This window comes from Equus caballus, chromosome 8 (assembly GCF_041296265.1).
Source record: "Equus caballus isolate H_3958 breed thoroughbred chromosome 8, TB-T2T, whole genome shotgun sequence".
NCBI classification, from domain to species: Eukaryota; Metazoa; Chordata; class Mammalia; order Perissodactyla; family Equidae; genus Equus; species Equus caballus.
Window position 1 is genome coordinate 47,630,784 of NC_091691.1, and position 144,179 is coordinate 47,774,962.

The 144,179-nt window shown below is 41.3% G+C and overlaps 3 long non-coding RNA genes across 3 annotated transcripts; 2 read left to right on the plus strand and 1 right to left on the minus strand.

Annotated features, from left to right (window-relative positions):
• Nucleotides 1–3,903: 3,903 nt before the first annotated feature.
• LOC138915257 (uncharacterized) lies at nucleotides 3,904–78,671 on the plus strand. Its single transcript, XR_011420946.1, has 3 exons — nucleotides 3,904–4,141; nucleotides 75,877–76,018; nucleotides 77,029–78,671. It is a non-coding gene; the product is annotated as an uncharacterized lncRNA (long non-coding RNA).
• Nucleotides 78,672–114,992: 36,321 nt separating this feature from the next.
• On the minus strand, nucleotides 114,993–127,356 carry LOC138915259 (uncharacterized). Its single transcript, XR_011420948.1, has 4 exons — nucleotides 125,835–127,356; nucleotides 123,839–123,900; nucleotides 123,553–123,701; nucleotides 114,993–115,956 (listed from the first exon to the last, which is right to left on the minus strand). It is a non-coding gene; the product is annotated as an uncharacterized lncRNA (long non-coding RNA).
• Nucleotides 126,472–133,672, plus strand: LOC138915260 (uncharacterized). The gene is made up of 3 exons (XR_011420949.1): nucleotides 126,472–126,631; nucleotides 127,796–127,839; nucleotides 129,640–133,672. It is a non-coding gene; the product is annotated as an uncharacterized lncRNA (long non-coding RNA).
• The last annotated feature ends 10,507 nt before the right edge of the window (nucleotides 133,673–144,179 follow it).

Genomic DNA, 144,179 nt, shown 5'->3' on the forward strand with positions numbered 1-144,179 from the left:
GTTTTACCCCTAATGTTCTTTTTGAATTCCAGGATTCCATCTAGGGTCCCATATTGTGTTTGATTGCTGTCTCTCCTTAGTCTCATCCAATCCGTAACAGCTCTTCAGTCTTTCCTTATGAACTTTACGCTTCTGATGAGTGGTGATCAGTCATTTTGTAGAATGCCTGTCAATTTAGTTTGTCTGATCTTTTCTCATGATTATATTGATGTTATGCATTTTTGGCAAGAGTATCACAAATGTGTCCTTTTCACTACATTCTATCAAGAGGTGTGATGTTGATGTGTCTTATTACTGGTGACACTGACTTTGATCACTTGGTTACGGTGGTGTCTGCCAGGTTTCCTGGCTATAAAATTCCTGTTTTTCCTCTTGTAATTGGCAAATATCTTGGGAAAGATACTTTGAGACTGTGAAAATATTTCAATTCTCCTCAAACTTTTGACCATTGGAGAAATGATGTCTAAGACATCCACACAGAAAATTATAAACTATGATTGAAAAATTTAAAGAATGCATGAAAAAACTCAGTATTCTAAAGGTATTTTTTTCTCAATCCAATCTTAGTCAAAAATTCTTACAGATTTTCTTTGGGTGAAAATTGATTAGCTGTTTTTCAAATGTAGGTGGAAAGACCAAAAACAGCCAAGTTGCTCTTGAAGACGATGAACAAGTAGGAGAACTCATTGTGCTGGATATCAAAACATATTACAAAGCCAGAGTAATTTATACAACATGGTAATGGCGTCAAGAGAGATAAATAAATGGAGCAGGATACAAGGAACAGATTTATTCATTTATGATAGTTTTTGAAAAGATGGTCTCTTCAGTAAATGCTGCTAGATCAACTTGATAACCATTTGGAATAACTGAAATTGAATCCCTGCCTCATATTAGACATGAAAATCAATTTGTAACTTACAGATCTCTATGTGAAAGGCAAAACAATTCACTTCCAGAATACGATGTAGGACAATCTCTTCATGTCCTCAAGGCTAGAGAAAGATTTATTAAACAGAATACCAAAGTTCTAACTGTTGATGAAAGATTGATTAATTGAATTACTTTAAAACGAAGAACTTCTGAGTACTCAAGAGCACAAAGGCAAGCCACTGAGTGGGATAAGATATTTGAAACACATACACTATTGGTAGTATATTTTTTTAAAAAATCTGATTTTAGGGGCTGGCCCTGTGGCCGAGTGGTTAAGTTCGCGCACTCCGCTGCGGGCGGCCCAGTGTTTCGTTGGTTCGGGTCCTGGGCGCAGACATGGCACTGCTCGTCGGGCCACGCTGGGGCAGCGTCCCACATGCCGCGGCTGGAGGGATCCACAAGGAAGAACATACGGATATGTACTGGGGGGCTTTGGGGAGAAAAAGGAAAAAAATAAAATCTTAAAAAAAAAAATCCGATTTTATTTACAAAGTGTTAAAGCTTCAGCAAGAAGTAACCCAAGGCTAAGTCTTGTCTTGTATAAAACTACAGAAATTAAAAACTAAATGGTAGTAGGGGGAGAGGATGAGAAAAAGAGAAGAAGAGAGTATGTGTATACTATAAAAATTTAGACATTCAAATTGAAATGGATAGGTTTTAGGTGGGTGCATAAGCAGGCACAAACACTTTAGGAAACAGTATTTTTTGTTAAAGTTAAATGAATGAATACCCTATGGTCAAGCAATTCCACTCCTAGTTACATACTCAGCAGAAATGCTTGCCGTACACACTGCCTATTAGTAGCATTATTCACCATAAACCCAAACTAGAAACATCCCAACTGACAGTCAACACTAAGATGGATAAATTGTGATATATTCATGCTACATATGGAAGGGTCGTGAAAAGGAATACACTACAGCTACGTGTTACAACGTGAATGAATCCCCTAGACATTCTATCGAATTAAAAAAGCCAGACACAGAAGAATTCATATTGTATGATCCCACTATATAAAGTTCAAAAACAGGCAAAGCAAACTGTAATGATAGAAACGAGGAGAGATGTACCAGCCAGGATCCAACTGGGGAAGCAGAACTGCTCAGACTGCCATGGATTAAGGGATTCATTACAGGGACTGGATCTTCTGTGATTGCGAGGGCTGGTGGGGGAATCAATGGGAGGATGTTGTCCCTGCATTAGGGGGTGGGCCTGAGTGGCTGTAAGTTTGTAGGACTTGCAGCCAGGAGGGAAAGCTGGATGACAAGTGGGGGAGAATAAGGACAGACTGAATCCTGTGCAGACACACTAGAACCATCTAGGACAACCTGGAGCCCATCAGGACAAATCGTTGCCTGTGTCTTTCTCTCACCCTTTGCCACAGAGCTGCACACACACACGACCCAGGGCTAGGAGAGGCTGAAGGAGCAGGTTGGTGGGAGCTGAAGGAGCTGCAGGCCTGGCTGATGTCCCATGCCAACAAGAGGAGCCAAAAGACTGGTGTCAGTGGAACAGCCCCTGGTGCCTTCCAGTGACCTTCATAGCAGAATGGCTGCTGTTTTATTCCTGCCTTCCAAATCCTGAGCAAATTTCTCTCGTGACCAAACCCAAATCTAGAATCCTAGAAAGTGTAGTTCTGGCTTAGCTACCTTAACATAGCACAAGTCACCACGAGTGGCTTGCCTTGGGGAAGAGGGCAAGAGACAGACTGAGAGAAGGCACTAAGGGGGCATCTGGCATGCTGGCAATGTTCTGTTTCTTTGCCTGGGTGATGGTTACAGGATGCGTACTTTGTGAAAATCCATTTAACAGAACATCTAGGTTTCATACATTTTCCTTAAATTTTAAACCTTCATAGACACACTCCAAAAAAATTTAAAGAAAAAACGAGGAACATAGGTTTTGAAGCAAAAAGGCATGACTCCAATTACTGATCCTGCCAATTTCTGGCTGTATGGCTTTGGGAAAATTATGTAATTTCATTTTTAGTAATGTGGGGTTAATAATACTTCCCACCTCACAGGTTTTGTGAAGCATCAAATGAGATAAATCAGCACTATGTCTGGCATATAACAAGCACACAGAAAGCTTTGCTTTCATCATTGTTCTAAACATGTTATGAGATTATATGGTTCTATTTTACGTATGATGATATACATGAGTGTAATGATATATGGTAATGATAATAGTTACTTTTTTGAGCACTTACTAGGTTTCAGACACTGTTATAAGCAAGTTTCATTCATTCACTCACTGACAGCTCATAAGAATCCTTTGAGGTGAATTCTATTATTACCTCCACAACACAGATGAGTAAATTGAGTCAAAAGTGGCTAAACAGCTATCTAAGTTCACACAGCTTGTAAGTGGTGGCACCAAGGATTCCTGCCCAGAGCTCACATTTAGGTAGAAGGTAGGCTGGGGCAGGCGGATATGTTCATGGGGGCAGTGTGCACTAGTCTGGGCTGATTTGGTTGAAACTCAGAGAAACCCAACTCCACCTATTAGCTTAGGCAAAATGAGTAATTTAGGGGAAGATTATTGGAATATTTTACATGACTATGGGAAAGAAAAAGACACAGGGAGGCCGAGAGTTCAGCAGACTTCAAGGCCCCCAGGCCTCTCGCGCCAGTCTTGTTTCTGCTTGTCTCCACATTGTTGCCTTAATTCTTGCCTACCGCAAATGAGCTTCTCCACGTAGCAGGAGGACAAAAATTTGGAGTAAGGACTGATTAGTCCAGACTGGGTTAGCCATCAACCCACACCTATGGCTAGAGGAGGAGAATCTTAGAAATTGACGTGGTCTGTGTACGGGGCCCTTTCCAGAGAAGGAGTTACAGGGTCACTGTCGGGAAAGGCAGTCTCGTGGATGTAGACTTTTGAGCCCCACACAGCCACGTAACAATGGGCCTTGGGCCTGGAACACTCCCTGACGTTAGGAGATAAAAGAGCCCTCACAGCTTGTGCTGAGCTGGCATGCCCACATGTGGGAATCTCTCTTTCAGACTCAATGTGTACTCCTTTCTTCTGTCTGTGTGTGTGTCCAGTGGCACCTGGCCCACTATTATATCTGTCCCCTGTGGGGAGGACATGAGGTTCCTCATTCTGAGGCAAGGGTATGTGCAGGCCAATTGCTGCTGGGAGGGACCTTCTGGCCATCGGAGACTGACACCCACTGCTGAAGCTGATCTTGCTATGACTTCTCTATGTGAGTAAAATGTTCCACCCAGTGCTTCACTGCATTGGGTTTTCCTTGGTGACTCTGATACCAGGATGCAGTGGGCAGAAGTGTGTCACTTGCTCAACAGTCACAAAGACTGGTGTCTGTTGTGAATGATATGGAAAATAAAGCCAAATAGCAAAATGCATGGGTTGCCCTGGTATAAAGCCTACGCCTGCGGGAAGAGTGTCATTCCTTATCTGTGTTCCAGGACTTTCACTGTAACGGTCACATTTCCTGGTAGACGAGGATTTGAGGATGAACCAGATCAGGGGTGAGAGACAGACTGTAGCTGTATTACTTTGCTGAGTCACATTCTAATGCAGGATATCTAATAAGCGAAGGAAAAGAATAAGTACCGAGAAGTCAACAATTATTCTGGAAAATAGGTTTCGAAAACAAGCCCATAAACGGCAGGAGGCCGTCTCTCTTTCCAGTTACACATCCTACACAGTGTCTCTGAAAACCAAGGCAGGTAGGGTAACCTATAACCGTTCCAGACACTTTGCCAAACGATTTTGCAAAAACATGTAGGGAACTTAAGAAAATTAACCTTTAGATTGAAGGCTCTTTTTGTGCTAAAATATCAATTTCTTGAAACTTTAAGTTTCAATGGGAAAAGAATGTAGTTTGGGTTCTGGGTCAAGTTGGGAGTATCGGGTGAAGGAAGAAAGAATGATGTCACAGTGAAGCACACTTAATTCAGGGAAAAAAGTGCCTCATTTCCCAGAACATTTGCTAGGGAAAGGTGGAAAGGAAAGGGGGAGCTACCCACACAAATTCTGCTGGCTTACACTTGGTATTCTATTACCATGCCTAAAAGATGATTTATAACAATAATATTTAGCATCAGAAATGTATTTGTAACCAACTTTTGGTGATTTAAGGCAAAAAGAAAGAGACATATAATTTAAAAATTATTCTTACTTGGCCTTCAAAGCTGGTCTGTAAATTAACACAAATGTTAGCATTCCATGTATGCTATTCTGCATTTTTTAAGTTAACATTTATCCGGGTGATCTATCTGTAACAGTACATAGAAGCTACCGTGTTCTTTTTGAGGGGTGAAGAGATTTTCCAGAGTATTTAATGTAAGGGTTATCATTATCAAACACAGACCTATTAGGGGACATTTTGTTTCTGTGCAATATTTTGCTTTAACAAATAATACTGAATGAATATCCCTGTACACATTCTATTTTGTCCACATGTACTTTGCAGTGTTGTAGAAATAAAATTGCTTTATCAAAATGTATGTGCATTTTTAGTCTTAGTAGGTGCTGCAAATTACTCTTCATGGAGTTTTTAACAGTTAACATTTACTCCAGTACTGTGTACTCAGACCCTGTTAATAAAGTGTGTTATGAGATTTGTTTATCATTGTTACCGCTAGGTAAAAAATGGTATCTTAGAGCACTTTTTCGTTTCTCTGCTTTTGAGTGAGGTTGAACATATTTTCATGTGTTTAAGAGACATTTGAATTTTATTCTGTGAACTATTTATACATAACGTTTGTTGATTTTTCTGATGGGTAGTTCTTTTTTATTGATTTTCAGGGGCTCTTTATATATTAAGGAAATTAACCTTATGCAATTAAATGAGTTGCAATCTTAAAAAATATAGTTCATGGTTTGTGTTTTGATTTTTCTTATGGTATTGTGTTACCACACAGATTTTTAAAATTTTATGTGGTTGGATTTGTCAATATATTCTTTTATGGTTTCCTCACTTAGAGAATATATAAAGTTCCTCCATTGTTTATATTAGTTTTTTATGGTTTCATTTTTTTTACATTTAAATCTTTGATCCATCTGGAATTAATTTTATTGTACTATGTGAGGTTAGTATCCAATTTAATTAATTTCCAGTTATAATCCAGTTATCGCCATAATAAGTATTGAATAAGCAGTTGTTTCCCCACTGATTCAAAATGGCATTTGTAATAGACTAACTAACCTCTTTTGTCATTATAGTCTACTATTAGACTTTCCATAATATTTATGCCATATTTGATATTATATTTCATTTCTCTGTCTATACATGAATAAGAATCCTGCTATGGTCGTCAGAATAATGCCCCCTCCCGCAGATGTCCACATCCTAATCCTGGGTACCTATAAACATGTTACCTTACATCACCAAAGGGATTTTGAAACCATGATAAAGGTAAAAACTTTGAGATGGGAAACTTTTCTTAGATTATCCAGGTGGGGAAAATCTAATTACTTTGGGTCCCTAAAAAGCAGAAAAACATTTTTGTCTTTGTTCAGTGTGAGAAGTAGTTGTGACTACAGAAAAATGGTCAGACAAATGCAGCATTACTGGCTTTGAAGATAAAGTCAGGGGTCCACGTTTCCATTTCTAGCCCCAACAACCATGAATTCATGGCCAGTTAGGCATATTCCACTCTCCCATCCACTCCCCATATTGTTTCGAAGCAAATTTCAGGTATCATAGTTCATTCATAAATATTTCAATATGTATTCCTAAATATCAGGACTTAAAAAAAACCCTTAAAGACATTATCACAACTAAAAAATTAATTTCTTAATATTATCAAACACTCAGTATTTAAAGGTTTGGTTATCTAATAAAAGTCATGTATATTTTCCCATTTCTATAATTTTGTCACTTCAGAAATGTTATATAAATAAAATTATACAGTGTGTAGCCTTTTGGGATCAGGTTTTTTCACTCAGTATAACTCCCTTGAGATTCATCCAAGTTGTTGCATGTATCAATAGTTTGCTCCCCTTTTTTGCCGAGTAGTAGTCCACGGTATAGATGCATGACAGTTTGCTGAATGATTCACCCGTTGAAATGTCATCTGGGTTGTTTTCAGTTTTTGGCTATTACAAATAAAGCTCCTATGAACATCTGTGGAGGTTTTTGTGTGAACTGTTTTCACTTCTCTGGGATAAATGCCCAAGACTGCAATTGGAGGGTCCTACGGTAACTGCACGTGTAGTTATATTCACTCTTTACCTTTTGGTTGGTGTATTTACACCATTTACGTTTAAGGTAATTATTCATATGCCAAGACTTAAGTCTGCCATTTGTTACCTGTTTTCTGTTTGTTCCCTTGTTTCTTGTTCCTCTGTTCTCTTTTTTTGCCTTTCTATCGGTTACTTACACAATTTTTTAGGATTCCATTTTGATTTATTTATAATGTTTTTAGGATATCTCTTTGTTTCATGTTCTTAGTGGTTGCTCTGGGTATTACAATATACATATGTGGCTTGCACATTCTAGTGTCAGTATTTTACTATTTCTGGTGAAGTGTGGAAATCTTATGTTCATTTGGGTTCCTTTACCTTGTCCACTTTTAACTATCTTAAATATCATATGGTACTATAATTTCTGTTTCAATCATCAAATGTGATTTATAAAACTCACGAGGAGAAGGATAGTCTGCATGTATCCATATTTCTGTTCAGATTTCTATTGCTCTTTCTTCTTTTATGATACTCCAAGTTTCCTTCTTTCATCATTTCCTTTCTGTTTGAAGAACGTCCTTTATCCGTTCTTCAAGGGTGGGCCTGCTAAGGACAGATTCTATTGGTTGGTCTTCATGTGGGAATGTCTTTATTTCTGCCTCATGCTTGAAGAAATGAAATATAGAATTCATGATTGGCAGTTCTTTCCTTTCAGCACTTGAAAAATGTGTCACTTCCTTTTCGCTTCTTTGGTTCCAGGTGAGAAATTCACTGTTATGCAAATGTTTTTTTCCCTCTATAGGTAAGATGTTGTTTCTCTGGCTGCTTTCATGAGTTTTTTCCTTGTCTTTAGTTTCCAGACATTTAATTATGGTGTGTTTTGGTATGATTTTTTTTGGGTTTATCCTATTTGTAGTTTGCTTGTTTTCTTGAATCTGTAGGTATATGACTTTCACCAGATTTGTGAATTTTTCAGCCATTATTTCTTTGAATACCCTTTGAGCACACTCTCTTTCTGCTTTCTTTCTGGGAACTCAGTGATAGGAAAGCTGAGTCTATTGTTGTGTTCCTGCAAGTTCTGGAGTCGTTCATTTTTTTCAGTCTATTTTCTCTCTTTTGTTCAGATCGGTACATTCTGTTGATCTGTCCTCAAGTTCACCAGCTTTATGCTCTGTCGTCTCTACTCTACTATTGAGCTCATCCAGTAAGTTTTTAATTTCAGTTATGTATTTTTTTCAGTTCTATAATTCCCATTTGATTCTTTATTATAATAGAAAATTTCTTTGTTGAGATTTTCTATTCTTTTATTTGTTTCAAGAGAATTTGTAATTATGTTTAGAAGCATTTTTATGATGGATGCTTTCAAATCCTTGTCAGATCATTCTAACATCTTATTCAACTTAGTGTTAGCATAGTTTTCTTTTCTCATTCGACTTGTGTTTCTCCTGGTTCTTGGTGTGACTGGTGATTTTTTATTGCATCCTGGACATTTTGGCTATTATATCAAGAAACTCTGGGTCTTACTTAAATCTTTAATTTGGAGAGTCACCCTCTTTAGGTTTAGCAAGCAGGTCCTGGCCTACTTTGTGGGCTGTGGTTCCAATGACAATGTAATTTCCAGAGCTTTGTGGTACTATTTTGGTTTTCTTGGTTGATCTGTTGTTACTGGGGCTACCACTGGTCCCTGCAGGTGTTGCCTAAAGAGGCAGAAGGTGCTTCCACAGGCTGAGTGCTGGGCACCTCAAGGCGGGGAAGGGAGTCTCTGGCCCATGAAGATGAATAGGTTTCCCACTGAGCATTGTTGTGGTAGGACGTCCTTGCTGGCTGCCCATCTGCCCAATGCCCCTTTGTAGGAGAAGGGAGTCTCAGGCATGGTATGGAAGGATTGAACTGCCTTGATTGCTTATTGTCAGCAGGGCTCCTGCTGGACCCCTTGCTCGAGCTGTTAGCCTTGCTTGCTGTAGTTGTGGGACTCCTATTCCATCTGGGGGAGGAATGAACCTACCTGGACTACCTTCTATTTTAGTTTGTGAGTCAGGAAATGCAGGATTTGTGTCGCCTTCTTTTGTTGGGTGGAAGAGGGATTGGTTGTAAGATGCTCTGCCTGGATGTTGTTCTTCCAGTCCTGGGGTCCTTAACCAGTCCATCTTCCTCTTTTCACCCCAACAGAGTTCTTCTGGACACACAGTAGAGGTGCAGTTTCTAGCTCCCTTTTTGGTGGGTGAGGCCATGTGTCTAGCTCTAGCCAGTGAGTTGTGAATGGGCTTGCCAGTGAAAACTCTCCAGAGCTCTCTTCCCCTGTGGGGAAGTTCAAGATGGGCTTCTCCATCAGCCTGGATCTGTGAATAACAGCAATCAGCAGATCATCCCCACCCCCTCCCTGACCCACAGGTACTAAGAGTGATCAAAGAATAACCTGTATTGTTTTAAGCTACTGATGTTTTGGGGTTGTTAGTAACTTCAGTTAGCCTATCCTGTCTGGTATAACATTAAAAATAACATTTTCAAGAGGGGAATATAGTTGATGCATATCTTTAAAAGCCTCACACATTTGAAAATATCTTTCCCAACTGAAGGACAAGTCCGCTGAGGAAGAAAATGTTTGGAGGTCACTCTTTTCCCTTTAAAATTTTATATATGTTTTTCTACTCTCTTCTGATATTTACTGTTGCATAGAAGAAATATTAGGCTACCCTTTGTAAACGTTTGTCTTTTCCCTGAATTCTTATAGCAATGCTTCTTCAATACACTACTTTTTTTTAAAAGCCAGAATGCCTAGGTTTAGGCTTCCTAAGTTTTCTTTGCCTGGAATATGATGAATCTTTTCAACATGCATGCACAGGTCTTTCTGTAAGTCACAAAATTGTTTTTGTGGTAACTCTTTGATTATTACTCTATTCGCTTATTCATCCACTTCTTTAGTAAATATGTATTCAGCACCTACTATGCGGCAGGAACTGTGCTGGGTGCTGAGGATGCAGCAGTGAACATGTCATAGGATTTTTTAACTTTTTTAACAGCTTCATTGAGGTGTAACTTATATACCATAAAACTCACCCGTTTTAAATATACAACTCATTGATTTTCAGTAAATTCAAAGAGTTCTGCAACCATTACCACAATCCAGTGGTAGAACATTTGCATCACCCCAGAAATACCCCTTGTGCCCACTGGCAGTCACTCCCCATTCCCACCCATCCCTAACCCCAGGCAGCCATGATTCTAATTTCTGTCTCTATAGATCTACCTTTTCTGAATACTTTATATAAGTAGAATCATAAATATGTGATCTTCTGCACCTGGTTTCTTTTACTTAGCACAATGTTTCCAATATTCATCCCTTTTGTAGCATGTTGGTATTTCATTCCTTTTAATGGTCAAGTAATCTTCCATTCTATGGATATACCACATAAAATGTGTGGATTTTCCTGTTTTCAATCAACCTCCTTATGTCATGTGATAGTCACATTTTTAAAATTTGATCTATAGCTTAGAAGTCAACTTTTCAGAGGGTGACTGGTCCAATTTCAGTTTCTAGCTGGCATTCTCCTATGACAATTTTGCTTTATTTAGGTGGCGTCTTTTCCCACATCAATTATTTGTTTCCTTAGTACTCAGAACTAATGGGATAACTAAAACCAGAGTTCCCACATAGTAAAAGCTAAGAAATTTTTCCTATCTTTGCCTCTGGTTGGAAGCACAAAAATGCCAACACTAATCTTCCACCTCTTTATTGCACAATTTTTTCCCTAAAAGTTGTTTTCTCTGAATGGATGTAAGAAGATGGTCAGGAGAGAGAGACGTAGAATATTCTCAGAAATCTGGGTCTATGTGGTAAAGAAATCGTTGTAGAATTTTACAAATTCTTGGTGAATCTGAGGTCTGAATCATGGAGCAGGAAGTGGAAGAAGTATGACCTGTATTTTTACTTTTTCTTTTTCAGTTAGGCTTTGTTTCATGAAATGTCCGGGGTTGCCTTCATTTAACAAATGATGATTCCCAGGTCAACATTCTCTTGTTCCTTTGTGTTGTTTTCATGTAGGAATCCCAAACCTTTTTACCACCAGGGAACTTAGGTATTTTTTCTTTTTTGGCTTCCATATTTTGAAATATTTTTCTCCTATCAAACCATAGTTTCAAGGAATAATTAATTTCCTCCAATAATTGATTCATTAAAATCGTGTATGATGTCAACCAGAGCTTCCGATAAGCATGAGATAACCAGGATTATTCAAGGAATTGATAAAATTGAAAACTAAACAAGGCAGACTGCTTGCCCATTTCAGCCTTTGTAGGAAATGAAAAATTTCCATTGGACTTTTTGAAACATCGATACCCTGTCAGAACACTGCATTTTTACCCCTATGAAGGCCTAGCAGTCTGGGCACCTCATGGCTGGGAAGTGCTGCATCTTCAAGGATCTGAAGTGGTGGAAATTGGGCAGAGGCTGGATTGGTCAGCCTGGGGAGACAGCAAGCTCTCACTGTGCTGGTGTATGTTTAAGAGACTAGTGTCCTCACTTAAGCTTTAAGCTAGGTTAATATAACACAGGGTATATTGGTCTGACAGATTAATGCAGATTATCAGCTAACCGTGGAGAGTAACAGCATGACTTTGTTTTTAGCTCAGCATTTATCTTTTAAAAAGTACACATATATATATTCTTAAATATATACGTATATATGAGTGTGTACACATATGCACACACACACACACACACTCACACAGAGTCTCTGAATTAGTTTCAATAAAGCCTGCATCAGTGTAGAGGTACTCATGGAGTGCCTTCAATAAAAAAGTCACTGTGTGTTATGCGATAACATTGAACAGACTCCAGACAGCCTCTTATCTTAGATATACAACAACGTAGCATAACTCAAGCCTAAAGGAGAGGTTAAAGCATTAGGTAACAGTAGCAACAGTAGCATGTTAGTGGAGTAATAACTCTCCTGGAGGATAACCCAGGATGGGTTTTATTGAATTCAGTTTATTTAGCTGGGATAAACCCAGATAGGCATCTCATTTACAAGAAGGTGCTAGCAAGAGGGCAGGTTATTACAAGCACATTTAGAGGATAAGCGATAGAAAATTGAATAAAATCGGAGATCAGGAAGGGAGCAGAAGTAGTTCTTGGTTCACCTTCTTGCCTTGGACAGTCTTTATTTACCCCAACTTTTCTTAGTAACAATTGCCTTCTCAGATATCTGTAGGGGTGAATGGTCCTGTGAGCTCTCTTGGGCACCTGCTAAGTTACCCTTATTGGCAAGCCTGCCTTATGGCTAATTGAAGTCCCTCTTTTTGCAATTGAAGTGCATTTTCTTTGTTTATCTGCTCTTAGATAATTAGAATAATTATTCAACATTTCTTCATAATAAGAACAGTTGTCATCTCTTAGCTTCCACAGCCCCCCATACCAGTTAACCAACTGTAACTCCTTGAATTGATGCTATTTTTCTACCCCTTTAATCATTATTTTTCTGCTTTCAAGGGTTATTGCCTGCCTGCCTGCCTTCCTTCCTTCCTTCTTTCCTTCCTTCCTTCTCTCCTTCCCTCCTTCCTTCCTTCCCTCTCTCCTTCCCTCACTTCTTCCTTTCTTCCATCCCTCCTTCCTTCCTTTATTTGCTTTTTAAACTTAGATTTGACAGTTGTTTACTTGGTTATTTCTCTATGTGAGCCTTCGTCCTAGGTACTGCTGCTGACACAGGTGAATGCATGGACTCTGCCCCTTGGAGTAACTCCTGACTCTTACAGTCTTAACCAAGCTTTGTCCAAGAGATCAGACCAACCACATGGCTAATAGAAACTCTTGGTTAACCATTTTAGTTGGTGGCTTTGGTTCCAGAGGCATCCTTTATGAGATAGAGGAGTCATGTCTTGGCTGAGCTGTCTCTGCAGTAAAATGCCAGGCACTGAGGACTGTATTTTATTCATTGATAAACATTGATCAATTGAAGTTGTGTCCCCCCATGCAGACATCTGTTGACAATGTCCTGTTCTCATGATTTGCTGAAGCGGCCTCCGCCATCAGTCCATCACTACCAGCCCCAACACCTCACAGCTGCCTTCTGTAGCAGACCTCATGACTTAGAGCGCTTCTCAGCGCGTACCATTGCCGTCTGCTCCTACACGTGGTTTCCGACGTGAGTCTGTGTGTGTGAGACTGGTGGTGGTAGAACGAAAAAAATCTTTATAAAAATGGAAGGATAATACTGTGATACATTAACAGAGAAGTTTTTGTTTCTAGTATTTCATTTTTACCTAGACTTCTCTTCCTTCCCTCAAGGACTTAGGTTCTCTCTAAAAATGCTCTCTTTTTAATAGGCCTTTATTTGGAAGCTGGTTTTCTAGAGAAAATGTATCTACTGGATAATATCTAACTACTTTGGATACTTCATTTTTCTCTTGTCCCATTTAAGCTCTGTTTCCTTTCCTAAAGATCATGTCTTCAAATCAGGAAATATTCATTAACTGTCTACTCTGTGAAAGGTACTGTGCATGAATCTGAGGATGGTAGAAAATAAATACAAAAGAAGTGCTCTCTTCAAGATCTGCCAGTTTAGGGGAGAGATAGATACATACACAAATAACTCCGACTTGGAGTGGGCCATGTGAAGTACTTTAGTCAAGAAAAAAAAGTGTTGTTATTAGTCGGATTAGGTACAGACCTAGCCACGGGAGTTTAAGGGGGCAGTCACATATTTTCATTTTTTTAAATCTTCTTCCCTTAAAATCTTATAAAATTAAATTGGTTGCTGCCTCCACCAAATCATCCATTCACTTCATTTAAGAGGCAATTTTACTGTAGTATAATTTAAAATACTATAAGATTCACCCATTCAAAGTATACAATTCAATGATTTTTAGTAAATTTACCAAATTGTGAACCATCACCATCATCTAATTTTAGAACATTCTCATCACCCCACTAAGATCCTTCATTCCCATTTACAGTTAATCCCCAGCCTCAGGCCAACACGATTTTACATGCCCAGCTTGCTGCATGTTGGTTTATAATTTTCTCCCTCCTCCTCTTTGTGACATCCCTTCTGCTGTCTTTATAGGTTTACCTTCGCAGGACATTTCATTTAAATGGAATCATAGACTATGTGGGTGTTTGGTGCCAGCTTCTCTGGCTTGGCACGATGTTTCTGAGGTCCATCCACACTGTGGCGTGCGTGAGTATTACTTCCTCTTTAGGCTGCTGAAGAGCGTTCAGCCGTGTGGGTGTACCAGATCTCATGCATCTAGTCACCAGCCACCCATTTGCTTTTTAATCCTCTGTTACTTTTCTTTCTTCCTCCCTCCTCTCTCTCTTTCCCAATAAAGAGTGCTGTAGAAGATTATCTTGTCTCAAACATATTCCAGAATCTTGTCTCTGTCCATGCCCAATCCTTATTTTTCTAGGAAAATCTGTTAAAGTCTTTAAACACTGTTAGCACTTCAGATTGTCTCTGTGTAGATGGGGAGCAGGTATGGGGGGTGGGTAGAAAGTTCTCACCCACTTTTCATTTCTGACTTGAAGGTTAAAAAAAGAATCTGATTCTAATAATATATTTACCTTTTAAATAGAAGAATACACTCTGACTTTTGGGGAAAGGACATAAATTAACCTTTGGAAGTCATCAGAACTTATTACCCACACGAATGCTTCTGCTGAGTGGGTTACCTTTCAGTGCCCGCTGTGCCCGCTAGCAGCCGTGTTGGAGCTTGGTGGTATGTGGTATGCACTCAAGACTGTAAGGTGTTAGAGACATTTCCTTCTTTCAGTGTAAGGAGGGTGACCCGTCGTCTCTGAAGGGTAAATACACACGCGCTTGAAAGAGTCATGGAGCCGTGTTTACAGTGGGTCCCTTTTGTCTGCAGTGCACATACTTCACATTTTCTTAAGGGTAATGGGCTACCTGCCAATGACATTTCACAGCTCTCGAGCTGCACGGTTCCTTCAGGAATATAATTCCTCATCTGCTTTGCCCTTTCCTTTGAGTTTTATGTTTCATCCCTGCTCTGTGCAATGCACCAATCAACACAGATTCAGGCAACTCCTCATTTCTCCTTCCTTTGATGACCTTGAAGCTCTTCATCTGGCCAGTCGATCACACCCAGAGGAATGTGGTGGGGCGTGCCTCTGCAGTGGGGCTGGGAAGCCCAGCTTGCTGCATGTTGGTTTATAATTTTCTCCCTCCTCCTCTTTGTGACATCCCTTCTGCTGTTCCTTTCCCACCTTAAAAACAAAAAACAAACAAGAACACAAGGATTTGAATAACTTGAAATGAACTAAATTGGTCATTGTTATTACAGGAAAACTTTACACAGAGTACAGGCAATAATCTGCTTATATGCATTACATTCTCTTACGCAATCACTTCTCTTTCATCACTCCTCTCCTCTGCTGGGCAAACAGTGGAGCTCCACCTCCTCATTCCCACCCTATTGTGCACTCATGAAAGGAAGCCGACAGAGCTTCCTTCTGTTTTGTTTTTGTTTTTATTTTGTTTGTTGCCTTCCATCTGGTCTCAGAATGGGGTAGCTGGCTAGAGGGCACCTTTGCTGGTCACCGCTGTAGAGGGAGCTCTCGTGTTTTATATGTGGAGCTTGTGGCTTTCTCACAGCGTTTCACTGAGAGTGGATTCTGTAAAAGGCAAGTGAGCTTTCCTCTGAGGCATCAAAATCATCCTGGAGACCCTGTCAAAATTTCGGGAGATTTGATGACAGATTGGCAGGCATCCCTTTATTGAAAATGTATTAGATGAAAAACCAGCTGCTGAAACCCTGTAGCCAAAGTTCCCTAAGCACTCGGTCGAGCCTCCTCACAGGCACCCTGGAGATATTAAACAAGCTGCATATCCTCTATGTGCATCATTTCTCTTATTTTCAGGGATAATTACAACTTTCTGTATTTTCCTACACCTTCTATTTCCTACACCATCTATACCACCAAAAATCCCCAAGTCAAAGCTTTATTAAGAATGCGACCATGCTGGGGCCAGCCCAGTGGTGTAGCAGTTAAGTTCACATGCTCCACTTTGGTGGCCCAGGGTTTGCTGGCTCAGATCCTGGGTGTGGACCTACACACCGCTTGTAAAGCCATGCTGTGGCAGGCATTCCACATATAAAATAGAGGAAGACGGGCACAAATGTTAGTTCAGGGCCAGTCTTCCTCAGCAAAAACAGGAGGATTGGTGGCAGATATTAGCTCAGGGCTAATCTTCCTCAAAAAAAAGAAAAATACATAAGTAAAAGAATGAGACTATGTTATTAAAAGTGAGTTGGGAAAAAATATTTACAAATACAAATACAAATAAACAATTTGCCTGGATATTTTGAATTTGCAAAATGACTGTGACGCTTTGCAGTGAAAGCCTTTCTTACGCAAACTTCAAGTTGCAGATGAACTCCAAATGGGATCCGTGGTTCATGATGGAAATAAAGAATCGGAGCATTTTCCAGCACTCTAATGGACATTTTAACATTTCTCATCTGTTCTTAATTTGACATAGACACAATCTCTTCTGGGCCAGGACTCGTTACTTTTAGTATTATTTTTAGTTGTCGGTAAAATCTTCTCAGTGCTTTGGCTCCCAACTAGAACTAAGTAACATTTAGCAAAAGCTAAAGAGTCAGCCGAATAATGAAGAAATCAGGCCAATTTAGTTCAACCATTTTGATGTCCCTGCTGCAGGCGAGGCGCTTTAGTTGAGTATTGTAGAGGATAGAAGGAGGAGGAAGGAACAGATGCTTATCTCAGGGAGCTAGGAGGCTACTTAGGAATCTACGATAGCAAAGCATTTCAATCCAAGGCATGAAGAAGGTACAAATAACGCGTGTGGGTTCAGTTTGTGGTAACCTAGGAAACATCAAAGCAAAGGAGGAGTATCAAAAAAAATGCACTTAGAAATGAACATTTCTATAAGATCAATGACCAGTCCTCTTTCTATATCAGTCTGGAGGCAGCAAGCTTTCATCTTCTGTGACTCACCCACAGTGGGTGCTTGGGTTACTTTATTAGGATGAGCAACAGTTTATGAGAACAAGACAGAAAGACTGTGATTTACTTCACTGTTCTCCCAAATGTCAGTGCGAAATCCATGTGGAGGTTTGACTGTCAAAAAAATGCTATACACATTTTTCCAGTTTGAGTTTGAGTTCACCTACAAGACTGTTTGAGTTAAATGCTTTGATGAAAGGGCCATAGATCTTAAGAAATAAAAGGACTATAAGCAAAACGATCCAATTCCTTGTTTTCAAATAGGAAAGTTGCTTTTCTTCCCTATGTGACGAGCACTATCCAGAGGTTATTTGCGTCATGTAAAGCTGCAAGCACAGGAAGGCTAGATACTTGGTCTTTTGCCTCGCAGGAGAGACCCATGTCGACTCTTAATAATTTACAAATATGCAAGTTGGTTGTCTAGACTTCCAGGCACACTCTATCACAGGGATGATGTTACACATGGCGGCTTAGGCAATGCCAAAATAGTCTACCTATGGAGCATGTAGTCAAACCCATTTTCTCTCCAGATAGGATCACTAAAATTGGGGTTTGAATGCACACTTAAAAAAGGTCAAATAAAAAAACTTCCCAGCTGGCCTGGTGGCGCAGTGGTTAAGTTCGCACGTTCCGCTTCGACGGCCTGGGGTTCGCCGGTTTGGATTCTGGGTGCGGACATGGCACCGTTTGGCAAGCCATGCTGTGGTAGGCATCCCACGTATAAAGTGGAGGAAGATGGGCACGGATGTTAGCTAAGGGCCAGTCTTCTTCAGCAAAAAGAGGAGGATTGGCAGCAGTTAAATCATGGCTAATCTTCCTCAAGAAAACAGGTACTCTCCAATACTTGTGTGCACGTGCTGTAGAAGGATGATGGTAGAGAGCATTTTTCTGAACCTGTAGCACGCAGTGGGAAAGTTTCTCTTTTATGGGACGGGTGGTCCAAAGTCTTTCCCTCATTGTTTTCAGACTATCTACTTTTTTATTTTCTCAAAAGAACATCAGTGCTGGCAGATTTTCAGCCACAAAACCATTAGAAGTGGGGCTAATCCTATTTGGATTATGATGTGGAATCAATCAAAATATATAATGTTTATGAAGATGTTTGAACACTGGGAATGTTATAGAGGTGTAAGGTATTAAGACTGCACCAACTGCTGGTTCCCTTCTCTATTTATTTCAGGGTTGCTTTGTTTAATATCTCAAAGTCACGGTCCTTTCAGTTGAAGCACAAGGCACACTTCAGCCCTTAGAGATGAAATACTAAGCCTTGCAGTGGAGCAGCGTCTCCAGCCTCCCTCCTTCCTCTCGCTGTGCGGGTTCTCTTCCGGCAATGGATCCAGTGGTGACCCGTGGGAATTCAGCTCTTGTGCTTGTGTTTTGTGTTTGACCTGGCAGCCTTGGTCCCTGACTGGCTTCCTTCTTTTGAGATGAGCCTCTTCTATTCCTTTATGACTGAGTGACGAAAATTAGACAAAAATGACAAAATGAAGAGCCCAGAAAACTTGCTATGGTTCCTGAATCAGCTTTAAGAAAAAAACAAAATCCAAACCCCCTTCCAATCGCCCAGAGTTCTGAACATAATTGGTTGGTTCCCAGAAGTACAATAAAAGGAAACGAGAAGTATTTTAGTCCCTGGTTGTTTATGAATCAACCCGATTTTCTTTTTCAGACTCTGAAGGCCACGGAATCAAATTATCTGGAGCTACAGAAGGGAGATTCCCCTTTCCATCAGTCCTCCTGCCCACTCTTCCTTCTCAGTTCTGTTAGAAGTGGGGTTTTGTTAGATTTAAGTAGAACGTTACTCAGAATTTCCAGTGGTTCCCAATCAAAGCAGGTCACATTGAAAGCTGCCTTGGAAATTACTGGAAGGGAAGCAAAAGTGATAAGGACAGCAGGTCTCTGCATGCCTTTGTGTACAGCAGTGTTGCTTCTCAGTCGGGCACAGGCTCAGGGATTCTGCTGGTCTTAGGTGGGAAGCCAGGGAAGAACAGTCCACACTCATCTCTCCAAGGAAGCCGGGGTAGTCGTGTCTGGAATAAAGCTGGTGAGGCATGGAACTGTGGGGCATGGAACTGGATTTATGTAGGAAATGGATAATTAAGTCTGAGTCTTGGACACACACAGGAAGGTGAGATAAGAAGAAAGAATGACATTATTTTCTAGAGATCTCATCTAGAGACCCTCGGTGTCCTCACTATAATGTGATCATTAGAGAATACAGCAAAAAAAGTTGGCATATTGCTTGGCACATATAGGTACATGAATAATGTAAATTCTCTTCCCTGCCTCTTTTTCCTTTTTCTTTTTACTATATACTATTATCAAATAGTATAATTTAATTTTACCCAGCAGGTTAGTCAGTAATATGTCTGTTGTTATTTCATAATATTAGCAATTTCATATTGCTTATACTTCTTTTTTTAGGACTTAATGGATAGCAAAGAAATATTTTTCCAAGGAATAAGCTTCTTATGAAATGCTAGAAACCTCTCCTCAATGCTTCTTACACCCAACTGGTACACCTAAGCATAAATTTTAAAAAAGTAATATTTAAAATAAGAATTAAGATGTATCAGTTGCCAACTACGTGCAAGGCACTGTACTAGGTGCTGTCTATTAAGTATGGCATTTGAGCCTCAAAACAATCCTAAACGTGAGTGTGATATTTTCCATCTCCATATAAGAGAGTAGGCTCAGAGAGATCTCACCCGAGTTAGTTAGTCAGAGTCAAAGCTGCTGCTGGAGCGGAGGTTACGCTAACCCTCAAAGTCCAAGTTCTTTCCATCTCACCATAGTGCCAAGATTGTGCTGGGAGTCCAGAAAGCTAGAGCAGGAGATCTCGCAGCCTGACACAACTTGGTTTCCTCAAGAGTGTCTGAAGGAGACCAATTCTACCACATGTAGAGGTCAGGAGGGTAGTTAGGGTAATCCTTTTCCCTCCACCCTCCAGTCAACTGTATCTTGGCTTTTTCTGGGGGCTGAGGAGGCTCCCAGTAATAGAAGTCAAAATGGGCCCTTGAAAGGGGTCCTGAGGTTTGTAGGTTTGCCTGGAGAACAAAATGGGGAGGGCAGGGCAGGGCAGGGCAGCAGAGCTCAGATTGCAGGGGAGTGTCTTCGAACCCTTCTAAGAGAGGAGTGAGCATTAGGAAAGGAGTGTCAGGCATGGTGAATCTGACTCAGGGATGAGCCAGATTAAGCTGCAGTTGGAGAAGGCGCAGTTCTAAGTATGGCCAGCTTGGTTTTTCTTGAACCTGTCCCTACCTCGCTGCTCTGGAGGGCTCTGCACATGCTGGAGTGGGAAATGCTATGTGTGTTAAGAGAAGGTGCTGCTTCATGAGCCAGCCTGCTGGTATTTCTGAGCCCAGGCTGCCCTGTGATGTCCTCTAGCAGTGAGAGCTTGGGGTGGGTGGGTGCTCTTCTCATTTTACAGCCAATGGCTGAGTAGCCAAGTGCCCAGAGGATTGATACTCGTCCCCACGAGTTGATCCTCAATCATGGGGCACAGAGATCAGCAGGAATGTGCAGCGGCTATAGCCATGGTGGCATGGGGCAGCAAAGTCTGCAGTAAAGAGAGGCCTGGATCCCTGTGTCAGGCTGCAGGGGAAGTAGTCAAGACTCAATCTAGACTGATTCACAAGGGTGTGTAAAACATCCCCAGAGACTTCAAGAAATAATTAGGGCCAGGTAGAGATAAGGATCTTGAAAGGGAGTTGGGTTCCTTCCATGTAGTTAGGAGCCTGCATGATCAAAATGTCTAAAAAATAAATTTGTGACATTAAAATACACGTGCTTCTTTAATAATGCAACAAATAATAAGACTTAGCAGCAGTCTAATAATTGTCATAATTCCAAGCGCTGATGAGCATGAATGGTATTTCGAGATAAGTGCTACAACTGAAATGTGATTTGAAAAATTTTGTGCTTTCTATTGGTGACAAAGTCACAGATACTGTAATACTAATGTGGTGTGTTGCCTACATTCATAATTGGAGGAAATGTTTATTATCAATTAAAGGTAATGAAAATAAAGATGTAATTTTCCCCCATCTTGTTTCAATAGACCCCCTAAATTCTGTCTGTGGGCCTCAGGTTAAGACTTCCTGCCTTCCGTGTTTGTGGAAAATGCCTTTAGAAAGTCATCCACCTGGTTCTGGGTACGTTTTCTTACCTCAATACTAGGATCACCGAGCTACAGTGTCCTGGGTTTATGCAATAATGACAAGGCAATGCCCATCCCCATTGCAAGGGCCAGGCTGTGGACATGTGAAATTAGTTATCTCCAAAGCCTTGGAGGGTTGAGCAGACACAGCCGGGCACAGGCATGGGGCCAGCCACAAACTCTGTGTCATTTATGGGAGGCAAAGGAAAGTTCCAGTAGTTCCATTAGATGGGATAATAATACAAACTAGATAGCTGGACAAAGACTAGTTTGGGGCAATTTCTATAAAGAATAGGAATGAAGAAAGGAAGCTAGGACTCCAATTTGAGCACAGAGTGGAATGCTGGGAAGTATGTGGGATTTGGACTTGAGCCCCAATTCCACCCTTGACAGCTGGGTGACCCCGGGTAAATCAAAAAGTTCTCTGCTTTAGGTTTTTGATCCCCCTTGGTAAAATGGGGCTTTTTGAGATGGACTCATGGTAATATATGCATATATATAAACTGTAAACGCCTGCTGTGTAAACTGTAAAGCCCTGTACATGTATTTGTTATTATGATCCTGTTATAAACTGTCTCCTGCTTAACTTTACTCAGAGTGTGTCACTGGGCAGCAGTCTCAATGAAGCTCTCTTGCTGCACTTTGCAAGTTGAGACAAGTCCCATATGGTTTCTATCAGTGCGTCTTCTCTGGAGACATTGCCATGACTGGCAGCTCTGCCAAACTGACTGACTCTGTCGGGAAGGGCCAATAAGGGTGACCTTTGGTTGTCCTGAGAGTCCTGCGCCTCTGTATTTCTGAGGAAACTCCCTCTGCCCTCCTATTCCTCTGGCTTTCCTTTCTCTGAGCTTCCCTTCCCTCCTCTGGCGCTGGCCTCTGTCCAAGGCCCTGGGCTGGAGGTGAGCGGTGGGCGCGCTGGCCCGGGGGCGGGGGAGAGAATGGGATGGCGGAGGTGAGGAGAGGAGAGACGCTCTGAGCCTATGATTTGATCCTATGGCCGCCTCCCTGAGGTCTGCGGGGTGTGGTTTCCATGGAGAGCCGGCAGCAAGAGTCCACGGAACAAAGTATATTGAAGTCATTCAGTTTTGAAGACTTCCTGTATACTTTTAAGCTGCCCATGACATCATTTTGCTGGGTGGCTCAGAACAATAGACGGGGGAGGGCTGAAATGAACCGTCTACAAAGCAACAAGAACAGAGTCAGAGGCGGAAACAGAAACTGCCGCAGTCGCGGTGGGCATTCCCGAGCTAACTGGGAAAGAACTGGCCCCCGTTTCCAAAGATGGCCTGAGAGAGCACCCCTTGGCCTCCCAGCCCCCTCACGCCCACACGGAGCCGCTGACCTCTTTCTGTGGAATAACAGCAGACACACAGGGAAAGTCACGTGACTTCCAAACGGTTCATCCATCCAAGTTCAATAAATTAGCAGCCAAAAATTTTAATCAGATATTTAATCTTTCCTCCCTGTAAGGAAGATTGGGTGTTTACTGTGGCTCTGGGCCAGGTTAATCTCAGAGAAGAAAGATGGCTTGCCGCGTCCCTGGTACTGGGAGGCCCTGAAGAAGTCGCTTTTGCCTGTGGATTCCTCCTCAGCCAGTGCATTAGCCTTGTCGCTTGTAACTCTCAGCAGTTTGCATCAGGGCTGAACAGTGACCGGGCAAGGGATCCGCACATCTTCTAAACATACGCGACAGGACAAACCAAACCAAGGCCTGCAAAACTCAACACAGGGACAGTCTTGTCTGACGCCTGTTCTCCGCCCCTACCCCCTCTCCTCCCCGACCTCTTCTTCCCACTCTATTCGCCCTCCCGGCTCCTGAAGCCCAGAGCTGGCCCCAGGGAGGAGAAGGGCTTGAGGGAATCCTGCCAGGGCGCTCCTAACTCTGGTAGCAGGACTTACCTAATTTATGAATAATTAGCTGATATCTACATGGCTGACTATGGTTGAAATTTATTAATTCATTCAACCAATAATGATTGAGTTCCAGGTGCTCTTCTGGGCTCTTGAGACAAATCAGAGAATAAAATAGACAGAAATCTCTGTGCTCATGTAGCATCTACTCTAACGGTGGGTGACAGATACTTAACAGTAAACATAATAAATTGTATAAAGTTAGAAGATGAGAAGTACTATAAAGAAAAGAAATGTACCAGCTAAAGCAGGCTGGGCATGTGCATGTGTGGATATTATTTTATGAAATAGTTCATTGTAGTACTCCTGTGGTTGGCCCCTGAGAGTGCTACTTCAGTGACATGTTAATAGACGCCGTGGAGTGGGAGTAAGGAATTGGCTCCACTGTCAAGGTGTGTAAACTGAGTCGGGGAAAGAGGTGAGAAGCAGAGACATTTTGGAGGCTATTGTAGTAGCTGTGAAAGCCCAGGAAGCCAGGAAGCAGCTGTGAGTGGAAATGGGCTTGAAAAGCCATGCAGCAGACACGTTAATCCAAACCTGGAAGTCAACAGAGGCCGGGTGGGGAGCTTAGTTAGATGTCAAGCTTTCAGATACAGATACAAGAGTCATGTTTGTAGTAGTGATGGATAAAACCAGCAGAGTGATAGAAAAAGTAGTAAGCGACGGATGCCAAGAAGTGATCAAGAAGTAGGAGAAAATATAGAAGAGTGAGGTATCTCAGGAATGTGGCAAGCAGTGGTTTTAAATCAGTGCTTCTTAAACTTTGCTCTCATTAGAGTCATCTGTGGAGATGCAGGCGTTCGGCTTCCCGGGCTGCACCCGTACTGATTTCCTCCGCATCCCTGGGCATGGGGCCCGAGAATCAGCAGTCTGTAAAGCTCGCCAGGTGATAGCGATTTGCAGTCAAGGCTGAGAACCAGTGTTGCAAAGCAGGAAGAATGGATAACAGCTGTAGGGAGATGAAGATGGATGAGGATTGAAAAAAGATGGTTGAATCTGGGGACTAGGAGGGCATTAAGGGCCCTTTCTAGAATGGATGGCCACATAATGTGTGATCCCCAGACCATGACAGCAGCATCACCTGAGAGATCTTAGAAATGCAGACCCTTAGCCCCAGCTCGGACCTACTCAACCCAAGTCTGTGCTTTAACAAGATTCCGCTGTATTTAGAAATACTGATCTTTGAGGCCCCACTCCGGTCCAACTAAATCAGAGTCTCAGGGGTGGGGTCCAGGAATTAGTATTTTAAAAAAACTTCCCAGTGACTTTAACGTTTATTCAGGATTGAGAACCGTTGACTAGAGCAGTGCTTCTCAAACTTGAATGTGCGCAGGCATTGCATTGGTCTTGTTCGGTGCAGACTCTAGGTCAGTAGGTCTGGGATGGGGACTCTGTTCTGCATCTGTGGCAACTCCCCGATGAGAATGAAGCAGCTGGTTCACAGCCCATACCTTGAGTTGCAAGGCTCTGGAGCAGTGGCTCTCACAGTGTCCCTGGACAAGGACGTCAACATCACCTGGAGAGTTGTTAGAAATAAAATTCTCAGCCCTAATCCAGACTTAATCAAAAATTTAGGGCTGAAACCCAAAAATCTGTGTTATAACAAGCCAGTTAGGTGTTAAAGAGTGAATGAGTAATGATAAAATGTCATATACAGGCGTATTACCCACCCCACTGTTCTCCAAGAAATTGGTAATAAAAGGAATAAGAGAGCTAGATCTTTGCTATTCAATAATGTGAATTTTTTCCAATGTGGTGGAAGAAGGCAGGTCAAAATTCCCTCGTGGTGTTAAAGATCCATCATGCCCAGAACCTGTCGCTTACTGTCGCCCTGCTCCCCAGGTGGAACCACTCTGCTGCAACCTCTCCGTCCAGGGCGTTTTCAAGCCAGGGGACTCTTGAGCAGCTGAGAAGCCAGAAGGGAAGCAGTCCACAGAGAAGGAGTATAAGGTGCTGGAGAGAACTGTCCGCTGATGGCTTGGAGCCCAGGGAAGAACACAGATTCATAATCTGAGGAAGAGGGATGCACTTTGAAAAGAAGATGAAAACCCTGTCTGCTGAGGGATGCTGGTGGGAAGGAGGAGGGTGTGGGTGAAGATAAGGATACCTTAAGGAGGCGGAGAGGGGCGTGTGAAAATAACCGCCATCATTGACCATCTACCTTCTGGCCATTGTATCCTCACCATCACACGAACCCTCCTGGGTGGATTTCTAGTCGATTGTTGCTGTTTAACAGGTGAAGACATTTAGCCTGAAATGGGTTTAGTAACTTCCCCACAGTCACGTGGATAGTAAAGGACAGAGCTGAGATTGGATCCAGGTCTTTCTGGCACCAAGGCTGTATTCTTTTGGCTCCACCATGTTGGGTTAGAGATTGGGAAAATTAGGGGAGTTTTTACTGGATGATTCATTTATTGTTGGTGCAATAGGTGTTGAAATGAAAACCCACGGCTTTGAGGGGTCAGGGCACAGGTTCATTTAAGTGGGACGAGGAGTTAGAGTTTCCCTTTTCTGGATTATTGTCAGACCTTTAGCATTAACTGTGTAACTTCCTGTCTTGAGCTTTCTTCCATTTTCTTATTTATAAAATAAAGGATTGGGTTTGCTGGACTCTGGGTTTCTAAGTACTTAGAAAATGCCATGATTTGAAGATTCTGTAAGTGCGGACTGCAACCAAGCATCCCGTACGAGGTGAATTAAAGAACCAGTGAGTGGCCCTGGAGCCCCCTGAGGTCATATAGCATGGCCCTGGAGGGCAGTGAGTGCCCAGAGCTGTGTGACTTGCTGCTGGCAGTTGGTGAAAGGGTTAGAGTGAAGATGTTAGCTGGGGAGGAGATGTCCTGAGAAATCTCCAAGAGGTCTTTGAGGACGTGAGGCTGGCCCAGAGCTGGGGGGTTGGGATGGGGGATAGGGCAGGTCAGGACTGTAAGGTGACCTGGTTTGCTGGTTAGGGCCATGCTGAAATGCGTGCTGTGGGAGTCCAGGCAGATGGGGGTGAATGAGACTCAGAGGGAATGAGAAAGGAAGAAAAGCATGAATGGGCCAGAGGTCAAATGAGGTCAAACAGCAGAGGGAGAAATGATATTCAAGGAAACGGGATGCTGTTGAAAAACCACTTTGTGATTCTAAAATAGGAGATTGTACCAAGTGGTCTGTAAGACTTTTACCTCTGTCTTGTATGATGCCACTGAATCTCTGGTGAATAAATGACTTCCTCACCACCCAAAGAAAGTTTCCTAACGGAATCTTAGCTTTAGTTTGCAAATGACTCCTTTTGTTTGGCATTCTAAATATGGGACTAAAGCATGCCCCTTTGGGGGAAACATTTTATGTTACTTCACTCTATTTATTTTTTTAATTTTTAATTTTTTTGCGGAAGACTAACCTTGAGCTAACTGCTGCCAATCCTCCTCTTTTTGCCGAGGAAGACTAGCCCTGAGCCAACATCTGTGCCCATCTTCCTCTACTTTATATGTGGGGGGCCTACCACAGCAGGCGTGACAAGCGGTGCCGTGTCCGCACCCAGGATCCGAACTGGCGAACCCTGGGCCACCAAAGCAGAATGTGCACACTTAACCGCTGCGCCACCAGGCCGGCCCCTACTTCACTTTATTTTTTGATAAAGTGATAAATGATAAAGGCTGAATGATGACAAATGAGCCTGCCACTTCTACATTTTAGGCAATGGATCTATAACTTTTGAATTAAAATGTTACAACCTCTGCATTGTTTCCTTTCATGAGACATGCAATCTCTCAGTTCTTCTAAACATTCTTTCTGAGATCTTTGATTGCCACAGTCTCATTTTGTTTGTTCACATGACTTGATTAGGATGATGAATATCATATCAGGTCTGTGGACATTCTTTTACCTTGACACTAAAACAACAGTGGTGACAAAGAACAGGTTAAGGCATGATGGATCTCCGTCTTCCATGGAATTACCCAAGACAGAGTAGTAGAATCATCAGATACAGCAGTCAATTATTGTGAAAATTTGTTCACCGTGATTGCTTCTGAAAACTTCATTATGGAAAAGCATTTACTCTGAGTCTTCTCGGTTGGCAGAGAGAAAGGTATCAAATGCACCATTCTGATCTTAGTGCCTCTGTCGACACAGGCAAAACAAAGTGAGGAACTAAATGACATCTGGACAGTTTGACCCATGGAGTCAACAAAATGGAAAAGTGCCATCCTTGAGATCCTTCTGTGTTTTTTGGACATTAGGGTTTGTTTGTTTGGGTTTTTTTCCCCTCTCCTTTTGCCCCTTCCTGCCCCCTATCAGTTCTTTGGTTAATTACCTTATGTTTTCATTAATTTATTCATCAAATGTTTGTTGAGATCTTTTCTGCCAGCCGCTATGCAAGGCACTGGAGATTGAGCAGATTTAGTGAGAGAGATATTGAACCTTTACTTGGATTTAACGGGCTAATGAGCAAAACATTAAACAATTAATTATAATGAAATGATGAGGGTTATTGTAAGGCAAATAAAGGCATTATGAGAGTGTCAGGCTGATGCAAAACCAAGTCTAACTTTTATGGGAGACGTCTCTGAGAAAGGAACATGTAAATTAGTTATGAAGGACAAATATATATGGGCTAGGGATAGTGGATAAGTGGGGTGCAGGGCGAATATCCTAAGTCAAGAGAAGAATATTTGCAGTGGTCCGTATGTGAGAGAGACCACAGCAGATTTGAAGAACACTGTAAATAACTTAGTAAAGCTGGAGCGTGAAGTAGAAATTGGGAAATGGTGGAAAATAATGTTGGAGGGTAGGTAGGGATGAGGCTATGTAGGGCCTGCAGCCCTTATTGCAGTTTGGGGCTGATATGATCAGATTTGTGTTGAGAAAATTATTCTGGCTACAGTGTAGAGAAGAGATGGCAGATGTCAAAAGTGGAGGGAAGACACTTATGTTCCCAACCGTGAGAAATAAATAGGGTCTGGACTTATCCTTCCCCTGTAAAAATAAGAAAATTGGACAAAATATAGGAAACAACTATTTGCAGATATTAAACACAACAGGCAGCACAGGATTATAATCACTGAGAAAAGGGAAACGGCTGATGTAAGCCCTACCATCATAAAGCTTTCTGTCTGGAGGTAATTTCTAGTCTTAGGTGTAGGAAGCAGGAACTCAGAGTTCAGCAGTCTTTCTGAGTTGAGGAGAAAGCGATTAAAGTTCTAGGAAGCTGAGGCATTTGTAATTTGGGGGTAGAGTACTCCAGAGGAGAGAGTTATTCAGAGGAAGAAATCTGCACAGAAGTTCCCTTCAGTTTTTGTCTGAGTATCGATACACACATGCATAGGGTGAAACCCATGAGGCCAAGCAAGAATAGATCCTAAGAAAAGCACAGTTACTGGGGAGCTGTGATACAAGTAATTTCCACACTCAAGCAGAGCTGTGAATCATCCTAGTTCCCTTCAGTCAAGAGGAAAGACCTCATTAAATACTCGCTGAATTTAATGGAGACTCCAAAAGAGTGATGCCTTAGAAATGGGGCTAAATGTGCTCCAGAGAAAGGCTACTTTACATCCACCCTAGAAGAACTTACAAACAAGCCTCAAAAGATCAAAACCAATATATAAATAACACTCTACCAGAAAAAAGTCCAACAATCCTAAATACAATGCAAAATCCAGCACTCAACCACAAATAATTCAAAATGTCCAGCAACAATTAAGCAATTACTGAACATGCAGAGAAGTGGAAAATTTGACCCATATCTGGGAAAAAAATAAGTAAATGTAAACAGACATAGAAATAATAAAGATAGTAGAATCAGCAGACAACGACATTGAAATGATTATTATAAATATGGTCCAGAGTGTAAAGGAAAACAAGGTATAGTGAGAAAAAAATGGAAATTAAAATTAAGACTGCAGTAAGTAGAAGAAAGGAAATAGAAAGCACTAGAACTGAAAAATAGAAAAACAACAGAGAAAAAGAATAAAATCAAAAGCTGGTATTTTGAAAAATCAAGAAAATTTTTAAAATGCTAGCTAGACTATGATAAAAGGGCATCACTACAGATCTTATAGATACTTTAAAATGATAAGGAAATAGTTTGAAAAATATCATGTCAATAAATAAAAAAACTTAGATGAAAAGGAAAAATTATTTGGCAGACAGTTTATCAAAACTAACTCAAGAAGAAATAGAAAATCTGAGAGCCTTATATGTATTAAGGAAACTGAATTAATAATTGAAAACTTTCAAACACACACAAAACCTTGACCCAGATGGCTTTACTGGTGTATTCTCTTCAAATCTGTGGCAGAAATAAAACCAATTCTACACAAACTCATTCAGAAAAGAGAGGAGGAGGGAACACTTTATAAATAATTTTTGAGGCCAGGTTTACTCTTCTATCAAATCAGATAAAGGGATTACAAAAAGGAAAAACTAAAGACCAGTATGGCACATAGACATGATTGCAAAAATCCTTACAATATATCAGCACATAGAATTCAATAATATGTAAAATGATGTCATGGCCATTTGAGAAAAAAACTCTCAGCAAACTAGAAATAAAAGAAAACTCTCTCAACTCGATACTGATAGCATTATCTGTGAAAAACCTATAGTTAACATCATGATTAATTCTGAAAAACTGAGTGGTTTCTTACTAAATTTGGACAAAGATACCCACTCTTACCATTTATACTCAACATTTACAGTAGAGGTTCTTGTCACTGCAAAAAGGCAAGAAAGAGAAATAAAAGGCATATAAATGGGAAAAGAAGAAAGAACTCTGTTTTTCTTTGCAAATAATGTGATAATGTTTGGAAAAAGCTTAAAGAATCTACAAAAAGCTACTAGAATGAATAAATGAATTTAGCAAGGCTGCAGAATACAAAGTCACTAAACAAAAAGCAATTGTACTTTACTATACCAGGAATGGACAATTTTAAGTATATGATTTCACTCATATGGGGAAGATAAACACATGGATGAAGAGAACAGATTAGTGCTTACCAGTGGGGAAAGGGTGGGGGGTGGGTGAAAGCCGAAAAGGGGCACATGTGTATGATGATGAGCACAGTGCCGTCTATATAGAAACTAACAAATAATGATGTACACCTGAAATTACACAATGTTGTAAACCAATATGTCCTCAATAAAATAATTTTTTAAAAATGGTCAATATATTTGAATAGACACTTAACCAAAACTATATACAAATAGCTGATAATCACATAAAAAGATGCTCAACATCATTAGGGAAATGCAAATTTAAATTACAATAAGATATCAATATACACCCTTTAGAATAGCTGAAATTATAAAGATTGACAATGCCTAGTGTTGGCAAAGATGTTGGCAACTGAAATTCTTATACATTGCTGGTGGGAATGCAACATGGTACATCCACTTTGGAAAACATTTTGGCAGTTTCTTATGACGTTAAATACATATGTGTCATATAATTCAGCAATCTCATCCTACATATTTACCCAAAGGATATTAAAACACAGGTCTGCACAAAGACTCGTTCATAAATGTAGATGGCAGATTTATTCACAATAGACAAAACTGGACACAACTCTAGTGTCCGTCAAGAAGGGAATGGACAAACAAGTTGTGGTATTTCCATACAATGGATTTGCTAGAATGGGGAATAAGGGAAATTTGGGGGTGATGGAAATGTTCTACATCTTTCTGGTAGCCGTGCTTGCACTAAGGTAAAAATTTGTGAAAACTCATTGAAATGTACAACTAAGTAGGTGCATTCTATTTTCTATGAACTATATACTAATAAAGTTTTTGAAAAATTTAATTGGTGAAAGGAGACAGGGTATTGTAGCTGTGTCCAGGTTGGAGATGACAGTGGCCTGGATTAGAGGAGTGGCAGTGGGGATGGAGAGATGTGACAAGAAGTGGATGGGTTTGAAAGATGTTTGAAAGTGACAGGCTGTTTTTTTTTTTTTAAAGATTGGCACCTGAGCTAACAACTCTTGCCAATCTTTTTTTTTTTTTGCTTTATCTCCCCAAATCCCCCTGGTACGTAGTTGTATATCTTAGTTGCAGGTCCTTCTAGTTGTGGCATGTGGGACGCTGCCTCAACATGGTCTAACGAGCAGTGCCATGTCCATGCCCAGGATTTGCCCCAGCAAAACCTTGGGCCGCTGCAGCAGAGCACATGAACTTAATCACTCGGCAACAGGGCCAGCCCCAGAAAGTGACAGACTCTTGTGCTCTATTTCCCTTTCATCTTTATAAACACATCTGATATTTAAAAAATGCAGAAGTCAGAGTAGCAGAGAAGATTTCTGGAGTATTTGGTGAGGGTGAATAGATAATTTATTCGGAAAATAATGATCTTTATTGACAATTATATTGTGTTCTGAAGGGCCCAGTGATGACGTTTCACAGGCCTATTGTGGGCATGAAATTGCTAGGAAATATCAAAGAATACCAACTTATGCGGAAAATGCATAATTATCCATTATTTATATATAATTTATATATGTAATTACCCGTTATTTATTAAAGTAAACAGTGGCATGTAGATTTTTATGTAATTGAATTTCTTTCCTCCATACTCTGGAACTAGGAATTAATGACTATCTTCCCTTCTATCTGTATAGAGCAAGGATTCCATTTAGCATCTCCTTAGGCACTTTTCAAATTGTGTATGTCAGAAGGAGGAAATTAACTACATATGCTGGAAAATATAGATGGAAAAATTTTATAATAAATATTGGGAGGTCAAAAATTTATTTTATTTTGGTAAGTGAGGAGGAGAATTATAAAATGTTTTGTTAAAAGATTGTTTTGGAACTTTTAAAATGTGTGATTTTTGAGTTTTATGTACTCATTAAGGAAAATTTGAAAATATAAAAAAGCAAAGAGAAAAAAAATCAAATTACTCAAATCTCATCACCTAAACAATTTCTGTTGACATTTATTTTATTTTATTTAGGTCATATTGGCTTATAACATTGTGTAATTTCAAGGGTACATTATTGTTTATGTTTCTGTATAGACTGTGTCGTGTTCACCACCAATAGTCTAGTTTCTGTCTATCATCATACACATGTGCTCCTTTAACCCTTTTGCTCTCCCCCACCCCGCTTTCCTCTAGTAACCACTAATGTGTTCTCCTTATCTGTTTGTTTGTTTATTGTCCACATATAAGTGAAATCATACAGTATTTGTCTTTCTCTGTCTGACTTATTTTACTTAGCATAATACCCCCAAGGTCCACCTATGTTGTTGCAAATGGGACGATCTTGTCTTTTTTATGGCTGAGTAGTATTCCATTGTATATATATACCACACCTTCTTTATCCATTCTTCTATTGATGGGCACTTGGGTTACTTCCATGTCTTGGCTATTGTGAATAATGCTGTGATGAACATAGAGGGGCATAAATCTTTTTGAACTGTTAATTTCATGTCATTTGGATAAATACCCAGCAATGGAATAGCTGGATCATATGATATTTCTATTTTCAGTTTTTTGAGAAATCGTCATGCTGTTTTCCATAGTGGCTGCACCAGTCTGCATTTCCACCAGCAGTGTATGAAGGTTCCCTTTTCTCCACATCCTCTCCAACACTTGTTATTTTTTGTTTTGTTAATTATAGCCATTCTAATGGGTGAAAGGTGATATCTCATTGTAGTTTTGATTTCCATTTCCCTAATAATTAGTGATGTTGAACATCTTTTCAAGTGCCTGTTGGCCATCTGTATATCTTCTTTGGAAAAATGTCTGTTCATATCCTCTGCCCATTTTTTGATCAGGTTGTTCATTTTTTTGTTGTTGAGTTGTATGAGTTCTTTATATGTTTTGGAAATTAACCCCTTATTGGATATATGATTTGCAAATATTTTCTCCCAGTTGGTGGGTTGTCTTTTCGTTTTGTTCATGGTTCCCTTTACTTTGCAGAAGCTTTTTTAATCTGTTGTAGTCCCAATTGTTTATTTTTTCTTTTGTTTCCCTTGCCTGAGTAGACATGGCATTCAAAAAGATACTGCTAAGACCAGTGTCAAAGAGTGGACTGCCTATATTTTCTTCTAAGAGTTTTATGGTTTCAGGTCTTACCTTCAAGTCTTTAATCCATTTTGAATTAATTTTTGTGTATGATGTAACATAATGGTCTACTTTCGTTCTTTTGCATGTGGCTGTCCAGTTTTCCCAACACCATTTAATGAAAAGACTACTTTCTCCATTGTATGTTCTTGCCTCCTTTGCCAAAGATTAGCTGTCCATAGATGTGTGGTTTTATTTCTGGGCTCTCAATTCTGTTCTATTGATCTGTGTGTCTGTTTTTGTGCCAGTACCATGCTGTTTTGATTACTATAGCTTTGTAGTATAATTTGAATTTAGGGAGTGTGATACCTCCAACACTGTTCTTTTTTTCCTCAGGATTTTTTTTGGCTATTAGGGTCTTTTGCTGATCCATACAAATTTTAGGATTCTTTGCTCTATTTCTGTGAAGAATGTCATTGAGATTCTGATTGGGATTGCACTGAATATGTCAATTGCTTTAGGTAATACAGACATTTTAACTATGTTTATTCTTCCAATCCATGAGCATGGAATATCTTTCCATTTACTTATGTTTTCTTCAAATTTCTTTCAATAATGTCTTTTTCACTTTTAAAAAAAATTTAGGTAACATTGGTTTACAACATTATATGAATTTTAGATGTACATAATTATATTTTGATTTCTGTGTGAACTACATCATGTTTAACACCCAAAGACTAATTACCATCCATCACCATACACATGTGCTCACCTTCCTCCCTCTCCTCTTTCCCTCTGGTAACCACCAATCTAATCTCTGTATCTATATGTTTGTTTGTTGTGGTTGTCATTGTTGTTGTTTTTGTCTTCTATTTAAGAGTGAGATCATATGGTATTTGGCTTTCTCTGATGACTCATTTCACTTAGCATAATACCATCAAGGTCTATCCGTGTTGTTGCAAGTGGCAAGATTTCATCTTTTTTTTTTATGGCTGAGTAGTATTCTATTGTATATATATACCACATCTTTAGCCATTTGTCCCTTGATTGGCACTTAGGTTGTTTCCAAATCTTAGCTATTGTGAATAATGCTGCAATGGACATATATCTTTACAGATCAGGGAGTGTGATACCTCCAGCTTTGTTCTTTTTTCTCAGGATTCCTTTGGATATTTTGGGTCTCTTGTTCCATCTAAACTTTAGGATTCTTTGGTCTATTTCTGTGAAAAATGTCCGTGGAACTTTGATAGGGATTGCATTGAATCTATAGATTGCTTTAGGAAGTATGGACATTTTAACTATGTTAATTCTTCCAATCCATGGGCTTGGTATAGCTTTCCATTTCTTTGTGTCTTCTGTAATTTCTTTCAACAATGTTTTATAGTTTTCAGTGTATAGGTCGTTCATCTCCTTGGTTAAATTTATTCCTAAGTATTTTATTCTTTTTGTTGCAATTGTGAGTGGGATTGTATTCTTGACTTCACTTTCTGCTAGTTCGTTATTAGTATATAGAAATGCAACTGACTTTTGTATGTTGATTTTGTATCCTGCAACTTTGCTGTAGTTTGATGTTGGCCATGGGTTTGTTATATATGGCCTTTATTATCTTGAGGTGCTTTCCTTCTTTACCATTTTATTGAGAGTTTTTATCATAAATGAATATTGGATCTTGTCAAATGGTTTCTTGGCAGCTATTGAGGTGATATGTGATTTTTATCCTTTATTTTCTTAATGTGGTGTATCACATAAGTTGATTTGCGGATGTTGAGCCATCCCTACATCCCTGGAATAAATGCCACTTGATCACGGCATGGAATCCTTTTAACGTTTTGTGTCAAAGAATGCTTCAGAATATCTTCTGAGGAAACAACTTATTATATTTATCCATTTGTTTTACCCCACACATGTTGAATTATAACTGAAATATTGATAGTTTCTACTGTCTTGATTTCCTAGCATCAGGGGTGGTTTATATGACTATATAAACCAAGTCAATACATAAGTCAAAGTTGCAAAGCTGCCTAATTTGATTCACAACACTTAGGAATTGAAATCACATTTTTTTTTTCCTGATGGAAAGTTCAACGCCAGATTTACAAGATGATGCTTCGCTTTATTGCTCACCTGTTCATTTGCACAACTCAGGAATATTTTCTCTGCATTCTATATAACCTACCAAGTGAAGGTGCTTAATATAATCTGAACTATTATAGTTTTGGAACAGATAAATAAGATACTCTGACTGGGCTGTCATCAAAGTTTTAGTTTGTTTAATTTATTTTTGTTCTTCCTGAAAATTTAATAAAAAGAAACAATTATTAATTGTCATTAGTTTTAATATCTTTATTTCTCACAATGAGGGGCCTATCCTCTGAGTTTACAGTATTCTGAGATACCCATCTTCTGTATTATTAAGAGAATTTTCTGGAAGAGCTATAAAAACATGCTTTTTAAAATAATAGATCTTGGTCCCAACATCAAAGGCATCAAAAGAAGCAGCAAGAACTGACCCTCCTTCCCCAGCTTCCATTGGTTCAAGATAGGATTTTATGTGGAATCAAATGATGGCTCATCTTTCTCTTTTCTCTTTGCTCCAAATGATGCGCAAGTTTACATACTGTGGTAATCTACTTGTTTACACTATCCTTATGCTCTTGTTTTGTTGTCTTGTAATGTTATTTGATTATATATATATTTTACTAAATTATATGTTATTTGTGAGCAGGGACTTGTTTTATTCTTCTTTATAACCTCCTTAACATTAGTGCCAGGAACAAGGGAGGCATTTCAAAAAACATACAGATGTAGTTGAAAACATCAGCAGACTTTTCCATGAAATCTGTTTTGCCCAGAACTCTTTGCATTTTAGTCCTGCAAGATCTAATTCTAGGTATTTATGATACAGAATCATAAAAATATATTAGGGAAAATTATTATAATCAAAGCGTTTCAGACATCTAGTGAACTCTCCTCAACCAAGGTTTTCTCTAACCTCCTAATGCTGTTGATGATTGTCCCAGTCAATAAAATTCTCTCCCTCTGCATCCTCTAAAAGTTGTTCTAATAGACAAAGCAAAGCTTTCTGAGAAAAAGATAGAACTGGGACCCAACTTGTCAGGCTTTGAGCCTTACATCACCCTTTGGTGCGCTGCCCAAAAAAATACAGTTTGCTTCAAAGAACTGACACAACTTCCAGAACAGCAAAGGGGCACATGCTGAGAGACTTCTGGTGGTTTCTGACAGCTTGACCAGACACATCTCTTCCTCGCAGACTATGTTGTTCCATAAGCTTATGGTCTTTGTCTTGCATGGATACCTCCTAGATTAGAAATTTATAAACGTGAAAATCATGCTCCTCCCCTGAAAAAGAGAAAGAAATAGTAGGTGGACGAGTTCCCCACGTCACCCCTACTACCTCAGGCTCTGTTCTTCATCTGTACCTCATTTGTTTTTTTATGAATTAAGCTGCCCACTTTCTTACAGCCTCCTTGTGAAGAATAAGAAAGAGAGAAACCACTTCCTTCCCTCCCACAGTTACTTGATGTCATCTTTTCTGTTTCTCCCACCCTTCCCCATCTCTCCTTCAGAGATTCACAATCTGAACCACTGTGATGACATACCACTCGAAATGTTTCGTTAAATGTGTAGTCAGTTGAAAAAACAAATCCTTTAATCTAGTTAAAGGCCGCCATTGAAATTTGCCCTTCCTTTCCAGAGATATTAATGCATGAGTACGTTTAAGTCTTACTTATTTACAGTCATAGAACTACAGGTAGAATGTTCATCATTCAAATCCACCAATATTTTGTTGAAAACATATGTTTTTCCTCCCTTCAATCTTTTACTATGTATGCCTCTAAGTGAAAAGATAGGTTCAATATTATGGTTTGTGTTTCACCTTTTTTTAAAATTTTAATAGGTAGTGTTGTATGGTAAGAATTGGTCAATCACAACTTGCCTCCAGTGCAAGGAATAGTTGGAGCGACTTTTGGCAACTTATTTCTGAATGATCCTACGTCATGTGAAATGGAGACAATAATAAGGTTCTCACAGGATTGTACAAGAACAAGGGGAGTAGCATATGTCATATCCATAGTGCTCTAGGCTTTCAATAAATATGAGCTCCTTTTTTCCTCTTTCTCATCTCCATTTCCTTCTTCTCCATCGATAGTGAACCACCCCAAATCCGGACAATCTTGGAGGAGAGCAAACGCAGTGAACATATATTCTGCAGCTGGATAACGAATTGCCTGTGGCTAACATATTGCTTGGTGGAGCATCCCTCCCTGCCCCGACTGGCTCTCCACTCAACACTGCTCTGCAGACACTCCCAGTGAGGTGCAAACGTCAGACTGATCCCCCAGGTCCTTCAGTATCTGGACTCACACGCTTCTCCAGCGCTGCCTCTTCTCGCTTGGGTCCCTCCCACAAAGGCAGGCAGAATCTTCCCTGGGGCTTGAATTTGAGCATCGCACGGCACTGTCCTGTATGTTTGCATATGTTGCCGGAAATGCCTGAAATTCTTCCCTCCTCTTCTTCTTCTCCCCAAGTCCTAGTCGTCCTTCCAGATCAAATCCAAATCTTGCCTTGAGGAAGTCACTCCTGGACTGTCTTGTTGGGTGCTGTCCAATAGAATATAATGCAAGCTGCATGTGTAACTTTAAACTTTCTAGTAGGCATATTTAAAAAATCAGGTGCAGTTAGTTTCAATGGTGTTTTATTTAATTCAATATATCAAAAATACTATTTAAACCTATAATCAATGAGATATTGTACATTCTTTTCTTACCAGGTCTTCAAAATGTGATGTCTATTTTACACTTACAGCACATTTCAATTTGGGCTTGCCATCTTTCGAGTGGCTACCGTATTGGCAGCACAGGTGTAGTCTATCTGATCTTGCTCATCTTTGTAATCCTGTGTCACTCAGAGTTTACCCCACATATTTTGACTTTTAACTCTATAAACATGGCAACATACAGTTTTGAAAACTTTGTAGTTTACAAAGCGGTTTCAAATTTATTGTCTTCAATGCTCCTCACAGCAATTCCTGTGAGGGTGGAAAGGATTATTGTTACCATTTCAGAGATGAAGAAACGGAGACACAGTTACCAAGACTCTAAGACGCTGGGTAACTTACACAGAACTATACAGAAAGTGAAAGAATCCATTCTTGAACCCAGCCCTTGAGGATCCAATACCCAGTAGCAAGCTGCTTCTGAAATTGTATTTGCATAGATCTTTAAAGTTGACAAAGACTTTCACATAAATTATCTCACAAACATTAATCTTCACCAAACCATCTGAAGGTAGTTTAATTTGATTTCTTTTTGAATAGTCAATACATGTTCAACTGAAAGGGCAACCACATTTCACAGTTTCTTTTATTTTTTTCCTCTCTCTTTTACTAAATGACTGCATAGTATGTGTGCTAGTCTGCACTTTGACTTTTTTCACATACTAGTATGTTTAGTGTGTTAAGTACATTAGAAGATCCTTGTGTCGCGTACATAAAGGCCTGCCTCATTCTTTTTAACTGTGGTACAGTATTCAACTGTCTGGGTGTCCCCTACTTTCTTAGCCAGTCCCTGCTGATGAACATTTAGGGTGTCTTCAGTATTTTGCTCTGACAAAAAATATTGCAGTAAATAAACTTGTGCATACCTCATTTCAACATTGTGAGTACAGCTACAGTATAAATTCTACACCAACATTTCTGGGTTGAAATGTATGTACATTTTAAAATTTGGAAATATTGCTAAATTTCCCTTAAAAAAGCTTATGTGAGTTTCACTCACACTCAGAACACCTGAGTCTCTGTTTCTTCTCGCCCGTGAACACTGTGTGTTGTGAACATTCACTGGTGAGCTTGAGCATCTTTTCACACATTTAAGAGTCATTTGCAATTTCTTTTCTGCACACTGACCATTTGTATCTATATCCTATACTCTGTTTTCCTACTGAATTCTTTTTTTACTGCAAGAGCTCTTTATATATTAAGGAAATTGTAATGTGAGGTGCAATATTTTTTCCCAGTTTGTCTTTTAACTTTGGATTTTTTTAAAAGAGATTTTGGCTTTGGTTTTGCATTTGCTATTTATATAGGCTGATTTATAAATCTTTTCTTTTATGGCTTTTGGGTTTTGTATCACACTGAGAATCCTAATGGTATAGGTCCAAGTTTAACGTTTTTAGATGATTACCCAACAATGCAATGCCATTGTTGAATAATCCATCTTTTCTTTACAGATTTAAAATGCCACCCATTTACTATGCTATGTTACCTGATATTTCTAGATTTACTTCTGAATTTTGTTTTCTCTTTCACTGATCTGTTTATTCTTGCATTCAATAAGGTGTACTATTTATTAGAGCTTGTCCCTTTACCATAATCGCGCCTTCCTGATTTTCTGGATTGTCTTGTATACTTATTTTTTTCATGTGAATCAGTTTATCTGGTGTAAAAGAATGCTTCCGGAATTGCATTTTTTCCTTACATTTTGGTAAAAGGTTAGGTTTAGGAAAATCATCTATATATGATGAGGCTTACTACCCAACGATACGTTTTTTCATTTGTTAGAGTCTTCTATTGTGTCTTTCAGTAATGTTTTAAAGTTTTATTTTCATATACCTGTTACCTGTTTTTCTAGGTGGTTTATATTTTTGTTCCCATGGTGAAGAGATTCTTTTCTTCCGTTATAACTATTTAAGACATTTTATTATAGAAAATTTCAAACATGCCAAAAGGAGAGAGAAACCATAATGAAACTCCTCATACCCAGCTTCGATAATTTTCAACGTGGCCAATTTCATTTCATTCACTCCCAACTCTCCCCCTCCCCAACCTAGATTATTGTGAAGCAGATCCAAGACTTCATATCATTTCCTATAGAAATTTTAAGTATATATATCTAAAAGACAGTAACTTGAAAAAAGCACAACCATATGACTTTGTATCTTAAAATATTTCACAATAATTTTCTAATATCTTCAAATATCCAGTCAATGTACGTATTTCCTTAACTGTCTTTAAGTTTTCCTCCAGCTCATTTATTTGAACTAGGATTCAAATAAAATCCACATGTCACAATTATTCGATATGTCTCTTAAGTCTCTTTTAATCTATAGGTTCACCTTCCAGCTCTTTTTTACGTTGCAAATTTTCATTGAAGAAATTGGATCATTTCTTCTGTGGAGGTTCTCATCTTTTGGAATTTGCTGATTGGTTCCCCATGGAGTTATCATATTCCTTTATTCCTCTGTATTTTCTATAAATTTGTAGTTACATCCAGAGATGTGATCAAATTCAGGTTTAAGTTTTTTGGGGGAGAAGACTAAATAATATCTGATTATTTTCTTTTTGTGATATTAAAAGTCAATGATAATTATTTCCGGGATCTATTGATTCCTTGGGACGTGCAACATGGTGATATTCTAATTGTATCATTTTTCTTCATTTATGAAATGGAGCACTTCTAAATAGAGATGCTTCCCTCATCCACCATCTGTATGTAGACTGAGGTGTAATTATCTGAGGTGCATTCATATGGGAAAGACAAAATACATACTTGATTCTTCCCCTTTATTTATTAGTTTTTGAAACAACAAGTTGGTTCTTAATATCTATCAAAGGTGATCAGTGCGATTTGTTCTGTTTGGTTTGTATCATTGTGAATACATGGATTTTAAACATATTTGATGTGTTTTAGTCCATTGAAGTGATTATCCTCATTGATGCTCAAATTCTTCTATCTTTGGCCAGTAGGAACCTATTGAAATTGGCTCCTGAGTTCTTTAGACATAATAAAAGTCACTGATAGTTCTTTACTTACTGGTATGAAAAGATATTCTGGGCTTATTTTGCACATTTCCTGTTCCAGATCTGGGAATGGACATTTCTCCAAGAAGCCTTGGTTACTTTTAGAGGGAAATTATTTTTAGAGACTACCATCTGGACCTTAAGGGTGCTTATTGCTGTTGTGTTGGCTAGCATTTTTAGAGCTTTTCAGTTGACAGAGCTGGGAAATGTGTATATATGTGTGTTTCAAAAGTTAATTTTATCATGAATTTATGCTAGTACTTCCAGTTCAAATTCAGGACAACAGGGTTTTTACTAATCGTTGTTGATATTAAATCTGTATCTCCTTTCTTTCTTTCTAAAAATTCTGGTTCCCATAGGGCCAAAAAGTGAGAGAAGGAAATAGTCTAAGTATATGTAAAAGAGTAGTTATAATTATGGATCACAGAATTTAAGTTGGATAAGAAAGGAAGTAAGAAGGTGAGGGAGATGAGATGAGGACTGGTCCTTACTTTTATTTATTGACCCAATCCTATACTTTTAATATCTATTCATGTTACTATCAGGTATCTAGTCCATTTATTCTAACCACAGCAAAATATTCCATCACTCTGCAGCTCACTTCACTTGTATATTTCCTATTTGATGATATCTAGGTTGCCTCTAACTCCCCACATTTGCTACCAAAACCACCGCAATTTATATTTTCGCTCAAAAGTCCCAACCAGTTCAACAGTTCTCTGGGATATAACCTCAGAAATGGAATTTTGGGCTCATAAGATAGGCACATGCTCTATTTCTCTGAATTCTACCAGATTGCTCTTCCGAATGTCTACACCAGTTTACACATTCACTAACAGTGCATGCAAGTTGCATCCTTCCCACATCCTAGTCAATGCTTGATATTATCTACTTTTCCACTTTCTTCTGATTCTTATGAACGTCAGGTGGTATCTCACTGTTGTTTTCATTTGTTTTCCTCTGGTTACCAGTGACTCTGAATTTCTCCTTGTTAGTCATCTTTTTTCTTTATTTATAGTGACTTTCATTAAACAAAAATCCTTAATTTTGGTATTGTAAATGGTTTTTTTGGGGGGGGTCTTGTCTAGGAAGATTTTACCCATTCCTATTTAACAAAAATAGTCTCTCGTATTTTCCTCTATGGATGTATAGTGTTTTCTTTCACATATGGGTCTTGATTCCATCCAGAGTCCTCTCTGGTTTGTGGTATAAGGAAGAGGTCCAGCATTTTTACCCCCCATAAAAAAGCCAGATTTTCCACCATCATTATTTAGTGAATATGTTTTTCTCTTTTTATATTATTAAAATTTGTCACAGACACATAGATCCACTCTTGAGCTCCTTCTCTCTTTGTTCTATTGATCTATGTATCTATGAACCAAAACCTTACTGCTTTTTTTTTACTAAAGTTTGCAGTGTATCTTGATAACTGGTAAGGAGTCCACCCTCTCTGCTTTTCTTTTCCATGTTTAACTTAGCTACATGGGTTCTAGGACATTGATCTTCCATATACATTTGAGAGTAAGTATGTTGGGTTCTGAAAAAAATCCAAGGGGAAGTTTAGTTTACATTGAAGTAGTAGATTAACGTAGTGAGAGATGACACTTTACTGTGTTATATCATTTGTGAACGTGACACATACCTTCATTTATTCAGGGCTTATATTGCTCACTAGAGCTTTACATTTTTCTGCTCACCAAGTTTCTAAAACTTGTGATTAAATGTTTGCTCGAAATGTTCATCTGCTTTTTGGCAACATTGTTCTAGTGAATTTCTTCACCTGTGATTTTCCTCTTCAGTTTTTAAATAGCGAAACTCTATACTTCTTGTTTTCGTTGTTGTTGGTCTAGCAACGACCTTAGTTCCTCTAGGCCAACCATCTGTAGGACCTTCATGCGGGTCACAGAGAGGACCGTGTTCCAGACCAGCGGTGCTTATGACGCAGAGCTGGGAGTGAAGCGTTCTTTCAGCCTTTATTCCTGTAAACCAACCAAAATCAGCACTCCAAGGCAGCTCAAAAGGTGGTTCCTTTCCCTGTCCCTGCTTCCTCAACAGACTTCCGCCTGCGACCGTGGCTCGTCAGTGTGATTCCTGCGTCAGTCTTGCCTTCTCCGCGTCTGCGTCTCCTGAACCCAAGCCAGGTCCAGGAAAGGGCCTTTCACCAGCTGGCACACAACATACATATGGATGGGAACAACACTTTTGTGATTTACACACCGGGGTGCATTTCTGATCTTCAAAAAGGACTGCTAACTTTTGAAAATATAGCTACTTCTATGTATTCTATTACAAATTTAGCTGCTTCTATCCCATCTCCCTTCTCCCACATTCTTGTGTGGTATTTGTTCTCTCTGATGGTCTTCCTTCTCTTCTGTGGTTTTAGATTTCAGATGTTTCTTGGTTTTGTAATGATTGAATTTGAAATTCCGTTTTTTGCTCTTTGATGGTTTTGAGTGATTCATGAGAAGAGACATTCCTCAGGTATTTTAAAAGTGGAAATCAAAGGAGATGGCTTTTTCTTTTAAAGATGGAGATATTGAGGCCAAAGAAGTTAAATACCTTGCACAAAATTCGTTAATTTTTCTAATGATTAATTAGGTCTAGGAAGAAGGAGTGCATGGTACAAAAGAATTAACTTTGTTGCCAAATAAATCCTTTCTCACTTACACAGTATTTTACGAGTAAAACAACATACAGAGAAAAAAGTTGATTGTACCTTTACCAAGTTATTGATAGGTCAGGAAATTCTCAAAAATAAATGGGAAGGATTTACACTGCCACATAGTAAAACCCATTATATAGAGATAATAATTTGAAGAGTGTCACACCAGGCAAAACCAGTGAGGCAGGAAAGCTCTGAAACAGATCCTGCATTTACAAGTCTTAGCACTTGATTTCTTTAAGAAAGCTTCCAAATTCGTATGATGGGAAGGACATTAGTATGTGAAAATGAATCTAGGACAACTGGTTAAATGTTTAGGACAAACCAAGCAAAGACAAAATTATATCCCTACTTCCACCTCATTACACATATTCAGCTGGATTATAATATTAAATTTAAAAATAATCTTAAAAGAAGTAGAAAACAGATGATTTTCTTATTTGATATTGGAGTTGGAAAGGCTTTCCTAAACATGAATGAGAAAGAAGCAAACAATGGAAAATATTTGACTTTATGACAGTTTTAGTTTCTAGTCAAATAAATTAACATTGACAGAAAAGCAAAGAATAAACTGAAAATAAATATTTGAAACATATATGACTAACAGACATCATATCATTAATATATATAAAGTGCAAATCATAAAAAAGATGTACACCTCAATAAAATATTGGCAAAATGTGTAAGCAAATAATTCACAAAAAAGAAATATAAAAATCCCAATAAATATATTAAAATACATATTTCAACTTTACTTGTAATCAAAGAAATGTAAATAAAAACATTTTCCCCACTGAATTGGCAGAATTTAATACTCAATATTGCTGAGGTGAGAATGAACGAACAATCTCATGATTTGTTGGTGGGAACGCACGCCAGCACGTTTGAAGGAAAATTTGGCAATGTAGATCCAAATCTTGAAAAATTCGTACCCTTGGGTATAGTTGTTTCACGTCTAGGAATTTATCCAAAAGAACTAATCAGAGATCTGTACAAAGATTTATGTACATGAATTTTTCTTGTTGCAATATTTATAACATGAAAAAATTGGATAAATCTACATAACTCAAAAAGAACACTAGTTAAACAATCTATGATATGTTACTATGATAGAATACTATGCAGAAATTTTTAAAACATATTTTAAAAAGCATTTAATAGGAGAAAATGTTCAGAATATAATGTGAACTGGAAAAAGTACATTATGAAACACTATGTAAAATATTTTATAAAAAGATATCATTTATAACACTTAAATGTACTTATACTTATTTATTTTATACGTTATACATATAGAAGACTAAAAAATACAACAGAATATTGTGTATAGATGTATATATCTAGCAACCACATATTATATGTTTAATAATAAAGTTTAGAATAAAAATACACCAAAATGTTAGCCATTATTATAGCTGGAAGGTGATATTATATTTAATTAAAAATTTTTTTATTTGTCACCGTATACATTTCTGAAATTCTTCATGTTGAGTCTATTAGGGCCATAAATTTTGACCAACTTTTCCTAAAAAAATGGTCTAAACTCTAAATAAGAAATAGAGGTCCTTAATTTTTAGTGCCTTTCTCTCTTAACTATGCTGAATTGCTTTAATTCAGCAATGCTTTTTAAATGCTTACTCTGTAGGACTAGGTTAATTCATTAAAACTCTTTCAACTCATTCGTAACCTTGGGGTCTGATTTTAGCTATAACACATGTAAGTTAGTTTGCTGTTACCTTTCACACCTTATATTTTCTGTCTCTGTAACATCTCACACGTGAGGTCTGCACCATTCACTCAGCAAATATTGACCGAGCACCATGAGTCTGGCAGTGGGGACACAGAAGTAAATAGGAGAACCTTGGCCCTGTCCTTGTGGAGTTACAGCTTAGTATAAACAAGTAAACGAACAAACAATTACAAATCATTATGATTACTACAAAGAGAGACAAGCATGTTGCTGGGATAAGAATAAAAGCAATAAAGGGGTGGAATCTAAGTTAGATTAGGTGATTGAAGAAGGCCTTTCTGGAAAGGTGACCTTTAAAGTGAACTCGGAATCATTTCCAAAGGATGAGAAGGAGCTGGGCATAAGTGCCACCAGAAGAAGAGCATTTCAGACAGAGGGAAACCATGTGCAAAGCCTCTGAGGCTGAAAAGAGCTTGGTATATTCAAGGCACTGAAGTAAAGTCTATGGAGTGAGCACACAGGCTGGGAGGGGGTGGCATGCATTGAGGTTGTGAGTGAAGTAGGCACAGGCCAGAGGATGTGGGGCCCTGAGGGCCAAGTTACGAATCTTGGATTTTATTCAAAGTGCAATAGGAAGTCACTGAAGAATTTTTATAAGGTCTTTGGGTAATATTACGTAATTCATGTTTGTAACTGACCACTCTAGCAACTATGAGAGAATGGTTTGAGGCCAGAACAGTGGGTGGTGGTCAGGAGTAGAAATACAAAGACTGGTTAGGAGGCTGTTGGACTTGAACTAAGGTGGTAGAGGTCAAGATGATGCATTTATAGGATGTGGTCACTTTCATTGCTGACTGTACCCCTGCCTTCTATATCCTGCCGTCAGTGGGGTGAGAGTCCCATGGGCAGAGCAAGAAGAATATACTCATTTGTGTAAGGAATGTCTGTCTCTCATCCAGGTGGCTTACGACCAACCTTGGGGAGCCTGACATCGCCACATTAATCAGAAGCAAGACCCTTTTACCAATTGGAAAGGTCCATTTGCAGTGAGGAGCAATCGTTTTGAAAGCTCCAGAGGAGATAGTTGAGGTCACCCCCTGGGGACCGCCTGACATGTGGCATGATGAAAGGAAAGGGGTGAGATGAGCGTGTTGGTGCCACGGCCTGGGGGCAGACAGGCAGAGGATGCCTGCCCCTACCTCCTTTGCTGCCCTTGGAAACCGTAGACTAGAGGCAGCACCATAGTCAGATCATGGATGGGTGGGAGCCAACGCCAAGGCCCACACGCGCAACCCAAGACCGACAGTCAGTGGTACACTATCGGCAGCCTAAAGCCGTGAACTTGTCCTGTGTCACCCCAAGTCAGCATGTCAATACCATTTTGGTGGCACAATCTTGCAAATGAAATGCCATTCCAACCAGCTGGAGTTATGTCCTCACCAGGTCCCCCTTCCGGAGCCAGGACCCATCCATGGGCCCCAGGATGACCCTATAGGTGAGAGTCCAGGTGCTCCTCAGGGCATGTGATTGACCACTTATCTGGAGGTAGAGAATCGCCTGACTCAAAGGGGAGAACTGGGACAGGACTCATGCAGGTCTCCGTCCTGGCTCAGGGCGCCTGGGCAGCACTGCGAGCCCGAGGGGCCTGAGGAAGATGGGAGGAAGGCGCTCCAACAGCTGGAGCCCCCTGAGGCATGTGGCTGGGGGCAGGGGTCCACTTGTCTATGTCTAAAGGTGGCACTGCAGCCACCAGATGCACAAAAAATGTGTTGCAGTAATGCACTGGGGGAAAAGGTTGTTCTTTCCAATAAATTTTGCTAGAGCAAATGCATATATAGCTGTAAGCAAGTGAAACTTGATTCCCTCCTCATTTCACTCACACAAAAAAATTCCAGGTGAATTGTAGACCAAAATGTAAAAGGTAAAGCAATAAAACTTCTAGAAATAAACATGGGACCTGGGGGTAGGCAAAGATTCCTAAAAAGTACTAACCATAAAGGAAAAGATTGATTAAAATCGACTTCATTAAAACTGAGGAATTTTTTTTTTTTATCAGAAAACATCAGGGGCCGGCTCCGTGGCCGAGTGGTTAAGTTTGCACGCTCCGCTGCGGCGGCCCAGGGTTCGGATACTGGGCGCGGACATGGCACCGCTCATCAGGCTACGTTGAGGCGGTGTCCCACATCCCAAAACTAGAGGGACCTGCAACTAAGATATACAACCGTGGACGGGGCGGGGGTTGGGGGAGATAAAGCAGAAAGAAAAAAAAAAAAGATTGGCAACAGTTGTTAGCTCAGGTGCCAAAATTTAAAAAAAAAAAAAAAAAAAGAAAACATCATTAAAGGTGTAAAAAAGCAAGTAGATTTGTAGGTCTTTGTGACACATATATCAAATGCAAACTTGTTTTTAGAGTCTATATAAAGAACTTTTATACATCAATAGCAAAAAGGAGGACAACCCACCAACCCAATTAAAAAATGGGTAAAGTCTTGAATAGGCATTTTCCAAGAGAAGATATTCAGGCTAGTAGATCCTATAAAAAGTGCTCAATATTATTAGTCATCAGTGAAATGCAAATTAGAACCACAATGAGAAACCACTACACATGCACCTCAATGACTAGCTTAAAAATAGGTAACCGACACTGCTAAAGCTTGATGAGGGTGTCAAGCAGCAGGAACTCTCATGTACTGACAGCAGCAATGTTCACTGGGCACCTCTTTGGAAAGCTGTTTGACAGTATGTACCAGCGTGTACCCAATGATCCAGCAATTCTACTCCTAGTGGAATATATACTACAGCAATACCTGTGTATGTACATGCATGCAAGAATGCTCAGTGCCACACTATTTGTAATAGCCCTAAGCTAGAAACAACGCCCATGTCCATCAACGGTAGAATGGAAACACTGTGGAATATTCATACCATGGTACCTTATAAATAATGAAAAGAAAATGAATTATTGCTGCACACTATCATATGGATGAACTCACAGATATAATGTTGAGTGAAAAAACCAGTCGTAAGGGAGTACACAATGTGTGATTTCATTTATATAAGTTCAAAAGCAGACAAAACTAATCTATGGTGAGAGAAGTCAGAACAGTGGTTGCATGTTGGGAGTAATGACTGGATGAGGGCATGAGGGAGGCTTCTGGAATGCTGGTAATATTATATATCCTAAGCTGGGTGGTGATCATGCAGGTATGATCTCTTTGTAGAAATTGGTCAAGCTTGAGATCTCTGAATTTTAATTACTCAAGATCATCTGGGGTCTCAAAAGAAAGAGAGATGATTGCGGCCTGCAGGAAGTACAGTCAGGATTCAGAGGACCCCACCTGGATGGCACTGGGGCCCCTCCCTGATGGGCCTGGCACCAGCTGGAGACTTAGACACCTTGGACTTTTTTGCTTTGACTTGTACAGCATTCGGAAAATGATTTTAGTTATAAAAATTTTATAATTGGGAGATTTCATATAAAAATCAGGAGTTTTCTCTTGTGTGCAAAAGAAGATTAGGGTTAGGACTTCCAACATGAAAAAATGGAAGATCTGTTAACAGTAGGTCCACATTTGCATGGCACGTATTAGGTTTAAGCTGAGCGTCTGCTGCATGCTCCCTTTAGAAGCAGTTCTCTTCAGTGTGTCAGTTTCCGCCAAGCCTGTCTTCCAACTGGCCTGCGTCACTATTCCCGTTTCCTATGTAACCCCTTAGCCATGCATATACATATCCTATCCCAGTATTAAGTTTCACAACCAACACGATATTTAGCAGTGTAATATGTAAGAGGTTATTGTCGTTTTTATTCGGAACAAATCAAAGATGCCATCTAGCACCTCACTAGCAACTTTTCTGAAAGCAGAGACCAGAACTCAAAAGAAGATGTTCCTACTGGAAAACAAAGCTGAAATGTAATAATTTCAGCTGGAATGATTACATTCACATCACACATACACACACACCCCCACACACACCTAACCAACTATAAGTTTGTTGTAAATAATAAGATAGTAAATAAATTGGTTAGAAGATAAATATTTCTAAAATTAGAAACTATTTTTTCTATCCCAGCAATCTCTGGTTAAATAATACAATGACAAGAAGATTGTATTTATAATAGCAATAAAAGATTTTAAATACAAGGAATGTGTGGAAACAATATGAAAAACACTACAAAGGTTTATTTAGTTATAAAAGATTTGAATAAACGGATATACATATCAAGCTTTTGAAAATTGTAAAAATGTCAATTCTTCCAATTTGAATTTATGGTTTTAAGATTATTCCAATAAAAATTGTAAAGAACTTTTTCTAGAATGTGAAAATGTTAAACAAAGTGCATCTGAGAATGTAAACAAGTAAGAATAAAGAAAAGTTCTGACAAGCCTGTTTAAAGTGGGAGTGCCTTAAAAATGTTCATAACCTTTTCCCTAATAACTTCATTTCTAGCAATGTATTTTAATGAAATAATAGGAAATATGGATAAAGATTTATTTATAAGATGTTTATCATTGCATTACTTATGATATTGAAAAATTAGGTTCATTAAAAACATCCTCACCCCCACAATACGGAAATGGTATATAAATTATGGTTCATTCATACAATAGAGTATTAGACATTCACTAAATGTCATGTTTGTGAAGCATTTTTCATGACATGGGATAAAACTCACGATGTAATGTTATGTGGAAGAAAGCAAGATATAAAATTCTATATTCAGCATGATTCTGGTTGTTTAAAAAATTCTGAGGGTGGAGGAATTATGTGTGATTTTTATTTTCTACGTTTTGTGTATTTCTAATTTTATAAAATTAGAATGTATTTTATAATTAGAAAAGAATACAAGTTTTATTTTTTCAAGAGAAAAATAGTTCTTAAGCAAGCAATACCCTTAGCAGTGGGGTGATGTCTTTGGAGAAAGGCAGAAACCATACTTCAGCGGGCCCTGCCTGTATTTGCTTTTCCCTCTCCTGACAACCTTGTCCATGGGAAGGTAATTTGTGTGAGACCTACCTAAGGAAGATCAGCCTTAATGTATATTGGTTTTCACCAAACAGGGCCTTTTTCTTATGAGGCCAAATGTCAAAGGACTGTTTATATATAATGCAAATCCCCTTGTCAATACATCTCCATATTCTGGTATGTTAGCTCCAACTTTTGTATTTTTAATAAGATCTTATCTCTCTCATAGTCCAGCAACTGCTGGATCATTTAAAGACCATCCTGGAGTGTTTATGACAGCACAGTCGGTTGCCATGGAAAGAACTGAGCTGTCCCCAATCCCATAACAAAAATGGGTTCAAAGCAGTTGATTTGGCCAAATTCAGAGCCTTTGTGAACCCTGGGAGTTCTGAGTTTCCAATTTTCTTGAGCTGCTGGAAGTTTGTTTGTTTATTGTTAGCAACATATAACTCTGTTTTGTTTCTTTTTCAAAGAAATGTTTGTTTTTTTTAAGACTCAAAATGCTGCTTGTACACCGTGCTACTCTATCACGATAAGCTTTCAGTGTGTTTGAAAACTATATGTATAGTTTGTCACAGATATACATATACGTAATCTTATATTTTATATACTTTATTATATTTTTATATTTTACATAAGATTTTGTAAAAATCATACATATATACATACACATCTATGTACATATATACTTTTCTCCATGAAATAAAGATAGGAAAACATGAAAATACCATCCCCCAGATTTGTGTCCAGAATCTGCTGGGAATGACAGTAAAATCCTTTATTTTGATAATTTCATGCAAGTCTAAAGGACCATATGTAGTGTAATCACAGAATTGATTGCTCAGACTTGGACACCATTGAGAGTGGAAGGAGGCACTATTAATCGTTAAACAGGGACAACGTGCGTAAACTGAGACTCTCCCAAACGAAGCAGGGTGTTAGGTCACCCTAATCAGAAGATATAAAATACAGGATGTGTTATGGGTTGAACTCTGTCCTCCAAAAATTCATATGTTAAAGTCCTAATCTCAGCATGTACCTCAGCATGTGACCTTATTTGGAAACAGGGCTGTTGCAGATGTAATTAGTTGAGATCAGACTGGAGTAGAGTGGGCTCTAATCCAATGTGGCTGGTGTCTTGATAAAAAGGGGACTTTCGGACACAGATGCACACAGGGACAATGCCGTGTGATGATGAAGGCAGAAATTGGGGTGTTACAGCAGAAGCAAAGGAACACCAAAGATTGCCAGCAAACAACCAGGAACTAGGAGAGAGGCATGGACACGTTCTCCCTCACTGCCCTCAGAAGGAACCAACCCTGCTGACACCTTGGCCTCAGACTCTTCGCTCCAGAACTTCAACACACTTTCGTTGTTGAAGCCACCCAATGTGGTACTTTGTTGTGGCAGCCCTAGCAGGCTAATACAGGATGCTCAATGACTAACCCCTGAGCAGCCCTGGAGACGACTCCAAGAAGTGCTCAAGACATCCCCGTTCAAGGTGGCCAAGTAACAAGTCTTTCATTCTTTCTTTGCTGGAACATCGCCATCCAACAAGGAAGAAAGCCAGACACATGCACAAGCTCCATTTCTAAGGGTACCTGAAGACCTCTGAAATCTTCAGCCACAGAATAAAGAAGAGAGAAGAGGGAACGCAAATCAGTATCTGCAGAGGGCTACACATAGTGACAAGACGGTTCACCCCAAAGAACCCAGGAATGGCACTGGAGTGGAGCAGGTGTTACCAAAGGTTGGAGGAGCGGTGCTAACAATAAGGGGTCCCTTAAAAGTCCATGTAAGAAAAAATACACACCCCAATCCTCTTTGCCACTCAAGCTCAGAATGCAGCCAGGCAACCCACAGATAAGAGACAGGAGGATCCTTCTCTGGGTCCCCAAACTCAACTAGAGGAGGTACAGATATTTGGGAGTACCTGAGAAAGAAGCAGGTGCCACCCAGTCACTTTACGGTGACAAGTTGCTTCCCACAGAGCCCCTCATCAGGCAGTTAGCGCTCACTCTTAGTAGAAATGGACGGCTAGGCACACTTGGCATTTGAGGAAAGTCTGCAACATGAAAGACAGAGTCCAAAATGAGCAGGAGGGCAAAGGAGCTTGGAGGAAACAGACACATTCCAAGAGAAGAAGGCTTCATAAAAGCAAACTGTAATCAGTGTTCTCAGATATTGGATCCATGAAACAGATTAGGATGGTGTAAAATGAACAAGAGTTCTTGCAAATTAAAAATATGATAGCAGAAATAAAATATTCAGGAAAAAGATCTAGGGACAAAATGAAGGCACTCATCCAGAAAGTAGAGTCAAAACACACAAAGATGACCAATAAAAGAGAAAAAGATAAGAAATTAAAGAATCAACTGAATATCTTACTAATAAGCACTATGAAAAGAAAGAAAAAAACAGAGAGGAGAGGAACATTAGTCTCTATAAACAAATTTTCCCATAACTGAATGACAGGAGCCTTCCAAGAGCTAAAGCAGTGAATTAAAAGAAGACTCACACTGTGGCACATCATTGTGGAACTTTAGAACACAGGGGATTAAAGCAATATTCTAAAAATCCCAAAGATAGAGAAAAGGGACATTTATAAAAGGTCAGGAACAAGAATGGAAATAAACTTCCCAATTTCATCCCCGGAAATTGGATGACAATGAGTGACGACTTCAATGTTATCAGTGAAAATAAGTTTTTCACTTAAATTTGATACCCAGTGAAACTATCAATCAAGTACGAGGGTAGAATAAAGGTATTTTCAGACACGTAAGGTCTCAGAAAAAGTTACCTTCCATGCATCCTTTCTCAGGAAGCTCTTGAAGTATGCGCTACACCAAAATAAGGGAGTATTCTAAGAAAGAGGAAGACGTGGAATCCTGGAAAGAGAGGAGCCGGTGCTGCAGAGCTACGAAGGGAAGCGCCAGGACAAGAGCTCTGCGGGAGACCGAGTGGGAGCCAGGCAACCTGGAGCCAGTGGAGCAGCGATGGCTTCAGGAAAAGCAAGGTGAAACTGGCAGAGAACATTCTAGGTTTGACTTTGTGGAAAATTATATTGAGAGACGTTTTACAAAGCTGTTGGAAGATTTGGCCGGGGCTTCAAAGAAAACTAAATAAATGAGAATATGAGGCAACCATTAACTCCAAGAAAAATAAAAAGTTTTATAAGAAAGAAAATTGAATCATAGGACACTACTTTGCTGGAAGATCTAGCAATCTAGTAAACGATATTTCTACAGTCATAATAACATCAACCCTGGTTAGGGACTCAACCAAAAATTGAGGGAGTGGAAAGGGAAGGAAAAGAGGCAGATAGGAGAACTGAAATTTTTGTCTACCATAACTGATAATCTCTAAATGGATAAATCAAGAGATGTAAGTGTATTCTTTAGAAATACAGAATTAATACCAGAATAAACAGCGAAAAATGTTGAAAAGCAGTTGCCTTTAGGGTATGAGATGTGTGTGTGTGAGTGTGTGTCTGTGTGTGTGTGTATAGGAAGGGAGAATGGAGTTGCTGCTTGTTTTTGTTAAAAGCTTTGTCGCACAATTTGATTTTTGAAACAATGTGTGTGAGTCATATAGATAAAAATTTTTTAAGAGGAAAACAACAAAATTATGTTTGAGAAAAAAATCTAAAAACAGCGTGTGTCGGTATGTAGACTTCTCTGACCTTAGGTGAGTGATTATCAATCAAGAGTGGTTTCTCTTTTTTCCTCCTTTTTAGAGACGTTTACTTCCAAGCACTTAATTTCTGTGTTTTCACTCATGAGTTGAACAGAAGGATGGATATACTATACCAAACTTAAACGAAATAACCATGCTGCCTTATGGGGAGGGCAAGACATTGTTAAACCCAAAAGACCCTGATGATCATCATCACTTTTATGTGAAGGTAAAGAGTTGTTTAAACGGCAGGTGTTGCGCTGTATTGTTTTGTTGTTGTTGTTACAAAGAGGATGTCATGCAAAGAGCTCTTTTGTCCCAGTCTCTATATATCTATTCTCTGTTTCTAAGGGCATTGCATTTAAATTGCAGCCATAGTGTAATCACAATTTCATGTGCAGTAAAAGCTTTAACATTCTCATTTAAATCATGAGTAAAGAGGAAAAAAAATCCACTTTTTATAAACAACAAATGAACTCATACATACTCAATCATAGGCCATAAGATTCTTTTCTCCCCCGTATTTTGCTTCTTTCACAATGGAGATGATAAAGTTGGCAATATAAGCTCTTTCAGGGGCATGATAATTACTAAACTTAGGAATTCAGGGACTTGATTGCAATCAGCTGAACGCTACGTAGTCTGACTCTATGAATTTCATCCAAGTCACGCCCAGACAATCAGGGTTATAAGCCGAGTCTTTCATTTGCCACCAGGGTGATATTGGTCAAGACATTGGTCACTGTATGCCTTCCAGCCTCCACATGTATGTAAATTGAAGAGCTCTTTACGCATGCCAGCTCCACATGAATGATAGAGGCTACGGGAGGTCTATAAGAAGAATTGCGAGACTATGTAGGTCTGAGCTCAGCTGGAAATTGCTGAGATTGATTAGTTATGTCTACCTTGGACAGGAACTAGGAAAGTGCCTATCTTTAACCTTATGTATTTGTCAACCCTAGGTTAGATGCTTTGGAAGATTTATTTCAGGCTAAACATTATTCCATTCTAGCCAAGAATTTTTATTTTCTACTTTGGACTCTATGCTTTTCTTTTTGTAATAGTGCATTTATTAGAATGCAGTAGATCTTTTTCAAGGTAAACATGTATATAGCACCCTTGGCCATTTAAAGGAAGGAAAATTCTGCTAAATAGTATTTTTGTGAACAAAACCAGTTCATTTTATGGGACATTACACCAGGAATGTTTGAAATATAGATTAAATTTTTTTTCTTCATCAACTTTAGGATATTTAATAAATCCTTTTCCTTGGACATGGATCACGTGTAGTTAAAGGATCCAAGGGCTCACACTTGGGGGGAAATGCTGCTACATTTCTCTCAGTAGTTAGATTTCCTTCTCTGTGTGACTTTCTCGGAAATGGAGTTACTTGAAGGTATTTAGATGTATAGGTTTTCATAAAAGTTAGTTCTTTTTCTTTTTTTAAGTCATGACAATCTGTGATAATTAGGGACCCAAAATTTGAGGTAATTTTGGGAGAAAAGCCATGGTCACATGAAACTAGGTTCTTCTTACTCTGACACTTTATTCCAAGCCTTTTCCTATGGTGACGGCTGTGACTACCCTCCTGTTTGCTGTCTCCAAAAGTCAGAGCCATCAATGCCAGCCCTTTGAAGGCAATTTCCTTCCAGGCATTATGTCTGTTTTGCCTAGTGGTATTTGGTTGAGGGAAAAGGGGTCAATTAATAAAACATGAATAATATAAATTTAACATATGATTTAATATCTTTTGCTTTTCCAATGTGACTATACTTTGAAAATAATAATGTAGATTATTTACTTTTCCCTGTTAAAATATAGAATAAAATGTACAGGAATTAATGAAAGAATCATAATTCAAATATCTAAGTACAAGGTACAGCGCCTCCCTTAAACATTTCAGCTGCTGTCAATTACTGCTTAACCGAGCTCTGGTTTTCCTTATCAAGACTGAAGTTATTTCTAGAGAGAAAAGTCTGCAGTGAAGCTTTGTAAGTTTAGAATGGCAGCATGGGCTGAAACGAATTGGCTGAAAACTTGCCAATTTATCCTGCTTTCTCTCCATCAGGTGTCAATGGTATTTGAAAACAATTGCTGGTTCTCATTATTCTAGGTTGGATTTTCTCTGCTCCTCTGCCCTACGATCTCAGGGAGCACAGAGTACCTCCCCCTTCAGTAGATGCTGCCCAGTGCCTTGTGAACACCTTTTCTATGTGTGGGAATCAGTTTCCTCATGGGCCCCACCTCCATCAGGTAGAAAACACAGAACTTACTTCCCAGCCACCTTTGTAGCTGGGCACAGGCAAGGGACCTGCACCTCATCAATGACTCAATGACTGTTTTTACATGAGACTTGCCTTATAATTTGAGGGAGGGGCTCTTTGGAATCCATTTTACTCTTGAGGTGGAGGTCTAGGCATCCAGATTTGGGAGTCAGAAGTAGTTGCAAGGTTTGCATCCTGGGCAGAAATGGCACGATGTGGTGGCAGTTGGGTGCAATTAAGTCCTGGCAGCCGTGCAACCAGGATACCCGCTGCTTGGTGTTGCCATAACTTTTGGCCATGTTTTCCTCCTCAGGTTAGCTTTGGACATGGTTTGGGGCATTGTTTCTGGAAGCCTTAAGCCTAGTTCTCCAGCCATCCAGCAATTCCATGAAGTACATGATGTTCTTGTCATAAACTCCTTTGGGGCTTGCTCCCTTAGAGTCAGTTTCAGTTGCTCAAAACTAAGAACCTCGGGGGATACATTGTTCTTCCAAGAAAATATTGTTTCTGCCAGATTTCTTCCAGGAACCTTTGCATCCTCCTCTGGCATAACCAATGGAAATAATAAGAAAAACCCACGATAATGCAGCCTGCATTTGGTTTTCCCGGTGCCTTCCTTGGAAATTTAGCACACATTTATTGAGTACCTACCACAAGTGACCCTACGCTGATGTTGGAATGGGATGGGAGGTGGCGGCAGAGCCTATCAGTGAACCAAATTCCATAGCTTTAATTGAAAACAAGTCTACATAGAATCATTACATTATTCTTTTTGTTTGTTTGTTTGTTTTTGTTTTTTTTAAAGATTGGCACCTGGGCTAACAACTGTTGCCAATCTTTTTTTTTTTTTTCTGCTTTATTTCCCCAAACCCCCCCTGTACACAGTTGTATATCTTAGTTGCAGGTCCTTCTAGTTGTGGGATATGGGACACCGCCTCAACATGGCCTGATGAGCGGTGCCATGTCCGCGCCCAGGATCCGAACCCTGGGCCACCGCAGCGGAGCGCGCGAACTTAACCACTCGGCCATGGAGCCGGCCCCTACATTATTCTTTAACTACTCTAGCAATCTCCAGTAGTCTTTTAAAAAATATAGCTTCACGCCTCTTGCAGACATGTTTTTACTTCTTAAAGAAGATTTTTGTTTTTCTTGTGAATTTAAAAAATATTTTCCACAAAGGTCCATTGATGGATAAAGAAAAGGTAGTATATACCTACAGTGGAATATTATTCAGCCTTAGGAAGGAAGAAAGTTCTGGTATATGCTATATCATGGATGAAACTTGAGGACATTATGCTAAGTGAAATAAGTCAAACACAAAAGGACAGATGCCATATGATTCCACTTATATGAGGTTCCTGGAGTAGTCACATTCATAGAGATGGAAAGTAGAATGGTGTCTGCCAGGGGCGGAGGGGAGGGAGGAATGGGCAGTTAGTGTTTAAAGGGTGCAGAGTATCTGTTTGGGAAGATGAAAAAGTTCTGGAGATGGATGGCAGTGATGGTTGCACAGCAATGTGAATGTATATAAGGCCACTGAATTGTGCACTTAAAAATGGTTAAAATGGTACATTTTATGTAATGTCTATTTTGCCACCATAAAAAAAAATTTTCTAACCAAACAGAATATATACTACTATGAACAAGACTATGAAACTGATTTCCTCATAATCACTCAGAAAATTCTACCTAGGAGACAACAGTGATGTGGGGGGAAGAGCAGGAGCCCAGGTGACAGAGAGTGGGCTCCTGCTGAGGACCAGCTCTGTAATTAGCTTACCACCTAAGCTCGCCAAACCTCAGTTTCTCCATCTTTCAAAGATGAGACGAGGGGCATTTCATTTCTGCAAAGCTCTGATTATTTGACCTCAGATTTAGAACCAAGGTCATCCTTGCCTTGAAACATTCAACTCCTCTGCTGACAAATAAACAGATCTTCAGGAAATTATCCTTGTCTTCCGGATAAATGGTTTCTTTCAGTAAGTTCTCACAGAGTGAATGCAAGCACCAACAATGTAGGCTTTTGAGAATGTGGAGTATTTCCTGTACCCATAATCCCTCCCTCCTAGAAACGATGATATAGAAATTCAATCCCCATCCAGATTTAGAAATGGAATTCTCCAGTTACCTGATAAAATGGAAACAGGAAAATCATGTTATTATATTTTGAATCTCATAATACAAATGCATTCAAAGCCTGACTTCATTTTTAGAGCGTTATATTTTGAGGCTCCTACATTTAGGCTCCTAGACAACAGTGAATATCAGGGCAATATTTATTGGCCCACAACTTCCCTAGGCAGATCAGATCATTCGACTCAGGACTGGTGTTCAACTGGCAGGTTCTACATTATCAGCTAAATAGTTGGGCACACATAGTAGGCCTGCAGACAGAGAAAGCTTTCAAGGCCAGTCAACTTCTGGGAAGGAATTGCCTAGAACTATCTCAATTGTAGGAGAAGTCTGCCTTAAGGAAATAAGTATTGTTCTTGAAAATGCCACACTACCAGTAGGAAACACAAATGGTAGATTGAATAAATGGTCCACAGACATGCACTTTGCTGGGAGATAGGCGTCCAAGACTGAAGAGTCCTGGCGCAGGCTTATCGGCCATCTACCGCTTCAAGATAGGTCAGTTTTGAGTGACATTCTCTCTTGTCCCCAACAGGAGGCTGCCAACTGTTATCATAGATCATCCACTAGAGGGTGACAACCACATACGCTTAGGGATGGATGGCCATTTCTTAGACACGGTGGTACCTAGGCACATTCCAAAGTCCTGAGTAGGGTTTCCTGAAGCTCATCAGCCTAAGTGGTTGGACTTTCACTTCTAGAACCTCCTCTTTGGAGGAGAGAGGAGGAATTATGAGTTTTCCCCACATTTATAGGCTGGGTTGGACCTCCCTTTCAGGCTTAGCTAAGAAAAATTTATATGTTTAGATTTTTTTTTTTAAAGCAGAAGGAGCACATTTCACCAGTTAAGACACGTGATGTACCTAACGGTAGGGAGAAAACTTGCTGTCAGTCACTTGGGATCTTTTCTTGATACTGTTATGGATCTTTGGGACTATTTCAGTAAGTAGTTTAAGAGGTTACTTGGTTTTTCCAAATGTAAAATGTGGACTATTTACTATAAACCTTAGAACAAAATTCTTACAGTGAAACAGGGGAAGGTGGAACCTTTAATTAGATTTTGTGTCTTTCCAGGTGGTATCTTAATATACTAACTAAAATGTGTGAGATAGGTCGGTGAGTCTGAGCCTCAGCTGGGATGTGGCTCTGGAATCTCGGATTACTGACATGAGAAATATTAACCATTTAATGGACAGCCGGCAGCCGGCTCGAGCCCACGCAGACACCACAGTAGCTTTCAAATGCTTTGGACGTCTTCTGACTGGTGTTCCTCTCCAACCACGTTTGGCGAGCCGTCATTTAGGCAGCTCTTCATAGAGCTTTGAGCCTTGTCCTTCACATTCCACAAAAATGTTTCAAGTTTAGGAAGAGGTTTCAGGAAACCAGGACTTTTCAGATTATGTATGTTTAAACCTTTTGTATACTACTTACACAAACACATTGAGTACGCGTTTTTTTTTAAAGAGACAATGACTTTGATAGCAGGCGTGAGTATAAACTCCTACATTAATTGCCTTTATACCTCTTCCCAGTGCTTCACCGGGGGCTATGTACATAGTAAGTACTCCATATTTATTGGATATATAATCCAGAGTTATTACAAAATTATAATAATTTTAAATAAAAAACCCATCATTGATTGAGTGATATGTTTATAATGCTTCTTGATGCTTCTTTCAATTTAAACAGAAACCACATTGGTTTCCTTTATAGGGGACTGGCTGAGCATCTATGCATATTCATCTATGCTCCTCCTTGCCTTTGCGGTTAGTGTTTTCAGGAGGCAGTGTTTACAGTAGACTAAAGCTTTAGGAGCCAGACAGACCAGAGTTCAGTGGGGTTACATTGCTGGATTTTATAAGGATTAGAGACAAATATATGTACAGTGCCTGGCATAAAATAGATAAGCAAAATTTCATTTATTACTTGTTATTTCTAGCTGTATTATTAGTAATAATAAGTATATTGGAAAGCTAGACAGAAGACGCAGAGAGGAAATGGGAGGGTGAGTGTGGTATACTCTGAACTAGGCCAGTCTGGTTATTTGCAGGTTCTTCTCTTTCAGCAAATATTTGTCAAGTACCATCAACAGGCAGCATTGTTCTAGGCACCAGGGGCCAAGAGGGGAACCAAAGTCCCTGCCCTTATGGACATTACCTGCGGGCTGCATTGTCATGGAGAAAGGAGCAGTGTACTTAGCAAGATAATTTTTCGGTAGTACTTTTTTGTGTGTTGTGGCCTGTTTCTATTCAACCTTTTTGAAAAAATATTTTGGTAACAGCTTTATTGAGATGTAATTCACATACCATACAACCTACCCTTTTAAAGCATATCATTCAATGTTTTTAGTATATTCAGAGCTGTACAACCACCACCACCGCAGTCAATTCTAGAACATTTTCAGTGTCCCAAAGAGAAACTCGCCACCCTTCAGCAGTTACTCCTCCCTCCTTCTACCCTTCGAGGCCACCACTAATCTACATCTGTCTCTATAGATTCACCTATTCTGGACACTTTATATAAACGGAATCACATAATATGTGGCCTTTTGTAACTGGCCTCTATCACTTAGCACAATGTTCTCAAGGTTCATCCACGTGGTAGCATGTAGCAGTACTTCATTCCTTTATGGCTGAAAACTTTTTAAGTCTCCTTAATGCATATTAAATACTCATACGTTGACAGATCGATTCCTTTTTTCTAGTCCGAGGGGTCCCCTCTTGTCTTTTGAAGGTGACCCCACCCCGGCCACTATTTCATGCTCCAGCTTTAACTTCAACATCCACTGAAATTTGGAGCCTGTGTCACCTACTTGTCAGGGACAGAAAATCAGGTTTCTGTCCTCTATTTCTTTCCAGTCCTCTCATTTGGCATCTCTGTACCCTCCACATGTAATAACTCCAGGATCCTTTTAAAAACTTTGTTGAATTGGCCTTAGACTGATAGCTTCAAATGCTATCCAAAGAAGCATGAACCAGCAAAGGAAAAAGTGGTGGGAAGGAAGCAAATCGAGACTGACAGCCAGGGAGTTTTCACAAAATTGGGACAGACTGGTTGTCCCTTATTCTTGTGCCTGATGGGTTAAGCATTTCCCACCAGGGCTGGTACCGTCGAGGACCTGAAGAGAGGCTGCGTTTTTCCTAGCCAACTCCAGACTATTTTACTCTCACTTCCTTTCTTCTGGGCTTGGCCTATGCAAAGCCCACCGATAAGTTATAAACGACTTATCAAGCATTAGCGTTTAGAGTAGACGGCTCCATAAATACCTACTTGGCCTCATTAAAAAGCTACAGTGATTAAAGAGAATGATTAGTGTGGTGCCAGAGGGGAAAGAAGAAAATCCAACATCTGACTCAAACGCGGCCAGACCTCTTCTTCGGGCAGACCGTTCGTGTCACGGAAGAGGCTCTGGCCTGCGCTCTGGGAAACGGAACGTCAGCCGTCGGCATCAGAGGAAACTCCACACTGGGGCCTGTCAGGGAAAGAGTTATGAAAAGTGCACACGTTCTCGGAGACCATTACCCTCTTGCCCTCCACGCCTCCCTCCCAACCTCCCCTTCCACTCCCTGTTGCCCCCCTAGAACTTAAAGCATTATTAAAACAGGGAAACCTATAACTGGTATGAAATGACCCTCAAATGACTGCTTAATTACAGCGAAACGAAAGCCGGGGGGCTACAAATAACCAGTAACTGTCCCGGCTGTCACTGAAGAGGAGCCTGCACATGAGTCATGAGTCATGAATTAGCCACTAAGTGTTTCGCCTCCAGCCGCGGGCTGCCCGCCCCTGCCCCGCCGGGCCGTCCCCGCGGCCTCCCACGCCAGGCCGCGCACGGCGCTCCAGGCCCGGGTCGGGGCCAGGCGGCCGGGCCCCTGCTCGGGGGCGTTTGTTGTTGTTCGCGGGGCACAGGAACTCGGCGGCCCGGCTCCCCCTGCAGCCCCCGGCCGGCCGTCGGTGGGGGAAGTCTCCCAGGCTGCGCAGGAGACAGGCTGACTGAAGGAGCGCAGCCAGCGCGGCTGCAGATAAGTTAATGTACACAGAGAGGATGTAAATTACCACGACCCGCAGCAGCAGGACATTGGCCAGGGCCCTGTCAGCGAGAGGACAAGCGTCGGCGGGCCGGGGGCTCGCTGACATCCACCCCGAGATGGAGCCGCCAGGCGGCCCGGCCAGGGAGGACCTCTTGGAGCCAGGCTTTCCTTAAAAACAGCTGCGTGTCCCTGACACCTCCAAACTAATGCATTTTTAATCAGGGGAATTAGCTCTAGGCGTCCCATATTTTTCCAACCCCCCTCTCTCGCAGCCACGTCCCGGTCCCCGCCCCTCGTTTGGTGACTGGCAGTCCCATTATGTTTCTTTATCGGCACTGCAAAGTACCCCGCGGCTCCCACGCACTCCAGACCCGGCCACCTTTGAAAAGCCCCGGTACCCACCCCCCTCCCGTCCTCCTCGCCTGGTGCTCCCCAGCGCAACTGTCGCCCCCACCCTTCCCTCTGTTTATACAGTGACATCACAGGCCCCGGCTCCTCAAGGCTCAGAGAAAACAGAGTTCAAAAAGGCAAACAGAAAAGCCGGCTGGTCTTGGGCACCGGGCGAGATTTGATCCGACCGCGGCGGGACCGCGCAAACGCGCATGTGCGCGCCCGCGCCTTTGTGGGAGCCCCAGCTCCCTCAAATAATGAAGTCGTTGGGGCGTTGCTTCCTGGATGTACGCCCCGCGTCAGGCTTTAGGGGGAAATCTTGTGTGAGCCGCTTAGGGGATTTAAAATTTTCTAATAGCCACGTAAGAAAAAGTAAAAAGATAAAACAGGTGAAATTAATTTTAATATTATTATTTAACCCAATATATCCAAAATATTATTTCAACATGTACTCAATATAAAAATTATAGTGAGATATTTCATATTCTTTTTGTCACACTGTCTTTGAAATCTGGTATGTATTTTACACTAACAGCCCATCGCAATTTAGAGACTCGTTTTTCCATTGGAAATACTTGATCTGTATTTAGGTTTCGTGAAGCTCACAGCTAGAAAAGTTGGTTCGGATACCCAAACATTTGTTCCAAACATGCTTAAATGTTTTCCAATAACTGAATTCAGTATTAGTTTTTAAATTAAAATTAATGAAAATTACATGAAAATTAAATTAAATTAAATTAAATTAAAAACTAAGTATCTCAGTGGTACATTTCCAGTTCGTAATAGCCCATGCAGCTAGCGGCTACCATATCGGGCAGCACAGATACAGAGTTACTTAACCTTTCCAAGTTTTGCTCTTGTTATTTGAAAATGGGGATAATAATATCTCCCTTATGTAGGATTTTTGTAAGAATTAAATGAAATTCAAAAGAGCAATGTATATAAAGCGCTCAGCACAGGGTCAACACATAGAAAGTGCTCAGTAATGAAGGCCACTCTTAGGATGATTTCTCTTCCTTCCCATTTGGTAATTCCTACCCACCCCCTTAAGACCAGTGCGACATGCTGTCTTGCTCCAGAACTTGCTCTTAGGGAAGGATTGTCATATGAATTTACACTAAGCCGCCAAGAGTGAACAGAGTATCCAAATACACACGTGCCCCGGCTCTCTTCTTACTAGACAATCCCCACAATACACCTATGGCTTCATTTATTATCTGTACGCTGATCACTCCCAACTCTGTAAGTAGAACGCAGATCTTCAGAGCTATATATCAAACTGCCTAGTAAAGATCTTTGCTGAGTTTTTCCAAACATGTTTTTAACTCAACCCACCAAAACCTGAATTGATTATTATCACCCTTAATGTGCATCTCCTGGGCCCATTCATTGACTTGGTGCCACCATCCATTCGTGCCAGATGCCTCAGCCAGAATCTGGCAGTCATTCTAGGCTCTTCTCTTTCTTTCATTGTTCCCCTCACCCCCATTCCTCTGTCAACCACTAAGACCTATCAATTCTACCTCCTAAATACCTCCCAAACCCATGTATGTCTCTCAACCTCTATGGCCACTATCCCAATCTAGGCCACTGTCATCCTTCACTTGGATATTGCTGCTGGCCTTTCTACCTCTACTTTTGGCTGCCTTCAATCCGTTCTCCATGCCTCAATAAGAGTCATTTTCCTGAAGCATGAATCAGATCATGCAACGACTCTGAGTAAACACTGAAATGACTTACAACTCTTCAGAAGGACCTATGAGGCTTTTCATGAACTTGTCTTGCTTACCTCTTTGTCTTGTCTTTCACAACAACCACCTTCACCACTCCGCTCCTTCCCCCTCCCCCATTCCAACCACTTTGAACCACTTTGAACACCACCGTGTTCCCTGATGGAAGAGCTCCAACACATGGCCATGTTGCCTATGCATGGTTGCTTCGTATTCGTGTATGTCCTACAAGTCATGTTTCCACTCTGAGAGCGTATTTTAGATGCACAGCTAGATATTTCTTCCCATTTTGCTTTATGGCAATCTCACTGTTATATTTGACTATGTCAGTTTCAGAAAGTCCCGCAGCTGTGGGTTCCTAATTAGAAAATGCATCCTCCCTCTCAAAAATCTATGTATGACACCTAAAGAAATCTTTTGGGATGCTAAGTGTTCAGGTCATTAAATGTGCACACTCGCTATTATTTATTGTGTCTCTTTTCATCCCGTAGCAGTAGTTTTCATAAAGTTTCCTTTCTTTGTTTCACTTTGACTGCAGAAACTGGCTAAGATATGTTGGCACTAGGACTGTCTATTGCTTGTAAAAAGTTTTGCTCAAAAGGATTGTTGATGTTGGAACTGTGAGAGAAGCAAAGATCCTACCTTGCAGGATTGGGGGGAAGAATGGAAGGTTAAAAGTTAACTTTAAAATGGTAGGGGTTTGGGTGCCAGGCAGAAGCAGTGGTGGAATATTTCAAAAATGAGCACAGAGCCTAATGAGATCTGCCAGTGCTCTGGGTAGGTGTCACTAGCTGGTTCTTCTCCACGCCTCTTGCCCTCCTATCCGCTCTCCTCTCCCGCCTCCCAGACCCACGCGGTGCTAGGAGTCAGCACTTGTGCTGACGTTGGAGCCAACGGGCAACATGAGACGAGTAGATCGGGGTAGTAATCTCTAGGTATTTTCCCAGAGGCCCAAAGAGAGCAGGGTTTGTATGTCTGGTTTCTGCCTCTAACACCTCCAGGCCTAGGGATGGATTCCCAGTGATCTCCTTCCATCAAAGGCCTTGATCCCAGGAAAGGCAAGTGAAGATGAAACTTCAGCTCTTCGTCTGGCTTCAGGATAAAGTTATGTGAAACTGTCAAAGCAAATATCATGTTCCCCTGGAAAGCTGTAAATTCCTTTGGCTTTCCATCCAGGAGGTTTGTCATGTGGTTCAACGAAAGATGAGTCTGTTGATCACAGGTCGTTAGCTGTAAGGTTCTAGAGCTCAGGGCCAAAGTCTACAGTGCAAGCTGCTTTATACGACACCAAGTGTAATGTTGGGTTCAAGCAATGCTTAGTAAATGCTCTTTAATTACTGCTTAAGATGAACACAGTGAAGTAACCTGGCATTTATGGTGTACTTGCCTACTGATGCACATTTCATCAGATTAAACAGAATTGTTAAGGGGCCTATCAATAAAAAATGGAATAACTATAAATGCTGTTGTAAAGAACATGGCTGAAAATCTTCAGAAGGAAATGGAGAATTTAAAAAGATTTATTAATTGGTTGGTTGATTTTTGCTAGATTCTTTATATACTGAAGTAATATTAACATTAAATTTCTGCTACAAAAATCAGATTGAAAAGTTTAGAAATAACCATGAGTGAAAACTCTTTTATAGTTTGGTAAAGAGAAACTATGCGTGCTTAAATAATGTATTTCCAGAACTCCTTCTTTCATTGTTGTGCTTTAGATAGGAAGAAAGAAAATATTTAAGAAAAGCAATTTTGATCACCTTATTAGTCTTTTTGTCCTATATTGAGCATTCAGAATTTCTAACAATTGTTTTATCACACTATTTAACAAACATTTTCCCCATGCTATTACAAAGTCTTCAGGGATACTATTTTTAATGTCTACAGATTGTCCTATCGTACAGATTTGTCACGCTTACCCACTCACATAATATTGATTGTGTGGGTTATTTTATTTTAAAATAAGAGTTTTCAAAGGATTCCTTTATAAATAAATTTTCATTGGCTTCAAAGTACTGACAATATTTAATGTACATATGGTAATATTTAATGTGTATCATGTTGGCAAAAATTAAAGAGCCAGAAGTTTTATGTTAAAAGTTTATGAAAATTAGCACAATACAAACAACAATCAATCCGCTTCACTGAGCTCCCAGTTTCAGAGAAAAATTGTGGCCTTTTCAAGTAGAGATTCCTTGTTCTTCTGTGGGAGGAGCCAGATAATTAACTAATCGAAAGGAAGGAGGCGCTGTGGAAGCACAACGGGGAAGCTCGCCCAAGGCAGAGGACCACGTCTTTGAGGAAAAGCAAATATTTGGAAGTAATCAGAAAAGGTGAAAATAGTTAGTGAACTAAGATGCTCACCTTAGCATGATTTGTAATAGGAAAACAAAGAAACAATTTGAATGTCTACGGCTGGGGGTGGTTCTGTCGCTGCCTCCACGAGAGCGAGCGGACGCACCTTGAAAGACTGTGTTTCGAGTAGTTTAAACTTGGCGAGGAGATTGTTGTAAAATAAAAGACACGTAACCAAACACAATGCATGAATTGGTTTGGGAAAAAACCATCAAAAAGTCATTTGGGGAATAATGAAGGAAGTTTGAATATGAACTGGATATTAAATGACATTAGGAAATAATCATTAATATTTTGCTGTGAGAATGGTGTTGTGATTACGTGGGAGAATGTCCTTATTTATAGGAGATACATATTAAAATATTTAGGATTGAGATGCCAGGATGAAAATTTTCATAACAAAGAAATTCATTATGTAGCATTAGCTGGAAAACCAGGAAATATGTCACAATGTTTTGGTGGTTATATCGGGATGGTAGATTTACGGATGATTTGTTATTTTCTGTTTTATACTTGGATGCATTTTTCTACAATGGACATATTTTATTTTTGCTATCAATAATTAAAACCATATTCTGTTGAGCACTTATTAGGCTCTACACTTTGCATGAATTATTCTATTTAATTCTTATAAGGACCCTAAAAAGCTGCTATTATTACTCCCGTTTTATAGCCAAGGAGACTGATACTTAGAGATGATGTCATTGCACCACTGATATGTGGAGGTGTCAGGATTTAAGCTAGGCACAAATTATTCTTTTACAATTCAAAAATAACTTTCAAACTATTTAGTAAACTAGAAAGAAGCTATCTACATAACTGAAGATTTCACCCCAGAGACAGTGCAGTGACATGGATTTCCAAGCTGGAAATCATGAGTCGAGCCTTGGCTCTGCACTTCGCTGCCTGTGTGGTCGTGGAGACTGAGCCTCAGAGCTGTGCGGTGGGCATTCACGGCGCTCCATTCTTTTCACGGAGCTGTCATCTCTGTGAGCAGTGGACGTGCGAGTGTATTGTGGGGGACACATTGTCCTACAATGTAAGTTGTTATTGTCATTGCTCTGAGGTGTCAGTAGTGTATCCCAATATCTAGAAGAGTACTTGCTGTCCTTTATATGCTTGGCCTCTTGAATTTTGTTTTAGAATTTGATTCCATTATTACGAAAACATCATTTAGTGACATCTGTTTTTTTGTTTTTTCTATAATTGCAAAGGATAAGAATAGGAAATTCCTTCTTGTTACTTGATAAGCCGTGGCTGGGAAATCCGCCCTTCTCATTGTTGAGCATAGCTGACAACCTAGGAGTAAGTGTCTCTGGAGGATGGCCTCCAACAAAGACAGGGGGACAAAAGAGGACGGGGTGTGTTGAGATGCAAATCTATAAAGAGTGGGCTTTCATATCCCACTCTGCAAATCTGAACACCATATTTCCCCATTTCTAATGTTTTAATCTAGGCTCAGGCAAAACAGTAGAAACAACAATGAATTGTTGTTGAATGGATGAATGACTTTTGAGAAAACTTGTTCTTTTTTTGTGTAATTTCCTATCGCTAGCATGAAACAGTCAAGAACTTGCCATTGTTTTGAAAACTTCACCTCAATAACTCAGAGGTAAAGAAATTTGGCACAAGAACATTAATTCTCCATTTGGACAGAATCTCTGAACTTTGTGAGGTTCACCCGTCATTGTTGTAAAACTCTAAAGATCAAGTTTATTTTGGAAGTTCTGCTACAACCTCAAGTATCATGTTACCAATAGCATAGCAGTGAGGAAAACAGAAAAGAACAACGTGCTATTTCCGAATACGTATCTCTATTGTTTTAAGGCTCATGGTGTTTGCTTTACTAATTTGGAGAGGAGAGAAGATCACAAATTATGTCTTAGGTTAGCATTCAACATTTTGCTTTTCCAAAGTAACTTTTTTATTATCAGTGCCAATGCTGAAGACCCCAGGTATAATAAACTCATATCTTGAATGTGAATAAGTAACATGAGCTGAACAATCTTTGACTAGGATCGACCACCCTCAACCCTCTCAAATTTGTGTTTGTTTTTTGTTACTGATATAAGCAGTGATGTAAACTTGCTCATTTAGGGGTAAGCAAGCAAGAAAGTGAAATCAGATCCCTGTGATGGTGCATACAGAGTCAGGTTGTGTGTCTGTTTAGGGGTGGGGGATAATCACGTCATTTAATTGGGATACCCCAAAGTATGTGCAACGAGGAAAATGGCAAGCTTCCCTAGCAGAAAACATCACAAAAACCAAAAGTGACACAGGGCTCTTGGAAGGATAAAGTTGTAGCCCTGGGGACACCAGAAACCAGTGATGGGCAACAGCAAATAGTGGTCTGTGATCACTGGTTAGAAGCCTGCTGATAAGGGTATTAGATACCAAAACAGCAGGGGGATGTATGACAAATATGGCTCCAATTTATTTAATCTTACAAACCATAATAATCTGAGCTTGGTAAGGTTTATTTGGATTGTTTCTCTTATCTCTTTGTCTTGAAGATTTAAATTAAATTTATTCCCTTGACTTGAGTTAGTTCAATTTCTTTTACAAATGTTTGACTCTGTTAATTAGTATATATTATGCTGGTTAATTTTATATGTTGACTTGATTAGGCTGAGGGATGCCCAGATAGCTGGTAAAACATTATTACCTGGTGTGTCTGCAAGGGTGTGTCTGGAAGAGAATTGGCATTTCTGTAGACTGAGTAAAGAAGATTGCCCTCACAAATGCGGGTGGCCACTATCCAATCAGCTGACGGCCTGAACAGAATAAAAAGGCAGGGAAAGGGCAAATTCTCTCTCTTTGCTTGGGCTGAGACGGCGATTTTCTGCTCTCAGACACGCGTGCTCCTGGTTCTGGGCCTACAGACTCAGGAAAGGGTTTACACCAATCGTTCGCAGGTTCTCAGGCCTTTGGACTCTGAGTTACATCACTGGGTTTCCTGGTTCTCCAGTTTGTTGAGGGCAAATCATGTGACTTCTCAGCCCTTACAATCATGTGAACCAATTCTTTGATAAATCTCCTCTTATGTATGTACATATATCCTGTTGGTTCTGTTTCCCTGGAGAACCCTGACTAATACATTAATAATAGCTTTAATACTAAACAAAGTGTGGTAAGGAATATAAAGAAATACATGTCATGATATATCCTCAAGGAACTTAGAGTCGAGTTGGTAGGGCTAAGGAAACAGGAAGTAATGATCAGCATGTGGTTAGAGGAGTCAGGGAGAGCTACCGAATGGCGACTGATGAATCCCATTCACTGATTCAGTTCAGTGATTGACTCACTGTAAAACACTTGCTGAATTCCAAATGGCAGCAGGTGAGTATGCTGGTGAGGTATGTCCATTCTTATCAGAACCTCACTAATTATGCAGGAGCCACTTAATCCACCATTTGCATTTGGATGGACAGTTTTCCTTTTCTCCATTTTTTAAAGTTTCCATTTCACAGACTTAAAGGTAGTTGTGGAATGTGGCTTTCCTTTTCAGAAAATCCAGTGCCAGCATTGTTCTCTCAGGCCAGCAATTCCCAGGCTTTGATATTTTAGTTTAGTGCTGACCGTTATATTTGTTTTCATAGTGAGAAAATCTAAGTCATTTTGGGCACTGGTTCAAGGTTATATGATGAGGCCATAGACCCCATCCCTGAACTCACTAACAAACTTGAACCATAATTCATAAGCGGTGGTTGAGCCAGGAGACGAGATGCAGCCAAAGTCATGCCATTACTGTTCAGAGAACTTGCCAAACAGGCTTCAACCTTTTAACAATGACCCCATTTCCTCATTTCCCGACCTGGAATTATATGCAGCTTATTTTTCTTTTCTTGCTTAAAGTATTACTCTATGTGATCATGGGGACTGGAATTGTCAGGGTACCCGTATCCTCTGTGGCTAAATCCACAGGTCTGTTCCCAGTCCTCATTTTACTGGAATTATCTGAACAGTTGACATAGTTGATCAACCCCTCCTCCTTAGAGCACTTTCTTTACTTGATCTCCGGAGCACCACATTCTCTCCATTTTCCTCCTACCTCACTGGCTGTTCCTTTCCACTGTCCTTCGCTAGCTCTTCCTTATCTTTCCAACCTCCTAACCTTGGAGGCCAAACCAAGATCATGATCATTCCTCCACACCTGCTGCGATCCAGTTTTTCCCACCTCAAGTAATGGCAACTCTTTCTTCCAGATGTTCAGACTAAAATCTTGACTCCTCTTTCCTCTCATACTCCACACCCTGTCTGTCAGGAAATCCTGTTGGCTCTTTGAAATGTATCCAGAATGTGACACCCTCTCCCACCTCCACTACGTCCACCCTAGCCAAGCCACCATGATTCCTTCCTGGATGATAAGCCAGAGCTTTCTCCTTGGTACCCCTAAAGTCTACCCATAACACAGCAGTGAGCCTTTAAAACAATGTCATCTCTTGTCACCTCTGTGCTAAAACTCTCCAGTGGTCCCCCATCTCACTCACAGCAAAAGACAAAATCTTCACAATCACTTACGAAGCCTTCCATGACCTGTCCTCTACAACTTCTCTGATTTCGTCTCTTTCTACTCATCCCCTTCTAACACCTCTGCAGCCACACGCCTGCTTTCTGTTTCTCCGACATTCCAGAAATGCTCCTGACTTGGGGATTTTATACTAACTGTTTCCTCTGCCTGCAATGCTCTCCCTCCGTGGAGCCCCATGGCTCACGCCCACACCTCCTTCAGGTCTTTGCTCAAACATCCCTAATCAGAGAAGGCCTCCTCAACCAATTTAAAATTGAAAACGCACCCCCATCCCAGCACCCTCTTCCCCTCTCCTGTTTCATTTTTCCCATGACACATATCATCGACTCGATGTCCTGTTTAGTTTTTTATCAGTGTTCTCTCTCCCACCCACAAAATGTAGGCTCCACGTGGACAGGGAATTTTTTGTCTATTTTCTTTATGGCTATATCCCTAGTGCCTACAACAATGTGTGGCACATAGTAGGCACTTCATAAATATTTTTGAATGAATGGTCACATCTTACCCTACAGCTCTAAGATGAACCAAATCTCAAGTAAAGCTCAAACTCAAGTCTCTCAGGAAGTTGTCTCCAAGACCATGTATCTGCTTACACCGTCCTAAAAAGACAAGAAGCTGTGTTGTTTTGCTTTATTTTATTTTGACTGCCTTATACATCATCCCCATGTACAATGTATAATGTATATATCATGTCCTTGAATGATATACAATGTTACATCATGCTCTCACACAATGTATAATGTATATATCACGTCCTTGTATGATACACAATCTATCCATCATGTCCTTGTATTGTGAGACAGCTGTCCCCTCCCATTTACTCTGTTCTGTTCTCCCTCAGTCATATGGTTTCTCTGGCATAGTTTTTAAAAAGTAAAACTACCTTACTAAAATGTGAAAAAATATTAGAGTTTGCCTCTATATCAGAGGTAACTATGAAGTAATGAGACTGAAGCAGAATTTTTTAATTGTAAAACACAAATAATTTGAAAAATCATGGAACCAGATTTTTGTTTTGTTTTGGTTTGTTTTTCTGCTCTTTTGACCTTGAGCAAACTGGGCTGGCCAGTAGTGATATTATCACCAAGTCTGGGTTAATCAGAAGGGAAGAATGAAGCGTACTGAGTTAGGGTAGGAATTGAATGGGGCTCACAGATGGACTGAAGGTGTCAATTGGGTATATTAGTTGCTAATTTAGGATCATGAAGTGCTTCAAAAAAACTTTTAAAATATCTAGTATGTTCTGCCGTTGGGGAAAGTTCTCCCCTCTATCCTTCTCACTCTTCATGTCAAATGTCCGCGGTGGTGAAATAGCCAGCACAGATCTATAATGTCTAAGCTTGATGTTCTCTGGTGGGCTGCTTTCTCCTGGTCACTCACACACACGCCAGTTTCTGTTATGTTGACGCACATGGTCACTCACAGTTCCTTGATGTAGCTTAGCTCCCTGACCATAATTTTTATTACTTGTAGATTCTGTCTAGTTGACTCATTCATTCTATCCCAATCCTTATAGCATCCAAGCCTTCCTTACTAGTTTCAGCTGCGTTTTGTCTCCCAGTTTCCTTAACCCACTGAGGAAACATGAGCCAGTTAACATTACCTTGGATCACCCCAGTTGCTATGCTTCTGCTCCAGAATTCTGTTTGACACAATCCTTGTATCTTCAGCCTTTCATCAAAGTTAGGGCTCCTGAGAGACTTGTCCTTCTCCCTCTTTTCAACACTTATGGCCCCATCACTGCTTATAGGTGTAGTCAATGTAAAATAAGGCCCCAACAATTTTGCCCAACATTTAATTTTCATAGACATCTCCCCCCGAACAACACACACCCCCTCTGCCCTTCCTGTCTCACCTAAGTGGGAAGGTGAGATAGCTAAGAAACACCTGTGATGTTAACAGCTCCTATAAAAGACTGAGGTTTAATAAGATTATAGAATGCTTCCTCTGACTCCCCACACTCTGCTTACCCCCACCACCGCCACCAACATGGCTTCAGTCTAATGAGAGTGGCCTACAGCTGAGAGAGCTGCAAGACACAGACTCTCTCTAAGGAGGAGTGCTTAGGGAAGCCCAACATTAACAGAGGAGACAAAACAAGGATGGAAGAGGAATTTGAATCTTCTGGCACCTACAGCTACAGCAAACGTTAAGCAAAACCCAACTGCTAGCCAGATTATCATAAAACCTCACACTAAAGGCCGACTGCCGATTACATCATGTCAGGCTTTCAACAAAATATTACAAGGCAAGAGAAAACACAGTGTGAACAAACAAAGCAAGCATCAGAACCAGACTTAGTTATGACACAGATACTGGAATTATGAGACAGAGAATTTAAAATAACTATGTTTAACATATATAGGGCTGCAATGGAAAAAAATAGACAACATGCAAAACAAGTGGGTAAAGTAAGCAAAGAGATGGAAACTCTAAGGAAGAGAGAAAAGAAAGACTAGATGCAAAAAAAGTTTTAATAGAAATGAAGCTCTAGTTCAATAGAGTCATCAGCAGACTGGACGTGAATGAGGAAAGAACCAGAGAACTTTAAGATATGTCAATTGAAACTTCCCAACCTGACATGCAAAGAGGGAAAAAATGGAAACAAAATGAAAGAACAGAACATCCAAGAACTGTGGGACAATCTCAAAAGATGGAACACAAGCATAATTGGAACACCAGAAGGAGAAGAAAGGGAGAATGGAGTAGGTAAAATATTTGAAGTAATAATGGCCAAGAACAGACACCAACCACAGATTCGGGAAGCTCAGAGAGCACCAAGTTAAGATAAATATCAAAAAGTGTACACCTTGGCATGTGATAGTCAAATTACAGAAGATCAAAGACACAGATAAAATGCTAAAAGGAGCTAGAGAAATAAAGCACCTTACCTACAGAGTGAAATATTGAAAACGTTGAAAGAAAAACCTACCAACCTGGAGTTCTGTATTCTACAAAACTATCATTCAAAAGTGAAGGGGATTAAGAGAATGAAAGACAGATGACAGCCTGGGAGAAAATATTTGCGAAACACATGTCCGATAAAGGATTTGTAGCCAAAATATACAAAGAACTCTTAAAACTCAATGATAAGAAAACAAACAACCCAATTAAAAAGTGGGCCAAAACCTGAAGCTCACCAAAGATGATAGACAGATGGCAAGTAAGCATATGAAAGATGCTCAACAAACAAGTCTAGAGAACTGCAAATTGAAGCAACAGTGAGACCCCACTACATATCTATAGAGTGGTGAAAATTCAGAACACCGACGACACCAAATGATGACAAGCATATGGAACAACAGGAACTCTCATTCATTGTTGGTGAGAATAAAAAATAGTACCACCACCTTAGAAGACAGTTTGGCAGTTTTTTACAAAGCTAGTTAGTCTACCATGTGATCCAGCAATTGTGCTCCTTGGGATTTACCCAAGTAAGTTGAAAACTTATGTCTACACAGAAACCTTCATGTAAATGTTTATTCACAATTGCCAAAAAGTGGAAGCAGCCAGTATGCCCTTTAGTAAGTGAATGGACAAAGAAATTGTGGTAGATCCATACAATAGAATATTATCCAGTCATAAAAAGAAATGAGCTATCACCACGAAGAGCTATCACCATGAAAAGACATAGAGGAAACTTAAATGCTAATTATAAGTGAAAGAAGCCAATCTGAAAAGGCTACATGCTGTATGATTCCAACAGTATGACATTCTGGAAAAGGCAAAACTATGGAGACAATAAAAAGATCAATGGTTGCCAGGGGTTTGGAGGAGGGGCAGGGGGAAAGAGAGAACAGTAAATAAATAGAACACAGGAGATTTTTAGGACAGTGACAGTATTCTGTATGATGCCATACTGGTAGATACATGTCATTGTACGTTTGTCAAAACCCCCAAAATCTGTGCAATACAAAGAGTGCACCCTAATGTAGACTATGGACTTGAGTTAATAATAATGTATCAATATTAGTTCATCAATTGTAACAAATGTAGCACACCAATGCAAGATGTTTACAACAGGGCAAACTGTGTGTGGGTGGTGAGCGAGGGGGTAGATGAGAACTCTATACTTCCACTCAATCTTTCTGTAAATCCAACACTGCTCTAGGAAATAAAGTCTATTGATTTAAAAAAAGAAGTGACAGGGAATAAAGACCTTGTCAGACAAACGAAACCTTCAATCTGGAGGCTTCTGAAACTGATGTAGCCTGCGGAGTTTTGGGGACACTGGCTGACTATAGAGCTTTAACATATCTAGATGTGAAGAGACTTCACTTTGCTGAGTGGGAAAATAATTATAGAGCCTGGTTAAGAAAAGTAAATATATGTGGTTCATCAATATAGAGTGGAGACTAACATTTGATATGTGACTGATTCTGTGCTCAGTGCTTATCATGTCATATTATTCCTTCCCTCCCTGCCTTCCTTCCTTTTTTTCCTCCCTCCTTTCCTCCCTCTCATTTTCCTTCCCTCCCTCCCTTTCTCCCTTCCTTCCTTTACAGGTACATATAGAGTGGTCTGATATCTACCTCTGAAGATACAATGTCATCAAAGAGTTTACTATCTAGTGGAGAGAATGGACAGGAACAGGAAAGTCCAGTACGATGAAATCTATGTATGTCCCTATGTTATGGAGATTGCAAGGTAATATGGCAGCACATGAGAGGGGCACCTATCTAGCCTTGGGGGCATGAGGAAGTCTCCTGTGAGAGATGTTATCTAAGTGGGGAATCTGAAGGATGAGTAGCAATTAGTCAGATAAGGGGGAGGGAAGTGGATTCCAGGCAGAGAGAACAACGTCTGTGAAGGCCCAGAGATGAGTGAAAGTGAACAAAATTCAGTATGGCTAGAGAAAACTTATAGTGTCAGGAACTGTGGAGACTAAAGAGGACACTGGGGTGGTAAGAAAGGACCAGACCTTGGCAAGCCAGGGTAAGAAATACCATGAGGACAATGGGAAGCCATTTAAGCAGGGAGTGAACCAAACAGACCTGCTCTCTCCAAAGATCTCTGGATGGAGAATAGAGAATGGGTTGGGAGAATGGGCCAACATTAGAGCCAGGAGACTCTTGCAATGATCTGGGTTTGAAATGGTGCCACCCAAACTAGGAATGGAGATAGCCAGAAAGTTTCAAAAGAGCTGGAATCAAAAGATTTGGTGATATATTTGGTCTGAGAGTGGTGATGGAGAGGAAGAAATTAGAGAGACTTCCAAGGTTTCTGACGACACGTGATGGCATCTTTGAGTAGAAAACTGGTCTTTGGGGTTAGAGGTAGCAAAGATGGTGATTTCAGTTTGGAACATTTGGTTTTGAAGAGCCTGTGGGACATGAGAGAGAGTATATGAATACGAAACCCAGAAGAGAAATTGGGGCCAGACAAAAAGGACCTGGAAGTTGTTGGCAGAAAGGTAGTGACTAAAGTGGGAGATTTATTTTTACAACAATCGTTAAGGCAGATGTTTGTCTCCCTGTTTTCAGAGGAGGGAACAAAGGTTTGGAGAGCATAAATAACTTGCTCAAAATCAGTTAGGGAGTGGTGGAGCCACGATTTTTATCTTGTGCATTTCCAGGGCACACTACTGTTTCTGGGGAGATGCATTGTTTCTGAGTAATCTGATTGTATTGCCCCTATGGAATTTTTTTTCACCTCAGAGAATTCTGGAAAAGACTCCTACTTGTCACAGGAACTCCCTTGGAGAAATATCCCTGTTCACAGCTCAAAAATCCTCTTTGGAGACTAAAGCAAAACACATCAACTTCTTTATAAGAATTTCCTTTCATCTGGACAGAATGATCGCAATGATACTTGGTCTCTGAAAGCAGCCCTGAACGTCCTTCCAAGCCAGACCTGGAGCGGGTGGCAAACCTCGGCATTACGTTGACCACCTCTCACATAACCCTGACATCGGACCTGTCAAGTAAGTGGTGATAGAAGCGGACACCCATTTCACTCGCTGATACAAGGCTGGCTCCAGGACTGCTGGTGTTTGGCTATCTCCCCCTCTGAGATACCCACTGATGTCACCTGTCTCCGCCTCATGGGAATTCCCACCTCTCCCCTCACCTGACCCACAAATCCCATCTCCTTTCTTAGTCCAGATAGCACCAGAGTTGAAGCCTTTTCTTATTTCCCATTCAGAGGGAAGCTGGATGCTCATTGTGGTGACCTCATCCCTCTTGGCATCCCCCACGCCCCCACCTCCCAGGCACTGTCATTTTTATTTGCATGGCCTCAGGGGTCTTGACTGTGGAGGGACCTGCTTCATAGCTGACACCCCAGCTCAAGCTCTAACCTCTCACACTTTCTCATATAACATCTCATCTGCTGGTGGAATACATTTGTTTGTGATTACAGGCTGCACACAGTACCACTGCACAGGGCCTTGTGTTATGGCCCAGCGCCATGAGAAAACACATTAGTAATTTTTTATGACCCTAGTGCAAACCATGCAGGATTTCCCGAAAACAGAAAACATGAAGGGGTTTTATTGTCTTGCACTATTAGACATCCTCTTGACTGATGTGTACATGTTAGAACTAACAGAACGCAGGACTTTCCAGACATTTTGGGTTGAGAGTTTTCTGACTCTAATTAGTGAACACTCCTTATTTATCTGCTCTGGGGGTCATAAAAAGCACAAGGAAATTACAAACAAAAGGCATCAAGGTCTTGAATGCTTCTCTTGGTGTATTAACTTCCTTCTGGGCTTAAATGAGATACTCCTAGTAAAGCCACTTCTGAAGTAACTGTGAAATGGTAAAGATTGGAAGAGACTGGTGACTTCTCAGGGATCCTTGCTGCATCTGTGGACTTCCCATTAGGCCAGGACAAGGTCTGGCTTCCTCTGGGGTGGGTCCCTGTCTCTCCGTCGCTTTGTGTGTCACTCTCTCACACACACATGCAAAAACGCCATCCTACCAAAATGTCTAAAAAGAGATTAGTGGACTTTCATTTGGCCTTAAGAATAAATACGTACATTCGTATAAGAAATCACTCCATTTTTGGTGCTGTTGCTGGTATTCAATGCCCACCGAGGAGTTAGCAGGAGAGAACTTGAGAGGTTCTATGCCCCTCAGAGGAGCTACACTGGAGCATCTTAACTCCTTTTCTGTGAATGACGAACTTTCTGTGAATCTGGCAGCTCTTAGAGGCTGCTCCACCCAGCTGGGAACGTGTGCCCAGGTGTCCAGCAGTGAAGGTGTCAGCCCAGAGTCTGAGGAGACGACAGACACCACTGAGGCAGTGAACAAACCCTATCCTATGAAAGAGTTTTAATTCAAAAAATTAGAAAAAATAATATTGCCTTTTGAATATAGAGTACTAGCAGCTGGCTTGATGCTGCCAGCTCTTTAAACTCCACACGAATGTGTGATGGTACCTTTCCAAACTGTGTATCAGCCTTCAAAAATATGCATCCCATTGGGCCACAAAGGGTGAGACCCTGGCTGAGCACTTCTGAATTAAGAGCCGTGGGAAAAAGAGAGTAGACAAAGCAGAATAAGAAAGCCAGTGATATTTGGGTTTCGCAGTGACTGTGCTATGGTTATAGTAACAAATTTGCCAAGGCTCAAACTTATTTACCCCCCCTTTAAAAACTAATATATTTGTAAGGTACTCTGGGGGAAAAGCTGTTCATGGCGTCTCCCTCCTAACGGGACGGAAAAGATGGGTTTGCGCTCCACCCCCTCACCTGCGACACCATCCCCTGGGTTGAGTGTTATCACCTGTTGGTCGAGGCTCCTGGGAGCACAGAATGGGCTCACCCTCAGCGCAGAAGGCAATGACGGGCAACATCTCTGTGCCCTTAACGTAATGAGACTGATTTGTGCATTGCCTTTCTAATATTTGGACTCATCTCTGTTGCCACTTCTACACATTAGTTATACTGGAGGCTATGTTCTGAATACTGTTCTGTAAACATTGAAACATTGTATGTATCTCTAACCAACCAAACATTGGAAAGGAGGTCCAGCTCAGCCAGCCCCTCCAGCACCTCAGGGAGATTCTGACGTCAGAAGGAGCTGGCGTTATCTCAGGAGCTAACCCCAGAGGTGAGGCTTCAGGCCATCCGTGCGCTTGCACATCTTTTTCCTTGGAGAAAAGATCTTTTCCCTTTTGACTTGCTGGGCTGGTGAGCAATGTGGTCAGCTAACCCCTGAGGGCACACCCAGAGACTCACTAATCAACCCCACTACGAAGAAGAGAGGGCTGCACCTTCGGTATGTGGAGAGGGCAGTTCCCCGGTGGACACAGGTGCGATGTGTGGCAACTTGATCTTGACCATGTTGTACAGAGGAAAATGCGTCCATTGCTTGTTGGATCGGGTAATGCTTCTGAGAAGCGTTGCCAGGAACTTATGACTGGAAGCACATTTCAGTCGTGTTTGGCTCCTTGTAGCTCATGTAATCTACGGAGAGCATCCATTGATTGGCATGTTTTCCTAAGTTCAGCTATAGTTTATGAGATGTGGAAGAAAGAAACTCTGCTCACAGCTATTATGTAAGATTCATAGGACTTAGCTCAATTTGCAAATGCTCTTTCACTGGTTGACTTTTGCTTGCTCCTCTCTGCCCCAGGTTTGGCTATTCTTAGACTGGGAATGAAATCACTGAAGTCCAGCCTTCTCAGGTTTCCCCCTCCCGGGACAGCAGATTCAGAGTGGTCATGAGGAAATCAACGCATCGCTGATCGGCTGGCCCAAAGAGACCCAACTGTTCCTCCCCCTGCCTCTTACAATCCTTCCAATAAACTTCTTCACTTTTTTTTATCCCTAGGTGGAGAGCCCTCTTAGAGAGTTCACACAGTGAGTGTGGTTTGTGCATTCAATATTAAGATCTAATCATTGCCTCTTGAGGGCTGAAAAATGAAAACACTGGATAAGAGCCCACCTCTGGCTTCGTGCTTGTCAAGAACAGGATCTATTAGCCTTTTAAAGAAATACTGATAATAAAAAGCAGACTAAGTGAGCTATGTGAATTGGCATCTAATCAATTACTTTCTGAGCTTTTTCCCCCTTAAGTTACTCAGAGCCGCGTGAGCAAACAAGATTTTACTCTTCTAAGCCCTCTTGCCTTCCACAGAGCTCGGGTAAGATATAAACCTGTGTATGCCCCCATTCTCTTTTGAGATGTTTCGTCACCATCATCATCATACGAAAGGTTGTATTCCCTTTAATTAAAGGGAATATGAGTTAGAGACTCCCCACTCTGTATGGCCCAAGAATCAAGAGGTGCAAGGCCTCAGCTTCCCTCCCGTTGCCCGCCAGCTGGGCCAGGACATCAGTGGTGAGGACGAGGGCAGCCGCTGGCCCCGCCCTGGGCGCTGAGAGGTCAGGCTGCTTTCCTTCTCCCACATTAGTTCCTCAATGTGTTTGACCTAGAAATTTTGGATGTGGATGACATCACATACTTGGAACAACACTTTTTTTCTTCTCAAACCTTTTGCCCTGTAGTTGGTTTATTTCTCCTGGGCTAAAATTGGACTTATCCTGAACATCAGTCTTTGGCGTGGAAGACTCTCCAGCATGTGGAGGGGCTCCTCCTCGCAAATTGGGTGCACTGGATGCTCTGGCTTGCCGTTACTTCCCCTGTCTGCTGTCTTGTCTGCACCTCACCTTCTCTCCTACTCTCCCCATAGTGAACCCGCCCCCCCTTGATTTCTACTGCATCTATCATTGGAAGAAAAAATGCATCTGTGATTTTTCCCAAGTTCAGCCAATTCCTTATTTTCCTGTGGGTGGCCTTGTTTCCTAAGGGGCACACACCCACCAGGCATTGTATGGGCAGCATGGTGTCCGTTTTGACCTGTTACCTGTGGTCCCCACTCAGGAGGTGTTTTGAAGCGCTAATCCCTAAGGTCGTCTTTATTAACCCTTTAGAGGAACGTGATAAAGCCGAAAGAAATCACGAAACATGAGGGAAAGGCAACGGGAGGGTAAACGGCAGTTTAAAAGGACTTCTGCTTTTCTATTACAGAAAAAAAAGCTACTTTCCAAACTTGGGCTTGACATAGCGATGGTCAGTGGCATTGTCTGGTCTCTGCACAAAATGCTTCTCTTGAGAAAAAACGTAGAGGATTATCTCAGGCACCCAGTTACTCTTATTGAGTTTGAATTCTCTTAAAATTAGATTGAGAAAAATCCATTTCTACATGTAGCGTGTGTTCCAGAATAAGCTCAAATGCACAAGTTTCCAGGCCTGATCTGAAATCTTATTGGGTATTCTAGCCAGGCCTTGCCCCTGGGGGCCTGTGCGGACCAGGAGCAGCGTTACCAGCTATTGTCTATTTTGTTAGAAGTTGGAGTTGAACTTGGGAGCGTGATTAATGCTAGCTCAGTTTTCCCCTCCCTCCAGCCAACCACTGAAATCACTAAGGCTTCTCACGGGATAAACACGTCTATTAGTTTTTTCCCAGGAATTCTGCTATACTTTTCCATGTAACATATTAATTTGCCCCTTTCATCACTTTCCTCCCAACCCACTGGCACCTTTCCCCTCCGCTCTTTACCTATTTGAACCTGGATTCGAAGCCCTAGATTCTCCTGAGAGTTCACTCACATACGTCCAGCTCAGTCAAGGTCCCCTAAGCTGGAACAGAGCTCACCATTCCTGCGTTAATTCTCTCTTCCCAGGGTCTTGGTTGTCTGTTTCTGGTGCTTAATCATTATTCCCGCAGAAGAAAGCAATTTTTAATACTTTTAATAAATAATTCAGGAATCTGAATAAACATCCACATTTTTAAAGATCGCAGGCCCAAGGCTCCCTCCTTCCCCAATCCCTCCCCCTAGTCAACCAAGGTTTCCGGAGGGCTTTTTATGAGGCAGCTGCTCTGATGGGCCCTCGTGTATTCTGCTGTTTGCTCCTCACCACCAGCCTTTGGCATGGTACGAGGCAGACAGATGTGTTCTGGTTAAACGAATAACCTTGTGGAACAGAGTTATTAGCCTAACTTTAGAGCGGAGCCAACTGAGGCCTGGACTAGTTAAATGACTCGTCCAACAGACTGGTTTGACTGAATGTGCCCTCTGTCCATCCCTGTTGTCTTTGTCATATTCACATCTGTCAGTTAAAGCTGCCATCCGGCTAGTACCATACACCGGACTGCCGAACACTGTCTTGTGGCTTCGGAAAGGCATGGAGCTATTTATGGAGAGAACATGGGTGACTGACCAGGGTGATGTTTTGCCTCTCGGCCTTTGGAATGCAGTCCACAGCATTCGCTCCAGAAAACCTCACACAGATTTGTGTTTGCAGAAAAGGGTCCAAAGACTTAATTATTTTTTGGGAGCTCTACTATTTGTCCTTTGCTAACCAGGTCATCCTTCAGACAGAAAAAATTCTGTGTATGACCCAGCCAAGGCTGCTGCTCAATGGGGTTGACAGCAGGCCAGAAACTCAAAGCCTTGCCCGCAGGCCTGAGCATGTCCAGAGAGTGAACTGATGGAAAGCAGTTCCCCGAGTGCACACTGCATGCATCTCTCTCCACTATGCCTTTGTACAAGCCTGGGAGAGTCACTGAAAGCAATGTACACTTGACTCTTGCTGATGGTGGTTCCATTGAGCTAAATGCAGGAAGGTAGCCTGCCTCTTCTGACAGCAGTAGGCAAAGCAGAATCCAACAGGCCTCACCATGGCCTAGATGTCTCTATGACTTGAAACATTTCAAAATGTGTGTTTCCATCACTGTCAGTGGCAGCCGCTACATCCGTCTCTCCTGGGAGGTGCATGTAGAAGGGCCATTAAGTAAAAATTTTGGAATTTCAGTGTTTGGTCTTTCTGTTTTTCCAGCAATTGTTTTACAGATATGTTCACATGACTAAGATTCTTGCTCAAAACCTCCAAAGCACTTGAGAGTAAATTACCAAGGCCAAGTGGTGATCCCCTTCCCTCTGCAGCAGTGTGTTCTTGGGGGTCTCTTGGGTATCCATAAGAGGAGCACAGACAGAGCTGCTTGACCAATGAGCCCATCGGAGCCGTTAGCCCTGCAGATTCTGAAAGGATAACGTAACTGGGAGCCCGCTGGGGTGGTGCATCATTCCTTCCACAAATATCTGTTTCTCTTCATGGCACGCAGAGGAGTGTGTGAGGTAGAGAAGCCCTCGCAAGCAAGCTGTCTCCAGCTCTCCAGGTCAGTCAACACCCATCGAGGAATCTCTGTGCTCCAGAAGGTGCTCCAGTTCCAAAGTGGATGTCAGTATTCTCTAGTCAATCCAGATGTAGTTTATTTGTCCTTTAATATCAGCAAAACTACACTTAGAGTGACAAGGATCATCTGAGCTGCTGAGTCCTCTCATGAAATCAACACTGATTTTATCCTTTCTTACATGTAGAAATTCCCAATGTGTTCTCCTTTATTTTTTTAAAAAATTTTTTTTCTGAGGAAGATTAGCCCTGAGCTAACTGCTGCCAATCCTCCTCTTTTCGCTGAGGAAGGCTGGCCCTGGGCTAACATCCATCCCCATCTTCCTCTACTTTATATGTGGGATGCCTACCACAGCATGGCGTGCTAAGCAGTGCCATGTCTGCACAAGGGATCTGAACCGGTGAACCCCGGGCCGCTGAAGCGGAATGTACACACTTAACCGCTGTGCCACCATGCTGGCCCCCGTGTTCTCTTTTAAAAAAAAAAACCAGTTCATTTGAAAGACCACACACAGCTATCCATTTGTAGAAGTTGTTATGAGAAATCAAATGGGAGCGTGCATTTGAAGGGCTCCATGTGTGTATGTCCTCAGTAAACGTTAGCTGCTATCACCACCCCTGTCACATCATCGTCATTGTCATCGTCGTTGCAGGTTTTTGATTGACTTTGATCGACGTTAAATCAAAGGGAGCTGAGAGCTCTGGAGTGAAAAAGCTCCTCTTTGTACCTTGACGTACTCTTTTTGCGATGTAAAGTGAAGTCTAGTTTGCCTCTGTTTTTAAACTGAAGGAGTTCAGATGAGCAGCAATGGACATCTCATTTTTATGGGATTATCTTGCATTTTAGTATCTGTGTCAAGGAACCTAAACAAACCACTCAAAGAGCCTGTCCTGCATGCTGCGTCTTCTTTGTGCCAAACCTTGGAAGTTGGGGAGAGAAGGGAGCCAGCATTTGTTGAAAGTGTTCCATGTTCTAGGCATTTCTCACATGTTATAGGCTAAATTGTTTCCCCCTAAAACTCATATGTTGAAATCCTAACCTCTAGTACCTAAGAATGTGACTCTATTTGGAGATGGGGTCAGTAAAAAGATAATTTAAAATGAGGTCATTAAGGTGGGTCCTAATCTAATCTCACTGGTCTCCTTATTAGAAGAAGAAATTAGGACACAGATGCACAAGGGACGACCATGTGAAGACTCAAGGAGAAGACAGCCATCGACAAGCCAAGGAGAAAGGCCTCAGAAGACCGCAACCCTGCCGACACCTTGATCTAGGACTTCTGGCTTCCAGAATCGTGAGGAAATGAATTTCTGTTGTTTAAGCCACGCTACCTGAGGTGTTTGTCATGGCAGCCCCAGCAAACTAATGCACCTCAGCGACCCCTCTGCACAAGTCAATGTGTTGTTATCACCACTTTGTAGATATGAACACGAATGATTTGGGAGATAAGTAACTTGTCGGGGGTATCACAGGTGGCCGTGTGACTTGTCCCAGCTTTCAACCCAGTTCTGCTGGAGGATACATGACACATGGTAATATTTTAATAAATATTAATGTATTATTTGTTGTTGCTATTGGCTTCAAGATGATAATATCCAATCCAGGTAAGCACAGTGCCAAGAGATGAATTTTATGTAGATAACAGAGGTATTCCACGTAAAGCAGGAGGGAAACACGTGGGCTCCCGTGTAGGAAAAGCAGGAGTCCAAGTTCCACAAATATTGTCCGACTCAGCAGGAAGTTTACCTTAGCTTCTTGTAAGCCGCGGATTGTTACAGAAGCCCCCAGGAAATGGAGTTTTAGATGTCAAATGTGTATTGATTCATTGGCAGGATAAGAGGCATTTTGGTGGAAATATGTCCTGTAAGGTATTAGGGTACATTTACACCCACTCGAAAACTAAAGGTGCTTTTCCAAATAAGATTTTAAAAGTCTTTGCCCTAGTCAGTCAAAGATATCCCTGATAACACAGCTGAAGATTAAAGTTTGTGTTCACAATTGTTTTAAACCGAGATATTACTCTCTGGCTTCTCCATCATATTTTTATTCCTTTTGTACATCTCATCAAAGCATTTCGATAGAACAAGTCATTGAGGACAGAAGCCAAAATAAATAGTTGAGTTTAAATTACTACAGTGAAGGGACCACAGTTTCAGTGGAGCCCAAGTTATGGGGACTTTTAATGATTCTACGAGCTTCTAGTATTTATGGAATTGGCTTGCACGTAGATTTTTTTCTTTCTGATTTATTTCTGATTTCTAAAGTCATCTGCGAATTTTTTAGTCTATCTTGTCAAACTTTTTCTGATGGTCTTCTGAAAGGTTCCAGCCGGTTGATGGCTTGCTTTTCCTTGGAGCTCATTAATTCCTGTCACTTGGCCTGAAGCCGGTGACCTCTGCCCAGCGGCCTGGCCACATCGCCCATGTTTGCTACATGAGAACCAGAGGTGCCTGCCAACTCCACTGCTTCCCTCCCTGCTTCCGGAATGGACCAGGGGAGGCTGCAGTCAAATGGAAATAAAGCCAGGGTACAAATCCACCCACAAATGTAATCTTTGCTCACATCCTTTGGGCTGGTCAGGGGACATCATGGAGTGGTTAAGTGCACAAGTTTTGGAGATGGATAGAGTCAGTTAAAATCCTAGCTGCCACCTACAAGTCATATGACTCTGGGTGCATTACTTAATCAACCCAAGCCTCAGTTTCCTCACTTGTTAAGTGGGGATAAAGACTACTTTGCAGGTTTGTTGGAAAGATTAAATGATACAACAAAGATGAAGCATTGAGGAAAGTATTTGGCACGTGATAGGTGCTTGATAAACAGCAGTTTGATGACCTCACCTAGTATAACTTCCAGTGCTTTCTGTGTGGTTGAGATTTCGTTTTCAACACAGCAAAGCCTGCCTGTATTTCTCCAGAGGAGAAAATACCACGGCGGCCTGATGTGCAACTGGGACTTAACCTCACATAAGACCCAAGAGTCCCTACGGAGGGCATGCTCCATGTGTTTCAAACTTGGTGCATCATCCACCAAGCATGTTCCCTCCGGAAAAGCAGGAGACCGCCCAAGGTTTGGATGAGTTCAGGGAAGCATCTGAACTTTTTGGGAGCTGTCCCATCAAAACTGGAGTTGTCTGGGTTTTGACCGCTGGGGCGAGTATTCTTTTCTGTCTGGGCTTTTAAAAAAGATCAGAACGTTGGGTTAGTATTCCCAGTTCTCTGTGTCATTAGAAGCTCTTAAGCATGAAGATTCCACTAATTTCAACCAGAATTTTGTGGGTAAAAGAGATGAGTAATGTGAGAAAATGAATGAGGAGATTGACACTGATGGGGGGAAGTTAGGGACTCAAAGAGGAAAATAAAAGCTATCTTCCTCAGCCGGTGGAAGGCAGAGGGGTTTTATGATATATCATTGTTCCCAGCACTCTGTTTTGAATCTCTCCTCCATTACATAAATTAGAGTCAGAGAAATTTGTGTTGGAATTCTATTTCCAACATTTCTCAGATGGGATGACTTCTTCCAACCTCCCAACCCTCAGTGGTAAAATGAAAGAATTAGTAAGTACCCTGTGGGACTGTTCATTCACTCCTCCAACAATGTTTGGAAGGCCCTTGGTCTGGCACATAGCAAGCCCTCAATAAATAGTTGCTCCCAAGAAGCTTCTGAGGAATCCTCATAATTCCATGTACCTGGATTTCAGGGAAAATTTCACATTTGCGCCCCAACTTTTTTGATTTTGCTCAGGAATATGCTCTTACCCTTATTGAAAATGCACTTGACCCTTTAGAGCCCTCAGAGAAAATTTTTAAATAGAAGAATGTGTGTCCTTCTAAAATCAAACCAACATTATTGAACCTCGCTAAATATTAGTCTCAGTCTGTCATGTTTCTCAATTCACTTGAATTAACATTCGTGAAAAATACGACTTACCTACATCCAAATGTGTGTCAAGTGCCACTGTGCCATGAGATGGCTTGACATTCAGCCACCAGGAGAGCACTGGTCTTGGTGACCAAGTACACAGGCCCGGGGCGCTCTCCTGGCCCGGCTCCTGAGGGCCCCAGCGACGTCTCCACACATTGCCGTGTCCCCTAGTGCCATGAAGGTGAGCAGAGTGCATGCAACCGCTCTGCTGTCACAGAATTTATGATGTTCCAGGGCTTTTGAGACTTTCTCCAAATACTATCATTTGCCTCACAAACTGAAATCATTCTTTTCTGAGTTGTGTCCTTTTGTTTCTCCCCCATTTTCATTTTTGGTCCCCTTTTCTCTCAGAGTCCTGAGTACGCTCATGATTCATCCATGACTGAATCTTGCACTACTCTGAAGAAAACTATGATTTGAGTAAATACCACACATTGCTTTCATTAATATGTCACATTAAATTTAAAATCTCAAGTCCAAATCAAAAGTTGGAACTCTTAACATTGTTCATACTTTAGGAAAGTCTGAGGGCTGGGAATAATTTTTCTCACGGGCCAAGCACACACACATACACACACACACACACACACTGCAGCAGATTCTAATGGTTCCCGATAGTTGTTTTTTTACCTCCTCACCATCATGTGTGCATCACACTCCCAAGGGTGGCATTTCCCCTCAAGGGCATTGATTCTGGGTAGTGGAGCCACGTGCAGTTTGAAAAAGTTTCTCCTTCCACCACACAGTCTTGGGAATCACGTTTCCAATTGTATCAAGAGAATAGGATTTCTTCTGCTTGTTCTGATGGCTTTATTGAGTAAAGCTTGGCCAGAACTGTCATGCTTTGAAGTCGAAAAAATCAGCACCTTAATCACTTTGGGAGATATAGGGTCCTATTGGAATTCTTTCTTGAGGGCGGGCCCAAGTGCTTACGCTCGGCAGCCCCCTCCTCTCACAGCCTTTCCACTATCCCATGAACCCACCACAGTGACCTGTTGCCAGGTCAGTGATGTCCCCCGATGGTGCCAGGAAACCATCCAGCCCCTCCTTTCTGCACAGGAACAGAGAGAAGGATCACAAGACTACAGCTTGGGTTTTCTTCATGAAAATGCAATGATCTGCTAAGAGATGTTACAGCAGCCCCAGAATAAAAACAAACAAAATAAAACAAAGCAAACAGGAAATGTTTTCCGTATATTCATAATATCAAGAGTTCAAATTTCCCCACAGCGCAGTAAGTTAGGAGGCTCACGGGAGGAAACAGAGTAAAGCAGAGCTCCTTGGGAACAATTCCGAGAATGGCTCGCTTCCCAGACTTGTGAACTGTCACCTATGAGAATACACGAAATGAGGACATCATTCACGCCCCTCAGGCCTTCTCATCTCCTCCATCAGAAGAACAAAACGGACATAAAAAAAAAACAAAAAAGATATATTGGTATCACTTGCCATGCCAGGAAGGGAGTGAAAAAGCAAGAAAGAGGAGGAAAGAGAGTAACATATAACATTCAAGGCCTAAACAGAAACCTCATTTTCCGGGAGGGGAAGCCCCTGCCCAGCCACTATGGGGGATGTGGGGCCTCTGTGCGGCCGAGTCTGGGGTTGGCAGCAGCTTCTCAGAACCTGCCTTTTGAGAGTCAGCAATGCTTTCCTTCCAATAGATTTGACAAGCTAATTATGCCTTTTTTTTTTCAAGTCAGAAGGAAAGGGCAAGAAGATGGTTTTTGACTGCCTATGTCAACTTGCTCTCCTCTGTTCTGAGCACTGCCAGTTTCCAGAAGGTCTTTCCTCCTAGCCTGGAGTTGCAGGTACAGTAGCACCCGAGAGAGAAGACACGAACAAAAAAATTGCACTATGTAATTATAACCGTGCCAATGCTATGGCACTTTCTATGAACACATGTCATTAACAGAATGGCAAAAGACTAGTCACATCCAAATGTTGAACTTATTTTTTAGCCTTCACAGGTATTAACAGTTGCCACTGACACTAAATGACCCAGTTTCTCATTACAGCAAAATTGCATTTTTATAGAATGCATTTGGAAATATGGTCATTTGGTTCTTTAGCAGAAAACGGCAGTCAGGCCTAGGAAAATACTGCAAGAGCTGGGAAGAAGTTCAACGATGGTCTAATTTCCACCACGGAGCCAGTCTCTTTGCTCAGAGGAGCAGGAAATCGCTACCTGTCACAGATGGTGAGAGAAGACAAGGCGAGCAGGAACAAAGTGGAGAGGGAAGTTTGAGTGAGTTTCTGAGCAACCTGTTAGATTCACAATTAGGGCAAGAATACTACTAATTTGGCAACATTGCTAATCAGAAATTTGACTCCTGTTGAGTGGAAATGTGTGTGCCTAAGGAAGAGTTAAGTCGCTATAGGTAACCGAGTCAGTAAGAGTCGTCCCCACGGCAGAGCTGGGCTGATCTGAAGCAAGTGGATGCCTACAGTTACTTGCCTTATATGAGTATAGTGTTCTAAGTTTGATAGTAACATATCATGTTTCTCCAAGAGCAGGCTGTGTCTCGCAAACTTCATCTAACTAATTCTCCTGGCATTCCTGGAAAGCAGAACATGAATGGGAAACTGATCTGTTCTTATGTATCTGGCAAAGTTCATGATTTCCTAACAGGAAAATGTGAATGTCCCTGCAAAAAACTCCAAAAAACAAAAAGTAACGATACTGCAAAGGTAGGGAAATTTTGAGGAGGCTTTGGGAGGTGTTAAAAGGGGCGGGGTGATAAACAATGATGTGAAATTCATATTTAAAGAAAAAAGTTTTGGGAGAGCTAACAGACGGTCTTATGTGGGTGAGGCAGAAATCTTGGGTGCTTTGGTAGAGAGAGAAAGAGAAAGAATGGACAACTGATTATATATGGCAATTCTTACACAATTAGGCATTATTTACATAGAAAAATTACAGTCCCTTGAGATTTGGTTGACAGTCATCTTCAGTCCTGTTTTTAACTGAAACGTCTTCCTCTATTAATAACAACAGCTACCGTGCAGTTACAAACTGTGGCTGAGTTTATTGCACCTCATCCTGTCAATCAATGGCATCTGTATTCTTGCTATTCTCATCTAACAATGAGGATCCGGGTGCTGAACAACTTTCTAAAGTCATAATGGTGGGAAAAGTCAGGGCTGCTTCTGTCTGCCAGCAAAGCCTCTGCTCGCACTCACTGCATTAGGATGCGACCTCTCAGGGCAGGTGGGTGTAGATAGAAAAAAACAGGGATCCCATTTATAGGGGCTGAAAAATGAGAAAAAGAGACCCAAAGTTTAGATTCTAAGCCTTCTACTCAAACACAGGCACTGATGGGAGCAAAGGAATGTGTAACTCATTTCCTTCCTTCAGTGGAAGGGTGTGTGTGCAGTAACAGCAGTTGTAACGGGCCACGTCGTCAATGGAGGCCCCACGTGCCCCCTTCCTACGCAGTGTCTTGTGATGGCCCCCATGCAGGCATCACCAGCACTGACCGGGTCACCAGCGTAGTCTTGATAGCTTGTCTTGGTCAGCCAAGAAGAGATCTTCTCCCACCAGCCATAGAGTATTTTACAGACTTGCCCCGTCCGTTTCTCAGAGCTCCACGTTATCACTCTGTTGACTCAGGAACTGAGTTATGACAGTCTTCCTCTGCCCAGGACTTGGCCCAAGCTGCCGAAGGGGTTGAATTAGAAGGCAGCTGGAGTGCGCCCACCCCATGTGGCATCCACAAGCATCCCTCCCTACTGATGTCCCAATTCAGGTTTCTCCCGTCAGAACGAGATCTTGAAGGCAGGAGCTAGTGAGGTGGCCCTAACCTCTGAGTCTAGGTCCCGCCATGGGGCACTGATCCTGATGCTCCCTCAATTTCCCTTCTTTGCATACTCTGTAATTTAGGCCATTGTGAAAATAGACCCTCCAGCAGCCTATCTATGCAGGCCTTAATTTCAGGTGTGAATCCTGATGCTTACATTTGCTAGCTGCAAGATTTGGGACAGGACTTTTAAAAACAGACAAACTAACAAGAACTTTCTAAGTCTTGGTTTCCTGATCTGTTAAATGGGGACACTGGCAGCTAACTGAAAAGCTGCTTGAGTTGAAAATTTGAGTTTATTTTTTCTAGCACCCCACTTGTAGGACAGAGAGATACATGACAAGAAGTCAAACTCAATTTGGGGTTTTCTTTTATAAGCCAATGTTTTGAACTCCCCTGTCCCATCTCTGTCAAGATTTAGCCTGATCTCGATGCCCCTAGAAATACATCTCTAGTTCTATAAAATCTTTACAGCTTCAGAGTGTTTTAAGTCAATGCAAATGGTTTCACGGAGGATTTTTATAATCTTCACATAATCCTGTGAAGTAGGTAGATTTGCTTCTTTTGTCTCCCTTACAGAAAAGGAAACTAAAACTTGTAGCTTTGGTTTGTTTTTTAAGCAACTTGTCCCAAATCTCACAGTGCCTAAGTAGAGCCAATCTTCAAACCTACATCTTCTGGCTCCAGTCCTCAGTGCTTGTCCCACGGCCCACGGCTCTGAGATCAGTGATGACCCCAATCATGATCTACATGATAACTCTGAGGCTGAATGTGATTCCAAATCTTCAAAGAGAGATTCTATTTGATCATTCTATTACACCAGCAAAGTGGGTTAGAAATCTCTAGAAAGATGGTTTTCAAAAATAGCAGATGAAACAACACTGGTTACAGAACATTCCATTGCCTAAATATTCCCATTGTAAGTCTATGCTCCAGCCATTAACACAGAGTCGGGGTGGGGGGCAGCCATACATAGATCCGCCATTTGGAAGAAAGAATAGAAGAGCCATCACAGAAATTTAAAACAGCACATAGCAGTAAATGAGAAAAAACATCATATATCGTAATCCTGTTTCTGTCTCCAAGGAGCAAACTTGAAAACAGACGCCCATGGCTTTAGGAGAAACAGTCATAGTGGGAGAGTTACAGGTACTAAGGAAGAGAATGTTTTTCATGCCTGGGTTCAGGGGATTCCCAAAGGCCTGGCTCTGCTTCCGGCAGCCCACAGCCTTCCACATATGTGTTATCCGGTATGTGTTTATTATTAGGTAGGAACGATGTGGGGAGGAAAGCACTGGTCCCTTCCAGGAGGCCTTGCTCCCCAGGACAGCTCCATCACTTCACCTCTGTGGGGAATGGCCAGCCAAGGATTCAGGGTCCTTGCAAAGAGCCTGCCTCTACTCTCTTTCTTCCTCAATCCCCTCTTCTCCCTCTCTGGCACCTCAATTTGTTCCTAATTATTTTTCTGTTTCCCCTGTTTCTGAAGAAAGGACTAGACCAGGGACCACTGGGTGAGACACACTCAGACCTTTCCTAAATCAGGCCTCATCATTGTGAACACTCTTCTCTGTGAGAGGCAACAAATGGATCATGAGATGAGTGTGGTCCAACACCTCCTTGGTCCTGCTAACGCTAGTGGCGTGAAAGGAGTCCAAATGGCGAGCAAGGTGCTTCAGTTCCTCTAAGGAGCTTCAGTTCTTTTCTCTTGGATTTCTCCATCTTTCCTACTTCAACCTTACCTACTTTGAGACATCAGGCACATTACCTGGAATGCTTTATCTGAGAACCAGGGGCCCTGGAGTTCATCTGACCTCGCCATTCCTAGTGTGGCCAGGATCTGCGGGATAATTCCTTTAATCGTGCTTATTTCTGTGTTCTCCTAAAGATCAGCAATCATACCTTAAGTGCCAAATCCCATTTCCTCTGTGCATTTTCTGTCTTCCTTGATTCGTTGTGGTAGGTGAACCTGTTGGGGGGTCCTATCCTGATCCTCTTCCTTCCTCTCCATACGGTAATGCTTTCATCTTCTGAATGGTTCCTCTTCTTTCTTCTTTCCTCTAATCATGGGTGTGACCCTAAATTTTATACTTACTCTTCTTGTCTTCTCTCTCTCACATTATCCTTTGTTAAATTCACCAACCACTGCTTTGAATGACTCTTAAATTTGTATCTCAAGCCCCTCAAGGCTCTTTGTGGTAACAACATCCAGGTCCGTAATGTGGCATTTGAAAATGTGAGTTGGAAAAAAATAGAGGTGAATTCCAGATTCACAGTTTGTGGACGAATCAGGTGAATCCTGTAGACATGCCTGAGATCATACCATTTGACTGTGGTAGAGATCTTAGCAATTTGCCCTAACCTACCTCCCCTTCCTTTTCTTCCATTGTTTCACTTTGCATTAGCCAAGCTGGGCTGTGTAAGCTGCTCCTTCCTCTTGACCCCATGCCCACAAATTTTCACGTTGTTTCCTTCCAGAAATGCACGTTCCTCCCCGCCCTCCCCCACATGTCTATCTGTCAAACTCTACCTCTAATTCAGCACACACGAAATATTGGTGTTTCTCTCTCATTTGCTTAAAAGAAAGTAGCGGGGAAGCCTGACTGATCAAAAGATTACAAGATGGCAGGAGAGCGGGCTCTAATGGGTCGGCATCCTCAGGGACCTCAGTGGGACCTGCCCAGAGATTTAAGGGCACAAAAATGATGAAAACACCCACCTTTGTTCTTTCCACTATCCACCTCTCCAGTGCCAGTATTTAGTAAAATCCAAAAGACCTTTAAATGAACACGTCAAAAAGTTAAGTGTTATGTGGGAAGGAATTCAAAGAAAACTTTTAAATCATTAAGAAAATAAAACCTACTTCAAAAGAAGTCCAAAATATCTGTTGGTAATTTAAAAGGCAAAGAAAAGATTTTGACCTTAGACAACGACTTATTTTAGACATTGAAAATTTTTGCTTTAAAGGTCAACCATTTTTATCAATAACACGAATCATGTGCTTCCTCTCACCATTTATTCTATCTGCCTCCCACTTTCTACCTTATTTACACAGTTGGAATATTACCTGGTTTCCCAATTCTCTTTTGTTCCAGTCAAATTTTGGTTAGAACTTAATGTTAAATATAAGTATGCCGGAAATATTTTTATATTTTTTCTAATTTTGTATTTTTCCTATTATTAAAATGTGTTGAAGAAAGAAAAATGGGAAAGGGGGATTTGTGCTAATGAATAGCATTGCATGGATACTAAGAAATACCCCACAAATGAATTTCTCCTTTTAATTCATTACTAATCCTCAGTGTTACTGGACACAGATGCTGATGGCACACTCTATTTTTATACCTCTTAAAACTAAATCTTTGCTTAGTCTACTGAGCTGCTTCATTGGTTGTCCAGGAAAATTCCTATTTAGTGAGGATTTGAGTACTTGCACTTAACTTTTTACCCAGTGGCTTATACAACTGTCTTGACATTAGTAAAATTACACAGTCCCCACACTCAAGCCCCAGTGATTCAATGTCTGGCCTAAGCAGCTGTACTGAGAGAGGCAGAGAGAATGGGGCCATACTCTGAGCTTGACACTAAGGCAAACCAGTGGCCTGTGTCCCCACCTCAGGGTGTGGGCAGGGGTAGTGGGGTGGAGTGAGGGCACAGCCAGGCCGTGATTCTGTGCTGCATGACACTGTACTGCCTCTTGGCCTCCAGCCACCCACCTAGCTGAGAGCCTGTGAGAACCCAAACTTATTCTCACCTCTAGTGAAACAACCCCACCATTAAATGGTACTGAGGCTCCATCAGCGACCACAGCTTTGCATGTGAATAATAGCATATTATCAGAATTTAATAAGGCATTGACAAACTTGAAATCCTGGGTCTCATTCTTTTCTTGCAAATGAAGTATGTTTTGCACCCAAACTCTAAATAGAAGCCCATCCCCACACTCTTGTTTATGGATCATCAACCTTTCAAAATTGGAGAATTCAGAGTCTGACCCCTGTTCTGAATGTGTTAATGTCTGAGAAGTACCTGGTCACTAGTATATCATTGAGGGTCTATTATTGGGTCTATTATTCCTGTTATTAACCCTGAGTGTTCTAAGGCCCCCTCTGAGGTCCTGAGGATGGATGGCGTTTGAGGTCTTGTGGCACTGAAAATCGACTGACCTGTCTTCCTTTGCAACCTTGTGCTTCTCCCTCATTGCACTTGTCATAATTTTAAGACTGACTATCCCTGAAACTTGGGAAATCCTGATATCTGCACAGCCAGGAAATCATAGCCTGGGCCCGTTCCTTTGAAATCTGCCTCCTTTGCTAAACTCTAAACTCTATTAAGGGCTGGGACCCTGCTGGCCTTGTTCCTCCATTGATTCCCTAGGGCCTAGAATAATTCTGGCACCTCTGGGGCACTTAGCATTAATACCCGGTATCCTGGCTCCTGATCCAGGCCTTGTCTTGTCAATCCTCTGGTTTCTGCTATGAATACAGAAATGTTCTTATGGGTATGACACTACTTGACTCAACCAGGTCATGTGAGGCGCTGCATGTGGTGATTTGGCTACGACTGAGTTTCCCTCCCACACAGTACCTCATGGGAGACACTGGAGGGCCTTCTCTTTTGTGTGCTCAAAAAACACATCCTTTGTGGGGCTGGCCCCGTGGCTGAGTGGTTAAGTCTGTGCGCTCCGCTGCAGGCGGCCCAGTGCTTCGTTGGTTCGAATCCTGGGCACGGACATGGCACTGCTCATCAAACCACGCTGAGGCAGCGTCCCACATGCTACAACTAGAAGGACCCACAACGAAGAATATACAACTATGTACTGGGGGGCTTTGGGGAGAAAAAGGAAAAAATAAAATCTTTAAAAAAAAAAAAAACAAAACACATCCTTTGCACATAGGGGACAGTCAAGGGGCTTAGGTAGTCACAGAACTCTGGAAGGAGGAAGTTCTGAAAACAACCGTCTCATCTCACAGTGTTCAGTAAACATCGTGTGAACACTAACAGCTACCAGTTAATGTCATCAAAGTCATTACATAGCCTGGGATTATTTTCATTTTTTTTTTAAAATAATGGAGAGTTTCTAGGATCATTTTAGTTCACTTTTCTATTTTTCATCTGTACCTAACCAGAGACAAAAGGGAGCCAACAGTTCCTTTATAAAACTTTTTGTTGCCAAATAACATTAAGTCGTTTGATTGTGTGGTGCACACCCATTGTTAATTATGCTGATTGTTATCCATAATAGGGTAACAAGTGGTAAGTAAGACTCTGGCTCTGAAGCTTGGGAAATCCCCATTTTCAGGACAGACAGGAAACAACAGCCTGGGCTTTGATTGACCTTGAGCTTTATTCTCACCTTCCTGGCCCCCTCCCTCACCTTCTGCTCCCCCCAACTCAAACACATCCCACCTCCCCTTGGGTGTCGGTGACAGGAGGAGAGCTTCAGTAAAAGTGGGAAGCTATTTTCCTGTTAATGATTGGAAATCACAGAATTTGGAAGTGGGAAATGATCTAGAGTTCTATCATTTCATCCAACTCCTTCCTTTGGCAGGGAAAGAAAATGGAGCACAGAGTGGCCAAGTGATGAGGCAAAAGGAGAGCCAGAATCCAGAGGGACGAGTTAGAATTCTCCAGACACAGCCTGCACAAGGGGCCCACCCCTGCTCTGGATTTCGTTGTACACCTTCAAGCTCACATGAAGCAGAATCTACAGTGAGAAATAGTAGTTTTTTGGTGTACTTTGATCTGAAAGCTTGCCAACCTCTAGGGTACATTTTAAAAGTAGGAGTAAAGAGAGAGAAAGAGATGGTAAGCACTTAATTTAGATGTTGGATGTAGCTCCTGAATTGTGCCAGAATTCCTTTTGATTTTATTCGGCTAAATGAAGAGAGCAAATTACCATCATGGGTGATTTTTATCAAGGGTTGAATGACTTAATTAGCTTGGCTTATAGTAACCCGAAGAGATCCCCACTGAATCCTGTGTTTTAACAAAGCTCAAACACTGTTATAGATCAAAGAGACGATATCATGAAATCTGAGCACGTCAAAATGCTACACCCAGAGCCTCCTGTAAATGGGTAATTGAGGAGCTGTTTCCAAGCTGGACTCCTGACCCCAGAGGCTATAACATCAAGGACAGAGATAACCACAGTCTGCGGTGTCTGAGCCCTGGCTGCTGGGAGAAATGGATCCTCATCCACACACCCCTGAGTATGTGATCGTTCTGGCAACGATTCAGAATATCAACCAACGGCCATGCCTCTTGTAAATGTGTCCTTCATAAAGGAGCCTTCCTCATGGTCAAAGTCTTTATTGCTTTCTGAAGTCTCAGGCTTCCTTCAAAATCAACATTCTCCTTATTTATTATTGATGTTAACATCAACCACACAAAAGCTGTCAGTGCCAAAGTTGTTAATCTTGCTAACGTTACTTTAAGCCATATACACTCATTAAACCAATATTGATTACAAATAATGTTTTATCTAGTGTTATGTGTGATTGCATTCAAAACAGAAGACCTTGGTAAAAATATCAGCTGTGTGTCCTTGAAAATGACACAGTTTTTCAGAGTCTCATTGTAAAATGAGAATAGTAACACTATTCTGTGATACTTTGGCTTCTCAATGATTTCATAGATGGGGTGTTCATTGTAAGAAGCAATTTTTGTAGAACAATGCACTTGATGTTTTAAAAAATGGAAGCATCTCTAATAGGTGTTATGGCAATTAAACTTAGAAATAATTTCAAAATTTAAACGAGAATTAGTCACCAGAGACACCTGCACTGTGCCAATATTTAAAATTACATTTTGTAATAATAAGAAAATAAGAACTTTTCCTTTTGAAAAAATCTCAAACTCTAAAGGAGTTTTAAAAGTCTAGCCATTTCCATAACGCTTTTGAGGTAATCAAAAGAAACAATATGCTTATTTTTTAGGTGACTAGATAGATGTTCATGTATGAAACTTCGAATAATCCCAGGCTTGTGAATTCTGAGTTCTTAGGATTGTTTTTAGTTTGGCCTCTTTCATTAAAATTTACTAAGGTTTTATTATAATCATTATCAGGATTTTTCCAGGGAGACCTGAGACCCTGCAAATATCTCACAATTATGCTTAGATGCTACATGAATGGATCGGGTAAAAACCCAGAGAGAAATCATTTTTTCTTGAAATTTTTCCAGTGGGAACAGCAATGAAGAAAGAATTTTAGCAAGTGCTAAGAGAGAATACATGTTCAGACCTTTTCTGTACAACAGGATCTGCTCTGAAATCCTCAGAAATGGTCAAAAGAAGAAGGACATTCAGACCTGTTGTTATTTAAAGATTCTATTAGAAAATCATAAATGTCTCATTTCTGTAGCACTTAAGTTTTGCCCTCCAAAAGGATCAAACAGATCTGTTACAGAGAGTCAGGCAGCAATTTATGGATCTTTGAACATGTGTGTTTAATGGAGAGAATAGTAGACCATTCATGGATGTACAGTGGTGCTATCTATTAAATCAATGGATTTTACAAAGAAGGCACAGGACCCTTTCTGGTTTCAACCTGTAGAGGTCAAGTTCTCCACCACAATTCTGACACAGAACCTGATACGTCAAGAGCAGTTTTGACGGCTTGCTACAATGTGGCTGCCTGGTCTACCTAGCAGCCTCTCCCACCTGGTTCACAGACTATGTTTAGATACCAGCCCACACCGGATCTGAGGAGCATGGCTGCAGGTTTCCTTGAAGACTGATAGGTATTCTGTCCTCCCTTAGTGGAGAAGGGAGAATGTTGGTCACCTTGTCGAAAAATTTCTTGCCAGATTTGAAGGGCAAAGAAAGATTTTCCTCCTGAGCAGAAATGTCAAATACAGAATATATCAGTCCTCTAAGCCTACTGGTTAGTTTTCAATTTCCTCCCCTTAAAAAAAGACAAAATGGAATGAAGAAGAAAGAGGAGAGCTGATGCTAAAACTGTCAAGGAAATGTAAAGAAACCTCAAAATCACAGTATAGTTTTTTTTTAATTAGCAAGTTTATGACACTGTGTAAAGAGGTCTTACGTACAATTAACGGCTCTCCTTATCTCAAGTACGAATTCTATCTTGCAATAGGAGAAACTCAAGTATGGAGAGACAAGCACATTCAAGGTCACACAATATTGGATGCATGATGCAAGATGCTGGGGTGACATTCCAATGATAGTGACATTTCCAGTTATTTCTGTGCAATGTATAACTGACTTCTTCAGGCCTCAGCAGCCTGCTAGATAAAATGGAGACACATTACATAGAGTTGTCAGATAAACTACCGGACATCCAGTTATATTTGGATTCCAGAAAACAAACAAATAATTTTTTAATAAGAGTATGTCCCATGCGATATTTGGGACACACTGATGCTAAAAAACTGTTTGTTGTTTATCTGAAATTCAAATTTAACTGGATGCTCTGCATTTTTATTTTCTAAATATAGTCATACATCATGTAACGACCAGGATATGTTCTGAGTAATGCCTCCTTAGGCAATTTTGTCTCGTGTGGACATCATAGAGTGTACTTACAAAAACCTAGAAGGCAAAGTGTGCTACACACCTAATCTCCATTATAATCTTACGGGACCACAGTCATATATGTAGTCCATTGTTGACAGAAATGCTGTTATGCAGCACATGACAGTGTAGCAACACTACATTAGCAGTAAATAACTGTATTTCTTTGGTTCTGTTCTCATTTGTCATTGAAGAAATCTCTAATCTCTCTTAAAAACATTGGAAGAAGCTTCTATTGAGAAAAAATAGTCTTTTTAGCAAATGACACTGGAACAAATAGATATCCACGTGCAAAAGAATGAAGTTGGACCTCTACCTCATGTCATATACAAAAATTAACTCAAGAAGGAAAATAGACTTAAATATGACTGCTGAAACTATAAAACCCTTAGAAGAATACATAGGAACATATCTTATGACCTTGGATTGTAACGCCAAACACACAGATGAAAAAAGTGAAACAGATAAATTGGAGTTCATCAAAATAAAAAATTTTGTACTTCAAAGGACAACATAAAGAAAGTGGAAAACTCTCCACAGACCGAGAGGAAATATTGCACATCGCATGTCTGATAAGAAATTTTATCCAGAATAATTAGCCAACAACAGCAATAAAAAGACAACCCCAATTTAAAGATGAGCAAAGGATTTGAACAGACATTTCTCCAAAGAATATATACAAATGGCCATAATCTCATGAAAAGATGCTCAACATCATTAGCCATTAGGGAAATGCAAACCCAAACCACAATGAGACAGCACTTCACACCCACTAGGGTGCCTAAAATAAACCATAGACAATAGCAAATATTCATGAGGATGTGGGAAAACTGGAGCCCTTATTCTTTGCTGTTGGTAGTATAAAATGGTGTAGCCACTTTGGAAAACTTTTCCCTGAAAATGTTAAACATGTAGTTACTGTATGACCCAGCAATTCCACTCTTAGATATATATTTCAGAGAATTCAAAACATGTTCACACAGAAACTCATACTCGAATGTTCACAGTGGCATTATTTATAATAGTGAAAATGTTGAAGCATCTGAAATGTTCATAAACTGATGAATGGATAAACAAAATGTGGTATATTCATACAGTGGAATATTATTTGGCATTGAAAAGGAATGAAGTATTGATACATTCTACAACATGGATGAGCCTTAAAAATATCCTGTTGGCGCCAGCCTAAAGGCGTAGTGGTTAAATTTTTGTGCTCTGCTTCAGTGACCTAGGGTTCATGGGTTCAGACCCTGGGCGCAGACCTACACACCACTCATCACGCTGTGCTGTGGCGGTGTCCTGCATACAATATAGAGGAAGACTGAAACAGACATTAGCTCAGGGCCAATCTTCCTTGCACTCAAAAAAAAAAAAACATGTTAAGTGAAAGAAGCATGTGACAGAAGACCACACCTTTTGTGATTCCATTTATATGAAGGACAAGGTATATTAGTGGTTTCCAGGGGATGAGGATGGGGAGGAATGAGAAATGACTGCCAATGATATCGGTTTCCTTTCGGTGTGATGGAAATCTTCTCAAGTTAGTGACGAGAGTTGCACAACTCTGTGATTACACTAAAAATCACTGAATTGTATAATTTTAAATGGTGACTTTTATGATATGTGAATTACATATCAATATTTATATATATTATAAAAATATATGAGTATGCTTTTTCTTTTTTGTGCAAGGAGAAACACACACAAAAAAACTAGAAACTGATGAAATTGTAACCCACAAGTGGTAAAAGAAATGGAGTGAAAGGGATAGGAAAGAGAATGAGACTTCTCTGAGTGTAATTTCTAAATAACGTTTTGACTTTTGACCGTATTCATGTTTTATATATCCAAAAATAAAATTAAATAGTAAGGGTAGGGAAAATATGGACATTGAACACAAAGAGAAAAAATGAACCTAATTATATCAACTTGATAATAAAAATATTCAGAAGACAATAAGGATTAATCCAAATAACCACTCTGACAAAAGACACAGAACGAGAGGAAGCGCGTCAATGGACGCCCGTGAGAACCGAGATCCTCAGAGTGCGAGAAGTGATGTATCAGGTTGCACCATATGAAATTGCTGATATTCTATACTTTTTAACCCCCAAAAAGGAAATTTTATATTATTCAATCTAACACAAGTGTAATTTGAGAGAAAGAGAGGAAGAACCCTGCGCTACTGGATTGGAATTAGTATGACAATGAATTTTTAAAATCACGTTTCCTAACTCTGTCTACTGGGTGGGCCTAGAAGCAAAGGCACTCTAGTAGCAACAAGCACACATAACTTTTGTTTTCTAAATGCCACTTCCTTCTACAAGGAACCAAAATTCGTTGGGGAAAGAACTGACTCTAGATCCAGTGGAGGAAAGGCTCCCTGTTCACAGGCAGCATCTTACAGTGCCAGAAGTAAGGAGGTACCCATAGACTCATTGAGATGTGCCAAAAGGACACAGGGGCCAACTTAAGGAGGCTCACGTTGGCCAAATGTGGGACAATTTGAGCATCAAAAAAGAATGATGGCAGTAATGGGCCATTACATGTTGAATTAAAAGAAGAAAATAAAAGAATGATTTGGTATGGAGAGGGCAGGGCGAGCTCTTCTTATAGGAGAATAGCAGTTAATAAATGTAGAAGGAATGACAATTAGGAGGTCATTTTTCAGCCACCATTGTAATAATTAATTTAAACCAAGATCATCAGTGGAGGCCAGAGCCATTGGGTGTGCTGACAAGACTCAACACGGCAGGCCCAAGACTATTGTCCTTAGAAAGGCCTGCTTGACTCTTGGCTGGTGTCTGGGAGTTTGGACTTTAGGAGGGTTCCCGCCATTCCCAGAATGGGTAAGAGTGGCTCACTGTGCCTATACTGTTTGTACAAACATTGAGGTTTATGCCAAACACCTGCTTTCCTTCTGGGAATGTGAATTTTGGGACCAGCCCCCAACAGAAACCTTGTGCACTGAGTCTCTAATGAGCTTCCCTGGTAGACAGTATCTCGTGTGTGTTGTCACAATTTGCTGGGAGAAGACCCTCGGAAGCTTGTGCCTGTTTCCCTTCACCGATTTTGCTTTGTATATTTTTTCAGGATCCTGTGAGTCCTCCTAGCAAATAATCTTATATTGTTGGGTGAAGTTGGAAAAGCATGTAGTCCTTTAAAAATTATTGTGCTTTGTTCTGGAATGCAGTTAAGTTACTTGGGAATCATTTGGTCCTTTCAAGACTTCCAATAAAGTTTGCCATCTACCGTGGGTTCAGAACAACTTTCGGTCTAAAGCTCATTTGGCCCCACTACTGAGGCGACACACCTCTGAAGACTCTGCCAAATGCCCAGGTGTAGGAGGCCTTTCCTCTCGTCTAGAAAACGAACTCTTCCAGGCTTTGTCTGCGCTGTGGTGGTTCTTCCACAGGCTCCCTGCCAGTGGTTCTTTCCTTAGTCTTAGTTTCCTTATGCAAATGCATAGATTAGGACTCAATGGAAGACTCAGCAGAAATCCTCCTCGGTTCACGGAAACTCCTTCTCTCTGTGCAGCTCCCTCCTCTCTGGTGCTCAGCTCTGAGAATCCTGGCCTCCTAAACTCTGGGCTCTGCTTCCTGAGCTCGGGGAGGCCTCCAGGCTCTGTGTGGGCTCCCCCTCCCTGTGCTGTGACCTTGAACCTCTCTCCAGGCGGTGAGCTGGGGCATCAGAGGGCTCACCTCGTTGGTTTCCCTTTTCTTGGGGTTACCCGCCTCCGTTACCTGTTGTCCAATACCTAAAACTGTTGTTTCCTATATTTTGTCCAGTTCTCTAGTTGTTTAAGGCAGGAGAGAAAATTTGGCACCTGTTATTCCATAATGTCTGGAAATGGAAGTCTTTAGTGATATTGTACTATAAAATGAAAAAATATTTATTTAAGAAAATTTGGAAATTACTTAAACATAAGGAAATTAAAGAAAAATGCCCATTGATCATTCACCAGACACATGAAATTTTGATATATTTCCTTCAGGTATTGTATTTCCTATGATTAGCTTGCTTTAATTAAAAAAAATATTTAAAATTTTACATATATACAATTATATATATATGTAATTATACAATATATAAAATTTTAACATATATAATTTCAATACTTCTTTTTAATTTAACATTATTTCATCATCATTTTCCTATGCTCTTTCTTAGAATCATTTATAAAGACTGGACATTATCCCAACATGTAGACAGACATGTGTACCATAGACCAACCTTCTCTCAGCAGATAGGCATTTAGCTGGTTTCCAGTCTTTGCTGTTATTATAAATAATGATTTTTTTTTTGGTGAGGAAGATTGGCCCTGAGCTAACATCTATGCCAATCTTCCTCTGTTTTATGTGGGACGCTGCCACAGCGTGGCTTGATGAGCAGTGCTATGTCTGCACCTAGGATTGGAACCTGCAAACCCCAGGCCACCAAAGCAGAGTGCACGAACTTAACCACATGCCACTGGGCCAGCCCCAGTGGATATTTTTATATAGTTTTTTTGTTTAAATTTGTATGATTATGATTTACTTAGGCAACATTGGAATTACAGGCTATAAGTATTTTTATGTACTCAATTCATTTTGCCGAGTTGATTTCCAAAGGACTGTATCATTTGGAATATTTTATTCACCACTCCATGCACAATTTTGTAGTACTTACTCTGTGCCGCTCATTGTGCCAGGTTCTGGTGATGTAAGATGAGGCGGACTCTGAGCTCTAGGAGCTCACAGCCTAGTTGTGGAGATCAATATGTTAATAGATAAGTGTTGCAAAGCATTATGGGGTTCTGTAAATGCACAAACAGAATGTAGTGAGTTGCTTTGGGTAGAGAAATGTGTTTACTTCTTCATCTAACAGAGTCTGATGCAAAGTAGGCATTTAATAAAGAGTTTTTGAGGGGCCGGCCCCGTGGCTGAGTGGTTAAGTGCCTGCACTCCGCTTCGGTGGCCCAGGGTTTCTCCAGTTTGGATCCTGGGCACAGACATGGCACCACTCATCAGGCCACGCTGAGGTGGTGTCCCACACAGCACAACCAGAGGCACATCACAACTAGAATGTGCAACTATGTACTGGGGGGCTTTGGAGAGAAGAATGAAAAAAACAAGATTGGCAACAGTTGTTAGCTCAGGTGCCAATCTTTAAAAAAAAAGAGTTTTTGAAAGAAAGAAAGAGAGAGGGAGAGAGAATGGTTAAAGGAGTGACCGTTCAATCCACTTACTGACTTATTCAGAAAAAGTTTCTTAGAGGAACCTGTGATTTGTAATTAGCACACCATTTACTCATTCATACAGTTGCTTAAGTATTTTTTGGCAGTGTGCCAGGGACCGTGCCAGGCGCTAAGGATGTTGTCACCGCTGTTCCTGTGGAATCTGCTGCCTACAAGGAAGACAGATCATAAACTAGCAATTAGAATAATGGAGAACATAGGGTTGTCTAAGAGTATAGAGGAGCAGTGAGCCACTTAGTCTGGGGGTCAGGCGAGGCTTCCCGTGGGGAGTGACAGTTAAGGCCCGACTTGAAGGGTAAGTAAAAGTTAGTTAGAAAAAAGGGGGAAGTGACAAATGGTTCCAGGCAGAGGCAGTCATGTCATTCATCTATATGCAAATCACCACTTTTCTACTGTTCAAAGCAGCTTACAGACCGTTTATTTGCTTAGATATTTTCACATCCCTCCACCCAGCAATGTGGTTTACAGGGTTCTTGGTTTTCTAAGCCTTCTCTTTTATGAATAGCACAAAGGTAAACTTCACCCTAGATCCTAACCATATTCAAATTTAACGAGATCATAATCCGAAGGGTTTAACTGTGTTGCTTTAAAACCATCCTGTTTGATAAGCAATGTTGTGTCCTTTCTATAGCTGAGGAAACAGCCATAAGCCACAATGTGCAGGTGGTACATCAAAGGACCAGGCAGGCCACGTCACATATGTCCCTCAGCCTGCCTGACTGCACTGTGGGGCCATCCCAATAAATCCAGATTGCTCGCTGACTTGACCACCAAAAAGGTACATGCTATAGAGTTTACATATGTGCGTGTGTGTATACACATGTGAACTCTCTCTCTGGTTCTTTAGCGATCACCTGTGAACTAATGCTGTTGACCAGGGCCTGGAGTTTATTTAAACTGTACATGATTGTTTAAAATAATGTCTCCATTCATCTGGAATTGAGCGGGAATGCGGTCTTCTATAGATTTCCATATAACTGAAATTTACCTCTTTAAGCACAACACTTTTTACAAATGTGAATGTTTGTGAACATTAATCATTCTAAATAATTTGCACACTCTGCATTCTTACACAGTGTTTCTAACCACCATTTAACCTAATTACTCACATCCATGAGCATTGATTGTTTTCTATCATTTATTGGTCACTATGAATTGTCTATGTATCTGGCTCTATGCTAGGAATTGGGAACAAATTTAAAAAAATCACTAACAGATAATAATTTTATGATTAGAAGGAAAAAACATACCTAAACAACTAAGTTCACTATGTCCAATAAATATGCTGTGTTCTGGGAAGTCAATGCAGGGGCTGTTCTACCCGAGTCCAGGAAGGCATCACGGATAAGATGACTTTGGAAGCGGTCCTTGGTGGTCAGGGAGAAAGGTGGTGGTGGGGGCAGTGGGGGTGGATGGTGTGGTGCTGGTTATCGGGCTGAGAGGAGGGAGAGAAGCCTCTCAGCCATGAAGTGGCATGAAGGAAGCAGAAGGTACAGTTAGAAAATTGGTAGTGGGCCATGGCGTGGGCAGTGTGGTAGGAAGAGGCAGAGATGACACGGGGAGGGTGCATTGGCCCAGGAAGGGCCTTGGTGCCATGACGAGGGGCATCTGAGGTTTCTAACAGGGAGTGGCGTGATCTGCATTTGTTTTGATAAAGATTACCCAGGTGGAGCCTGAAAAATGATGCAGGCATGGTGGGCAGAGACTAGAAACAGAGAAGCCAGTCAGGGGTTTGTTACAACCATGTAGAGAGACAGGTGGAGCTCTGAGCCGGCCGAGGGAGGAGAAGAGGGAGAGCTCAGTTTGAGGTAATACCTAAAACGAGATAGTAAAATATGGTTGAGAGCACAGGTCTTCGAGGCAGATCTGAGCTGGGACTGAGGCCTTGTCCCTTACTGGCTGAAGGACCTGGGGCAAACCACTCCACTTCTCTGTGCTTCCATTTCCTTGTCTGTAAAACTGTGTTCTTAATCCCTCACAGGATGGCTACATAAGAGATTGAGATAATAAATAAGTACATAGTACTGAGCAGGCAGTTTGCAATTTATTCTTTTCCTTGTTCTAAGAGACTCAAGGCACGGGAGCATCCATGTTAGATTGGGTGGTTTTGGGGGCCCTCTCTTCCTGGTAACTGTGTCTTTTTTGATGGCTTTTGATCATTCTTCTGTTCAACAAACATGCTTTGAGCATCTACCATGTGCTAGGCAATGTCACTAGGCCTGTCCCTGCTGGCTCCAGGATCTCCTGAGAGTTGACTACTTCTGTTGGCTGTGGGCTCAGAAATCAGAGATTTAACGTGTTGTTAGTGTCCATAGATGCGTTGTTAGTGTATATAAATGTGTCAGTGGACACAGAGGAAGCGAGGCCCCGAGGCCTGCTCTGTCACATGGAGTGCTTGGCTTTGGGACTGCCCTTCATGCTGCTCAGAACACTTTCCCCAGACTGCTGGGTTCTCACATGTCTTCCAATTTATGGGAGGATCTTGTAGACACATGAGACCTTGCTCTCTGAACAGATGGTGGGACTGTGTCGGGAGCATAGCTACTACAGCCGAGGATGCTGGCTTACACTACTACAGCATTATCCTAAGAAGAAGAAAGCCCTGCAAGCAGAGGGCGTTGGGAACCAGATCATTAGCCAAAGAGCTGTAGCATCCACTCCTGGAGATGCCTGGGACAAGAGACATTCTCCCAGGCTGACTCACAGGCTGTGTAAAGAGAGGGGCATGGCCCGCCCCATACCCCCGCCCCAGCCCCTGCGAGTCCACGCTGTCTTCCGAGTTTCGGGGGAGATTGTAGTACACATCTTCGCAACGCATTACATCATCTCCCAAAGGCAAGGGCCACTCGTGAGTCTTTGCTGGCTAAGACCTCAGGACAGGACTTGGTGTTCTTGATGTAGAACATCTGTCTTGGGAGGCACAGTTGGGAAAGAATGAAGGATTTTCTGGGAGCCCGACTGGCTCACTGAGCAAAAGCCAGGAGGCGTTTGGTGAAGTAGCGGGAAGGCTGTGAGATGTAAACACAATGTGAGTGTGCTTCTCGGGGGTGACCGGGAGTCTGCAGAAATGAATCAGACGTGTCCTTTCCCCTCAGGGGCAGGACGGGAAAAGGAGCCTTGTACTATATGTATGTTTGCTTGATTCAGTGGATAAACATATAGATTACCCTGGGCGTACAAATGAGTATCTGTGGATATCATCTTTTTCCCAGAACAGATGCTATTTATATAAGATTCACTCTTTGTCTAGATAAAGTTTCTTCCCATCAAATACCCCAATGTCCTGAAATTAGTTTATTTATGGAATATGTTTTCAAAGATGCTGATAGCAACACAAAAAAGTAAATGACCCCTTTCCCCCATCTGTATTTCTGTGGAGACAGAAGAGTTATATAACAGACTCCTATTCTCTAAAAGCAAAAGGAGGGCACACGGTCTACAACAGTGTATTCTGACTAAACTGAATGATAAGCTGGATAGAAGCTTGTAGGATAAAAACAAGTCAGAGGATAAGAGCTAGAACTGAAAGGAAAAGGTTAATGAAGAACTTAAATGGCCACTTATCAGAAATTCTGTCCTGACTTCTCTAGCTTTGGATGACCCATGGCTTTTGGGGTTCGCCTACTGGAAAAGAGAATAGAGGAATAATGTGAAGAAGGCAGTTGGAAAAGCTTCTTCCTACCTCCCTGGACCTCCCAATACGAGACAGAAATGATCTGAAGGTGCAGTGGATTTTCTCCCTGAAGCTCCTGGCTACAAGGTAGGCATGGCTCCTTGGGATATTGAAAAATTTATATGCTGCCTATATGGACACAAAAGCGTGTGTGTGAGGTGTGCTCACTCTAGTTGTCTCAGGACAGCTAGATCACACTTAATCATCTTTCAAGAATTGACTCAAAAGAAACCCCGTCTTCCTCGCTGAAGACTTGTCTGACTCCTCTTCCCAGCACTCACACCAGGCAGAATCTATCCCTTTGTGTCCTCAATTTACTCCATGTATTCACACAACTTTTATCCCACCTAGAACACTGACTCCCCATGTAACTCTGGTCAGGGATTGTCTGAGTTCTTTGTGTAACCTAGCATCTAACTCAGTCCCTGATGCATAATAAAGGATGCAAATTGAATAAATTAATTTATGTATATGCAACTTACTATCTCCATTTATGCATTCATATACAAATAGAAAAGAATATCAAATGTTAGGATACATAAACTGCATGTGAGATATGTTTGTGCTTTGAAAATAGAGCCAAGGACAGACTTTAAATCAGTGTTTTCTCTAAAACATATTCTGATTCAATTAATCTGGAATAGGTGTTTTGTTTCGTTTTAACACTCTCCAGATGATTCATATGTGCTGCCAACATTATAAACCACTAAATTAAGAGGAGAAAGGTTTATTTAGGGAAAGTCGAATTTATCAATTTTTTTTTCTTTTATGGTTAGTGATTTTTGTGTCTCAGAATACCTGCATACGCCAAAGTTGTAAAGATTTTCTCCTGCTATTTTTTTTCTAGAAGTTTTATAGTTGGGCATTTACATTTAGATCTATAATTCATTTCAAATTAATTGTTGTGTATGGTGTGAGGTAGGGGCCCAGGCTCATTGACATACAATGCTTTACATACAATCAGACGCATGCACTTTAAGTGTACAGTTTAATGGGTTTTGACAAATTTATGTACCCGTGTAATTACCACTACAATCAAGACGTAGAATCTTTCCATCACCAAATACTCTCGCTTTCCATTAAATTATGCAGGTACCTTTTTCAGAAGTCAATTGACCATGTATGTGTGGATCCATTTCTGGACATGCTATTATGTTTCATTACTCTATACATCCATTTTAGCTCTAATGGTACATTGTCTTGATTACAGGAGCTTTATAGTTAGTCTTAAAATCAGTCCTGGAACGTGATTGTTAATTTTCAAGATTGTTTTGGCTATTCTGTTTCTTTGAATTTCTATATACATTTTAGAATCAGCTTGTATTTTGATTGAGGTTGCATTGAATTTATGAATCAACCAGAAGAATTGATGTCTTAACAATATTAACTCTTCCTGTCCATGAACATGATATATTTCTCCATTTATTTAGGTATTCTTTAATTTCTCTAAGTAACATTTGGTAGTTTTCAGAGGAGAAGTCTTTCCTATCTTTCATTAAATTTACCCTTAAGCACTTTGTGTTCTGGCACTATTATAAATGGAACTGACTTTCTTTTTTTTTTTTTTAAAGATTGGCACCTAGGCTAACAACTGTTGCCAATCTTCCTTCTTTTTTTTTTTTTTCTGCTTTATTTCCCAAACCCACCCGGTACATAGTTGTATATCTTAGTTGCAGGTCCTTCTAGTTGTGGGATGTGGGATGCTGCCTCAACGTGGCCTGACGAACGGTGCCATGTCCGCGCCCGGGATCTGAACCCTGGGCTGCTGCAGTGGAGCGCGTGAACTTAACCACTCGGCCATGGAGCCAGCCCCTGACTTGTTGTAATTAAATTTGTTATTTTGTGTTAAATGTAAATTCACATGTAACAGTAAGAAATAATACAGGGAGCTCCCATATACCCTTTGCCTGAGTTTCTCTTAATGGTAACATCTTGCAAAACTATAATACAGTATCACAACCAGGATGTTGGCATTGATTCAGTCATGAGACAGAACATCACCAAAGGATCCCTCAGGTTGCCCTTTTCTAGCTATTCCAATTTCCCTTCTGTCCTCACCCACTCTTTAACTCCTGGCAACAGGTAATATGTTCTCCTTTTCTCTGGTATTGTTATTTTAGGAATGTTATATAAAAGGAATAATAAAGTTTGTAACCTTTGGGGATTGGCTTTTTTCACTCAGCATGACTCTTTAGAGATTCATGAGCATGGTGTGTCTATCAGTAGTTTGTTCCTTTTGTTACCGAGAAGCATTCGTTGCTTATGGAGGTGCTGGTTTGTTTAACCATTCACCCACTGAAGAACATCTGGGTTACTTCCAGTCTTTGGCTATAACAGATAAAGCTGCTATAAACATTCATGTACAGGTTTTTGTGTGGACATAAGTCTTCATTTCTCTGGGATAAATGCTCTGGAGTGCAATTGTTGGGTTGCGTGTTTAGTTTTTTTTTTTTAACTATCAATCTATTTTCCAGAGTGACTGTATCATTTTACATTCCCACCAGCAATGAATAAGTGATCCCTCATTCTCTGCATTCTCACCAGCATTTGATATTTCACTATTTCGTATTTTGACTCTTCTGATAGGTGTATTAGTGATATTTGCACTTCTCTAACGGCTAATGATGCCAACTATATATTCTCTTTGGTGAAGTATCTCCTCATATCTTTTGCCTATTTTCTAATTGGATGGTTTTATTTTTTAACTGCTAAGTTCTGAGAATATTTTTTATTTGCTTGATATTAGCCCTTTGTCAGTTATGTGGTTTGCAAATATCTTCTTCCAGTCTGTCACTTGTCTTTTTATCCTCTAAACAGAGTCTTTTGCAGAGCAAAATTTTTATGTTTTCATAAGATCCAACTTAGAAATTTTTCCTTATATGGACCATGTTTTGGTGTCAAGTCTAGGAACTCTGCCTAGCCTCAGATCCCCAAGAGTTTCTCTTATTTTATTTTATTTTATTTTTTTTGAGTTTATAGACTTCTGTTTTGCATTTAAGTCTGTGATCCATTTTGTGTTAATTTTTGTGTAAGGTAAAGACTTCGGTCAAGGCTTATTTTTTTGCCTATGGATGTCCAGTTGTTCCAGTACCATTTGTTGAAAAGGTATCTTTCCTCCATTGAATTGCTTTTGTACCTTTGTCAAAAATCAGTTGGGCATTATTTGTGGGGATTTATTTTGGGGTTCTCTGTTCTGTTCCATTGATCTATGTGTCTGTCTGTCCACCAATGCCATCTTGGTATAGTCTTGATTACTATAACTATATAAAAAGTCTTGAAATACAGTGGACTGAATTCTCCCATTTTATTCTTCTTTTTCAAAATTATGTAGCACTTCTAGCTCCTTTGACTTCCATATAGATTTTCAAATACTCTTGTCTATTTCTATAAAAAAAATCTTGCTGGGGTTTTGACAGGCAGTGCATTAAACCTGTATATCAATTTGAGGAGAATTGGCATCTTTATTATACTGAATCTTCCAATTCATGAACAAAGTCTATTTCTCCATTTATTTAGAGGTTTGATTTTTTTCATCAGCATTGTGTATTTTTCAGCATACAAGTCCTGTACATGTTTGGTTAGATTGATACCTAAGTATTTCATTTTGGGGGCATCGTAAATGGTATTGCATTTTTAATTTCACTGTCTATGTGTTCACTGAGAGTTTTTTAATAGTTATTTTCTATCCTATGACTTTGCTGAGCTCAATTATTCTTTTTATAGATGGTCCAAGAGGTGTTTTTTGTAGAATCCTTGGGATTTTCTACTTAGACAATCATGCCATCTGCGAATAGGGCTAGTTTTATCTCTTTCTTTGTAAACTATATGCCTTTTATTTCATTTTCTTGCCTTATTGTACTGTTTACAACTTCCGACACAGAACCAAATAAGAGTGGTGAGATTGGAGATTCCTGTCTTGTAGCAGAAAAGTATTCAGTCTTTCACCCTAAGTATAATGTTAGCTGTAGGTTTCCTGTAGGAGCACTTTATCAGGTTGAGGGAGTTTCTTTCTATTCCTATATTCTGAAAGCTTTTATGGTAAACAGGTATTGAAGTTGGTCAAACGCATTTTCTTCATAGATTGTTAAGATTATGTGATTTTTTTTTTCTTTAGCTTGTTAATATGTTGGATTACATTGAGTGATTTTGATTTTAAAGTATTGAATCACACTTGCACTCCTGACATTAATGATTCATTTTATATATATATATTTATAAATATATATAATATTGTATATATTTATATTATAATATTATACATATTTATAGTACTCACATAAGCATATATAAGTATATATATGTTTTATATATTGCTGAATTCTGTTTACTTATATTTTGTTAAGAATTTTTACATGCATATTCGTGAGGAATATTGTTCTTTAGTTTTCTCTTTTTTTGTACTGTCTTTGTTTTTGTTATCAGAGTGATACTAGCTTCATAAAATGAATCAGAAAGTCTTCCCTTTTCTTCTATTTTCTGGAAAAGATTGTGTAGAATTCATGTTAATTTTACTTTAAACATTTAGTAGAATTCTCCAGTAAACCATGTGGGCTTGGAGAGTACCTCTTGGGCGTTTATAAATTATGAATTCAATTTCTTAATAGTTATAGTTTTATTCAAATTATCTATTTTGCACTTTTTTTGAAGTCACTGTTATTTTATTATTTTTTAAAAGGGTTTATTGTTTTTGGGTTTTTTTTTTTTTGCTGGGAAAGATTCACCCTGAGCCAACATCTGTTGCCAATATTCTTCTTCTTCGTTTTTCCCTCCTCCCCAAAGCCCCAGTACATAGTTGTATATTCTAGTTGGAGGTCTTGCTAGTTCTTCTGTGTTAGCTGCTGCTGCAGCATGGCTACTGACATACAGATGGTGTGGTTCTGCGCCCAGGAACTGAACCTGGGCCGCTGAAGTGGAGCATGCCGAACTTTAAGCAGTAGACTATCAGAGCTGGCTCTTATTTTGTTTTGTATTGAAGTACAATTGACATACAATATCCTATTAGTTTCAGGTTTACATCATAGTGATTCAATATTTATATACGATACAAAATGATCCTCATGCTAAGTCCTAGTGACCATCTGTCACCATGCAAAGTTATTACCATATTATTGACTATATTTTCTATGCTGTACGTTACATCCCCATGACATTTACTTTATAACTGGAAATTTGTACCTCTTAATCCCCTTGACCTATTTCAACTGCCCCCAACCTCTCCCTGCTATGGTGACCATCGGTTTATTTCCTGTATCTGTGAATCTGTTTCTGTTTTGTTTTGTTTGTTCATTTGTTTTGTTTTTTAGATTCCATATGTGAGTGGAATCATATGGTGTTTGTCTTTCTCTGTCTGACTTATTTTACTTAGCATAATACCCTTTAGGAATGAGTTTGGTAGTTTGTGTTCTTTGAGAGAGTGGTCCATTTTGTCTAAGTTTTCAAATGCATGTGTGTAGAGGTGTTCGTAGTATTCCCTTATTGTCTTTTTGATGTCTGCAGGGTCTGTAGTGATATCCTCTGTTTCACCCCTAATATTGGCAATTTGTATTTTCACTTTTTTTTTCTTTCTCGATCTTGTTAGAGTCTTGTCAACCTTATTATCTTTACCAAGAACCAGCTCTTTGTTTTGTGGATTTTCTCTATCATTTTTGTTTCTAATTTCATGATTTTCTGCTTTTTTCTTTATTTTCTTTCTTCTGCTTGCTTTGAATTTATTTTTCCTTTATTTTTCTAGATTTTGATGTGGGAGCTTAGATTATTGATGTGAGACTTTTCTCCTTTTCTAATGCATGTATTTGGTGCTATAAATTTCACTTTCAGCACTGCTTTACCTGTGTCCCACAGATTTTGTCATGCTATATTTTTGTTTTCATTCAATTGAATATATTTTTTTATTTCTCTTAAAACCTCCTGTTTGACTCATGGGTTATTTAAGAGTACACTGTTTAGTTCCCAAGTGTTTGTAGATTTTCCCGTTATCTTTCCGTTATTGGTTAATAGTTTGATTCCATTGTGGTCAGAGAACATCATCTTTATGATTTCAACTTTTCAAAATTTGTTGAGTTTTGTTTTATGTCCAAGATATAGTCTATCTTGGTGTCTGTTACATAGAGACTTGGAAAGAATGTATATTCTGCTGCTGGGTGGTATTCTATAAACGTCAGATAGATTCTGTTGGTTGATGGTGTTGTTGAGTTCTTTTATATCCTTGCTGATTTTCTGTCTAGTTCTTCCATCAATTGTTGAGAGAGAAAGAGGTGTTGAAGTCTCCACCTATAATCATGGATTTGTCTATTTCTCTTTTCTGTTCTATTATTTTTTGCTTTACATGTTTTGCAGCTCTGTCGTTCGGTGCGTACACATTTAGGATTGCTATGTCTTCTTGGTGGATTGACCCTTTCATCGCTACATAATGTTCCACTCTTTCTCTGGTAATTTTCTTTGTTCTGACATATACTTTATCTGATATTAATATAGGCACATTTGGTTTCTTTTGATTAGCATTTGCATGATATATCTTATTCCATCCCTCTACTTTCAATCTGACTATATCATTATATTTGAAGTGAATTTCTTGTAGATAGCATAGAGTTCGGTCCCATTTTTTAATTTGTTACATAACAGTAGATACAAATGACATGATATTAATGTTTCCACCTTCTAAACCCAAAATAGAGCCATATGACTCTGCAGGACAAGTAGGTGACCTTGGAGCATCTGCTCAGTGCATGTACTTCATTACAGCACATCTGCCAAATCTCTCTGGATTCCTCTCTTAACAAAAGAGATACCTTCCCAGGGCTTCCTAAAGTCCTCACTAAAAATGTCTTAGGTATAACCTAGTTATCACGATGTGGGTGGTTGGTCCAAGGGGACACATACCCACAACTTGAAGGAAGTTCTCAGTGTTAGACTTCAGAGAGTTGTGGTGAGGGGTGGGAAGTCAGATGCAGTCTCTGCCTCATTGTTCTTCTTGCCCTATATGCAGGTGTGGAGCCCTACTGCTTCTAAGGGTATCCCCCTGTGAATGCTCCTTGAGTGATCAAAAGTGTACTATGTGGATCCCCTTCACTCTCTCTCAATATATACCCTCTTTTCTCTCTTCCGGGCAGCAGGCTCTCCTCTCTTCTCACTCCCAAAGTTTTGGCCTGTCTTTTCTTGCTGTGCTATGGGGCTTCCCACAGCCTCTTCTTGTCTTGGAATCTTCACATTTTCAGCATGGGATGAGTCACAGCTATGTTTCTTCCACCCCATCTTACGATAGAAAGACTCACCAGCCCTGAGGTTGGAAGAAAGGACACAAGTTATTCTCATGCCAGGTAAAAGGGTATTGTCAATTTTTTTTTGATTTCCTTTTAAATTTTCACTAAAAAAAAAAAACAAAAACAGACATCCTGCATGAATCGCTGTTGGAACTTATTATATTTTTTCAAGTGTGTCTGTCTTCTTCCTGAATTTTCATTCCGCCATCCAGCAATGTTCTACAGATTTAGCCTTGGGAGACGCCATGCCCGTCCTAACCTTGACTTCCCAATTCCTGTTTTGTTTCATTTGTCGCAGAAGGTAGAGGCAACAGCAATTCTGCTTCACTCCGCTTCACTCTCTGTGTTTGTTGCCTTTTCTTACCCTGCGTACTTTGGTAGGTTTTGCTAAACCACGCTAGACTTGCTTTGTTGTGTCACAACAATCTACATAGTGGCCAAGTAACAAATCTCTTGTCTCCTGAAAAGGAGTTTTAATTGTCAAGAGAGGGATGAGACTGACAACAGGAAATGAATTCCTTTAATATAGCGCTGCTGCAAAAGAGAGGGTGAGTTTAAGAGACCCACTGTGAGCCCTGAAAGAGACCTCAGAAAGCCACAGTTCTTGAATTTGTAACCTAGAGCCTGAAGTCTTGCCCTGCCCTGAAAATGTCCCATTTTGCTCGTTCCACCCACAAAGTGTAAACTCCAAATGACTGGACAAATTCTTACAATTCCAACCCTATTGAAGCTGCTGCCAGAAATGGAATTGCCCAGAGGCCCCAGAAGCAGGAAATGCAAGGATAGAAGCAGAGCGAGGCAGGAAGAGCTTCAACGTTGGCCTACTGGCTTTGCAGCCCTCAGCCCTTAGCTCCCTGGGCCTCATTCTGCTTTCAGTCTCCTTCCCTGAATCTTGAGCCACAGGGACTTGGGCCTTTGTCTTCTCTAGACCTCTGACTCCCCTGGACTTCCCCAGACATGGGGCCCGCTCCTGGCCTGAACCCAACAAACTGTAATGAACCCCTTTCAGTTGCTGGCCCACCACCCACTTCTCACTCAGAGAAGGGGCTCTGGGCGCATAAATGACACACGCCCCAGGGATATTGTGAGGCTAAAATGAATTAAAAGAGTGTTCTTAGTGGTAGATGTAGAGGTGGAGATAGTTAGTGGCGGTAGAAATAGTGGTTGATAGGACTGAGTAAAGAGTAACTGGCCACCAACCTTCAGAGGGAAAACCCTCGGGCTCTTTAAATTCATTAGCTCAGAACCAGTGGCATAGAAACAAATTCGACCTCCATGCTTGTAATGCAGGAGACTAAAGGTCCCAGGAAAGCCAGCTCTAACACACGGTCACAGCTCTGTGTCTACAGCTCTCTAGCAGTCATTAAAAATGTTTCTGCTTATTCAGCGAGGCACATTTACTGGGGATTAGGAGAACCCATAAAATGCTGTACTCTATTCAAAGTCTTCAGATAAACCCTCTGAAGCTTTGAAGTATCCTCTTGCCAAGGATTTTTCATTACCCCTTATCCCCTTGGCAAAGTGCCTCTGTGTGTGTGTGTGTGTGTGTGTCTGCATGCACCTATTTTCTTTTTTAGGGTCTTGGTTGATTTAAAGATCAACCCACACCACAGAGGTGGATGGAGAATATTTTGTTTTTGGATCACCAGATACACCATTTGTAGTTCCATCATTTTCCAAGAGCATGGTGTGCTGGGAAGGGCACTGGGCTAGGATTTAGAGACCTGGCCTCTCACGACGGTTCTGCCACCAATTGGTTACATGATCTTCGGCAAGTCACTCACCTTCCCAGGCCTCAGATTCTTCATGTATAAATTTAAGGGATAGACAGATGAACTCTAAGCTTCCTTTCTAAAAGTTACAGCTCCACCTCCAACTGACTCAGTTTTCAGCTGAAGACTCAGTCAAATGCAGTGCTTCCCCACTCCCAGCAGCACCTGGAGACCACCTTTGGGGAACGGTAGAGCATGAAAAGAAAGTGACACCAGGGTTCTTTGTCAACACGATCCGTGGAACATTAACGAGTCTTGTTTTCACATTGTGGAGGGTGTGTGTGTAAGTGTGTATGTACCTGAGTTCACAAGTTTATGTGAGCATGAACTCAGAAGACATTTTTTTTTAGAACTGTTCAAACTCTTTATCAGCAGCAGAATCCTTTCTTCAATGAAATTTTATGCAGACTCGACACATATAAGAAATAAGAATAGAGCTCTGGCTGTGGAAACCCAGGACCCGTCTGTTTCTCAGTTCCTCCTTTCTCATCCACGTCTACCTGGATCTCAAAGGCTCTCCATGGAACCCAGAGCTTCTGGGCACCTGGCTGAATAAGTCACAGGGGAGCAAACCGAAGCTCAGAGAGGCAGGCTGTGGTCATGCACCAGCTAGGGGAAAGGCTGGGGCTTTTGAATGCCTATCCAGGGATCTGTGAACACATCATGTTATAGTTCTTTTTATCACCATTATCATAGTGATTAGGTACATAATTGCAAGTGTGCCAACACCTCCAAGAAGAAATTTCCAAGGATGGTGGGAGTTTTAAAAGTCAACGACAGTCAAACAGCATCTGTGTTAAGATTCAGGAAGCTCTTGATTTATTATCCTGTGGCTCAGTGCACAGATTACTCTTTTTGTGAAGACAAATACGACCTTATTCCTAAAGTGCTTTTTAAACTGAGATATTAAAAAAAAGAAGTCTTGTTTAAAAGCGCATTTCATATTTAATTAAAGAAAAGAAATGGTTCAAGAAGAGGCAAAATGAAGTCTTTTCCCTTGCTCATTTGGGAAACTGTTCATGGAAACACATCACCACTAGCAGAGTGAGCTCCTGAGATGTCACGCAGAAATGTGAGGCTCCTTGCTAGGGCCCGGTGCAATGAATGTTTCTGGAAAAATCTGCATCAGTAATCATGACTGTATAGCTCCAGGATCCAACTCTAGATTGCAAAATACTTCCCCTTTTGGACTTCAAGTCGACAATAATTCAAAGGTGCAACAACTTCGTAGGAAGTGGACCTTGAACGAGAGTGACAGGTGTCTTAATTCAGCCGGAGCTGCCCAGGAAGCTCGGCGGTGGAGCAAGTAATCATATCCTTTGGCCTTCCTCTCTCACAAAAGAAACATTTGCCTCTTGCAACCCAAGCATATTTTGTACAAAATCTTATTCCCATTTTGCTTTTAAGCGGTATTTGGCAGTTTGTCTCAGTTCTTAATGGCTTGTTCTGGTCACAAATAAACCTCCTCTGGCCACTTTATAGGCAAGCTGAATCACAGACTGTTAGAGCTGGAATTGGCCCCAGAGGTCATTGAATCCAGTCCTGTCACTTCATAGCAAAGGAGTCAGAGATAGAGAGGGGAAGGGACTTGACCAAAGTCGCATAACGAGTTCAGGGTAGAGAGGGGGCAAGAGCAGAGCTGCTGTCCTGATGTTAAGGGCTTTTCCACTGCTCCGTGCCTCTTCTTTTAAATTAGCTACAACACAGCGAGATGAGGTATTTTCTACACGATTCACTGGTGCTGTATTTGCAGTCAGACATCAGAGATCTATCAGGCACCTTCAATGCACTAGGGAAACCCCTCAAGAGGCTTACAGTCTGGAGAGGAAAACAGGTATTAAACAAATAATAAGAAATGATTACGTACACAGTCGCCAGTGTGCAAACACCTCTGTGAAGAAGAGTCAGCTGCTGTGGGAGTGTTATCTCCAGGGCTGATCGGGGCTGTTTATGTCCAGGGTCAGCTCTGATTGGTTGGCCTTGTGACTTAGCAGTTGAACTTGTTGACTCTTACCTTTGGTCATCTCCCGAAGGTCGTTGACATAATGTGTGGGTTACTTACACCATTTGACTCTGCTCCTCTTTGTTTCTCCTACCTGGAGGCAGATTACCTATCTGCCTCCAGGAAGATAGGTACTGCGAAGGAACTACAGTTCACACAAGCAATCTTATTCCCTCACATAACTGCTTTGACGAGTGGAACCATGAAGTGGACTTTGGAACTATCCGTGCGTCCCGTGTCTTTGCGCTCTCCCTGGGACAGCATGATGGATGCTGGAACCCTGATATCCCAGTCAGATAGTTCTTAAATTCCTTACAATTGTATGGAGACTAAAGCAGTAACTCCAAACTGAACACCAACCTAATTTTGAATATTAGCCCCCCCTTGTCTTCAACCCCCACCAACATGTTAGCATGCCATTCCTGTGACGACTTCTCCTGCAAATGCAGCCTCTGCAGAGTTAGAAATCCTATCATGAATCTTTCTGGAAAATGAGCTATCATGCCCAAATTCCTTGTCATTCCGGAAGTATGTAAGAAGCAACAGTTAAAGGAAATTCCTACACACTGGGCTTCACATCGAAGAGTTAATCACAGGACATTTTTCTAAATCAGGGTTTGAACTTGGGGTCTGGGTTAGCACCTGGAGGAGCTCTGAGCTTGAGCCAAGCTCCAATGCACCTCTTTCCAGCTCACTTTCCATCCCGGATTCTTCCCTTCCTCCTTCTTTCCATCGTGTTCTTGAGGTTTCCTTGAACCCCTTCCTCATTTTTCCCTACGTCCCCAAGTTTGTTCAAATTGTTTTCTTCTTCTGCAATAACTCCCTCCCAGCTTTTCCTGGCTTTCTCTAAGCCCTGCATCTTCATGGGTGGGCCTGTTGCCTCTCCTTCCACTTGCCAGTCTTTTCCTCCTCTCTCCTCCCCTTCCCCTAATCGTGAGAGCTGTACAAAAGCTGGAACCAGGCAGTAGAAGGGGGAAAGAGCAAAGTTGCTTGTCCCGGCATTTCCTTCCTCTGGCTGGGTAAGTGCCCCAGGGAGAGGGCGCTGAACTTGCCTGGCAGAGGACAATGTGTCCAAAGCAAGTTGGCTTTGAGTCAGATTCAGCTTTCGTCGGTGCTTTCTCTCCTTTGAGAAATTGGGCCAAGTTTGGCCAAGGGCCCATTCAAAGTCCAGTTCTGGAATACGCGTCTATTCCTCCTCTCCATCTACTTTCCCCAGAGAGCCCAGGAGGCCAGACAGGCTGTTCCCACATCGGGCTCTCATCAGGGTAGCTTGACATCACTTTTCCTCTCCAGGAAAAGAACTAGGGTTGAACTTTCCTTTAAGCAGATCCAATATAGATTTAGACTTAGAGAATAACATCTCTTCTTACAAACAGTTTTATCATGGAAGTGTTTTCCATAAAACATGCCTATGTTACATTTAAAATATGATTCAGTTTACAAACGTTTCTAAGCTGCTTTCAGAAATACATTCATTGCGTAAAGCAAGACACTGTAATAGCAAGCCATTGTCCAGCCAGAAGACAGAACCAGCCTTGCGTGATGTCCTTGCGCTTGTCCTGACCTTCCACCTCATACCCTCTCCATCTCTTCCTGCTATCTTCTCCTGTTCTTCTCCCATGTCTGAGGTATGGCTACAAAATGTAACCAACCCACTGGAAAAATGCAGTGCAGGCATTCAATGCATATTATTAAAATATCCTGACTTGAATTATACATCCAAATGAATATTGTCCTCTAAAGTTGTCATACTTTAATTTATTGCAATGATGCTGCTCTTACTTAAAATTCCATTTTGGAATTTATCTCCTTGAATTGCTTTGGAATTACATCCAGATCCAGCTTAGGAGCTAAAATTAAAAAACTCATAAAGAGACCTTAAAAATCATCTGGTATACCCCATGATTGTATAAACGAAGAAACTGAACCCGTAGAATTTGTGCATTTGGTTTTTTTCTTCCTACATCAAGATGTTGTTACCCCATTCTTCTGTAGACTAAACCAGAAAACAACTGCACTGTTCATCCATTAGTCATTTGATTAGTAGACTCAAATGTCTCCATTAAGCCTACAGACATTCTGATATAAGAGGTACGATTTATTAAAGATGGACTGTACCAACACCTGTACAAACAACAAAACACAGAACACTTGTTATCACAACAAAAACACACACCAGCAATATTATAATGTGCAATTCTGGTGGAGGTAAATGAACTGTGTAAATCAGAAGTGACTTGCTCAGAACCACACAGTTAAGAGGTGGCACTGGTGGAGGACTCAGGTCTCTCAGCTTTTGAAGCCTACGTACTTTTCACAACTCTGTGGTGCACTAAAGAAAGCCGAGAAACTGTTTGTTTTCAGAATGTTAGGGACTGTCAGATATTGTCATTATGAAAACCAAGAGAGCTTACAATTTTAAACAAAGCCTTTCCTGCCAACCACACACATACCCACACACGCACACAGTTTACAAGAGGTTATAGAATGTTAGAGCTAGACAGGAAATTGAAGAGAAACTTCTCTTTTTTTTGAGGGAGATTAGCCCTGAGCTAACATCTGCTGCCAATCCTCCTCTTTTTGCTGAGGAAGACTGGCCCTGAGCTAACATCCGTGCCCATCTTCCTCTATTTATATGTGGGACACCTGCCACAGCATGGCTTGATAAGTGATGTGTAGGTCCGCACCTGAGATGCAAACCGGTGAACCCTGGGCCACTGAAGTGGAACAGTGTGCACTTAACCACTGCACCACCAGGCCGCCCCAAGAAACTCTTTTTTTTTTAAGTACAGAGATTGAGGTCTAGTGAGATCTCAAACTCTGTCCTGAGCCCCACAGTAGCAAGTGGTGAGCCAGGAGTGACATCTTCCATTTCAGGCCCGGGGCTTTCTCCATCATGCCCTGTTGGGGCCTCAGCTGTGCCCTTGCGCTCCAGGGCAACAACCTAGAGGTGTGGATGCTTCGGGACACCACCTCGACCCAGGCACATCGCTGGCCCTTCTAGATGAGCTGTTCTCATGCAGTGGAAAACTTTCTCCAAGACAACTCCTTTCAACAGCACACCCTAATATGGCCTAACGTCTAAAGCTGGTAGTTTCTACATCTAGATCTTCCCATCGACATGACTGGAGCACAAGAGAACTCACTCTGAGTAACTATCATTCTGAAAAACCCTAACTACAGACATTTTCCAGCACACACACACACAAAAACAGAAGGAAAAGAACACAAAGGCTCTGAAATAGCACCTTTCTCGCCCCCTTCTTTCGTGATTTGGGCACTGACGCAGGCAGCGGGTGCCCAGTCAAAGCAGTTAGTTAAGGGCAGATCCAGAGCCTGAAGACAGCTCTTTCCAGCTCCCAGCTCACTGCTTCCTGCACTGCTGCTAAGTCGTGCCTCATGTGTCTGAGCAGAGTCTTCACTGCCGTGAGGGGAATTCCTCATGGCTGTTACTAAAGTCAAGTCCACTCTGCAAAAGCAGAAAATTGCCACTACGTCAGAGCTTCAGAGAAGATTCTGCCTCTTTTGGGGTCTGAGCACAGCAGGAGCAGGCCTTCCATAGCCAAGCAAGGGAAAGCCATGTTTTAGGGACTGGATTGCATTACCGGCTGTCACCACTCACATTGTCTAAGGGAATTTTGGTGGCCCAGAGAGACATCAGATTTCACCCACCAAGGTCTGCTGTGGAGTTTCTCTTCTGCAAATTGAATCAATAATCTGCCGGTTGATCTGCTGTGTGTGGAGGCTTGGCTCTGTGTGTAGCCTGAGCAAGCCGCCACGAGAAACAGTAAAGAGCAGAATGGACCTCATGTGCCTTCAAGAGACATAGAGGGACTTACTCGTGTGGTGTTGTCTCCTTTTCCAGTGGACAGCCAGCTCTCTGAGGGCCAGGACCAGGCCTGAGTCATCCGTGTACCTACTGCCCAGCACAGCGTATGTGGATGGTGCACACTGACTATTCTCTGAGTGATAGATAGGTGAATTTCACCTGTGAGACACAATAAGTGGAGAAGCAACATGAGTTACTTCGAGTTTTTGCTCTAAATATAATACTGATAACAGGTGCTACTGGAGGGCAGAGGAAAGACATGGGTAAAGATGCTTCTTGGAAGGGTGGGGACTCACCTGGGCCCAGAAAGATGGCTCAAGTTTGGTCAGTAGTAGAACAGAGGTGGCTGTATTCCAGGCTGAGAAAAATAATGGGAGCAAATGAACACAAATGGAAATTAATGGAGTGGTGGAGAAAGCTTGAACATCTCCATCTGGCTGCTGTCTTAGACAGTTTCCTTCAAATCAATGTGTTAAAAAATGAATGCTTCATATTTCCTCCCAAACCACTCCCTGTCCCAACTGGTAACTCTAGAGTCTAGCCAGAAACCCAGAGGTCATTTCTCTTTCCATCCCAACTAATCAGTCATTGAGTTGAAATGTTTCTCTCTTACAAATAGTTCTCAGTTCTATTTCCTCGTCCCCACGTGAACATTCATGGCCCTCTCTCCAACTGGCATTGCCTGTCCCTCCACCGTACTCCTCTCACTGGTCTCCCTGCCCCCAGACTGGCCCTGTCCAACCATCTGTACAACAATTTGCTTATTGAGACCTTTCCTCATTCCAAAAATGTTGTAAAAATTACTGTACCATAAGAGATAGTGTATTGTAGAAATATATATATCAGAGGTCAGGGAAATAAGGACAGAATAAGACCAGGCCAGATAAAAATTTAGGACACAAATATATACTATAAAATTCTACACAGTGGATAGTATATGAAGCATTAGTATATGTTAGATGGGGTATTTTTCTATATTTGTGTGTTTCACTATAATAATGGAACTGAGGATAATGTGCATTGAGAATATTTTGAAAAATAATCAGTTGACTCAAATTTTATTTCTTAGTCTTTTGCTGTTTAAATGATGATTTTGAAAGATTAAACTTGTACTATTGGTATTACGTAGTGTATGGACCAATAATCCCTGTAGTAAAGATTTTATATTTTAAAAAAGGCAATAACGGTCCATACACTATACAATACCATACAGCATACACTTGAACGTCAGTTCTAATCTCCTAGTGGCCAATAAAAAGAAGAGAATACATTGAGTTACTTGGTTTGCATTGTCAATAAACTTTCTAAAAACTCATGCTCTCTGTTAAGGAGAAGCAAAACATTTTTTAACAAAAAGCTATGAGAATACTGGTGCTTTTGAGGCCTTTTAAAGGAGACATTGCCTGATATAGTGGACAAGACCTCAATAACATCCTTAAAGCAAGCATGATTAAAGCACGTTTCAGGGTAACAGTGCTCTCTCTTACACAAGCTGAGGGCATAACACCAAAATGCAATTTTACAGCAGGTGTAAGCCATTCAGACTGAATCCGCAGCTCCGTCTGCAACAGCCTCTCGTGACCCAGGACCGGGGTAGGGGCAATGCAGAGCATTAGGACGATCGAATGAGTGCAAATGCTTTAGGAAACACTTTATAAATACTGGTTTGTACAACTGACTCCCCATTAAACGTTGGGCTCATGCTAAAATAAAGTTTAAAAAAATTACTATATTTCATGTAACCTAAGCTATTTTAAAATACTCACAGAAAAAAACTAGGAAAAAAATACACCAGCAGTGGGACTCTGGGTGGCAAGTGTATATGTAACTTTTTTACTTACGGTTATTTATACTTTTCCTTACATTTAACAGAATTACTTTGGCTTCTGTGTTGAGAATAGGGTAGGGGTGGGAGGGGAGACAGGCAGAAGGAGGGAGGCCATTCAAGAAGCTTCTCATTGGCCCCATTTTCAGAGACATGGGAATTGGATAGGAAATAAATTTAAAAACAAGGATAACAAAGTACCATATACTTGTAATCTCAACTATTTTAAAATACGGATAGAAAAAGACTACAAGACTGTTCCAAAATGTTAATGGTTGCCTCTGCAGGAAGAGTTCATGTGTAATTTTTTTCTTATGGTTGATTATGCTTTGGTGCACTTTCCAAAGTTTCTACAATACACATGTGTTAGTTTTATGGTTTAGAAGAGTGAGGAAATTATTCTCCTCAGGAGACAATTCTGGGACTGTTATAACATAATCGGAGAGAATTAGTTTTCCAAAACTTACCGTGTTACTCCTGAAAAAAAATCCATTCGGTGACTTCCATTGCCTGTGGAATACAAGATGGATTCCTAACATGAGTTATGAGGCTCTTTATGGCCCTTGTCTACTTCACCAACTCCTCTCCGCTCGCTTTATCCTTTGGCAACACCAAATTCCCCTAGCTCTTCAAATACACTGTGCTCTTCAATGCTCCAAGCTTTCCTCATGCTGTGCTCTTTTCCTAGAACACCTCCCCCTGCCATTCTTTCTTCTTCTCTGAAAGCACACCTCACTCAACTAATGCCTTCATGATTCAGCCTCCTAGAGAAAGCCCCATTCTCTAGGGAGCCTTCTTGGACCCCCTCCAGGTTAGTTTCTATGCATAACACCTTCGTAACTCCTATCGTGTTGACTTTGAATTCTGTCTACCTGTCTGTCTCCCCCCAAGTGAACCATCTGTGTCACTCATCTTTGAGTATCCTGGCATGAGCATTGCTGAATATCACAGAGGTTTCCATAGCCTTTCTCACACAGTAGATCGTGAGGATCAAGGTCACCATTCTCCCAGGTCTGACTGATGATCAAAATCTTTTGTGATGAGAATGTGGTGGTCACGAGAGGGTCCCTTCCTGGTCCGACTGCTGTCCTCTCGTGTCCTTAGACGCTGTATGTGAACTCGCAGACTCCTGAAGCTGCTCCAGCTCCTCTATTTGGCTGAGGAGGCACGTAATGTTCAGAGGACTGATTTGCCATGGGCCCAGAGCTGGCGGGCATCTTTCGTGTCTTCAAGATCAATGCATTTTCCACCACATCAGGGATAGGTAGGTAGTTCTGTATGACCTTATAAATAATCAAGTTTGTATTTGCTCTGAATATGGCATTCAATATTAGCTTCCCTCTCACTAGCATCAAGTCTCTTTAGCATCACTGATTTCCAGTTTCATACAAAATTTCCTCTGGTGGCCAAGACTGCTTTGTGGTTGCCAGAACCCATTCCCTCTTCTTCCTGGGCCCACAGTTGGGCTACATTACCCAGCCTTCCTTGCAGTTAGGTGTGACTATGTGACTGAGCTCTAGCCAATGACATGGGAGGGATCATGGGCATCACTTCCTGGCTTGGCCCATAAAAGCTCCCCAGGGATGACTCACCATTCTCCCTCTTCCTCCACCTTCCAGTGGGATGGCGACATCCAGGATGACTTGGGAAGTTACATGTTGAACACAGCAGAACCTCTCTCAGCCTAGGTACCTGAATAACTGTGTGGAGCAGAGTAGTCCTATTCCCATAGCCAATTAGACTGTGCCTGGGCAAGAAATAAACTTCTCTTGTGTCAAGCCTCAGAAATTTTAGAGTCATTAACAGCACTTAGGGTTACCTTAATTTATATACCAAGCCACACATTTTCCATGCTCTGAGCGGTGAAGGACACATAGTATGCAGTGTTTAACTTGATCTCTTTGTGAAGTGATCATCATGTAGGGTCACGGTTCGTCCAACAGAGAGAAAATGATAAATCTTCCTCATTGACACTTCTATTGTATGAACCTAGGAGGAAAATTCATTGTTATTTGCTCGGTATACACCCACTCATGACTGCAAAGATGTTTTCTTTTACTCTAGAACTGGAGTTGGCAACTTTCTTTTTAACAGGCCAGACAGTAAGTATTTTTGGCTTTGCGGGCCATGTAGTCCCTGCCATCTATTCTTTCTTTGATTGGGTTTATTATTATTATTAACAACTCTTTACAAATGTGAGAAACATTCTTACACAAGTCTTACCAAAGTAGGCTGCAGGCCAGATTTGGCCCACAGGTCATGGTTTGCCAACCTCTATTCTGTGATGACAAATAACCGTGTACTTCAATGTCCTTCCAAGCCTTTTCTAAGTAGAGAACATGCAAATGAGGCGTCTCAGGTCTACCTCCACCATCAGCCTCAGGACCCGTCAACCACAGGGTTTTTCTTCTCCTCTCTCTTTCCCCAGGGCCATAGCATAAGCCTGCAGAGAGAAGCTCATGAGGAACTTGGGTGAGTGAATGAATACACAAATGTACGTGTTCTAGAAGCTATTTTTAAGTGTACTCCAGAAGCTTGTGGGTCACAAAGGAGGCTGTTTTGGGAAGCATAAAGGATCTACTGAACTACCTCTTCCAGACAGCTCCTCAGAGTGCATGGACTGTGTGCATTACCGTCAGGAAGGATGCAAGGAACGGTGGAAAGAGAACAGGCTTCAGAGTAAAACAGACCCAAGTTTGAATCCCAGTCTCACCATTTACCAGGTGTGGGACATTGGAATGCCTTGGCTGGTGGCTTTCTGGGCCTCTATTTCCTCGTCTGAAGAAAGGGGAAAATTTAATCCACATAGTAGCTCTATCTCGAGGGGCTAAGTATTTGACATATAATAGGTGTTCAACAGATAGCAGGGGTGGTAAAAGTATTAACCCTAAGGACTCCTGCCGTATGATCAAAGAGACCCCAGAAAGGCGGCCTTTGAGCCGGATTATTACTGATCCTCACCAGGCCTGGGCTAGAGGAGTGGGTCTCAGCCAGGGATGATCTTAGCCCCCACAGGACATGTGGCAATATCTTGAGATATTTTTGATCATCGTGATTGGAAGGGCTGCTCCTGGCATCTAGTAAGTGGAGGCCAAGGATGCTGCTAGCCATCCTACAATGCATGGGACAGCCCCACCACAAAGAATATTCTAGTCTAAAAGATCATAAAAACCCTGGAATAGAGGAATGAATTCCCTCCTTTGCAGATGACAGGGAAGATTCTAGGAGTTTCTCATGGGGATCTGCAGAGTCCCTCAGACTGTCCCAGATGAGGGAGGTCCTGTCTGGAACAGCTCTGACTTTGGTCAGCCAGTAGGAAACCCAGGGACGGGTACTGACTAAGGAAGGTATGGGCTGTGAGTTTCAGAAAGGCAGAATTTTCTGGAACAGAAGTGGAGATGAAGGTCCCCATGGGGTCATCAAATTATCTGCGATAGAGAAGAGACCTGTTGCTGGAAAAAAGTGCCTCCAGGCCCGCATCATGGAGCTTGGGGGAGGCAAGGCTTGGTTGGAGGTGGTGACCAGGTTCTGCCCTGTCGTATACTTTTTCCTCCTCTTTGAGAAATGACCAATGATAAAGTTGCCCTCTGCTTTTCTCTTTGCAAGAATGGAAATGAATGTTTGATGAGCTACTCCTTAGTGCTGGATACTCCAACCTTCAGGGATGGAGTTTTCAGCCTGAGTACCTAAGCTCTCCACTCGGCCCCATATGCTCCATGAGGAGTTCCTCTTTTTTCTCCATAGGAAGAATCCTGCTGTCAGAAAATCGCTGAGCTTTGGTGATTGAGTTTTAGGACAGGTGCTCGAAGATCCCTAAAACTCCATCACCAAGATCCAACGGAACTTGATTGGAAGTTCTCTTCCAGGGTGTTAAACCTGCAAACTTTTAGCAGAGTTAAGTTTAGAATAATTCAAAGGCATCTTTCATTCATCTCCTTGAGATTAATTAAGTACTTATTAGTGCCAAGCAAGTTAGTACAGGGAGTGTAGAAAGTCAAATAAACAAACAAGCAAAAGAATGCCTTAGTTTAGAAGGGTGACAGATGAATCAACAATGACAAGTCAGGGTGATGGGTGTGGGCTGGGGAGCCTTCAGTGTGCTACCGGAACCACGGAATGGGCACCTAACTCAGGCTGAGAGTCCGGCATGACAGGAGGGTCATGGAGACTTCTCAGAGGAGACGAAGGCGGAACCACACCATTTGGTTTTCTCCCCTCTTCGGATTTATTTATTTATTTTCCTAGACTTCTCAATTTGGTTTCCTTTTTCAGGCAAATTTGTACATATCTACAACTTCCCTCAAAGGAAGTTAGAAGAACAGAAGGAATGAAGGAAGGAAGGACGGAAGGAAAGAAGAAAAGAAGGAAGGGAACCTATGGCAGGTCCTGTCAGGTCCCTGCCTATGGCTCCCACCGTTCCCTTGCATACTGGTGACCTTGATTGCATGCACCTGCCACTCTCTGCCTTGGAGCCTTTCCTGCTGGGCCTGCGTGCAGCACAAGGCTGGAAGTGCCTGGGCGCTGAAGCTCCTGAAATAAACCAATGGCAGAGAGGAGTTGGTGGATCAGTATCCCAGCTTCCTTGTCCCTAGGGCTCTGGATGCATCTACACCATCACCCAGAGGTCCCCAGGGGATTGAGCCTCAGCTGCCCACAACAGTAACCACCCATTAACACACCTTGTTTTGGCCTCCCTCCCACTCCCCTGCTGGGGCTCCCTGGGATCCCCTCCCAAACCAGCTCCTTCCACTCAAATGGATCTCAGGGTTGACTTTCAGCTGAAGATAAAGCATGTGCCGATAAAGCACACACACTCGCCTCATTCCAGGGGTTCAGCCAGGGCGTGCACCCTTGGTAAGGCTGTTCCTGCATCAACATAAAAAGTAGGTTTTTGTTCTTCAAGAAAACTCATGCAGTTGCAAATGCCTTGGAGAGTTAGGGGACTATCCTGAAACACAAACTCACTGATATGCACATGCAGGGCGGTTCTTCTGGAGACAGTGATGCTGGCGTGCAGGTCAAGGTGGCCTGGTCCCACTGCTCTGCTGACATTCACAGCCAGGGGCAGACTCAGACAGAAGCTGTCCTAGAGAGATGATTGACATGATGGGGTGTCCCAGCCGGTCCTTCCTAATCCAGCATCACAGCATATAATTCAGACATGACCGACAATGATTCTGATGTCCCCACTGGCAGACCAAAAACCATTTAAGGCTAGTTTTGGAATCCATGATATATTTGTGAGTGTGTATGGTGGGAGGCATCTCTATGTATCTAATGATGCCTTAATCAAGCTGATTTTCAAATTAGCTTGAATTCTCAGAGCTCCCAGGAGATGCAGCTTATGGAGTAGTAGATGATGGGGAAAGATCGCCCACAATTAACCGTCACACGGGATAAACGCCAAAGCAGAGGTCCCACCCTGGGAGAGTTATGAATTGACTGCACCCTTTCTCATCTCCACTCCCTCAATCATTGCTGATGGGCAGAGGGAAACCATTTTCTGCCGTCTGGTTTTTGCAAAAGTCAGGCAGTAAGCTCCCTGGGACAGGCATCTTATCTCGTGTAGTTCAAGAATGAGCACATGGCTGTGTACACTCAACAAGCCCTATTAGTACTGAATGCAATCATAAAAATAGCCCAAACGTGGATGTTTGATAACGTCCCTGCAGTCAGCCTGAGTCATTGTGTCCAAAGGGCACTGGGTTCCCCAAGCTGGTGCCTCATGTCTCACAGACGAGCACCTTGGCTGATAAGGTTGCGGGCTATTGTGAAAATCACACAGTAGTTCCCAGGATCCTGCAAAAACAGCAGTTCAATCACAACTTTTTTTTTCCTGGGTGTTTGACTTTGGCACTGAGTTCTTTTCAAATGACAACTATGCCAAACATCTTGTCTGAGCCCTTCTACTCAGCAAGTATGCGAACAAGCTCTCTGTAGCACGCCAGGGGAAGGGGGTGGGGGAGAGTCTTGGTGGAAGGTACGGGAGGCTCAGAACCCTTCTCTGCAGGCAGGAGCCAGCTCAGAGTGGCATCTGGAAGCAGGACGTGGACTGAGCAACTCCGAGTGCACAGCCCAACGTGGGCCTGCCCGGCTCAAGCAGCACTTGAGGCTCTCTGTCTCCAGGTCCCCTGGGTGACTCTCAGGGTCGGCAGTCACCCATGTTTCCTTCTGCAGGAAAAGCTCACAGACATTAGGTGCATGTATCATTGTTGGCGGATCTGGAGCTGAATTCTCCTCCAGGACCAGCTATGAAATCACTAGAGCAGAACAGGAGAAAGCCATGGGGTTGAGTGTGTATTTGTACATAAATTCATAAATGTGCATGCAGTCATGTGCACATGTGTTCAAGGGGGTACCGGGATGGTCGTGGGATGCACACAGCAGTCTATGTCAGGAGGAAAACCTTGCATGCAGGACTCACTGGGGAAGAAGCTCCCCTCCTGAGCGAGGAAATCCTTTTCCCATGCTCTGAGAAACAGCCTCCCTGGGACGGCAAGCAGGGTCCTCAGGATGCTGGGCTGCAGGAGGGCAGTGAGAGAAGCTTCCCCAAGACAAGCCATCCCAGTTCCCAGCCGTTTCTGGGACTCCAGCACTCTTTGCTGACGCTGTCCGTCTCCAACTGCAGGGAAATCATCCTTCTTTATTCCCAGAGCAAATTGTTCCTAGGAAAGAGCAAAATCTTAGGAGGAAATCACATCATCCATGAGGGGAGAGCCAGTTCCTTTGTACTATTTTTCAAGGCTGCCTTTGGAGCCAATAATCTGTCATTCCTTGAATAAACAAGCACCTTATCATATCACAAACATTTATTTAACCCTTTTCTCCTGCACGTTTACCAGCAGGGAGAAAGCAAGCGGTTAGCAGGGCAGCCGGAGCCCTGTGGCAGAAATGCCAAATTCCCTGAGCATTACACCCAATCTGTAAAGTGTCAGCCGCCCCTTCTCTCTGCCTCCATAAAACCCCGGAGCCGGTCACCCAGACGCAAGCACCACATTCCCGCCTCCCACTGGCATTCCCATCCCCCGTCCATCTCCATTAATACCCCTCACTCCTTTGCAGACAGGCCCTTAATTCCATCCAAATGGAGTCTGGACTAATTTGTTAGGTTCTTTAGGGGGCTGATGAGGGAAATGGAAGGGTGGAGGGGGACAAGCAAGAGAGTATTTACATTTCTCCTTTTCATGACAGTCCTCTTGATGGACAGAGCTGGTGAGCCCTAGCGTTTTTTAATGTGTGTGTGTGTGTGTGATTTTTTTGAAAGGCATATTCCTGGGCTCTGACATCACCAGAAAATGGAATGAGCAAAGTATGTAAATTTCTCCAAGCTCCCACAATATCCATTTTCTCTCAGTGGATGGACTTTGTTTTTCTTTTCGGGTGTTGCTCCCACACAATGGGGCCAAATCTTGTTCAGGACAAAGAAACATATAAATAGAACACGCATGTGGTATGCAAGGGAACTCTTGGAGACCAGCGACTGTTTGAAAAGGCATCTGGGGGCTGCCAGGGGGAATCGTGGGGTCTTGGCCCAAAGGGTTCGACAGACAGATGTCTGCTTGTCTCTAAGGTTACAAGTCAGAAATTTCAAAACCATTCTCATTCTTGCGGACATTCTAAGAAATATTGGAATGGGTACAAATGTAAGAAGAATGTGAAGGATCTGTGTGTGAGTGTGAGCAGCAGTATGTCTGTTGGATGTAAGACGATGATGAGCCTCATTGGCAGGCTGATCAAGCTTTGTCGAGCTGATGGAATAGGTCTTCTTCTTCCTTACCACGAAGGATGCTAAATCACACGCAGGATCTCACACTCCACCTCTTCTCAGTGGCCATCACAGACCAGCTGAAACTTTCATCAAACATGTTTTCCTGCGTGAAGCGTTTGCAATTGTTTCAGCGTCAATCATCCGCCAACCAAACCCTCCAGTCTCCTAACTGCGCACTACAGCTCCAGCCAAAAAGACTTTTATCAGCGTGAGTTTGAACAAACTAATGTGTGCAGGCCCTGAGCGGTTATTTTTGTTTCCAAGTCTGGACACAGAATCACTTGTTCAATTTCCTGCTGGGTTATATCAAGCAGTTTTAACATGTAAATCTCTGATAAGGAAACTGACTAATTTATGTAGGTTGCCATCTGAGTAGCTGTCAGTATTGCCTTTTTTTCCTGCTTCCTTTATTCTTTCTCACTCATCATCGTCATTGCCGTTACTGGTACTAGCGAGTAATCCTTATTCATTGTATATTTAGAATATGTTCCTATGCTAAAAATGTTTTAAAAACAAACAAAAAACTGCCCCCCTGAAGTTTGTGTGGGAGTTCTGTTGGCTTGGATGTCTGTTCTTCACAACCTGGATTTGAAATAAACATGCCTCTCAGACTCCTTCAAGTAATGTCCTTCACAATCAGAAGATTGTTAATCTAAATTAAAATTTAAAAACAGTAATAATCACAGGGCCGGCCCAGTGGCCTGGTGGTTAAGTTCATGTGGCCCACTTTGGCGGCCTGCGGTTCACAGGTTCAGATCCTGGGCGTGGACATACACACCACTCATCAAGCCATGCTGTGGTGGCCTCCCACACACAAAGTAGAGGAAGCCTGGCACAGATGTCAGCTCAGGGACAATCTTCCTCACCAAAAAACCAAAACCAGTCCTAATGTCAGCTACTTCTGTTCTATTGATGATCTTTAACCAGCCTCACCCAGCTTCAGCTGAGGGAGCTTCAGCGACTCTCGGTTGAAATCAGGCTGCTTGGGCACCAGTTTCTAAAACCCACTCTGGTGACAACCTGCAGGTAAGTCAATCCCTGTGGGTTTTTCCATTCAATAGCTTGAACAAACAGGCAAATATTTTCACATAATTGTTAATTCTATGTGTGAATACATTGATGGGGAGGGGGATTGACTCACCACAAACTTGTAATTGAAGATGTGGTGCTGTTCTCACACGGGCAGTAGACCCAGCCTAAGCCAAGTCCAGGGCCGCCCGCAGACTTGTGAGGTGGGCGCAGTCTTCAGTGACTCAAAGTGAAAGCCTGCCATCCCATTGGCTGGGAACCGAAACAGAATCCATCTGTTCTGGGGCTGGGACAGCAAGCCAGGTAGGGTGCTGCTCCCTGTGTGGGTGGCTGGGGGAGAGAGGGGTGGGCGGTGGGGAGTATGCTGGGCCAGGAGGCCCAGAAGTGGCTGCCCTTCCTGCCCCTCCCTCTGCTCCCCCCGCCCCCCCGATGCCTCTCCCTGCTGCCCCCACAACTGCCTTGACCTCTCAGAAGCCCTTCACTTTAGAGATTTTTAAGACAACAAGACAATGTGAGACTAAAAGCAAACTGGCTTCAAAAATGACCATTTTTGTATCCACTGGCGATTCCATAAAGGCCTCTCCCGCCCCTTGTCTTCCCTTCCCCCACGGTGAACTTTAGTCCTTCCATCCATGGGGACTGAAGGCAAAGTATCTGGGTTTTCTTTCCCAGCCCACTTGCCAGTCTGGCTTTTCTCCTCTGTGTTTGGATGCTCTTCTTTATGGCTCCTTGCCAATGCACAGATGTAAACTATTGTCTGATTATTGAAAGAAAAGAACCAAACACACAAAACACACACGCCATCAGTGTTAATGACTGTAGAACTGTCCACTTATAGTCAAGGCTGTGGTCTGGTGCAAACCACAAGTCATTGGCCTCTGCCTCTCCGGGAACTTCTACTTTCTCCAAGGTTGGATTAAGAACAAATCTAGGCAAACACAGCAGGCTGAGAAAGGAGCACCTCTGTGCTCTTGGTGCTTTGCTGGGCATCCTCAGTGCCACCTCTTCCCCATGTCAGTTCCCTACCTCTTGGCACCCTCTACTCTCTTATATAATCTTCCCTAGTCTAGTGGCCTCATGCTTGGTCTCCCTTGCCCTCAACAAAACAGTGTAGCCATGCTGACTCCTATTAATAGCCTGTTGGAGTCGAGGGAGCACTGGGTGAGGAGTCTGGACCTGGCTTCAACCCCACGTCTGCCTACTGTTTGCATCACCCTGGGCAAATTTCTGCTCCCTTCCCAGTTTCCTTGTCTGCAAAGCAAGAGGGCTGAGCTAGATACATTCCTTCCATTTTTCCCTAAGCAAATGTTTATTTAGCTCCTACTCTGTGCTGGACACTGAGGATGGAACCAGAAACAGGACAAACAAGGTCCTTGCCTCATGGAGCGTACGGAACAGTGGGAGGAGAGAAAAGAAAGAAAGTAAAAGAAAACAAAATCTGAACATCCTTGTAGCTCCAACAACCTTTGAATGTTTGTTAATAACAGCCTATGAGTTGTCCTTCTGATCTATCAGGGATCAAAGTCTTCAGTAAAAGATGTGGGGCTCTAGGATGGAATGTCAGGCATGAGCTTCAGGGAAGAAGTGATAAGGAGGTCTCCGTGATCCTGAAGTCCCTGCCTCTGTGGACACCTGCTGCTCCTCTCCTGAAAGCCAACCCGGCCAGAGGTCCCTCTAGGTTTGCATCTCTCCCCAAGGGCCGGGTGTCTGCGGCAATCATTCCATTTTCCGCTCTAACTGGGGGAATTTTCAGAAACAGCAGGCATGTGTGACACAACCCCAGCCTCTCACTCCACCCTTCAGTGGAACTGTTATTTTTAGTCTCCTCTCTCTTTCCATAGCCTTCTACATACCTCCCTTAATGAGTCATTTCTGTCTATAGCCCCATGTACACATGACTCCTTGGATATGGGGCTGGCTTGTTTTAACAAACCAACTCACTCAACTCCATCTGTACCTGTAACACTCAGAAGACTCCACCGTGGGAAGAGCTGGGAGGCTTCCAATGCCCCCAGATATATGCTATACAAAGTGACAACTACCTGCAGGGAAGCTGAAGGACGAAGCTGCCCATGAGCGAGGGAGTTACCCAGTCATGGAGCTGAGCATAGTGTTTCCATATTTTCTTTGCTCCATGTTCATATCCACGTGACTGACACTTGACCCCAGAGTTGTCGATACAGGGAAATGCTCTCACTCAGTTTGGGACCATTTTACCCAGACACCAGGCATTGAGGTCATGTCCTGAAAAATGACACCTTGCAAGGCTGTTAGTCATTTGTACAAGATGCTGAGCTCTCAAAATAACGCATAATGAAATTGGAGTATTTCTAGAAAGTGTTGAGCATGAATCATCTATTTCTATCAGAAGTTTTAGTCTTTTTTTTTTTAGTTATAGAAAAAAATACTTTTGAGTTGATATTTCAGGCAATGTGATGACAAAGATAAAAGCATTGTCACATGCATCCAGATCAGTGGTCCGTTCATGTGAGACCAAGAAGTCTGTAGAGGAACGGTATAAAGATACCCCTTCATGGGCGCTGGCCCCGTGGCCGAGTGGTTAAGTTCGCATGCTCTGCTGCAGGCGGCCCAGTGTTTCGTTGGTTAGAATCCTGGGCGCGGACATGGCACTGCTCATCAAACCACGCTGAGGCAGCATCCCACATGCCGTAACTAGAAGGACCCACAACGAAGAATATACAACTATGTACCTGGGGGCTTTGGGGAGAAAAAGGAAAAAAAAAAAAAAGATACCTCTTCATGTTAAGGAGGGAGCTCCTTCTTTCATAAATCGATTCTGTAGTCACTAACTGGTATCCAGAGCGTCATCTGACAGCCATCTTCCCTTTCCTCACCATGCCTCACGCCCATGTTGTGTCTGTATTCAAGTTTGTTTGTTTTATTTCAGGTCTTCCAGGATTTCAGGCTTTCTTATGGCAGGGCGTCCTCACGCGTTATTCCTTCTGCCTGGTATCTCTCCTCGCCGCATTCTTCACCTGGTTAACTCTTCTCTTTCTTGGTTTAAAGGTCTTTTCTCCAGGGAAGCTGTCTCAGCCCCATCAGGTGCAGGTGGATTTCCCTGTTCCTTGTTCTCATAGCATCCCATGTTTTTCCTTTGTCCCACTTATCACAAATGTATTTAAACGACTACTTGCTAAATTAATTTGCTGCACATCTGTCTACCCCAACAGATGCTGTTGGACGCCAGCCTCAGTCATTCCCTGCTGCTGCTCTGATCCCCAGCACAATGCCTCACAAATAGGAGGATTTTTCTCAATAAATGTGCTGATTTGCTAACTGTTCTTGCTCTCAACATTCACAGTCTAGTAAGAGGGCAGCTGAAAAACAATGTGGTGCACTCGCTGTTAGACAAACATGAAGACCACGCTGCAGATGCACAAAGAAAGCAACGAAAGACTCCGCCAGGAATCATGCGAGAGGAGACTTAACAGAAGTGGTAACATTTGAGCTGGGCCTTGAGGTGGGAATAGGCGTTGAGGTGAAAAAAGAAGAGAAAGGAATTTTGAGAAGATTTGGTACAAAAAAGACAAGAAGGGATGAAAGCATAGAATGAGTTCAGGGAAAGCACACAGTCAATTGCGTTAGAATAGAACACGACTGTAGGGGATGCAGGCAATGGTGGAGGACTTGTATTTTCTGCTAGGGACTTTATATCTTAAACAAACAAGAATAGAACTTGGAATACATGAAAATTAAATAATCAGTTTGTGTTCTAGAACGTTTTCTCTGGTGACAAAGTGAAAGACAGACTGGAGTAGGGAGTGGATGAAAACTATTTAGGGGGTTGTTACAGTAGTCCAGGCAAGAGATGGTGAGGCCAGGTGGCTGGAATGGTGAGAAGGAGGGTCATGAAAGAGACGGTGGGAGCCCAGCCATGCAGGCTTGGTGTGATTAGATATGGCCAGTGAGGGCAAGGCGCTCACCAACTATGACTGGGGATCCCAGCATGGGTGCTGGGTAACTGACAATGATGTGGTAACTGTGACAAGATCACGGGAGGAGTAGGGTGAGGACTGGGAGCAAGATGAGGGAGGGAGCTCATTTGCTTTTGGATAAGCTGCGTTTGGCATGTTTCTTTCTCGGCCTGGAGGAAATGTCAAGAGCAGTGTTTCTCAATCTTCTTTTCATTATCAACCCTTAAGGAGCCTTTTGAGATATTTGTTTCCTAATCATCCTGCCCACATGAAATTTTAATCCCACAGCTATACTGTAAATCTCTTTACATACTGTATCTGGATCTATACTTCAGACATCAAAAGAGTAGGATTTTTTGCTCCCCAAGAACCCATTTTTGTCCCCTTGAGAATGGCCAGGAGGAGAGGGAGGGAGGTGGGCTGAACTATTCCGTGTACAGGGAGTGAGGAAGGCTTCATGCGAAGGAGCATCTGCAATGGGCTTTGGAGATTGGGTTAAAAATAGTTTTTCAATTTAGATTTCTATTGAGATTTAATTGACCTATAACACTGTGTAAGTTCAAGGTGTACACCATGTTGATTTGATACACTTATGTATTGTAGTATGATTACTACCATGGTGTTAGCTAACACCTCCATCATGTCACGTAATTAGCATTTCTCTTTTTTTTGGTGAGAGCACAAGATCCACTCTCTCAGCAACTTTCAAGTATGTCATACAGTATTATCGGCTATAATCACCAGGCTGTGCATTAGATCCCCAGAACTGATTTATCTTATAACTGGAACTTTGTGCCCTTGACCAACACTGCCCCTTTTCCCCGCCCCCAGCCCCTGGTAACCACCATTCCACTCTCTGTTTGTATGAGTTTGGATTTCTTAGATTCCACATGTCAGTGAGATCATACAGTATTTCTCTTTCTGTGTCTGACCTATCTCACTCACATAGAGAAGATGCAGTGTATATACATATACACACACATGTGCACTCCCACACACACACACAACAGCCTATTATTCAGCCATGAGAAAGAAAGAAATCCTGCCATTCGTGACAACGTGGATGGATCTTGAGGGTGTTACACTAAAAACAGTTTTTCAGTTGAGGTGAAATTCACAGGAAGAAGTTGGTTTGGAGTGACAGATATGGGAGCAATCCAAACGACAATGAAACCCCAGGAGCTGGTGAGAGTGCCAGGAGAACGGGCCCACAAAAGGAAGAGAGAGAATGGAGGGCACAGCTCTTGAGGCCTCCAGAACTCCACGTCAGCAAGACAGCAAGGGCCCCCCGGAGGAAACGGGCTTCGAGATGACAGGTCACACGGTGCAGCGAGGAGCGCGTGAGAGAGAGGGCCAGGGGATGGCCGCGCGCTTCTGGAGAGGCCAGACAGAAGAGTGGGAAAAGTGCGCGTAAACTTGGCAAATCCAAGCCCGTTAATGACCCTCTAGGGCGTGGTTTGAGCAGAAATGTGAGTAGAAGAATAAAATAAAGGTGAATACATATGCTAGGAAGTTTCAAACATGCCTTCAAAGATTTTACAGGAAGAAATGGACAAAGTGACGTAGCTGTGTTTGGAGTTACAGAGTCGGGGGGCGGGGTTGATTCTTCTGATGATTTCTATACTTTCTCTGTCTTTTGATATCAAGCTGACAACTCTCTACTGTTGTTAGTGATTCTACCTTCAGGAGCTACTCTCTCCTAATTTCCTGTGAACCTGGAGACCTGAACTGTCTCCTAGAACCGTTTGTAAAATTAGTCAGTGAGCTGGAAGGGATCCTCTGAAGGGCCCTCCTTGTGAAAGGGGTCTGAGAGGTAGTGCACGTGTGCCAGGTAATGGGGATGTGAGATGGGAAAAGAGAGAGAAAAAAACAAAGAACCAAACATTTGGCAGGAGGCTAATAAGTTCCCCATAGATAAGATAAGGATTTAAGTTGTTTCCAAGCTTTTGTTTTTACAATGTGGTAATGAGTATTCCTGTGCGCTCCATTTCTGTATTTGTGACTATATCTGAAAGATAAGTCCCTAGAAGGAAAGTTGCTGGGTCAAAGGTCATGTGATTTAAAATCTTGACGCATGGAACCAAATGCTGTCTAAGAAGATCGTACCAAGCTGTACTCTCAGCAGGGAAATGTAAGAGAATCCACTTCCTTGTGTCCTTGCCAACTCAACGCACCATGTTTCCATTGCTCCCAATCTGATAGTGGAAGAGTAGTATTACCTTTTAGTTTAAATTTGCATCTCTTTTTATGGATGGAATTGAGTCTCTTTCATAGGTTAGAAGCCAGTTTAAGTTTTGTTTTTGGTGAAATGTTTTAGAGCTTTTGTCCATTTTATATTCGGTTAATCGTACAGTGATTTGTAGAAGTTCTTTATACATTAAGGGAAATTTGTCTTTATTTAGTAATATGAGCTGCACACGTTTTTCCCAATTTGTTATTTTTTGTCCATTTATGACATTATTGTGCAAGATACACTTTAAACATTTTTTGGTAGTAAGAGTTACCAATATATCATTTTATGGTTTCTCAGTTTTTTCTTATACATAGAAAAGCCTTTACTACTCTGATTTTACTTTTAAAATATATTCCATTTTTTATTCTAGCATTTTTCTGGGGCTTTTTTCCTCCTGAATGTTGGGTCCCTCTAGAATTTAATTGTAATAATGTGTGAGGTTGGAATCCAAGTATATATTTTTTCCCAGAGGCTTATACATGTCAGTATCAGTTATTGAATAGGTCATCTTTTCCCTACTGATTTGAGCTGCTGACTTTTTTCATATACTAAATTCCCAGATATCTTCCATTTATTTCTGGACTTTTTATTCTGTTACATAGGTCTACCTATTACTCACGTACCAATACGATGAAGTATTAATTGATAGCACATTACCTGCATTTTAACATCTGGTAGGGCTAGTCTTACTCATTAATCATCGCACCCCACCCCACCCCAACTCTGGCTACTTTTAAGATCTTCTCTTTGTCTACAATATCTATAGTTTCCTTGTGATATGTCTTGATGTGAATTTCTTTTAATTTACATTCACTGTTAATTTTTCACCAATCCACCACCCTATTCTTTTCTTTTCTCACCTTCTGAAATACCATTTACACTTTTGAAAGAGAAGAATTTCTTTGAGAAGAGACCTTCTGTCTCTATCTTCCAAGTCTTTTAATCTCTCTTGTATCTTCCATTTCTCTGCCTCTCTGCACTACAATTCTGAATAATTTATTCACACTGCCTTCAGTTCTCTAATTCTCTTTTCTGCTGTCTAATCTGCTGCCACACCCATCCATTGACTTTAATTTCTGTTACTGTGTTTTTCATTTCTAGAAGTTCTGTTTGGTCTGTCTCAAACCTGCTATGTCACTTTTAATTGTTCCCTATTCCTTACAGATATTTTAAAGCTTATCTTTCATTGATTTTAAACAAAATTAGCGTAGCGGTTTATACTCCGTGTCTGATCATTCAAATACCTGAAGTTGTGTCATTCCCTTCTACTGTCTGTTTTTGCTGGCATTAACTAATGGGGTCTTGTTTTCTAGGGTGTTTGGTAGTCTTAACTGCAATGCTTATTGCCCAAGAAAAATAATTTGTACAAAATCCCTGCGGCCTAGGATGAAAGCATCTGCCTCCAGAGATGAATAGAGTTTGCTCCTTCCAGGTGTTTGGGAACACTGTGGTTTGGTGTCACACTAAACTAGATTCATGGCTTGAAGTTTCTTGGCTGACTCCAGTGACATGCCTTTGGGCTATAAGTATGCGCACATGGTGGCCAGTGGTTCAATGGTGACACCCCATCAGGGACAGATTTTTTTTCCTTTCCCTGCTTTGCTTAGTGTCAAGGCAACTCTCCCTATGGTTCCCTGAGGTAGGGTAAAGGGGAGCAGGTTTACCTCCGGTTCACCTTTGGGAGTCCCAACTTAATGTGGGGTGAGAGTCTCCTATGAGACCCTCTGTCCTGCCTTGGGTGAGTCCTGGCCTTTGGGTTCTGTCTTCTTCATCCTGAGACTCTATTAAAACCATAGCCAACTCAATTTAACCTGATCAGCATGGCAAAAGTTAATCACTTGACAGCTCCTTGTTATTTGTCGGCTTTTAAGAAGAATTTTACTTAATATTTTATCCAGTTTTTCATTGTCTTCAGTGGAAGGGTTCATCTAAATAATTGAGCCCACTGTCACCAGAAATGGAATAATGCCTGTTGATTTTTCTTTAATCCATTTTGAGTTGATTTTTGTGCATGGCGTAAGGGAATGGTCTACTTTCATTCTTTTGCATGTGGCGTCCAGTTTTCCCAACATCATTTATTGAAGAGACTCTCCTTTCTCCATCATATGCTCTTGGCTCCCTTGTCGAATATTAGCTGTCCATCAATGTGTGGGTTTATTTCTGGGCTCTCGATTCTGTTCCATTGATCTGTGTGTCTGTTTTTATGCCAGTAACATGCTGTTTTGGTTACTATGGCTTTGTAGTATATTTTGACATCAGGGAGTGTGATACCTCCAGCTTTGTTCTTTTTCCTCAGGAATCCTTTGGCTATTTGGGATCTTTTGTTGTTCCATATAAATTTTAGGATTCTTTGTTCTATTTCTGAGAAAAATGTTGTTGGAACTTTGATAGGGATTGTGTTGAATCTATAGATTGCTTTAGGAAGTATGGACATTTTAATTATGTTAATTCTTCCAATCCAAGAGCACGGAATATCTTTCCATTTCTTTGTGTCTTCTTCAATTTCTTTCAACAATGTTTTATAGTTTTTGGTGTACAGATCTTTCACCTCTTTGGTTAAGTTTATTCCTAGGTATTTTACTCTTTTTGTTGCAATTGTAAATGGGATTGTATTCTTAATTTCTCTTTCTGCTACGTCGTTGTTAGTGTATAGAAATGCAACCGATTTTTTGTACGTTGATTTTGTATCCCGCGACTTGACTGTATTCCTTTATTGTTTCTAAAAGATTTTTAGTGGATTCTTTAGGGTTTTCTATATACAAAATCATGTCATCTGCAAAGAGTGACAGTTTCACTTCTTCTTTTCCAATGTGGATCCCTTTTATTTCTTTTTCTTGCCTGATTGCTCTGTCTAGGACTTCCAATACTGTGTTAAATAAGAGTGGTGACAATGGGCATCCTTGTCTGGTTCCTGTTCTTAGAGGGATAGCTTTCAGTTTTTCTCCATTGAGAATTATATTTGCTGTGGGTTTGTCATATATGGCCTTTATTATGTTGAGGTATTTTCCTTCTATACCCATTTTATTCAGAGTTTTTATCATAAATGGATGCTGTATCTTGTCAGATGCTTTCTCTGTATCTATTGAGATGATCATGTGATTTTTATTCTTCATTTTGTTAATGTGGTGTATCACATTGATAGATTTGCGGATGTCGAACCATCTCTGCATCCCTGGAATGAAACCCACTTGATCATGATGTATGATCTTTTTAATGTATTGTTGTATTCGATTTGCTAGTATTTTGTTGAGAATTTTTGCATCAATGTTCATCAGTGATATTGGCCTGTAATTTTCTTTTTTGTGTTGTCCTTGTCTGGTTTTGGTATCAGGATAATGTTGGCTTTGTAGAATGAGTTAGGAAGCCTCCCCTCCTCTTCAATTTTTTGGAAGAGTTTGAGAAGGATAGGTAGTAAGTCTTCTTTGAATGTTTGGTAGAATTCACCAGGGAAGCCATCTGGTCCTGGACTTTTATTTTTTGGGAGGTTTATGATTGCTGTTTCCATCTCCTCAGTGGTCATCAGTCTATTCAAATTTTCTACTTCTCCTTGGTCCAGTTTTGGAAGGTTGTATGTTTCTAAGAATTTATCCATTTCTTCTAGATTATCCAATTTGTTGGCATATAGCTTTTCACAGTATTCTCTTATTATCTTTTGTATTTCTGAGGTATCTGTTGTAATCTCTCCTCTTTCATTTCTGATTTTATTTATTTGAGCCTTCTCTCTTTTTTTCTTGGTGAGTCTAGCTAAGGGTTCTCAATTTTTTTACCTTTTCAAAGAACCAGCTCTTGGTTTCATTAATTTTTTCTGTTGTTTTCTTAGTCTCTATATCGTTTATTTCTGCTCTGA